Source organism: Hyperolius riggenbachi, chromosome 2, assembly GCF_040937935.1.
Source record: "Hyperolius riggenbachi isolate aHypRig1 chromosome 2, aHypRig1.pri, whole genome shotgun sequence".
Lineage (NCBI taxonomy): Eukaryota > Metazoa > Chordata > Amphibia > Anura > Hyperoliidae > Hyperolius > Hyperolius riggenbachi.
The window spans coordinates 59432477-59539650 of NC_090647.1; the positions used below are offsets into that span (position 1 = coordinate 59432477).

Below are 107174 nucleotides of genomic sequence, written 5' to 3' on the forward strand. Positions count from 1 at the left end.
CAAGGGTGGGTCACATGATCTCTACTATAACCAATCGCTTACAGCTACTGAAAATGGACATCTGTGTATAGTTGCAGCAATGCTGTTAAGGCAAAGCTCTACGCAACATTCTGAATGTTCATCTGTCCCATTTACAGAAGGGGAGCATGTGCTTAATAAAAGTATCCCTCCCAGTATAACCCATTTTTGCTATTTCATTTTTGAATGCAGTTTTCCCTACGATTTTATGCTTTGAAATTTCTACTGTATATATCATATAGTGGACTATCTCTAGAAAAAAAAACCACATGTATAAGTTGATAAATACTTGTTCCATTTACATAACATGTATTGTACTGTCCACGTTATGATTTCATTGAATTTTAGATAGTTAAGAGGAACCCATTCCAGGTATTTTCCATCTCTACTGCCTCTGACTGAAGCCAATCCTCATGTAATTTCCTCCCTGTGAAAATTTGCATACAGAAAAATGCAATTTAATATCCTTGTGGAAACAGGGCCTAAAAGGTTACATATACTATAGCATTGTAAACTAACTTCTCCATAATCAGAGACTGCAGAAACCTATTTTGTTTTGGTCCGAGTATTTCAGAACATGTGCAGAATCACTGTGGATTGTCTGTACCGTGTTTCCCCGAAAATGAAAGTCTTATATTAATTTTTTGCTCCAAAATATGCGTCAGAGCTTATTTTCAGGGGATGTTTTATTCTTCCATGAACAACATTCTACATTTATACTCGAATATAAGTCGACCGTGTGTATAAGTCGATTCCAATATTTTACCCCCTCGAAACTTCCTTAACGGCAACCCCAAGTCAGGCTCGGGACAGAAATCCGCAGCTCAGAGTGGTAACTCCGAGCTGAATCCATGGAAGGTGTGTAATGTGCAGGGCTGCCACAGATCTATCTAGCGATATGATTTTTAGTGTTTAAAAGCTTGTGAAAAAATTACACTGCTTTTAGACAATAACATCTGGACGTAATCATACCGCTAGGGAGGTTAAGTTGGATTATTCATGGACTCAAGTATAAGTCTACCCAAAATATTAATGGCTGCACTTGGAGACCAGGAGGGGCTAATGACTGCACGGCATAAAGTATTGCAGCCAATAACCCCTCCTGGGGGGTGATTGGTTATAAAGCATGCTGGCCACTGCTCGCTCTGCAAAGGTTGAAAGAGAGGTGCTCTCCACCCCAGCTACCTACCGTGTTTCCCAGAAAATAAGACACTGTCTTATATTAATTTTTGCTCCAAAAGATGAGCTAGGGCTTATTTTCAGAAGATGTCTTATTTTGGGGGGGAAACACTGGTAGTTTTCCTATACAAAATGTATACACTGCATGCCATGCTGAAACACAAGCAGCATGCACAGAGCTCGTGGTTTGCAGATATTGGCTCTCACTTACAAGAAATTGATTCTGCTGATCATGTGGGTAAGAGTCTATTTTTTGCAGGCAGAGAACTCTGTCAGGCTCCCCAGAGCTATGATAGAATAAGCTGTGTGTCCTGGGAAGAGGTGAAGTGCTGCTGATGCTTATCACTACAGATCAGGACGGCTGGCTCCAACAAAACACTAATTGCCTGACACACATACAGGACTGTAGAACTCACATTATACTGCTGCTTTCCTGTATCCAGGCTTTGTATGGAGTGTGACTTGTTGGTAGGGCTTACATTAGGGGGAGGTCTTATATTTCAAGCATGCTAGGAATTCCTGCTAGGGCTTATTCTCAGTGGAAGTCTTACTTTAGGGGAAACACAGTAACTATGAGTCAGAAATTTAGGTCCGTCTCGTGTACAAGTCAACCTCTTTACTTTTATTTAGTGAGTCAGACCTACATTTCTAGACTTAGGCCTCAATTCATAAAGCATTACCGCATGCGGTAATGCTGAAAACGGCAGATTTTCGCAACCACTTAGCAATGTGTCAATTCATAAAGGCAGTTACCGCATGAAAAGCTGACATTACCGACCAGGGAGAAAAATTACCGACTTGGCTGTAGTTACCTCCAACACATGTCAGTAAATTGTCAGCAAATGTCAATTCATAAAGCCTTCAACAAGCGGTAAGCCTGACGATAGTTACCGACATCTCTGGTGAGGCGATAACAAGTTACCGACACCTCTGATGAATGCAAAGTGCAGGGAGCCGAAGTCTGCTTGAGTCATCTGTGCAGAGAGCAGTCTGTGTGAGTATTTGAGCAAGTCATTTGTACAGGCAGGGAAAGTCTGTGCGAGTCATCTGTGCAGGGCAAAAGAGAGAATCGCCACACTACCCTACTCTACCGCTCAATGGGCTGCGGTAATTTACCGACCTTCAACTGCAGCTGGGGAAATCTTTATGAATTAGCACACAGACCGGGAAAATACAGGGTGCGGTATTTTCCCGACAAGATTTTTTTTTTATCGCACTGCTTTTTATGAATCGAGGCCCTATAGTTCAGTATATATGGTATTTATTCAAATAGTCATGTCATGTCATCCCATCAACATAATATTCCAAATCTTGAATTTCGTCAAGAATTTTTAATAATTAACTATTTCCTTCCCCTCCCCCCATGTATAACAATCTGACACTTGCCAACCCTTATTCTTTGGGTTTCATGGGGCCTTTTGAGGACTATTCCCGATAGGCAGCAGACAGACAGTGAATGCTGCTTTCCAGCACAGGCCGGGCGCTTGGTAGTGCTCGTTACCGGCGCCGAACAGGCTGCCACAGCCATGCTCAGAATCAACCTGTCACATTCCTCTGCCACCAGTTAATGTCACAGAGCTTGTGTGGTGTCGCTACCACTGCCATTCAGTCACATCTGAATTGCACCCGATTGGTGCTTATGGGTGGCAGACGGAACGCTGAACTGCCCAACAAGTGTGCGCAGTTCAGCCTCACGTCTGAAAGAGTACGGAGTGTCATCATTTGGGGAGGGGTTTTCTCTCCTTCGCGAGGGTCTATTTATCCTGCTGCATTCTATTGCCAATTGATTTTACATTTTTAGCTATATAATTCCTAGACTTGTTTATGATCTGTAATTAGTGCTTATTTTTGGAGTAGGTCTCATATTTTTAGCATCCTCAAAATTTCTGAAGAATCATAAGGCTTATTTTTGGGCTAGGTCTTATTTTCAGGAAAACTGTATTACATTATAGTCCTGGTTATCCGGGATTCTACAAACCGGTAGTCCCAAGCAACCGGCAGGACATGGGGGGAGCCTCTCTAGTTATGCAGAGCAGCGTGCAGTGGAAACTACTTACAAAAGCTCCAGGCACCAGTCCTTTTCACTCCAGCTGCTGTACTGCATCCTGGTATGGCTCCTGATGTCTCATCTGACCTGCATCGGGGTCACATGCACGCATCGGATCCGTACAGACTGGGGGCTGCAGGAAATAAAGAGAAACCAGGCCCAGAGCTCTGGTAAGTGGTTTCCATTGCGTGCTGCTCTGGATTTGTCCTGAAAGGTGTGTGTGTGGGGGGGGGGGGGGGGGGCTTGGGTTTAGTGTTACACTGGGACATCCTGTTGCTTGAACTCTTCTGCACTTGATTTGTGGGAAAAAGTGGTTTGTTTCTGTTATGATCACACTAGAGTCCTCAGTATTCTATGTGCACTGCCATCTACTGACCATGTGCAGCAGTTGGAGGATGTACAAAGTGGAGGATGGTCATGTGACTGGTTATCAGCTGCCACTGTAACTGTGTTTATACTTTTTTTCCTCCCACACAGCTTGCAAAACTGCTTAAGGAATCGAGGCCTCACAAAGAGGCATCTGCAAAAGACTGTAAGCCTCTGCAAGGCGGAAAAGACAGGTCACCAGCAAGGGCCCGTCATGGTAGAAGAAGTCCCGGGGAGAAGAGCAGGCGGAACCTCCAGCTGCTACGAGACATGCAAACCATACAGAGCACACTGCGGAAGGATGATGTGCACTGGAGCTGACCAAGAGCTGCCCACCTGATGGGAGAAATGCGGACTACACTGCCCTACTTACACTGCACATGGCTGCTGTTATCTGGTGACGCAGATGAATGTGAGGCCTCCGGCCAGCAGTATGCGCTGTGCAGCCAGTGTGATTGCTGATGGTGTAGGAGGAGACGGTATAGAACACTTCTCTGAGGAGAAGTCTAATCAAAATGATTCTGGAATGTATTTATTGTGTCCTAACACAAATCCACTGCTATTGTTTTCATACATTTCCTCAGGATACACAACACAGCATTGATGGAACACGTGCCGTCACATGACATTTAGAGATATGCTTGACTGATTTGTGGTCCAAGGTTTTAACCCCTCATGGTTCCTGATATTTGACACGTTAACTGTCGCTTTTGATACGGCGGTAACTTTTTAATTACTTATACCATCTAGTGGTAAAAGTGATGTATATTTTGTTTTGGTTTGTTTTCAGGACTATCTAGGCTTTCTCTGGGTAACATTTTTTCCCCCAAAAATGATTTTATAGTCATTTTATGACATAAATGCAGGAAATACACTTTTTAAAAAAATTTTTTCACCATTTCTAATTTTTACAGGGCAAGTCCCAGTTATAAAATACATAAAAATATATTCTTTGGCCCTTCCCAATTAAAATTATGTCGCATATGCCTTATTTTTACTACTAGCTGGGTATGTGGCGGATTGTTATCCCAAGCCTGCACTTCTGTAGTGATCGGATGCGGTTGCCAGGGCAATAGTTCAGGAACGCCACAGCACTATACAGATGCATCGCTAGGCAACTGTAGAGCATTGGGGCTTTGAACTGCCACTCCAGCAATCACATGCGATCGCTACAGGTGGAGGTCATTTAGGATGTATAAACTGGTAAAGGTATTACAGGGGTACATTAACGAGGCATGGGTTAAAACTCAGTTTTATATTGTGACCTTGTCACTAACTTTTTTTTTTTACTTTTAATTTGTAAGAGTTTTTTCCCTTTTAATTTTGTAACTTTTTTAATGGATGATTGCTGCCATTTGCTATAGCAGCAATCATTTACTTTTAAACAGGAGCACGGGCATGAGCAGGTACGAGTGAGTGCGGCAGCTTTCAATCTTGGAGGTCGAATCTACACCCATTAACTGACAAAAGCACTTTTTAGGACATAGAATCTACGTCCAAGAACATTAACAGGTTAACGCTCAACTCCACCCGATTTATTTTTTCAGTTTTGGTTACGATAGATAATAGGTAGAACCTCTGCTGGTTTGTTTTCACGTTTTCTGACCATGGTGAGGGAAAAGCCACCCATTTCCTGTTACTATGTTTCTGTGACACCAAAGGCTTGACTATAAGCTTCTGGTGTCTCAAAGGAAATAAGGTGAGAGACAGCAGTAAAGCTCTGACTTAAAATTCACTCTACCAAATACATTTTTATTCCATGCTGTCGGCATTGATATTTACCAATATTCTGTCTAGACTAGACAGAAATGGAGAATATTTGTTTCTCCCGTAGGGGTGGGAACAGCTGTTAAAGCGGAACTGAACTCAGAACTTCCTCTCGGCTCTAAAAGATAGGCAACAGCATAAAACACTTTAAAGAAAAAACATTGCTGATACATTTATACAAACACTGCAATAAATCTGGCGTTTGTCTACTTCCTGCTCTTATGGAAGCAGACATGGGGTTAACATCCTGTGCTTACAAATTAGCTGCTCTGCTGAAGCAGCCGTCTGAAACATCTGAGAGATTAAATTACTCTTGTGATTAGTCACAGATGAGGGGGAATTACATAGGCTAAACTCTCTAAATACATACAGGGTGCATTTCTCTCTGTTCTCCTGATGTCCTGTGCAAGAGTTCAGGTCCACATTAAAACTCAGAAAAGGGTTGCAAGCCTTTTTTTTTTTTTTTCATCCACTCTAGAAAATTAGAAGGTGGGCTTTAAAGCAAAGTGAGGAATTATTTCAGTTCAGCTCTGTGCAATGCCAAGATTAATGGCAAAAACATTAACACACCTTTGCTCATTTTCATATTGAAGGACTGTGCACATCTACATGTATCTGAGGATACGGAAATTCTGTTTCTTTGTATACACTCCCTTATACAACTATCCAATAGCTGACACATGTACAGGTACATTACTGTAGTCCTCAGGCACAGCAGAAGGCAGCAGTATTTTTAACAGCACATGAATGTTACAGATTGATATGCATTGCTGAAAAGCGGACAGAAGCGCACTAGTGTTTTTTTTGTTTTTTCTCTGCACACATTTATCATACCCTTTAAAAGGGATTTGGCAAAAGCACCTTACATACTCCTCACGTTAGCGTTCCTTTAATGCAAACCTTACCGTATTGGAGCTCCATGAAGCAAGCGGCAGGGCTGAGATACCGGGGTTGGCTTCAATAGACCTTTCGTGTCATTCAAGGTTCTCTGATTGGTTAGTGAATTGCAGGAAGCGGTGGAGTAAAGCTCCAAGTCAGGAAAGTCTGGACTGCTATCCTGTGTAGAAGTGCTGCATGGATAGGTTGGGGGTCACATTCTTCAGGTGGCGAATTGGGGGTTGCAATCTTCAGGTGGCAGGTTAGGGATCGTATCGTGAGGGGGCTGGTTGGGGGGTCATTTGGCTTACTTATTAGTGCATTTCTTCTTTTTGGGATCCTGTCAAGTGGAGTGCGTTGGGTTTTTGTGGTTTAACCATGAAGTGGAGATTTTCCTTATTTTGTGAAACTCTACTTCACATTCCTTGGTTATTATTATTCCAGCGAAAAAGAGAAAGCAGTGCATTAAATTGTACTTTGTTACAAATTTTATATATATATATATATATATATATATATATATATATATATAACAAGGTTTCGACCACCCTCACAATGCGTGGTCTACATCACTGCAGTTCCACATGACTGGATCTACTTGCACCTGCCTGGAGGGCGGGGCATGTGAGGAGGCTGCAGGCAGTATGGAGTGAGCCACAAATCACTTGAAGCTACATATAGAGAATAAACGCTGCCTTTGTGATCACCTTGGGTGATAGTTTACCTTTGATCTATGCATAGATGTGAGGCTTAGCTCTGTGCTGAGAGATATACAGTCAGTCCTAAGGAAAATAGGAAGAGTCCCGCAGCAGCTCACAGCAGGAATTAGGCCTCTTTTCCACAGACTGTTCATAGGCAGTGAAATGCCTCTCAAACGCTCACAACTGCTTGCTGAGCACACAGTTTAATTGCCCATGGAAATGAGCCCCAAGGCCTTCGCTAGTGCATTGGTTAGTGCTTTGCGCTTAGAAAAGCGCTCTTCTAAGCAGATTTGTGGAGCAATGATTTTTTTTGATGTCAGGAAGTGAACTTTGACCCAGAAATGAATAAATACAATACAGTGTATTTATTCATAAAAGCACTCAGGAAAGCGCTTTGCGATTTTCCTCTACATTATATTGAATCACATACGCTCAGAAAATGGTGCAGGAGCCGCGTTTGCAATTCAATAGAAAGCACATCGTTCATGTTAGAATACTCACATTGAGCATCATTGCACTAGTGCTTTTAAGGCGATTTTTAACATTGCCATCGCTTAAAAAAGCAAAATCGCTCTTAGTGTGAACAAGCCCTCAGGGCCATTTTCTATGAGCAGTTTATCGGCAGTGAAAAGAGTGTCGAACCCTCTCAACTGCTCGCGGAGCGCTCAGTTCAGCCACCTGTGGAAAGGGGCCCTAACAATACCAGGCAGTCCAGGAATTGCCCCCATAGCGAACTACTGAGAGGGGGGGGGGGGGTATCTGCAACAATTGTGCACATTCTAGATTATCCGATGATCACAAGTGGCTGTTTGGAACATGTACATAGTTATAGCTGATATAATCAGAAGAATGTCATTTTTGATACAGATAATTAAAGAGAAACTCCAACCTAGAATTAAACTTTATCCCAATCAGTAGCTGATACCCCCTTTTACATGAGAAATATGCTTTTCACAAAAAGACCATCAGGGGGCGCTGTATGACTGATTTTGTGCTGAAACCCCTCCCACAAGAAGCTCTGAGTACTGCGGTACTTTGGGCAAACTGCCACAATGTAACAATGTTCACAGACAGGAATTAGCTGTTTACAGCTGTCTCTAACAGCCAAAACAGCTAGGAGCAGCTACATAACCTGCCCACAGTAAAAATGTCACCATGTGATGAATGTAATCGGGGAGAGGAAAGATTTTACAATGAGCAAACACTGACTAAATCATTTATACATAATTCTGGTAAAAAATGAAGCACTTTTTTTACTGCATTATTTTTACTGGAGTTCCTCTTTAAGGGCCATTTGACACTGGTCGCATATCAATTGTGTTTTTGGATCACACACAATTTGCCGATTGCGAAGGCACTGTAATTATTTGAAATGCCATGCAAGGAGCATTGGTGTGCTACAATTTGTTTGGCCAGTCGCAAACGTGTTTTTCCTGCGTTTGTGATTGGCCTTCACAGTAGAATCCCTTTATAGTAAACCTTTCAAGGGACCTGGCCAAGTAGTTTACTATATCAGAAATGGTCATATATTGGACATTCACACAGGTGCATGGTGGGGACCTGAGTTTACTATAACAAGATCCTGCTGTACTGTTGAGTTGTTTGCTGCTGCAATTTTCAAAGGGAGTTAAACACGCTTGGTATAAATAGAGAAAATTATGACTGCAGCGCGTTTGTAATGCTAATTGATATGTTTGCTGTAAAAGTGCTGATAGTTGCATCTACATGAATGTAAAAGCTTCCATTTGCCTTAAAGGGAACCTAAGGTGAGAGGGAAAAGGAGGCTGCCATATTTATTTCCTTTTAAACAATCCCGGTTGCCTGGCTGTCCTGCTGATTCTCTGCCTCATACTTTCAGCAATAGACCCTGAAAAGGCATGCAGATCGGATACTCTGACTCATCTTTTACTGGATTAGCCATATGCTTGTTCCAGGGTTTTGACTTATGCTACGTGCACACTTGCGATAACGATCGTTCGCTAGGAACGATAATTGAAAGACGAACGATACGGCAACGATAGGAATGCAACGATGGGATGCAGCGATCATCATACACATAGTAACAATCGTTCTCGCAGAAAAGAACGATCAGAAGGAAATGTTGCGTACATACTTATATAAAATAAAAAAAAACACTGACATGGAGTTACAATAGATACAAATATATGATTGTTAACTTTAAAACAAAGTTTAATTGAAATGAGCAATGTAACAATCTTTACGGCCGCGCTACACAGGAAGTACTGAAGCTGGGCAGAATTCAACGCAGGCGCATTGGCCCTTGTAACGATCCTTCTCGGCCGATGTCTGTACACACTATAGTTTTGTAACGATTGTCGGTAGATACGATCCGTCAGGTTGGATATTTCCGTCGTCCCGATGTCGTTCTTTTGCCGTTCGTGTTAATGATCGTTGGGTAAAGTTTTTTCCCCGATTGTCGGCGGAACGATCGTTAATTAGCGCTTTCAAACAACCATAGTCGCCAGTGTGTATGCAGCATTAGACACTAGACCAGAAGATCAATAGGGCTGCCAGGCAGCTGGCATAGTTTACAAGAAAGAAACATGGCAGCCTCCATATACCTCTCACCACGCGTTTCCCTTTAATGAAATACTCTGGGATTTTGTTGCAATTAAATGCTATAATAGGTTTACATATTTATACAATTTAAGTTGTGTGTGATAGAATCATGAATATATACTAGAAGCAGCTATTCTGTATTTCAGCCATGGAATGTCTAAACTTTCCCTTTGTATAATAATGTAAGGAGTAAGCGCAGTAACTCACAGCAGCCAATCTGAAATGTTCTTCCATATCCTATATATAATCCAGTTACCGATAACTGCAATCTGATTGGCTGCTGTGGACAGCTGCCCTTCACATACAATCGTTACTCCTAATGCTGAATAGGGATGATAAATAAAATGCAAATCATTTCTCCTTGCATCCAGATTTTGGTACTTATCCGTTAGCCGGGCGCATCCGGCAGGTGGCGCTAATTACTATTCCCCCTCCAGGCCGACATGGATAGTAGGGAAAGATGTAACTCTGGTGGAGTTTTGTCGCCACCTAGAGGATGAGCCCGGCTAACGGCTAAGTACCCAGATTTTATGTAAATAATATGCAGCTTGAACCTGGACCAGTACAAATTGACAGGAAGTTATTCTAATTGGTCAAATTTCAGGCTGCATATAATTTACATGAACTTTAGAGTGCAAGGAGATAGGATTTGCATTTCATTGATTAACTAGTGCTGAAAAAGCCTTTTGGTGATCTACATAGTGACAGGTCAAAGAGCATGTTGTGCTGCAGCTCATTATAGCCAATTGGCAAACTGAAAGCACACTGGAAGTGAGTGATATGGTGGCTGCCATATTTATTTCCAGCAATACCAGTTGCCTGGCAGCCCTGCTTGGCTGCAGTAATTGTCTAAATCACACACCTGAAGCAAGCATGTGGCTGATCCAACCAGACATCAGTCAGAAACCTCTGATCTGCATATGCTTGTTTCAGGTCTATGGCTAAAAGTATTAGGGCCAGTGTACACCAAAAAGCGCCAGTGTAATCGCAAATGCTTAACTGTTTTAAGTGATTTTCCTAGGCGATTCTAGACATATGCTTAGCGATTTTCTATATATGCCGAGCGATTTTTGGAGCAGCGAGTTTTATATTTTGTTACAGTAGACCTGTAACTGAACCGCTTCGGTAACAAAAACGCTTGGAAACTCGCTCTGATCTAGCGCTTTTCAGAGCGATTTTTCACTTTCCTATACTTAACATTGAGACTGAATCGCCTCAGAAATCAGCAAAAATGTTGCAGGGTTTGCGTTTGGGGAAAAAAAAAAGCACATCGCTCTGGTGTGATCCATCCCATTCAAATACATTAGCCAAGCGCTTTTCAAAGCGCTAGCGGGTACTTATCCGTTAGCGGGGCGCTTCCGGTAGGAGGCGCAAATTACTATTCCCCCTCAAGGCCGACATGGATAGTAGGGAAAGATGCAACTCTGGTGGAGTTTTGTCGCCACCTGCCGGATGTGCCCGGCTAACGGATAAGTACCCGCTAGCGTTTTTAAAAAGCACTCAGAAGTGCTCTTGGTGTGCACTAACCCTTACGGCCCATTCACACCTAAAATAGCTAAATGCTGACGCAAATGCTGAGCGATTTTTCTGGTGGTTTTTTTCACTGTATAGAAAGCGTTTTTTCCAGCGATTAGTGATTTCCAGTTCAATTTAGCCTGCGGAATCGCTCAGAAAACGCTGCAGGCAACACGTTTGTGTTTCAGCAAATCGCTTAGAGGAGAACACTTCCATATACTTTCATTGTACACACTTTTCAGCAATGTTGAAATCGCAGAAGTGTGACTGGGCCCAGGGTTGAGGATTAGTAGGACTGCCAGGCAATCTGTATTTGCTGCTTCCATGCTAGCTCTCAGCACCAGCAGTAAAGAGGTGTCCATTGCACAGCTGATTGCAGGTGGACTTAAGCCTAGTACACACTAGCAAATTTGATAGGCCAATCATTGGTCAATTTTACCACCTCCATGTAGTATGACCATTTTCCTATATAATCTGCATAGAATTGAAAATCTGTTTGGCCCTCATACTACATGGAGGTGGTAAAATTGACCAATCATTGGCCAATCAAAATTGCTAGTGTGTACTAGCCTTTAGATTCCGCAGGATGATTATTTGGCAGTTGTGTGCTCTTTCATTCACCAGCATTGGCTGCTATGTGGCAGACCAGAACATCTCTCTATGCACCATTAGGTCTGAGGGTACTTAGGATTCATTTTCTTACCCCCAACAGGTCTGGCTTATTTATGTATGTAAAATGTATGACTATTTATTTAGGTATTCACAAGGTTGTATATTTTTCTGCTCTCATCTTTTCTGTAAATGACTTGTGTTTTGGTGCTTTAAATAAACAAATGTGGCCGTTATCGGTATTAAATAAATAAATTACAAAGCTGTGGCCAGGGGTGTATGCAAAACACAGAGAGGAATCGAGAGCCCACAATAGTGTAGGAAGTTATAGAAGTGGAATGATATGAGTGAACACACGGAAAGGTACTCGCCAAGGCGGGTTACCACATAGGCAACCACTGTATCAGCAGATGTGGAGATTAGACCCAACCCCACTCAGGTAGAAGTCACTCTCTGTAGACAGGAAGGAAGATGTGGTATCACCCCTCCACCAAGGATAAACTAGACTTACTATTAGAGCCAGTGCACAACAAAAACCGCTAGCAGATCCGCAACACGCTAGTGGTTTTTGAAGTTGTTTTTCAGAGCGATTCTAGACCGAGAGATGTTCTAAACATGCCTAGCGGTTTTTGGAGCGTTTTGAGTTGATACTTTGTTACAGAAGCTGTTCAGTTACAGCTTTACTATAACAAAAAAAAGCTTGGAAAACTGCTCTGCTTTTCAGAGCGGTTTTCTACTTCCCTATATTTTACATTGAGGCAGAAACACCTCAAAAATCCTAAAAATGCTGTACTGTATTTGCGTTTGGGGAAAAACGAGCAGCTCTGGTGTGCACCATCCCATTGAAATACATTACCCAAGCGGGTTCTCAAACCTCTAGCGTTTTTAAAAATGTTCAGTACAGCTCTTGGTGTGCACCAACCCTTAGGCCTCTTTCACAGTGCTACGTTAAAGTCGCACGTTAAAACAACATTTAACGCAGAATAACTCACTGCAATGAAAAATCAATGCGCCATTCGCAGTGCACGCGTTGCGTTGGTGACTAATGCTGCACGTTAAGTGAAAGTGTTGCATGCAGTGCATTATACACATTGGCCTCAATTCACCAGAGAGGAGTTAGTAAGAGATAAAAGGTCGGTATTATCTCTTGCGGTATTTTAACACTTCGTTTGCAATTCACCACTGTGAGAGGATAGAGAGGAGTGTTCGGTAGCAGGCGATAATGGAGCGATATGGATCCGAAAACTGAGCGAGAAACGGTTGATAGTTATGCAGTGTTAATTATTTGCATGCGATACTTTGCCTCTCTGGATGCTGGAAGTAAAGATTGTGGGGAGGAGGAGGTTATTACCAGCATGTGACCGCAGAGGGTTTCCCTCCCCGTTTTTTGACCCTCTCCTTCCATTACAAATCCTTCCCTCCGTTCTGCATATTAAGAAATTTTAACCATTTACAATATTAAGTGGATGGGTGAAACGGAGGAAGTATTTGGATACATTTTCACACTCACTCCCGATTAAAAAAATGTATCCAGATTCCTCCTTCGTTTCATCCATCCACTTAAAGTGACTCTGTAACAAAAATTACAACGTTTTTTCTACCATCCTACAAGTTCCTAAACCTATTCTAATCTGTTCTGGCTCACTGCAGCACTTTGTACTATCACGGTCTCTGTAATAAATCAATGTATCTTTCCCCTGTCAGACTTGTCAGCCTGTGTCTGGAAGGCTGCCAACTCTTCCGTGCTGGTCTGTTCCTCTATGCACACTCCAGTGTGTGTTTTATTTACATAAGCCAGCAGCGTCTCTGCTATCTTATCAGTGATAGAAGAGAGCTAGATAAAAATCCTCCTCTGTTAAGCTCAACACACACCATACAATCTTGGTTGTACAGATTTACCAAATCTATGTAGTATAAGGGCCAACAGATTGAAAATACCTAGTATGATTGATTAGATAAGCTCTTATACTACATGAAAGTGGTAAGATTGAACAACCAAGATTGTATGGTGTGTGTTGAGCCTTAGGCTGTGAAAGTAGCTGGCTGACACTTAGGGCTGGTGCACACAGAGCGGCTTTTTGGGCGTTTTCAGATCCGCTTGCGGCTGCGGATCTGCTTGGTCAATGTATCTCAATAGGGTGGTGCACACCAGAGCGGCAGGCGTTTTGCAGAAACGAAAAATGCCTGGGTGAGGCATTTTTTGGATTTCGGATGCGTTTCTGCCTCAATGTTAAGTATAGGAAAAACGCAAACCGCTCTGAAAAACGGCACTTCAGAGCGGTTTTGCAGGCGTTTTTGTTACAGAAGCTGTTCAGTAACAGCTTTACTGTAACAATATATGAAATCTACTATACTGAAAACCGCAGCAGCAATCCGCAAAACGCTAGCAAAACGCCTCATAAAAATAAAAAAAAAAGCGTTTAAAAATCTGCTAGCATTTTGCGGATCTGCTAGCGGGTTTTGGTGTGCACCAGCCCATACTGAGGAATTACAAACACAGGCAGAGCTGTCTGCAGGAAGCCTGTAATGTTCAGTGCATGAGAGAAGAAGGGGACAGAAGGTAAACACACAAATGATCTTTTGAGATTCAAAAGGAAAGCTGTATACAGCCTGCTTGTGTATGGATGTATTTTCTATGTGTGGACACATTGTACATCAATCTACTTCCTGTTTTGGTGGCCATTTTGTTTGTTTATAAACAAACTTTTTAAAAACTGTTTTTGACTACTTTTAATGCGGCGGGGAGCGGCGAAATTGTGACAGAGGGTAATAGATGTCCCCTAATACACTGGTATGTTTACTTTTGTGCGATTTTAACATTACAGATTCTCTTTAATATTGTAAATGCTTAATAGTGTAAATGGGCTGCTCTCTGGTGCCTGAAATATGTACAGTATAGGCTGTTACTGTGTGCTGTTAGTAAACTAGCTGCAGTGTGTGCTGCTCTCTGGTGCCTGAAATGTGTACAGTATAAGCTGTTACTGTGTGCCTGTACTGATAGTAAAGTAGCTGCAGTGTGTACTGATCTGTACTGCCCCCAGTATGTACAGTATATATAATATTATATAGTGTATATAGTATATGTTACTGTGTGCTGCTAGTAAACTAGCTGCAGAGTGAGCTGCAGCAGCTGTGAGAAAAACCACATATCACCAGGTACATTCAGGGGATAAATAGATGAAAAAATAATGAATGGCCACACCCCTTTTTTTTCCCCTGGTGATTTTGAGAAAAAATAACTAACTATCGCCTATTTATCGCATGGATTTCTCTGTCGATATTTCACCCTATACTTCTGGAGAATTGCTATTTGGAGATATCACAGTAGGTAAATTACCTCCCATGAGATGCATATGTCGGTAACCACTGGTGAATTAAGGCCATTATTAGCTGCGTTAGACTGTTAGCGCTATATAAATAATAATGTGCAGACATATTACGCAGCGCTGTACAGTATATATATATATATATATATATATATATATATATATATATATATATATATAGTGTCTTGTCGCTAAAGGTCCCTCAAAGGAGCTCACAATCTAATCCCTACCATATGTCTAAATTATGTAGTGTAAGTACTGTAGTCTAGGGCCATTTTTTTTTTTTTTTTTTTGTAGGGGGAGCCAATTAACTTATCCGTATGTTTTTGGAATGTGGGAGGAAACCGGAGTGCCCGGAGGAAACCCACACAGACACAGAGAGAACATACATACTCTTTGCATATTGTGCCCTGGCTGGGATTCGAACCAGGGACTCAGCGCTGCAAGGCGAGAGAGCTAACCACTACGCCACCGTGCACATGCTCAGTAATGACTTGGAAGCATACTTTTCATTGCCTGTATGCAACCGTAACGGGGCACTAAGTTGTGTTGTGACTTTTTTGGGGCATAGCATTATAATTTGCGTTGCGACTTTACTGTCGCATCAAAACGCAATGTCCTGCTGGGAAAGAAGCCTAAGACTTAAGAGACACCAATGTAGAACATTTTTTAGAAGGCAGTAGAAATGCCTGAGGGTAGGAATACACTAGGCAGACTCACATATGCATTTTCCATAGCAAATAGTGGAAACCGCATATGCGATTCTGCCTAGTGTGTTCCTACCCTCAGGCCTGGAACCCACTGCAAAACGCTAATCGCTAGCGTTTCGTATAAGCGGTTTGTAAGCGATTCCTTGAATGTTTTAGGGAGCGATTTTAAAAAGTGTATCAATTTGCTAGCAGTTGTGTAGCGATTAGCGTTTTAAAGTCTGATTGGTCCTTTCTATTAATTTTAATTTTGTTACAGTGTACATTAACTTCAAAACGCTAGCAAAATCGCTCCATGCAGGTTTTGATGAGCGATTACGCCAGCATTTATATACTTTACATTGAAGCGCAAACGTTAACATAATGCTGCATGTCCTGCGTTCACTATTTTACTAATCGCAATCTCTTATGTGGAATTTGCACCATCCATTTACATTGGCAGAGCGTTTATAGAAATCGCTAGCGATTTCTCACGCTTCCTAAACGCTAAAAAAAAACCGCTCTAGTGGGTTCCAGCCCTAAAAGTTGGTCAAATCAGCTGTTCAGATGATCAATAAGTTATTTTTTCCCAGTGTTGATACGTTGGGGACACGCCGTTGAGTATCCATGATAATTTGAACCCAGCTGAAACATAAACGCGCTCTCTCTCTCTCTCTCTCTCTCTCTCTCTCTCTCTCTCTCTCTCTCTCTCTCTCTCCCCTCTCTCTCTCTCATACAAACACTTTTCTGACAACATTTGTAAAATCTCACCAATGTACCACATACACACGTGTTCAGTTTTCCCCCAATTAGGATTGAAAAAGCGGACAAAAATCAAGTACATTAAGAAATCATCAATCAAAAAAAACCTGGGAAATTATTAGCTTTTTCAAACTAATAAAAAAATAAGTTTTGTTTTTACTGTAGAACTGAATTTTTATCAAATTGCTGTAAAAGAAGATCATTTTATTGCATTGTGGGTGTGGTCACTCATGGGTACATACAAACATCCAAATTTGATTGGCCAATGTTACCACTTCCATGTAGCGGAAAATTGTATACTTACCTACCGGTAATTTTCCTTTCCCGATGCATCCACGGCAGCACAATGGGTATTGGCCCCACCCCCAATACCCCACAGGACAATTAACTATAAAAGTCTAATTGACCCTCCCATCACTGTCTTGTAACTAGTACCTCACCGAACCATGGGTGGGTCCCTTGTGCTGCCATGGATGCATCGGGAAAGGAAAATTACCGGCAGGTAAGTATACAATTTTCCGCTTTCCCCATGCCTCCATGGCAGCACAACGGGATTTAACTAGAACAGCAAAATTTAATTATCCATTCTTAAACCACAGAAGATGAGGTACCAGAAGATAAAACTGCTCTTCCGAATTCTAAAGTAGTTAATGCAGAGGTATTGACCTGATAATGCTTAATGAAAGTATTTATGGTACTCCAATTAGCTGCCTGACAGATTTTGGCTGCTGAGATATTGGCATGCGCAGCCCAGGAGGCTGCTACTCCCCTGGTGGAATGCGCTTTGACTTCTTTCGGGGGTTCCCTATCCATTGCTTTATAGCCATCACGTATGGTTCTAGTAAGCCAAGAGACTATAGTCCTAGCAGAAGCTGCTTCTCCTTTGCGGTACCCTGCTGGTACTATAAAAAGTCTGTCAGATTTTCTAATATCCCTCGTAGATTCAATGTAGTCCCTTAAAGCTCTCCCTACATCCAAAGGGTGAAGAGCTGTGGAACTTTCCTGAGTAAATGTTGGTAGTGACCATTCCTGATTGATATGCAAAAAAGTTGGCACTTTCGGTAAGAATCCCTGAACTGGGGGTATCTGAACTCTGTCCTGGTAGAATGTAAGGTAAGGCTCCTTATAACTGAGGGCTTGTATCTCGGACACTCTTCTGGCTAAGGTAATGGCCACGAGGAAAGCAGCTTTAAGAGTTTTAAACCATAATGAACAGTCTTGTAGTGGTTCAAAGGGAGTGCCAGATAGATAATTTAACCCTCCTGGCGGTTTGCTAAAAAAATCGCCAGGGGGCAGCAAATCTTTTAAAAAAAATTTTTTTTTTCATGTAGCGAGACAAAGTCTCGCTACATGATAGTAGCTGCTCAACGTCATCCCCCCAGCCCCTCCGATCGCCTCCGGCGATCAGAAGATCCTGTTCAAAGAACGGGATCTCCTGGAGGGCTTCCCCCGCCATAGCGACGGGGCGGGATGACGTCATCGACGTCGTGACGTCAAAGGGGATTCCGATCCACCCCATAGAGCTGCCTGGCACTGATTGGCCAGGCAGCGCACGGGGGGGGGGGGGGGGGGTGGCTGCGGCGCGACGGATCGGCGGGTAGCGGCGGCGATCGGGCACTGCACACAGCCAGCAAAAAAAAAAATTATGCAAATCGGCCCAGCGGGGCCTGAGCGGTGCCTTCCGGCGGCATAGCCCAAGCTCAGCTCGGGCTTACCGCCAGGAAGGTTAATACCACTGGAAGATCCCATTGGGAAATATCGATTTTGAAGGTGGACGCACCCTCATTACTCCGGCTACAAACTGTTTTACCAGTGGGTCAAAGGCCCATTTGTGACCCGAGAGGGCAGAGATTGCAGATATTTGCACCTTAACGGAGTGGAAAGATAGTGCTTTGTCTATTCCTGACTGTAGGAAGGCTAGGACCTGATGGACCGGTGGCTGTACCGGATCAAAATTCTGTTTGGAGGCAAAGTCTAGATATACTCTCCAAATTCTGTGATATGTCACATTGGTAGTTGATTTTCTTGATTTTAGAAGTGTAGTGATCACTGACTCTGAGCAGCCCAGCTCCTGCAGTCTCCTCCTCTCAATTTCCATGCCGTCAGTTTGAGACGCGAGGGATTGGGATGCAGTACTGGACCCTGCGACAGTAATGTGTTGGTGACCGGGATTGATAGTGGCTGGTCCATCGCCATTTGCTGAATCATCGTGAACCAAGACCTCTTGGGCCACCAAGGAAGAACAGCTATTAGCGTTACTGGCTCTGATCGTAATCTCCTGAGAAACCTCAGAATGAGAGGGACTGGAGGGAAGACGTAGGCCGTGTGAAAAACCCATGGAGTCGTTAAAGCATCGCATGCTTCCGCATCCTTCTCTGGGTAGCGACTGATGTATCTCTCGCATTTCCAATTGGTTTTCGTTGCCATTAGGTCTATTTCTGGTTTTTGCCAGTGTGCACATATAGCTTTGAATGCAGTCTCCTCCAGTTCCCACTCGTTGTTTGAGAGCTCTTTCCTGCTGAGATAGTCCAGGACTACATTCATATAGCCTGGAATATAAATTGCTGCCAAGGACTCCAGTTCTGATGTGGCTAACGTGAAGATCAGATCTGCCTCTTCCATGAGAGATTGACTGCGTGATCCCCCCCTGATTCTGGACATAAGCAACAGCAGTCTTGTCCATTTTCAATAGAACAGGCTTCTTGGTTATTAACTTCTGAAAGTGACGGAGAGCACAGAAGGCAGCTCTCATTTCTAGCTTTTTGGCAGGCCAATTCTTTATAAACGGGGCCCAATTGCCCTGTATAACTTGAATTCCGCAGACTGCCCCCCAATCTTTCATGCTGGCGTCCGTGTTTATCACAATCGGTTGCTTTGGATGTAACGGTAAACTTTTCGTCAGATTTGAAGTTTTCATCCACCAATGAAGCTGTTTCTTCATACGATGAGTCACTATTATAGTCTGATACAAGCTTTCTCCATCCCATTGTGCTAAAAAACCTTCCTGAAGATACCTGAGATGCCAATGGGCCCAGGGCTGGGCAGAGGTGAGAGAGGCTCCAGCCTCAGAGCGCAGTGCAGAAGGGGGCGCACAACTCAATCAGCTATCATTCCTCTACTGTGTTTAAAACAGAGAGAAATAAGAAAGGGGGATACCTGGCAGTGACTGCAAGCCAGATAGCTATAGATTAAGGTGTTGGGGGCCCTGGAGTGCCTCTGAGTCTAATAGCAATCAGTGTATGACGGCTGGGGTGGGAGGGATAGGGGGGTGCACTTTGGTGTCTCAGCCTTGGGTGCTGGGGGACCTTGTCCCGACTCTGAATGGGCCTATGGGACCATAGGTATTGTCGATGACATGGTACCCAGAATTTGTAAGCAGAATCTTGCCTGGACTCGTGTTGCAGTAATTGGAGAATCCTTTCCTTTATAACCGGAATCTTGTCTTGGGGAAGACAGACCTCGTTGTTGTTGGTCTTGAATCTGGCCCCCAGGTAGATCAGATCCTGTGTTGGTTGGAGATGACTCTTATCGAAATTTATTAGCCAACCAAAGCTTGTTAGAGTGTGTAATAGAACCTATTTGTGTAATAGGCACTCCTCCGCCGTGTCTGCCAGTAGTAAGACATCGTCCAGGTAATGATGTGTTCGAATGTTCTGGAGTCTTACTAGAGCTATTTTTTCCAGAAGGAGTTTCGAGAATGTTCTGGGGGCCGTGCATATGCCGAAAGGCAGACATACAAACTGGAAGTGTAACTCCCCTATTGCGAACCTGAGGTATCTCTGAAGATTGTTTTGTATTGGGATGTGTAAATATGCATCCTCTAGGTCGATGGAAAGCATGAAGTCCTGTGGTTTGACTGCCATTATTATAGTATTTAAAGACTCCATCTTGAATTTTTCGAGTAGGATATATGAATTTAAGTTCTTTAGGTCTAAAACTGGGCGCAGGATGCCCGATTTTTTTTCTGCACGAAGAAGAGCTTGGAGTAGAAACCCCGAAACCTCTCCGAAGGGGGAACTGCTATTATGGCCTGCTTGGTTATTAAGTCCTGTAAGTATTTTGCAAGAATATCCACTTTTTCCTGGGAGACTGAGATCTTTGTTGAAATGAAGTAATCTTGTGGAGGACTGGCCTTGAATGTCCAAAAGTGACCAGAGCTTACGGTTCTTAGTATCCAGGGCGATTTTATATGTTTTCTCCAGATGCTGCTGAACATCTTCAGTCTGCCGCCTACTGGGCCCCTTTGGACTGGCAATTTGTCAAAAAGACTTTTTACTTTTTTGAGGAGGCTGTCCGGTCTTTTGCTTCGTAAGTCTGTTAATAGACGTCTGTGTGGACTGCCAATTATTCCGATAATTCCGCCCTGGCCGGTAAGATTTGGCATTCCTATATCTTGAGCCTTGATATCTTGGTTGCGAGGGAAAGGCTTGCTTCTTGGGGCGTTTGTCCTGAGGCAGAAGACCCGATTTCCCACCAGTTACTCTATTAATAGCCGAATCTAATTTATCTCCAAAAAGCGCCATCCCATCAAATGGGATCTTACACCATAACTGGCGAGAAGTAGTGTCCGCCGACCAGGATTTTAGCCATAACGCCCTCTTTCCTGTAACAGAATAGAACATAGATCTTGCCGTTCCACGAACCACGTCAATGGCTGCTTCGCCCACGAAATCTGCCGACACCTTCAGATCTTCCAGCTTCAGAATTAGTTCTTCCTTGTCCACATCATCCAAGATAGCCTGTTCTAATTTTTCTACCCAGACTCTGATCGCCTTTCCTACTACGGTAAGGGCTATGGCTGGCCTGCAGGCACCTCCAGCTGAAGTGTAGACTTTTTTTAAGATCCTGATCCATCTTGCGGTCCAAGGAATCAATAAAGGAAACCGAATCCTCGATCGGTAGAGTGACGTGCTTAGCTAGTGTAGTAACTGCCGTGTCAACTATTGGCGCCGTGTCTAGAATTTTAGCTTGGCGTTGTGGCAACAGATATAGTTTTGAAAGTCTGTTGCCCAAAGGAGGTTTCTTTTCTACTTTCTGCCATTCTTCCTGTATAATGTTGCTTATTTCTTCCATCACAGGAAAGGACAACTTTTCTTATCTAGATGCTTATAATAAGTCTTTTTAGGTTTCTTAGTAGGTGCATCTGTCTCTTCATCCGAATCCTCCCACTCTAAAGCTTCCCTGACAGCCTTAATAAAGGGCTCAACTAGGGTAAAGTCGAACCCTAGATCGATTTCTTCAGAGACTGGCTTACTAGCTGAGGTGGATGGTTGATCCTGCAGTGAGTGAGCTGGGAGGTTAGCCATATAGCTGTTAACTGACTCCTTAACAGCTCTTTGTATGATATCTGTGACATCTACCGGATCCGCTGTTTGTTCTTTGCTGATTTCCTCAAAGCATTTAGAGCACACCATCTTTCCCGGCATCACTGGGTTACCACATGTCCAACATAGTCTTTCCTTCCTATGGTGCACCAGTGAACGGGATCTTGAGCTTCTCCTTGGTCTGTGTGGCGATCTGCTTCTGGACCATCTTCTATAGTAATCTCGAGAAGCAGAACGACAGAATCTTTCATCCCTTCTCCATGCTGGGCTGTAATAGCAGAAAATATGTTATAAGCACTCCAAGCACATTTAATTGCAATCAGCAACCAGGGCTGTGGAGTCGGTCCAAAAATCCACCGACTCCGACTCCTCAGTTTAGGATTCCACCGACTCCGACTCCTCTAATTTGCATATTACAATTTTGTTGATTAAAAGTATGTAACATGAAATTCGTCTCTTAACTGCCAACGCTTAGGAATTTTACAAGACAACTGAAGTGAGAAGGATATGTAGACTACTATATTTATTCCCTTTAGACTAAAACTAGTCCTTGGTAAGAGTACTTGTAAAAGGTACAAACCAGAACAAAGAACATCTATCAGGCCCTAGGCAATGTAAGTGTGGGTACATGTAAGAATGATGTGCAGGTACTCTGCAGGGGAAGGAGGAGATTGTAAACAGACAACACCTCTGTGTTCAATGTGCACAGCATTCTCAGTGGATTCCCTGCAGCTCTGTGGGGAGTGCATATGTAGAGTATAGTACTACTGTGTAACAAAGTAAACCTGAGACAGATGAAATTAAAGTTTTATACATACCTGGGGCTTCCTCCAGCTGCCTTCAGGATAATCAGTCCCTCGTTGTCCTCCACCACCACCTGGATCTTCTGCTATGAGTCCAGGTACTTAAGCCAGTCAGGCGTAGTGCGCATGCACACACTCCGCTGCCAGGAGCATACTACACCTGTGTAGCACTATTGCGCAGGTGCAGAACGTTCCTGGTTGTGGGAGCTGCATGCGGCTGGACAGCGCTGACTGGCTGAATTACTAGGACTCATAGCAAAAGATCCGGGTGGTGGAGGACAGCGAGGGACTGATTAGCCTGAAGGGGGCTGGAGGAAGCCCCAGGTATGTATAAAACTTTACTTTTCATCCGTCTCAGTTACCCTTTAATTTGTAGTCACCAAACCAAATTTTAATAACATATCAAATTATTTGATTTCATGAGCAAAGAGAGTGCATACATTTGCATAAATCAGCATCAATGCAGAATTATTTCCATCTCGTTGACCATCTCTATTAGTGACACAGCTACACATCAGGCTTTATTCTTACAGCATAGATGTTATTTAGTATATATAAGAGATTCCTGTGTACACATCATATATACAGTCACAATCAGATATGTATATCTGACCTTAAAAATACGAGGACTGCTTTATTGAAGCAGCACAAGTAACTAATTTTGATTGGTTTATTTCATTTTTGTGGACTAAGCACAGCTATTACTGTATATATACATTATTTTTAATGACTATTATCTGAGAAATAGAACATTTTATCATATTTTCTATTTTAATTACAGTTACAAATTCATTAGGAGTCGGAGTCGGTGCATTTTTTCCCGACTCCGACTCCAGGCACCCAAAATTGCCCGACTCCACGACTCCGACTCCACAGCCCTGTCAGCAACCTACCTGCTTCCCCCTTACCATGAAAGTGATCGCTGGTCTATGGCAGGCGTTGGGGCATCCATAGAGGCGGCAATCGCCACACGCTAGAAAGGAAATTGATTAGGTTAGAAGGAAAGTCTAGCAAGCTCAGTGTGCCCACCTTTGTTGTCCAGGTTCCTACCTCCTCGGATAATATGCAGAGCTTCAGGGAGACAGAGGTAGTCGCGAGAGCAGCATCCGACCAGTGCAGCCACGACTGTACCCAGACTGACAGCCGGCGTAACCTGAACTGCCTGCACTTTAAATAGTTCAGGCGCTAGTAAGCCACGCCCACCGGAAGCTGTCATGCGCTCCACCGCCTGCCGGCCAATGCCATAGCACCGAAACCGGAAGTGAACGGGCGGCCATACTGGATCCTGTGCCTGGAGCGCATACCGAGCGCCAAGTGGAGCGCACGCCAACCTGGCACAAGAAGAACAAAAAGGGAGGAAGGATGCCTGCGCCAGCCACCCGATTAGGGCGGCAAGACAGCCAAAGGTTTCCACCCACAGACCACACCATTTAGTGCGGCAGCAATCGTGGGGAACAAATCGGACCCCCAAGACCAGCAGAACGGGGTCCCCACCAGCCAGCCTGATTTACAGACCTATGAGGTGGCAACGCAGCAGGGGAGGCAACCCGTGCGGCAGGCCACATGATGCAGCCGGTAAGAGGGGAAAAGTAAAAAAAAAAAAATCGCTTGCAGGAATCTCCTGCGACAGTCCTGTGAGGTGTAGGGACAGGAAAAAAAAGACCGTGATGTGAGGGTCAATTAGACTTTTATAGTTAATTGTCCTGTGGGGTATTGGGGGTGGGGCCAATACCCGTTGTGCTGCCATGGAGGCATGGGGAAAGTATGAGAGCTTTCCTACACAATCTGTTCATAGTATTTCAAGTCTTTAGGCCTATATACTACAGGAAAGTGGTAACATAGGCCAGTCAAAATTGGATGAGTGCATTAAGCCTTATGCTTAGTACACACCATGCACTTTTCTGTCAGCTTGAAGGTCGAGTCGATAATTTCCGACAGGTCCAATCTGATTTCCAGACTCACTTCTATATAAAATCGATCAGAAAAACGATCGGAAATCCAATTGGACCTGTCGGAAATAATCGATTTGACCATCAATCTGATGGATAATTGAACAGCTAAGCACACAATCTACTTTCTCACAAAGGATTGAATTCCTCACAAGCGCTTGGATGAAAAGAAAAGTTTGGTACAGAATTACTATCGAAAAGAGATCACAGGAAGAAACCGAGAATTACAGATAAACAAAGCACTTTATTTTAGCAATGTAAAGAATCATCAGTTTGTAATGCAGACGCCACACTTCCAGTTACCATTAAAGGACACCCGAGGTGAAAATAAACTAATAAAATAAACAATTATATCCTTCTCTTAAAAAAAAAAAAAAATCACTTTTTAAAGATATTCCAAAGGTTTTATTTTATATTTAAATCTACTTTAAGTTTTTATTGTTTTTGCTCAATGACACAGTCAATGAAATATGCCAGTGCTAAAATCTATGCGCTATTAACACTTTTACCTCTTTCCTGCTCTCAGAAGCTTTTTTTTTTTTTTTTTTGCTAGGAAAGTGTTTTATAGTTGGAATTTCTTAGTAAGGGTCACACTGTAGTCTGACTCGGTCCTGATTTAGACAGGAACTGCCACTTGCATACCTGATGTTTAACTCTTTCAGGCCGAGAAAGAAAAAAAGGAGCACTACAGTTATTTGTGTGCTTAGCAATGTACATACACATGTCTGTCACATGTCACCTCGGGTATCCTTTAAGTCACTGGTATAAATAATTTAAAGTCATGTCTGGCTTTCTAATAATATAAAACAGTCATGATATTCCAGTTATAGACATAAGTCTTCACAATGTTATTTCACAAAATCAGTTTGTAAAATCACTAAAGGCAGAACATTAGGCACCTTGCAGTATAATGGTGAGTACTGGGAAAACTCCCTTTGAGCCTCTGAAGTATGATCCTTAGGTCCCTTTCAGATGGACGGCTAAACTGTGCCTTTGCCGAGCAGTTCAACCTCCTGTCTGCCTGTGCAATATAAATGCAGGCAAATTGCAGCGGTTGTAACACCACACAAGTGTCAAGCGTTGACACACGGTGGTGTTACTGGGTGGCAGAGAACCGCAACAGGACAATCTCACTCACATACAAAGAAGAAGTATGTTTATTCCAGAGTAAAAGGAGCTATAAATTACTTTTCTCCTATGCTGCTGTCAGCTGACAGCTTTTAAACCTTTCCATTCTCAGAAAGGCTTTTATTCTTTATAAACAGTGCTGCTCAAATCCGGAACCGGGAGACATCCGGATAGTTACTGTCCGGATATCTCCCAGTAAACCTGTGTGGGCAGGGCGGGGGGTCAAGCTTACCTGTCTGACGTCTTCTTCGGTCGGCCCTCGGCGCCTCCCACGATGCGCTCCACGCGCGTCACGTGATTGCAAACACTTCCTCCTTCAATCCGGAAGGAGGAAGTGTTTGTGCTCACGTGACCGCCGCTTGCAGCGCATCGTGGGAGGCGCCGAGGGACGACCAAAGAAGACGTCAGACAGGTAAGATTGACACTCCCCGCCCAGGTTTACTGGGAGATATCCTGATAGTAACTATCCGGATGTCTCCCAATTCTGGATTTGAGCAGCCCTGTTTATAAAGACATTCCCTGAAAACTTATTTATATAAAGATGCTGGTTAGCCTTCCTGTTCGCTGCACACTTTTTTGGCATGGTGCAACTCTTCATAGCTTTGACAAAGCCCCGTGGGCGGGGCGAAACGCGTCAGCGGGAGGAGCCAGAACTGCAGTGAGCGCTCACGTGACCCCGGACGCTGGAGGATGTTTTCCACGTCATGACCAGACGCCGCACACGGAAAGGAACCATGCACGCGTTGGCCGGTCCAGCAGCTACAGAGGCTCGCCCTTAGGAGCTGGAGCCTTGCGGATCAGGCAGCGTGACCAACTCGATAAGACAGCGGCCAAGGGACGCGGAGATCCTCCCCTGAAATACTCCACCCAGGGAGCCGTGAGTTACACCACACAGCTCTGCGGGGCTTGGCACATGACACTTGTTGATGGAGGACTGTTCCCACGAAAATTGATAGTCATTGTCATCTTTGGTGCAAGAAAAGTAATAATGTATACAAGGGCTTATGCTGAATAAGAAGGAAACTAGCAATTGTGAGATGTGTGTACCATAGTGGGTGGTTTGGATAATCAACAGACAGTCGTCCAGGGACGTTTGAAGTGCATGCCAAGCAGGGCAGCTGCTGTGTAATAGAGGCCTCAGGGTGTGCGTCGGTGGTGGGTCCACCTACACACTCACTGTATCGGTGGCAGCCGGGGTTGGCATAGGCTTAGGCTGGGCGACCATTTGGCTGCAATAACCTGATAGTGAGAGGTGGAATCAATTAGGAAGGAGCGCTCCCTCCAGTTCTGTGATTGTTACTGTTTTAAGATTTTAATAGGGGAACCCAGCTGCTGTGTGATCAGTGTAATTTTGTACTAATAAAGGTTTACTAAACACATGAAGGGCCGTCCAGGATATTTATATGCTACACTTTTTTGGCAGTTGGACAGAGAAACTGCCATTCACTAACTGCTTTTAAAAACTAAACAAAACCCTGAGAATCCACATGAGGAGATGGGCTAGTCCAAAACCTGTCGGTAATGTCAGATTTCTACTACTTACTGTAAGGGACTGCAACATAGGAGAAAAGTAATTTATGGCTCATTTTACTCAGGAAGAAACATACTTCTTTGTATAGGTTTACATACATTTTAAATTTTACAATTTTTGTGATAGTGGTCCTTTACGCAGAAAGAAAACTCAAGGGACATAAAAGAAAAGGTAACCTACAAACTGGTACTTCTAACAGGGAAAGGTTGCCTATTCCCAGAATCAAATCCAAGGAGAAGGACTCCACTATTTGACATTGTGATGCCCTCAGTCGTGAAATCTGCTGAGGTTTCTGTTACATAACCATTTATCCATTACCTGTGTACCCTTTATAAAGAAAAAGTAAATAAATAACATCACCTTTGATGTTTAAGAGTTCAAGTAGTTGGAACCTAGTAGTAAATCTATACATGTAAAGCTTTTAGATGATCAAGGTGCTTTAGCACAATAAGAGCTGTAGTAATAAGCTGTTAATGCTGTTGTGATAATAAAATTAAGGCTTCTGTTAATTTGACTCAGGAGCTACATTGCAAGATGGCCGCCACATTGGAAAATGGCCAGTACTGTGCGAGCTGGACCTGTGAAGGCCAGAGCCTTATCGCACCTAAAGAGAAGTCAACCTTGACGGGGGGGGTGTTAGAATGTATATTTAAAGGACCACTGTCCCAAAAATCAAAACATTTAAAATATATATAAACATATGTAGTAAGTTTCTTCCAGAGTAAAATGAGCCATAAATTACTTTTCTCCTATGTTGCTGTCACTTACAGTAAGTAGTAGAAATCTGACAGAAGCGACAGAACTACTCCATCTCTCCCATGGTGGGGTGGTTTCTTTATAGTTGCTCCGTCCAACTGCCAAAAAAAAGTGTACGGTAAGCTGGGCAGCATCATTGTATAAAATTTTTTCAGAGGGTGAAGTAAAGACCATGCTGAGAATCCTCTATGGAGAGATGGACTAGCCCAAAACCTGTCGGTTCTATCAGAATTCTACTACCTACTGTAAGTGACAGCAACATAGGAGAAAAGTAATTTATGGCTCATTTTACTATGGAAGAAACATACTTATTTGTATGTGTTTACATGTATTTTAAATGTTAAGATTTTCGTGACAGTGGTCCTTTAACAAGATCCTGCACACATTGTGCCTGTAGAGGCTCAACATGGCCAATAATGATACTATCTGTCAATGACCGGCTGAATTAGACACAGGGTTTAATTAGTATTAAAAAAATATTAACAATTGTAATTGAAACAGCCCACCAACAAATGAAATTATACAAAAAGGTGCTGATAAAAAAATGTTACAATTTTTAGTGAACGATCATATTTTTGATCAGATTATCCAGAAAACAGAGAAACTGATTGGTCCAATCAATCCTTAACTATCACATTATCGATTGTTTCCTTAAAGAAATGGCTTTTCTCCCCATAGATATGATTAGAACTGGTTTAGATATGACGGCAAGTTGGAATAATGGTGTGAATCGAACACACAATTTTTTTTTCTTTTCAATCTGAATAATCTTAGTGAGAGTATGATAGTTTGCTAACAATTCTACGATTAATGGGCACCTGTAAATTCAATCACAACTGACAGAAACAAATTTACCTGCGCCAACCAATAAAAAGGCGTTCTAATGACTGGGAATATGATTGTTCATAATCGATGCATAGCACTAATTACTTCTGCGCACATACAATTTCGATCTAAATATAAGATCGTTCGTAAACTAAAAACACACCACCCGACGGAGGAAGATGGATTCAGCAATGTCACCCTGACGACGAGCGCTCCACGATCCATCTTCTGGCCCACGGGTGCACGCGACGTCACACAATGGGTGCAAATGGGAAATCAAGCGATCGCTGTACTTTGCGCGGAATCCTCAAAGTTCTTAAAGATATAATCCGCCGTGACGGTCGTTATCGTCGTGCGTCGCTAAACGTCTTTCATGTGGTCACATGTCTGTTCCCATGTCGCAACATCGCCAAACTGATCGCTTGACGCTCAAAAAAAAACCAACCATTGCCAGTTGTCGGGAAAATCTTGTGGTGGGTACGGGTCTATATAAAATATGAAATAGTACCATTCAACGGGACCCTCACAATGTGCCCAACCTTACAGAGCTGGGGTTGTACAGAAGCCTCCATGTATGGCAGATAGAGACATAGCAGTATCAATCAGCCCTACGAAACAGTCTGGCACCTGACCACTCATGATCTGCAGCCAAAACACACAGAAGGAGCTGCCTGAAGAGCTTAACAAGTCACTTATTAACAGTTTTTTAAGACAAAAGTAGCTGAACCCTACAGAATTCAGAACATGTCTCTGTGGTCCATTCCTCTAGTCTGGAATCAGGCGTAGTGCTTGAACAATGGAGAAAACATGAAGAAAAGAATAAGGAAGCCGTCAACTTTGCAACCTTTTTACAAAGAACCCACGTTGAGAGACATATGGAGGCTGCCATTTTTATTTCCTTTATACCAGTTTTCTCCTCAGGCTCTTTTAGGCAGGTGCTCCACCCAGCTAATTTTGGCGAGCACCCAGCTGTCATCCGCTCACATCCTCATATTGTAAGCAGAGTTGTGTTGGCTCTGCATTCCCCCGTCGGGCCTTACCGGCTACTTTTTCATGCTTTAAACTTTTCATACTTTTTCAACACTGTAAACCATACCAGTTGCCTGGCTGTCCTACTAATCTCTCTGGTCATTAGTGTCTGAATTACACACCTACAAAAATGCAGCTAATCGTTGTCAGAAACATCTGATCTGCATGCCCGTTTAGTGTCCGTGGCTTAAAGTATTAGAGGCAGAAGCTCAGCAGGACAGCCAGGCAATCTGCATTGTTTAAAAGGAAATAAATACTGTATATTCTGGCGTGCGAGACTACTTTATAACCTTTGAAAATCTTCTGAGAAGTCAGGGGTCACTTATGCGCCGGGTGATATTCCCTGTTCTGTTACCGACTCTCAGAACTCGTTGCTGAGGACTGTAGTGAAGCGGCGCTGGTGCACATGTGTTAGATCTGAGGGGCGGAGATGGGGGTAAATAGGATACAAGGGCGGGGCCAGACGGGTGAAAGAGGCGTGTTTTATGGGCACAGCGTGATCTATTCTTCCGTACCGCTCTGATAAACAGGGAGAGCTGACGACTCCGTGTAGGGAGAGTTGACCAATCCAACCAGTCAATCGCCTATACACTGTTATACACTGGGTACCACATACAGTACAGCACCAGTATCTGTTCATACATAGCACCAGTATCTGATGTGTTTTTAATTTTTATTTGGTGTGCGTTGGAAGAGGGGTAGTCTTATACGGGAGTATATCCCAAACTCTATATTTTAACTGGAAAAGATGGGGGGTCATCTTACACGCCCAAATATACGGTATGTCAGCCTCCATAGGTATCTCACCTTGGGTTCCCTTAAATTGTGGTGCTGATCTTTTGCCTGGGAGCACGCTAGGCATTGCAGAAAACTATGCGTTTTCTGCACTGTGTACTTTTATTTTGCTGCGTTTTCGTATGTGTTTGCGGTTCGAGTTTGCATTTTTAATGCGTTTTATGTTTGTGTTTTTTATTAACTTACCTAATCAATGGAAAAAAATACAGTAAAATATTTAAAAAGAAAAGCATTCCTCTCCCTCTACATTGAAATACATGGCATACAGTGGCATGCCAAGTCCTTCACTACACCAATCATCAGTTGTAGATCAGGACAGACAGTAATGGTTGGCGAGCATGAGGCAAAATGTGAATAAATTATACCAGAGCAGTCCAACTCCATGGGCAGTGGGTGTGTCTAGCACCGGATTTGTCGGCTGGAGGGGGCAGAGCATCAATGTCCTGGCTATGGGGGGTGGAGCCAAGCACAAACAAGAGGTGGGCTGACACAAAAAATTGTCTGGGCAAGCAAGTGTGGCCCGACAGTTGGACAACCCTGAATTATACAATTACTATTAATCTGACTGGATAGAGCACGCTCAAAATCCGACTGGCCTCATCAGTGCATACAGAACTGCTTAGACTGCATTCAGCCTCATCAGTGCACACAGAACTGTTTGGGTCATGTGACCATAGGATAAAGGTGATGTAGCCAAGGGACTTTATCACTCATTGCATAGGTAAGACTAGAGGATGGTCAGTGGGATGCTAGTAATTACAGCTTGAATGCAAATCTAATGGCAATTATCTGCATTTGGGAGGAGATGCTTCGGATTGCGCAAAGGCCAGGCTGAATGCAATTTGCATTAAACGTGCATGCAAGCTGCCATCTCAGTGATCACCTCTAGTTAAGACATTAGGAGCACGTTAGTCCTGGTAAGACAACACGTCAGACCACAGTGTGCATGGATCCCACCCAGTCAGACCATGGTGTGGGTGAGAGTGCATGGATTCCGCCCGGTCAGACCACGGTGTGGGTGACAGAGTGCATGGATCCCGCCCAGTCAGACCACGGTGTGGGTGAGAGTGCATGGATTCCGCCCGGTCAGACCACGGTGTGGGTGACAGAGTGCATGGATCCCGCCCGGTCAGACCACGGTGTGGGTGACAGAGTGCATGGATCCCGCCCGGTCAGACCACGGTGTGGGTGACAAAGTGCATGGATCCCGCCCGGTCAGACCACCGTGTGGGTGACAGAGTGCATGGATCCCGCCCGGTCAGACCACGGTGTGGGTGACAGAGTGCATGGATCCCGCTCGGTCAGATGACAGAGAGCGGTTACTCATCTCCTGCTGCAGATCCTCCAGCTTCTTCTGAAGCTCCGCCCGCTTGGCGAGCAAATCCTTACAGCGGCTCTGAACAGCATCCTGTGGGAAACAAGCAGATGTTCAGCCCCTTGAGACATGCATCACATAGAATTCACAGAAGAAATAAACTACAGGAATATCTATACCTTCAAACAGAAAGACAGACCTTAGGGTTTTGAGGGGTAATGCCTTGCATATTACCCACTCCCATGCATGACTCCATGAATTCTCTAGAGCTGCCCCTTCCCTCTAGAACTCCCTTCCCCCTTTGGTTTGCTTCCTGCTTCAACGCCTTCAAGAAGGCACTTAAAACTCACCCGTTCATGCAAGCTTACCCTCCTTCATCAATGCTCAGCAGTCCCGTACCTAGTGTTTCTCTACCCACTCCCTTTAGACAGTAAACCATTGGCAGGAGGCTTGCTGCATTCTACATTTCAAGTACATTTATAGAGTACTCCACATACAGTGTAAGGGATTCCTTGCATTCGCCGTATAAGACGCATTTTTTGGAGAGAAAAAGTGAGTCTTATATGGCGGAAATTACGGTATGTTTTGTTGCCAGTACTGATGGGGTATTTCCTCTTTTAAGATGGGTGACATTCTTGTATTCATATTTTGACCCAATGCTGTCTGTCTCCCCTAATGTCCAGCGCTACGTAATGTGCTGGTGCTTTATAAATAAGGTTGAAGTAAATCTGAGATGGTGTAAAAGAAAAAAAAATGATAAATACCTGGGGCCCCCTCTCCAGGCTGATCGCTCCCTCGCCGTCGTCCTCCGCTGCCTGGATCCTCCACAATCTGCCCCGGAAACTCCTGCGATTCGCGGTGTACTCCGTATGCACAGCCTGGCTGCATGTCCGCTCCGCCACTGCAAGTGTTAGCGCTCCAAGCTATGGGAGGAGGACAGCGAGGGACTGATCATCCTGGAGGAAGCTCCAGGTATGCATCATTTTTTTTCTTTTACACCATCTCAGGTACCTTTTAATAATGATAATTCTCAATTTGGAATCTAGTACTTAACCACTTAGCAACTTCTGCCACGCTTTTCTAGTCTTTGTTTATAAACACCTATAAACACATGTAAATATTTGGTTGTTTTCTATTTTTAGAAAACTGAGTAAGTATAGCACCATCTTGTGGCCAAAACTACTTCCAAATACACCATTATTCACTTACCATAGAAAAATTAAATACATTTTCATTATTTTTGAAACTCCTTCACCCCTAACCCAAAATAAAATATCACCATACTTTGTACTAGGGACACAATTTAAACATTACAATAACTGGGACAAATGGGCAAATAAAATGTGTCTGTTTTATCTACAATAGCACATTTTATTTTTAAACTACAATGGCTGAAAGCTGAGAAATGGTGATTTTTTTTCTTCTTCTTAGAGAAGTGGTTAAAGAGACTCTGTAATAAAAAAAAAATGGGCCCCGGGGGGATACTTACCTCAGGAGGGAGAAGCCTCTGGATCTTATCGAGGCTTTCCCCTGTTCTCCTTCGTCCCACAGTGGTCTCACTGGGTCCCTCCGAAGCCACAGCCGACACTTTATCAGGCTGTGGTGCAGGCGCAGTAGTGCAATATTTACCTTCCCCTGCTCCAGCGCAGTAGTCTCTCAGGTCAGGATCAGGCGTAAATAGCCGATCCCAGTCGGGTCCGCTCTACTTCACAGGCGCAAGTGGACAGTGCTTGCGCAGTAGAGGGGACCCGATTAGGATCGGCTATTTCCGACTGATCCCGAGCCGACAACCGATACTACGCCTGCAGGGCCGGTTTAAGCAACAATGGGGCCCCAGGGCAAAATAAACCTGGGGGGGCCCCCCCAACATATACCCCAGAACAAAAATCCGCATTAGGGGACCTTTTTTGCAGCTGGTATAGTCAGGGTGTGAAGTCCCAATCGGTCGGAGCTCCACATTCTGGCTATCCCAGCCTGCATAGGGGACAAGGGGTTAAAAAGTTTCAGGAGGGGGGACCCCACAATTTTTTTTTTTTTAATTCCCACACTCTAAACATAAAAAAAAAATTGGGAAAATAGGAAAAAATGCCAGGGATCTTCATACAGCCATATTGCGGCTGTATAGCGATCCCTGGCCAAACCCTGCCAGAAAATTTATTGTGCTTTCGTTTGATGCATGTAAAATTACACTACCGTTAGGTTTGCTACTAAAAGTTACATTTACCGCATTTAAAAGTATACTTTTTTCCTTCGAAACTTTAAAATCAATTTTCTCAAAAACTATAAGGTCTTTTTGAAAAATTGTTTTTTTCCTCTTATTCCTAATGATCTCCTTAACATATCCTGCAAATTTAGAGTTTCTAGCATTTAAGGTGGATTTGCTATTAACCATTAAAGTCGGCAGGTTTTTAAATGTGTATTTTTTTTCCTTTGAAACTTTAAAATCGATTTTCTCAAAAACTATAAGGCCGATTTGAATTTTTTTTCCTCTTGTAGCCACTGGGGGCCCCTACAAGCTCTGGGGCCCTGGGGCAGCTGCCTCCTTTGCCTCTATGGTAGCGCCGGCCCTGTGCGCCTGAGCTGGAGCCCTGGAAGGTAAATATTTACAAGGCTGCCGCTCGGAGGGGCAGAGCGAGACCACCGTGGGATGGAGGAGGATGGGGAAGCCTCAATAGGACCCAGAGGCTTCCCCCTCCGGAGCCCAGGGGCACTTTTTTTTTTTTTGTGACACAAGCGAGAAAAAAAATTAGGACATAATGAATAGGTTGTGTAGTATACAGATATTTACTAGATCATTAGTAACAAAGAAAATAGTCTCATTTTTATTTTCAGTTATATCGGGTTTTTTTATAACTTGCATCATTATCTAATAATTGCAGTTTACACACTACTCAGCATTCAAAATGATTTCACAGAGCAGGCTAGTGAACTTTTGAACTGTCCTCTGCAGAAAAAACAAAATACAGTGACTGACACTTGAGATACTAAGCTTCAAAAGACAGAGCTGTGGGAGAGCTCAATTTTTAAGCTCTTTTGCATAGATAACTGAAGTTTCTTAACTCTTCCTGTACTTGAAACAATATTAGACTCATATCTCTGCTGCTAATGTTTTATATCTTAGCTGTACAACACATACAAATCATTATAACATAAGTTTATTTTTACTTCAGACTCCCTTTAAAGGAATTGTCAGGCAAAAAAAAAGAAAAAAGAGGAGTTTCAGTTACCTGGGGCTTCTACCAGCCCCATGCAGCCATCCTGTGCCCTCGAAGTCACTCACTGCTGCTCCATTCCCCTGCTGCCAGCTAGTTTCGTTTTTGCCGACCTCGAGGTCGGCGGGCTGCATTGCATACATTTTTAGCATTCCCGCTGGTGCAGGAACATTAACGCATACATTTTTTCACGCTAGCGTTGCAACGCGAAAATTTGTTGGCGTTGCATCGCTAACGCTAAAAATGTATGCAATGCAGCCCGCCGACCTCGAGGTCGGCAAAAACGAGACTAGCTGGCGGCGGGGACTGGAGCAGCAGTGAGTGACTTTGAGGGCACAGGATGGCTGCATGGGGCTGGTAGAAGCCCCAGGTAACTGAAACTCATTTTTTTTTTTGCCTGATAACTCCTTTAAGTTCATGAATATGATTTGAAAAATGAAATAAATCACAGAATTCCCGATGAAAGATAGACCAGTGCAGGGTGTCAGTGCTGGGTGTACAGTAGTGGTACATACGTGGGTGTCAGTGCTGGGTGTACAGTAGTGGTACATACATGGGTGTCAGTGCTGGGTGTACAGTAGTGGTACATACGTGGGTTTTAGTCCTGGGATTCCACCGTATGTAATATTCTGTCCACAGCTGCAGGTGTCTAGTGCTGGTCACCGGGTACAACACATGGTCGGAGTAATCCACAAACAGAGGGTTCATGAAGTCTTCTAGCTGGCTGTTGATGTATGACCACAGGGAGACGGTCTCTTGTGGCAGGCACTGCATTCATACCCAACACAATAACAAGATCAACAAAAGCAGCTTTATATTCATTGACACAGAACTGATTCCCCCCTCCCCCCCCCCCCCTGCCATGTAACCAGAAAACAAATTATAGTATAACAGATTGCTACACATGAGGCAATACCAGTTATCTGGAACTCAATTTAACCAGCAGTCTCAACCAACCAGCACAAATTACTGGGAGTACTCACAGTAGTGGACGCCGCCTCTGATTGGTATACCTACAGAGATGCGCTGAAAACAACCTCCCTTTATAGAGCGTCAGTGTCTACCAACTACTCACATATCTAAAGCAGTACTGAGCATCTTGCGCACCTATTGTTATTAGTCGCCCTTAACCTCTTGAGGACCGCAGTGCTAAGCCCCCCTAGTGACCAGGCCATTTTTAGTAAAAGGTGCCTGTGCAGCTTTAAGGCCAAGCTGCAGGGCTGCACAACACAGCACACAAGCGATTTCGCCCCACCCCCCACCAACAGAGCTCTCTGTTGGTGGGTTCTAATCGCCCCCAGATTGTTTTTTTTTTTGACAAATATTTTTCTTACTGTTTTTATAAAAAAAACGCTGTTTCTTTAAATATATTCCCTCCCTCCCCACAGCCAGCCAATTATGGCGATTGGCTGTCATAGGCTTCTGCCTATGAGAGCCGATCGCTCTCCAGTGTCCCAGGGGGACAGCCGTGTCACATGGCTGTCCCCAGTACAGCGCTGCTGCCGATCGCAGCGCTGTACATGTAATTAGACGGCGATCACGCCGTCTAACAGTCTCCCGAGCGGCAATAGCTGCTCGGAGACTGAAGGCGGGGCGGAGCTCCGCCCCCCAAGCAGGAGATGCGCGCGATCTCCTGCATTAGCTGGCCCCAGGACTTTACGCCAATCAGTGTTAGGCGTTCCTGGGGCTGCCGTCGCAGCCACGCCCATCGGCGTGACACGGTCGGCAAGAGGTTAAAGGGGGTTGTAACATCCAACATAGAAAATGGCCAAAAACTAGTTAGTGAGCCCAAAATATATGTAAATCCCTATATGTCCCCCATTTTTTTTTACTTCTGGGTGCAGAAATTATGAAGTGCCAGCAGGATTGTGGAAAGTTTTTGTTTAGTTTTTGGTTACAGTAACAAGCTTATCTCAGCACACAAATAAAGGAAAGCTTCCTATTTCAGATAGCGACGCTATGACCAGAAGGTAATTGAAACTCCCTCTACACCTCCTTTGAAGAGGCTACAGTGATGTAAGCCTGGTTAGGTGATGCATGCTGGGGGAGAGACAGCAGTAAGCTGTGGCAGCAGGGAGGGAAAATGAACACTGAGCTGGGTTGAAATAAAAAAAAAAAGAAAAAAGAGCAGAAGTGATGTCACTTTTGGCATCACAGTGAAATAGTAGAGATGGAAACCAGCAGAAATATTAATTTTTACTTTTTTCATATATTTCTCCAAAATCAGCAAAAACTAAAAAACAACAGGATAGGTAAGCTAAACAAGTACTTTCTTATTGTATGATTTTTCCCCCAGCTAATATGGAGTTTCATCCTATTTTCAAGAGGATCTGTAATGATTAAAAAATGCCCCTGGGGGGTACTCACCTCGGGAGGGGTAAGCCTCTGGATCCTATAGAGGCTTCCCCCTTCTTCCTGTGTCCCACGGCGGCAGCGATAGAGCTCCCCGAACCCTGGGGATGTAAATATTTCCCTTCCCAACTCCAGCACAGGCACAGTAACGGGTCTCCGCTTGGAAATAGCCTATCTCAGTTGGAAACACACAAGTCTCCTGCCAGCAGAGCGGACCCAACTGAGATCGGCTATTTCCGCCTATTTCCAAGCGGAGAGCCCCAACACGCCCCAACTGGAACAGGGTAAGGTAAATATTGCACAGCCTGACAAATTGTGGACTGTGCATTCAGTGGGCTGCAGCAAGACTGCTGTGGGACACAGGAGGACGGGGGAAGCCTCCATAAGATCCAGAGGCTTCCCCCTCCCGAGGTGAGTACCCCTCAGGGGAACTTTTTTTCATTACAGTCTCTTTAAGTATGTATATAGGCCTTCAAACCATTATTTTGCCGGAAATTGCCAGTATTTTATAAGATTTTTTGTAAAAATAAAGAAATATATCACACACACCCCATGTGAGCTTAGCAGAAGTGCTCCTGAGTGTACAAACACTGGATCAGAAGCGAGGTTACACATTCTCTACACAATCCTATGTCAGAGGAGGGGAGGGTAAATGGAACGTACCTCTTGCACTCTTTGCTGCTCACTGTTGCACAGGAATGTTCCAAACAAGCAGCTGTAAAGGTGATCCAGAATCGTCACAAGAAAGTGTTCATTGAACTCAAACGCATGAGGAAACTGTGGGTAGGAGTGCCATAAAGGAGTGAATATGCACATTAGCAAACAGCCAAACATGGGTTGATTAAAGAATACCATGGGAAATGAAAAGTTTTAGACAGGCGCCAATAAGGGAATTCTCATTTTGTTACAGAAAAATATTGTGGTCATGTGACCATAGCACCAATTTCTTTTTATGCCGCAGGTGTCGCTTCTCAAACCAGGTTTTAGGCAGGGCAGCACTGAAGTCACTTGACCCCAAAAACATTCAGCAAAAAGTGTTTTTATTAAAAAAGAATGAAGGAAGGGGTGAGGGGTATAGATAGTGACTAACACTCTTGCTTTGCCACACTGAGTCCCTGGTGTGAATCCCAGCCAGGGCACTATCTGCATGGAGATTGTATACTGTTTGCATGGGCTCCCTCCAGGCACACCGGTTTCCTCCAACATCCCCAAAAAACCATACAGATAAGTTAATTGGCTTCCCGCTAAATTGGCCCTAGACTACGATGGACACACGACTATAGTAGGGAATAGATTGTGAGCCTCTCTGAGGGACAGTTGGTGACAAGACTATATATTCTGTACAGCACTGCGGAAGAGGTCGGCGCTATATAAATACTAAATCATAATAATCATCTCTAGGGTGCACAATGCCTAACAATATGGCAATTTGGAGATCTGGAAATTATCGGGTATATTTGCCCCAACGACAAAATATATCCGTTCCACCGCACTAGCGGGAGGAGGACAGGGAAAACCTCATTAGGATCCAAGGGCTTCCCCTCCCAAAGTATCAGTTTTTTGTTCATTTTAAAATCCCAGATTTCATTTCTGTACATGGTATGACACTTACATGTTTCTGTATAATCTTTATGGCTCACCTGTCTCGTCATTTGCCAAACACAATCTATGAACTGCAGGAATACTGGGGACCGGTCAGCATCCGGGTGGTTCTTGTCACCATGGCCAGTCCTCTAAGAGGGAAAAACATCCATGACATTATCAGTACTGGCAGACCAAAAGGAAAAGCTTCAATAGATATTATAGATAGGACTACAGGGTTGTGCATTGGGGATCGGCCGGTATCTGCCTGTATACGTTTGTGGCAGGCAGCTGGGCCAGTTTTTCATGCACCACCATGTAGTTGAACACTTAAGTCATTAAAGGGAAGCTTAAAACGGAACTGAAAAACTTAAAAAAAAAAAAAAAAAAAGTGTTTCACTTACCTGGGACTTCTACCAGCCCCTTGCAGCCGCCCTGCGCTTGCGCCGGTCCTCTGTTCTCCCACCGCCAACTAGTTTCGTTATCGTAGACTTGTAAGTCAACAGCTGCACCTGCGTGTCCCGCACATCTTTCAGAAGATAAGTGTGGCTCGGGGCGCGCAGGCGATAATGAAACTAGCTGGTGGCGGGAGAACGGAGGATCGTGGAGGACCGCGTGGGACTGGAAGGCCGCACGGGGATGGCAGAAGCCCCAGGTAAGCGAAACACTTTTTTTTTAAGTTCTTCAGTTCTGCTTTAAAGAGGAACTGCAGTAAAGACCACTTTACTTACGGTAAAGTCTTTTCCAGTAGTCATGAGGACAGCACCCCTGGATGAGACCTGTCTCCCTCCCCACTGTGGACAGGAAACTGTTAAAAGAAGAATTTGCATAAGCAATAGGCAGCCACATATAAGATACTACACCTGACACAGTACCTCAGTTAATAAAAAGATGACACGGACATTTAATGATGCTTACACAAACTTATTTCTCTTTCCTACCCAAATAAGGGCGGGTTGCAGGGGTGCTGTCCTCATGACTACTGGAAAAGACTTTACCGTAAGTAAAGTGGTCTTTCCCAGAACGTCATTTCGGACAGCACCCCTGGATGAGACGATATACAAGAGTTAAAACCTTAGGGTGGGACCACAGCTTGCAAAACTTTCCTTCTGAAGGATAACCCTGCAGAGGCAGATACATTAAGGCGATAGTGCTTTACAAACGTATTGTGACTTGACCAGGTCGCAGCTCTGCAGATCTGATCTATAGAGGCCCCTGCCCTCTCTGCCCAGGAAGTCGAAATTCCTCTTGTGGAATGAGCCATGATAGAATTGAATTGCTTCCCCTGTGTCTGATATGCTAATGAAATAGCCCAAACAAATGTATAATCTGTGTAGGATTTAATTAAGGAAGATTTCTCCCAATTAATGATCCAACCTAGATCTTGTAGTAAGACTATTGTCGTAACAATCTGATCTCTTACCGAATTGGGAGATGTCCACCAAAACAGAAAGTCAAGGTAACCCAAAATGTTAACCTTTCTCTGTCTAAGTGTAGCCAGAACCCCAGACATTACCTTCATAAACAACCCTGGAGCTGAGGATAATCCGAAGGGCAAAGCATTAAACTGATACATTCTTACCTCTTCCTCCATCTGGATGGCAAACCTTAAGCATTATTGAGAAGTCAGATGTATCGGTAATTGAAGATACGCATCTTTTCAGTCTAGAAAGGCTAGGAAATCGTCCTTCTGTAAAAGATGAATAATAGATCAAATCCATCCTGAATTTTCTGTATTTTACCTTCTGGTTTAGACTCTTTAAATTTAGTATGAACTGATAATTTCCCTGTAGCTCCTTTACTAGAAAAAACACAGGGCAATAGAATCCCTGTCCTCTGACATTTCGGTACTTCTCAAATTACCCTTTTTTTCCTAAACAGGGAAAGGACTTTCGATTGTAGGGCTGAAAACTTTATTTGGTCCTGCAAGCGGGGAGTAATGCAAAAGCTCTTAAAAGGAGGCTGGCTGCACTCTATTCTGTATCCCTCCAAAAAAAAAAACACCTTAAAGGCTCTTTCCCACTAAGACGTTGCGTTAGATGCGACGCTAAGGTCACATAACGTGCCCCCAGCGCAACGCATGTGAGCTTTGAAGTTGGATGCTATTTAGAGCCACGTTATGCGTCTCCTGATGGGTCTGTGATGCGTACTTTTTGACGCATACTATCGGACGAAAACGGCACATGCGGCAAAGACTGTGGAGACCACGTGATCGGAAAACTCCGCATCACGTGGTCCTGCCAGCCAATAAGCGGCCGCTCCAGGAAGTTAACACTGCAGTGCATATTAATAAGTCATGTGGATGGCCACAACAGCGGACTCTCCCCTCCTCTCCTGCAAGAAAAAACAAAAAACACACATTATTGAGCATATGCAAACAGTCTAATGCGGCTAAAACCGTGTATAACGCACAGCATGATGCACTTTCTTTAAACGTCCAGCGTTAGGGTGTAACACAACGTGGGCACTGTGAACAGCCCATTGATTTTTCATTACTGTGAGCTGGGCTGCGTTACAAGCTGCTCTAACCTGCGCCTGTAACGTCCCACTGTGAAAAGCCTAAATAACCAATATTTTGTGCACTGTAGTTGCCATGTTTTGAAATTTGCAATTCTCCATCTCACTGGAATACTAGCGTCATTGCTTATCTGACTTCTTAGTAAAAGTGAAGTTGGACTTAGGGCCGGTTCACATTACAAACGCGGACGGCCACGCATGCGGAACGCAACGCGTACGACGTTGCGTGGCTGATCCCATCACTGAAAAGTGAATGGGACAGCCGCGCGTTTTTTGCTAAATCTGCGTGCAGCATGCGTTCCCGGACCGCACAGGTCCGGAACTCATGCGGTGAGAACATCAGGCAGTGCACTCTATGCACTGTCTGATGTCGTGCGTGTTGGCCTTCTGCACGCGTTTCCAAAACGCAGCTGGAAACGTGTGCAGTCTGAACAGGCCCTTAGGCTTCTGTGACTTGTAGAGAGCCCATCTCCTGCCCTTAGAGGACTAGGGATCTGACTTATTCTTAGAAGGAGGGACGAAAGGACCGTTTACTTTGAAAAGGTCCTTTCTTAAAGGAATACTATCAATACCCAAGTGTTCTAAAATGACAGTGTGCAAATAATGTCTAAGTAGCTGTGTAAACATTTTCGTACTTTTCATGTTAAATATCAGAGGCAAAAGCTGTAATTTATTGAGGGTAGGATTTAGCTATATTGGGACAAATCAATTGCAGAAGGGGTGTCTACTTCAATGCACAGCCAGAGTTGCATATCAGACTACAGGAAGCAAATATCAAACAAACTCTGAAAGTATTTTGCTAACAGTAAACAAAGAAGTTGCTTCTAAAATGTATACACCAGTACTTAGCAACACTTCCCAAACAATTCCTGTGTCAATTGAAAATGTGAATCGATAGAATTCCTTTAACAGGAATCCTTTTTTTTTTTTTTTTTTTTTAACATGTGTGTCTGCCATTGTCTAACTGACTCAAACAGCAGACCCCCTTCACAAGGTACACCACATAACTTGATTTTGAAGAATTGTCATCATTCCAAGTTTTTACCCATACACCTCTTCTGGCTGAATTAACTAATGCCGTAGTTCTGGCCATAAGTTTAACCGTATCATCTGAAGCGTCCACTAGATAATTGGAAGCATTCCAAACTTTGGGGAAATCATTCAAAATTTCCCAGAAATCCTCAAAAAAGTAGGTCAGTTTTGTTTGATACCCTTGAAAAATATGGTTCTAATTTAGGTGGGGTTCCCAAAAACCCTGATCTTCAGGAGAAAAACAACATTTAGATAATGATCTGGGCCAAAAAAAAAACCTTTTCCTAGGATTATCCCACTCCTTAATCCTAATCTTAAAAGTAGAATGGACTGGAATAAACCGAGAATGAGGATCCGCCAAACTCTCATACATTTGATCCAAAGGTGTCAAAGATTTCTGCTCAGACTTAATATCTATTAGTAAGTCTTTCATTAATTCAGGAAAAAACATTGCGGTTAGGGCTCTTTTCCACTATGAAATGCGATCGCAACAACATTTGCGATCCCAATCGTACTTCAATTTCCACTATGCGATTGCGCTACTATACTTCTAGTACAGCTCAATTGCATACAATGCAGGAGGATGACGATTGTGCTTTGTCCAAATCGCATCGCAATCAGATTGCACTAATGGAAATTGCTGCTGCAGTTTCCATTAGTTTAACGTACCTCGTGATCAGAATCAAATCTTAACTCGCAGGGTAATGAAAAAAAGGCCCTTAGTCAGTTTTACTCAAATCTTCCTCCTAGTTTGATACATTTTCTCTGTGCAGAGAGAGTTACTATAAAGGAGGCAGCCCCAGCATTCCTTTACATGTGCATTTTTGTTTAAATTGCCTCTCCTTGCCCTGAATCTGTCTAGTTCTTTTAAACAATCTATTTAATTGCTGCAGCTTAGAAGAACTTCAAGAATGTTACACATGCAGGCTTTCTGATGTGAAATTTATCTGAAAACAGGTACCCAAGGGGTTAAAAACACAGCCTGGGTATTCTGGGATGCAGTTTGTTCTGCTCTCACTGCAGCTGCCAGGGAGGTCTGTCTCTCCATTAGCTTGCCTGTTATGGCTGGCTTATCGCCTTCTCTAAACAGCCAGGGTTTCTCTGCTCACATTTGCCTGCTTTAATTTTTATGAATTAACCTTCAGTGACCTGTGTGATAATCTCCACACAAGGTGTTAATTTCCCGCACCTGCTCAGGAATTATAGATTTTCATGCGGACACAGGTTTTATGAATGCACACTTTACTAAATGGTGGGTAAAGTCAGCTGTTTTGAGCATTACCGCATGCAGGAATGCTCAATAAATAGAGGCTTATGTCTCTTGGAAGCAGGAGGCATAGTTAGAGGTGCAGACAACATAGGAGATGATGGATTAGCTATAACAGGTAGATAAGCCATAGCAGTACTAGTCCCAGGCCCATCTGAAGCAGCTGAGGCGGTAGAAGCAATAGCAGAATCTTTAATTTCCTATTGCTGTGGACCTTCTCTGTACAATACTGGCACCATTTCCATTCAGAGTTGCCAATCCATGCTGACTGGACTGAGTAGAAGATTTTTCAGACTTTTCAACCTTCTCAGTCTTATGTCTTTTGGGTATAAAACATAATAAACGATAGCCAGCCATTAGACAAATCCCTCTATACATAACATACATCCAGCAAAGCAGAAGAAACATAATCACATCTACTTGCCAGAGAGGGATCCTGGGCAGTTTCAGCAGATTGTGCAGGAGCTGACCCAGAGGCGTCCTCCATGATCCCAGCCACAAACCAGAGTGCATCATGGACTCTACAAACTTATAGCTGTGCTGCTGATTTGATGCAGCTGATCCAATTATGCATGCGGCCCCTGCCGGCTAAGCATATGCTTAATCAGCTTCTTACCTTAAGGAATCAGCTGTATGCCGATTCCTAATCACCGCCGCGGCCCCTGCCGCCCGGCTCAGACTTCAGATCACGTGGGACGCCAGCGCGTGACTACTTCCGGTTCAACCGGAAGTGAACTCTCTCCAATGCACGCACATGCGCGCATAAAGTTGCTGCCTCCGATGGAGAAGCCTCCTCCACGCTGCAGGGCTCCTGACTGTTCACTGAACAGCGCTGCTTGGAGCCCTGGAAAACGCTGCCCCTGCCGCCTGACATGGATGGCACTCCTGGAGACCTCTCCCATGCATCCCGTCCGGGACAGGAAACTAAACTGAGGTACTGTGTCAGGTGTAGTATCTTATATGTGGCTGCCTATTGCTTATGCAAATTCTTCTTTTAACAGTTTCCTGTCCACAGTGGGGAGGGAGACAGGTCTCATCCAGGGGTGCTGTCCGAAATGACGTTCTGGGAAAAATAATATAATGAAAAAAGTGCTTAATTTTTACAATAATTATGTATAAATGATTTAGTCACAGTTTGCCCATTGTAAAATCTTTCCTCTTCCCAATTTACATTCTGACATTTATCACATGGGGTCATCTTTACTGCTGACAGATGAGGTCTGTGGAAGGAGATGCTACTTTTTTGGCAGTTAAAAACAGCTGTTATTTCCCACATTGCAACAAGGCTCTCGCAGTGTGATGTCAGTACCTAGGTGCTGACATCACACTGTGGGAGGGGTTTCACCACAATATCAGCCATACGGAGCCCCCTGAGAAAAGGTAAATATTTCTTGTGGGAAAGGCGATATCGGCTACTGATTGGGATGAAGTTCAATCCTTGATTACAGTTCCTCTTTAAGGGCCCTTTTCCACTGCAAAACGCAAACGCATGCATTTTTGACCTATTCTGATTTGCGTTTTTTGTGCGTTTGCGTTTCCGTTTTTCTGATTGGCAAGTGTTGTCTTGATTTTTGAAAATAGATACTAGTGGTTAAGTAAAATCAATGGCACTCAGGATTACAGGCAATATCTCTCAGGGAACACCTATAGACCTGAGGAAGCGGTTGTAACCGTGAAACGGGTTGTTGATTGTTCCTCTATAAAATTTGAGAACCTTTTACACTATCTTACGTGTGAGTTTGACTCCTTCAAGGTAGGAACACATATATCATACTTTACTGTATAGCTTGATCCTATACTATAATACAGGTATATGTCTACGGGCGCCTCCTACCCCCTTCTCAGTTATCGATACCCCTATATAAGGGAGTGCACGCTTGGAAGCCTTCCAGGAGTGCTGTCTTCTTTTTTCTGGAGTTGCAACCTACCCTACTACCTGAAGCAAGGCCGAGTGAGGATGGCAGTTCCTTTTGAGGCAGAGTCCCCTCCTGCCTCAAAAGGTCCACAATCATACTGGTCCCAAAAAAGGCAAGAATCACGGAACATAACTTCAGACCTGTGGCTCTCACCCCCATCGTCATGAAGATCTCTGAAGTACTTCATCAACTCCCTCCTCGATCCACACCAGTTTGCATACAGGGCTAACAGATCCGTAGATGAAGACATCAACATCAGTCTGGCGTATATCCAGGGCCGGCCCGCTCATGAGGCGGGGTGAAACATTTGCCTCAGGCGGCACATCTGGGGGGGCGGCACCCGCCTGTCCATGGGTGGGGGGGCTGCCCGCCGAGCTGGAGGAGTAGCGGGCAGAAAGGGGGTATTGGGCCTAGCGGTGGGGAGGGGGGGGGGGGGGTCGGACCTCCCCCCCTCCCTCGCCTGGGTCCCCCGATCTGCGCTCCCCTCCAGCTGTAAATAGTTAAGTACCAGTGTATAGATTAAGAGGCAATGGGCGGGGATCACTTACCTCTTCCGCGTTCCAGCGAGCGCTCCACTGACGTCACTTCCTGCAACGTCGCCAACTGTATTGTAAGTGGACGGCGTTGCAGGAAGTGACGTCAGTGGAGCGCACTTTGGAACGCTGAAAAGGTGAGTGATCCCCACCCGTTGCCTCTTAATCTATATGCTGGTACTTAACTATTTACAGCTGGAGGGGAGCGCAGAGCGAGGGACCCAGGCGAGGGAGGGGGGGGGGGTTAAGGACTTCCTCTCCAACAGGTGAAGCTGGGCAACTGCCTCTCCAGTGTGAGGCCAACAACCTCGTTCTTAATGCAGCCAAAACAGTGGAACTGATCTTGGACTTCATGAGACACCCTCCCACGCCACAACCAGTCCTCATCAATGAGACTGAAGTGTCCAGGGTATCTAGTGTTAGGTTCCTCAGAACAAGCTTGACTAGTGATCTAAGGTGGGGGCAGAACACTTCCAAAACCCAGAGGAAAGCTCAGCAGAGACTGTTCTTTCTACGCCAACTGAAAAAATTCGGCATGCCACAGAAGCTGCTGTCCAGCTTCTACACTGCCACTATTGAAGCTACCCTCTGCTCCGCCATCATAGTGTGGTATGCAGGAGCAACCGCCAGAGAAAAGTACAATCTTCAAAGAGTCATCAGCTCAGCGGAAAGGGTCATCGGCTCTCCCCTGCCACCCCTAGATCGCCTCCATACCGCTAGATTGGAAAAACGGGCTAATAGGATTTCCCAGGACCCCTCCCACTCGGCTACCATTTCTTCAAGCTCCTTCCATCGGGCCAACGCTACAGAACCATCCGCCCAAGAACCAACAGGCGAAGGGACACCTTTTTTCCTCAAGCAGCCCTCCTGCTGAACTCCAGCCACTCGAGGGGTACTCTTGCCCCACTCAGCTAAATACTCTAGGTACAGGGCACATGGGAGTCGGATCCTGCTAAACCCAGCCATCACCCTGATAAACTTCTCTAGGAACAACTCACGTCAAGGTGCTGCATGTTACCGACGGGGCTAGACAAATCCACTCCCTGTTGCGGCTACTCATGAGCAAACTGCATGTCGTACAGCATAGACTAGATCTTTTATGTTTCGTGTATTTCCTGCCTGTCTTCTGCTTATTCTCATTGTTAATGTCCAAGTGTCAATTCTGTCTTTGCTCTATTGCCAATGCCATGTGAACCACAACCAATTCCGGTACGACTTCGGTCACACTTGGCGAAATAAAGATTCTGATTCTGACATGCCAGATGAGTTGTTGCTTGAATAGCAACCCATTTTTGTGAGTATATTTTCATTCTCAACACATATCCTCTCTTTGATAATACACCAGATCGGGCTCCCGGTCTCCCTGTGCCTCTTTTGTTTCCCATAAGAGCCTGCCAACTTACAAGATAGAACCTATGCCCGAAGCTCAGCCACTCCTTCTCCACCAGCACCTCAAAGCCGCGGACGGTGCGGTAGTAGCTGTCCAGCATAATCATGGCCAGTGAGGACAGCTGTGCTGTGCGGTCCCAGCCATCACTGCAGTGCACAACCACCGAGGTCTTCCCCGACTCCACCTTATCAGCTATCCGCAGAGCTCCGGACAGGAGACACTAGAGGGGAAAACACATACACAATGGATTAATACAGCTTCTCTGGTGCTGCAGCCCACAGTGCTCCGCAGAGCTTCTGACAGGAGAGACTAGAAGGGGAAACATACAGAATGGAATAATAAAGCTTCTCTGGTGCTTCAGCCCGCAGTGCTCCGGACAGGAGAGACTAGAGGGAGAAACATACAGAATGGAATAATAAAGCTTCTCTGGTGCTTCAGCCCGCAGTGCTCCGGACAGGAGAGACTAGAGGGAGAAACATACAGAATGGATTAATCAAAGCTTCTCTGGTGCTTCAGCCCGCAGTGCTCCGGACAAGAGAGACTAGAAGGGGAAACATGCAGAATAAAAGCTTCTCTGGTGCTGCCGATTATAGCCTGATTTGTGACTATTAACTATTATTATTTCATACAGTGCCATCATTTTCTATCGCACTGTACTTCGTAAGAAACTAATATGGTTTTATAAAATTACAGATATCTATAATAGTACAGCAAAGTGTCCGTTATCCGGCACCCACAGGGATTGGCTGATGCCGGATAAGTGGGCTTTCTGGTTGCTTGAGACTCAACGTTAAAAATAGACCTTGTGAATATAGTACAATCCCCGACTCTGTATACATACGATGAACTCTGTATTGAATGTTAAAGCGGTATTGTCATCATAAAAATCAAATTTCAACAGCAACTGGTCTGAGTGTATTAAGTGATAAAGATGCTAATCCTGCATTCAAAACTTGCAAAACTGTTTCTGCTGTTATGGATTGTAGTTATCACATACTTTAGGAGCACTGGCCCTAGTGCCAAACAGTGCCAAAGAGTTGAATGCTGGGAGTTCTTTTTATCTAGAATATATTCCTCCTCTTCCATTTATTTCCCTGCCTAGCTGATCACTTGTGTTTACAAGCAAGGCTGAGGTGTCAGTGATTGGATGTGTAAATAAAAAAAATAGACAGTGCAGTTGTTAGTATACACCTCAGTGGGAGTGTCTGAAGACTCTGGGAGTAGGGCAGCTAATGAATACACAATGAGCAAGAGAAGGGAGGGGGGAAAACAAGAGTCAGGGAGGATATGATATCAGCATTAGCTTGGCAAGATGGCCACTGCCTAGAATAGGATTTTCTGTTTTTCCTTTATAAAATTCACAGGAATCATTACGTGGATAGCACAATACATCTGTTATGTAAGTAGAATAGTATTTATCTACTTATATGTGTTTTTTATTTCTAGGTTAGCATGGGTGTCGCTTGTTCTTTAAAATACAGTAACTGAAAGTATATTAACCTTGTGAGGGTCATGGAAGCCAGTCTTTAAGCACAGCAGAGCCTACAAAAAGCCTAAAAAGTTGGCCTTCACCACTGTGAGCACTGCTGGCGATTTGTTCAGGTTGGTTTGAGACTTCAGGTTAGTAGAGTTCTGGATAACTGGGACTCTACTGTACTCCACAGTTGCAAGTATGCACAGACCCAAAAGCAGGGGACGTAACTGGGGGGGGGGGGGGGGGGGGAGCAGCCTTGCAACTGCATGGGGCCCAGAGGTGTGGGGAGCCCTGACTAACTAACTACTAACCTTCCCTTTCTCTGATACTCCTGATCAGGGTGTGTTTGTGGCTACACTTGTTATGGGTGTGAAGATCCTGATGGCCATACTTGTTTTATGATCCTTACATGATGGACCCCCAGGCTGTGAGGGACACCAATAGGAGGTAAAAGAAGGGGTGTGATCATTAAGAGGCCCTATTAAAGTTTTTCTGGGGGCCCCATGATTTGTAGTTAGGCTTCTGCCCAGAAGCAGAGACATCACCATGACAACCTGGCAACGGTCATAGTTGTAATATTTTTATTAGAAGAAATTGGTGAGCTTCTAAGAGGAACCAACGGTAAGGTAACTATGTCATATTCATTTGCAAGTACATCAGGTATTTATTTTAAATAATTTTACTCAGTTCAGGATCATTTTAAAGGGAATATAATGCAGCGTTCCTCTGTGAACCTAGCCGCAGATATTTATTCCTTTTAAAAACAGTCAAGTGTTGCACTTTTTCGGCATCGATCATCATTTTCTTGTATGAAACTTTTCCTGAAACTCATTGAGAAGATAACATTTTGCAAACTTCTTTTGACAAGCTCACATGAGCTGAGACTACCATAGTGCACTGACCTTAATGTGTTCCAGCCAATGAGTGGACTCCAGGTTGGACAGCCAGTGTGTCTCCTGAATGAGAGGATAGGAGATTTCCTTCAGTTTTCTCATAGATTCCCTGATCACGTGAATATTATGGATGTCCAGGAAGACCAGTTCTGCATTCTGGTAGGCATCCTCACTCTCAAATCCCCCTCCTTTAGTCTGGAATACCAGAAGAAGAATGGTTATCGACTTAGCAGGACATATTGTACATGCTAACCACCTCCAGCCACCTCCTGACCAGGGTTCAAACCCCAGCGCAAGCCAGCACGTAAAACAGTAAGGAGACTTTTGGCAAGACCACCCAATGATCCTAGTCGCCCATGGAGCGCATCCTAAGTGGCTGCAGCCCTTTGAGTCCTCCAGGAGAAAAGCGCAAATGGTTGAGCCTTGTTTAGTCATCTCCACCTCAACTACCTCTCTGTCTGTCACCCCTTATTTACATTGTATGTATCGTTATTTATTGTCCAGTGCTGCGTAATACGTTCAGCGCTTTATAAGTACGGTACAAAAAAAAAAATAAAAAAATGACAGTCCCTTTTGACCATTGTAATATCCAGAGGAGTACCTTGGAAGAACTCCACTGGTCAGGCTTCCCTGGTTGAACACGCGCCCCCCCCCCAACACACACACACACACACACGATTGCAGTCATAAGTGTGTACATACAAAAATGGCGCTGGAAAATTAGGGAGCAGGGTGAAGCAGATAAACGGCTCACCCTGCTCCTGCAAAAGTCCTGGTGGCGTTAATCACTATTCACCCTTCAACCCGCCATGGACAGACGTAATTGGTCTTCCACCTACTGCTGGCGGCTGAATTGCGCTATTTTTAACTTAAAGTGGATCCGAGATGAAAAACTAACTATAACAAGTAACTTGTCTATATATCTTATGTAAAGTTTAGATAGTTTACACAGCAAATCTAGCTGGAAACAGCTTTAATAGAATATGATTCTTTCTTCTTGTGATACAATGACAGCAGCCATGTTGTTTGTAAACATTACACAGAAGCAGGCTTATCTGCATCTTGAGCAAAAAAAACCTAATCCCCCCTCCTCCTCCCTTCTGCCTCTGAAATCTCTGGCTAGTAATACCTCCCCCTCCTCCTGCCCAGACTGAGCTCCCATGAGCCCTTGCTACTGTTAGAAAGTGACTTGGCTCTCTGAAAACCTGCGGGCGTGGCTTTAGTTTATAGGGAATTGCAGTATTAAAACAAAAACCAAAAAGTATTTGCCTTGAGGAATGCCCTATAAACAATAGGAAAGAAACCCAATTATGCAATGTGTAAAAGTTCATCTTGGATCCACTTTAATCTGGTCCCATCTTTTGATGCGCATAAATTACTGTCTGAGCACCGCTATAGCCGTAACTCACATTACCGCCTGTGGCGGCGCACAGATCTCCAGTGCTGTTTTGCGCTGTTACAGTCATAAGTATCTTTCCATGTACCTTGTTAGCCACAGCATTGACGCTAGCCCTGGCATCAAATATGAAGATCTTGTGGGACTGGGCATTAGCGTCCATGATAGACTGCAGGTACTTCTCATCCTCCTTACACCTCTTTCCATTGACTCCTGGCATGGGCTGGCTGCACCGTACAATAGTGGCCTGACTTTCTGGATGGATCCAAGACAAGACCTGCAAGGGAGACAAACGGCATCATCGCAGCTCAGACACTCATGTCCTTGCTAGAGGTACTCACCAGGATTCTAATAACTCCAGGTTCCACGCAACTGCAGCTTGGAACTGGGCCAATCAAATGAGCTTTCTGCTGATTATGATTGGCCAAGCTGCACACAATTTGCATAACATTTGCATGAAAGCTCACAGCCCAACATGCCACAACACATCACAAGAGAATGGCTGAATGAAGATCGGATCTCTTCTTCCACACTAAAAGTGCCCATTAACGGTACAAGTTTTAGTGAACGATCTTTTTTTTGATCAGATTATTCAGATTGCATACAAAATTTGCATAATCTTGCATCAACTCAAAATTATTTGCATCTTACTGACCATTCCTACTTTTGAACATTCATAGTACCCACTCAAAAAAGTAGAGCATCTCATCTAGTGCAGTGATGGCTAACCTTGGCACTCCAGCTGTGGTGGAACTACAAGTCCCATGAAGCATTGCAATACTCTGACAGCTCTAAGCATAACTCAGGGAGGCAGAGGCATACTGGGATTTGTAGTTTTGTCACAGCTGGAGTGCCAAGGTTAGCCATCACTGATCTAGTGTATAAGCTGACACCTTACCTTAAAGAGAACCCGAGGTGGGATTTAATTATGCTAGTGTGGCACAGAGGCTGGTTGTGCACACTAAGACCAGCCTCCGTTGCCCCATGGTGTGCCTCCAGGACCCCCCTGCGCGCCTCTATACCCTCCGCCGTGCTAGCGACACACAGCGTGTCGCCAGCACAATGTTTACCTATGCCTGTCTGTTAGCGCCGCTCCCCCGCCTCCTCCGTATCGGCGCTACCCGCCCGTGTCCCTTCCCTCCAATCAGAGGGAGGGAAGGGACGCGGGCGGGTAGCATCGATATGGAGGAGGCGGGGGAGCGGCGCTAACAGACAGGCATAGGTAAACATTGTGCTGGCGACACGCTTCGTGTCGCCAGCACTGCGGGGGGGGGGGGGGGGGGGGGGGTATAGCGGCGCAGGGGGGACATGGAGGCACACCATGGGGCAACAGAGGGTGGTGTTATTGTGCACAACCAGCCTCTGTGCCCCACTAACATAATTAAATCCCACCTCGGGTTCTCTTTAACCCCCCTCCCCCCTTCCCACATTTATTTTCATATTAAATTGGGTATAGACTGCTGTATATCACATATGCATGGTAAATGTGTACAGTGTTGATGTAAAAGACCTAGTCATATGTTGAACAGCATTTTGTAAAGAATTCCTCTAAGGCACAGGTGTGATACTCCAGGCCTGGAGGGCCAGATCCATGCCAGTGTTTAGGATGGACTGAGAAATAGAGGAATGTGTTCTACCTGATGGACACACCTTTCCTGATTCAGACCCATCATTTGAGTTGTGTAAAAAATGTGTGAGGACCTCGGCCCTCGAAGGACCGGTTTGACATCCCTGCTCTAAGGACTGTTTTACACCAGTGGCGATTTTTCCACATTGCCGCGTTTTTGCTGCACTTGGGATTTCAAAAGCGATGAATGCAGCATTGCAGGAGCAATTTGCAATTGCAGCAAAATCGCAGTGATTTTCAAAGTATGAAACAGTCCTAAGAGACAGTTTTCCTATTTTCCAATCTACAGCTGAGGGGACATACATTTGTGTAAAATAAAGTAAATGGGAAATCAAAACAATACTCTGCTAGTTAAAGCAAACCTGAAGTGAAAGTTAACTTAAGATATTATTGCTTGCCTTCTGCTAAAAATAAATTAAACACAGAACTAACTCTTATATTTGTATGTTTATTGTAAGGGAAAAACGTCGTTAAAAGTAGCCATGGCACATGAATGAAATAAACAAAAGTAATAATCCTTTGAACTTTCCAGCACTAAAACCTTAACTCAAGACATCTCTCAATGTCTTAGGTGTTTTAGCTTCTGTTTACTTTTCAGGAAAACAGTCTGAATTGACAAACTGTTCTACAAGCTCATTTGCAAAGATGACAACTCCAGTTTTTTAACTCTTGCTGTACTGGAAAGAAGAAAGGGAATGCTGACAATTCCTTAGTAGGGCTAGGAATATATGTACATATGTTTATCTTATCATACGGTACCACGTCTGGTACACACAAAAAATGGGAAGATCAGTTCCATAGTCCTGTGCTGATCAGAAGGAGTACTTACTGGGATACGATCATTTGCTCTGAATGCGGCGACCCTCCTTAGCTCCTCATCAGACATGGTGACTGGAACCACCAGAATGGATGGGTAAGTGTCACACAGGTCATACCGGTCATTAATTCTTGTAATCCTCCAGCTTTCGTTAGGCACTCCCTTTGTAAAAGTAAAAGAAAAACCATTTCACTGGTGTAATATCACACGCTGAGCTTGACAAAGGTTAAAACAGGTGGTGCTTGGCTTTCACTTGGGGCTTGGCTGCATTAGTTTGCTCCAGTTATTGCCTGATGAAGCAGGATTGAACCTGCGAAACGCATTGCACTGTGGAGTACTTGAATAAATGTTATTAACTATAAATCAACAGAATCTGTGTCTACTTAATTGGTGGAGGGGAGCTACCCCTTGGTTTCCTATCTAGAGAGAGCGACTTATTACCTTGAGTGGGTTCAGGTTCTAATCTCCCCACCTACTTATACAGTGGTTGCCTTTGTGGTAACCGACGTTTGTGACTATAATTAAATATATTCTGTTCATTTCTTCTCGATACTACAACATATTACTCTATATTGGGCTCTCGGTATCCCTTTTTGTGTCCTTCTACAAGCACACAGCACAGTGTCCTGCATTTCCGCCTTCACTCAAAACCAAGTTCCTGTCCCCTCATACTTCTCAAAGGGGTGTCAAACTGGTAAAAGGATTACAGCGGGGGTCCAGTCTATAGCCGATGGTCTTCACTTTATTTTAGAGCATTTTTTTTAAGATCTAATAAATACTCTAGGAATGAGCTGGTAAAAATGTGGACTTTGTGGCTGATACAATGTTGCAAGTTTTCCGAGATGCAAAAAGTTTGCAAAAATATTACAAGAATTTCTCTCAACATACAAAATAAGATTTTTACTTTTTGTGTAAAAATGTCCTTTTTGCAAAGAGACTCATTTTCACAAAAATGCAATATGCTTTCACAGACCATTTAATGGATGACAGAAAATATGATCATTTTCGTAAACATTTAGTCTAACTGAATATATAAAAATCTTAAAAAAAACAAACAAAACCAAAGTATACCGCACTGGATTACAAAAATAAAGCAGCGTAATTTCTTGAAAATGAATATAGAAAATAAATCTTTCACTAAATGCAATAAAAAAGGTAACACCTTTAATCCAATGATACATACATGCAGACATCAGGACTAACATCACTGGTGCATCTCACCACATAACACACAGCTGTTTACCTAAAGGATTAATAAACCGCTACCGCAGGGGTGCCCACACTTTTTCGGCTCGCGAGCTACTTTAAAATTTGCTGAGGCCAGGAGATCTACCAACGTCCCAAGTGCTAAGCACGCCCCCCCCCCCCCCCCCCCCCGTCGTAGGTTAGCCAGGTGTATGTGCCTGCAGCATAGGTTACGTGCCCTCAGTATAGGTTAGCCAGGTATATGGGCCCTCAGTATAGGTTAGCCAGGTATATGGGCCCTCAGTATAGGTTAGCCAGGTATATGGGCCCTCAGTGTAGGTTAGCCAGGCATATGGGCCCTCAGTGTAGGTTAGCCAGGCATATGGGCCCCCAGTGTAGGTTAGCCAGGCATATGGGCCCCCAGTGTAGGTTAGCCAGGCATATGGGCCTCCAGTGTAGGTTAGCCAGGCATATGGTCCCCCAGTGTAGGTTAGCCTGGCATATGGGCCCCCAGTGTAGGTTAGCCTGGCATATGGGCCCCCAGTGTAGGTTAGCCTGGCATATGGGCCCCCAGTGTAGGTTAGCCAGGCATATGGGCCCCCAGTGTAGGTTAGCCAGGTATAGGGGCCCCCAGTGTAGGTTAGCCTGGCATATGGGCCCCCAGTGTAGGTTAGCCTGGCATATGGGCCCCCAGTGTAGCTTAGCCAGGTATGGGGGCCCCCAGTGTAGGTTAGCCAGGTATGGGGGCCCCCAGTGTAGGTTAGCCTGGCATATGGGCCCCCAGTGTAGGTTAGCCTGGCATATGGGCCCCCAGTGTAGGTTAGCCTGGCATATGGGCCCCCAGTGTAGGTTAGCCAGGTATAGGGGCCCCCACTGTAGCTTAGCCAGGTATAGGGGCCCCCAGTGTAGCTTAGCCAGGTATATGTACCTGCAGCGTAGGTTAGCCAGGGTCCTCTGGACTCTTGGAACCTCCGGCGAGGAGAGAGGCGGCGCAGCTGCTACGTCATGGCTGGGGGCGGCGCCCCCAGCCATGACGTAGCGGCCGCGCCGCCTCTCTCCTCCTTCTCTGCTCGCCGCGTCTTCTCCCCTGCATTCTTATTGGCCGGCAGCTAAACATGCTGCTGGCCGCAAAATTTACTTTTTGTGTAAAAATGTCCTTTTTGCAAAGAGACTCATTTTCACAAAAATGCAATATGCTTTCACAGACCATTTAATGGATGACAGAAAATATGATCATTTTCGTAAACATTTAGTCTAACTGAATATATAAAAATCTTAAAAAAAACAAACAAAACCAAAGTATACCGCACTGGATTACAAAAATAAAGCAGCGTAATTTCTTGAAAATGAATATAGAAAATAAATCTTTCACTAAATGCAATAAAAAAGGTAACACCTTTAATCCAATGATACATACATGCAGACATCAGGACTAACATCACTGGTGCATCTCACCACATAACACACAGCTGTTTACCTAAAGGATTAATAAACCGCTACCGCAGGGGTGCCCACACTTTTTCGGCTCGCGAGCTACTTTAAAATTTGCTGAGGCCAGGAGATCTACCAACGTCCCAAGTGCTAAGCACGCCCCCCCCCCCCCCCCCCCCGTCGTAGGTTAGCCAGGTGTATGTGCCTGCAGCATAGGTTACGTGCCCTCAGTATAGGTTAGCCAGGTATATGGGCCCTCAGTATAGGTTAGCCAGGTATATGGGCCCTCAGTATAGGTTAGCCAGGTATATGGGCCCTCAGTGTAGGTTAGCCAGGCATATGGGCCCTCAGTGTAGGTTAGCCAGGCATATGGGCCCCCAGTGTAGGTTAGCCAGGCATATGGGCCCCCAGTGTAGGTTAGCCAGGCATATGGGCCTCCAGTGTAGGTTAGCCAGGCATATGGTCCCCCAGTGTAGGTTAGCCTGGCATATGGGCCCCCAGTGTAGGTTAGCCTGGCATATGGGCCCCCAGTGTAGGTTAGCCTGGCATATGGGCCCCCAGTGTAGGTTAGCCAGGCATATGGGCCCCCAGTGTAGGTTAGCCAGGTATAGGGGCCCCCAGTGTAGGTTAGCCTGGCATATGGGCCCCCAGTGTAGGTTAGCCTGGCATATGGGCCCCCAGTGTAGCTTAGCCAGGTATGGGGGCCCCCAGTGTAGGTTAGCCAGGTATGGGGGCCCCCAGTGTAGGTTAGCCTGGCATATGGGCCCCCAGTGTAGGTTAGCCTGGCATATGGGCCCCCAGTGTAGGTTAGCCTGGCATATGGGCCCCCAGTGTAGGTTAGCCAGGTATAGGGGCCCCCACTGTAGCTTAGCCAGGTATAGGGGCCCCCAGTGTAGCTTAGCCAGGTATATGTACCTGCAGCGTAGGTTAGCCAGGGTCCTCTGGACTCTTGGAACCTCCGGCGAGGAGAGAGGGAGGAGAGAGGCGGCGCAGCTGCTACGTCATGGCTGGGGGCGGCGCCCCCAGCCATGACGTAGCGGCCGCGCCGCCTCTCTCCTCCTTCTCTGCTCGCCGCGTCTTCTCCCCTGCATTCTTATTGGCCGGCAGCTAAACATGCTGCTGGCCGCAAAATTTAATGAGACGCGGCCAAGAGGCCGCGATCTACCGAGAAGGCGGTCGCGATCTACCGGTAGATCGCGATCGACCTATTGGGCAGCCCTGCGCTACCGTATTAAGGCCCGTACACACGCAGTGTTCTCCCCAGGCTGTTTTAGCCAGGTGCTCCACCCGGCTGTCATCGGCTCACCTCCTCCTACTCAGAGCTGAAATATTATACAAGATTTATACATACCTGGGGCTTCCTCCAGCCGCCTCCTGCACGGATCACTCCCACGCCGCCTTCCTCAGCCTTCTCTGTCTTCTGTACCAGGTCCTGTAACTTCTGCCAGATGTGGCCAGTTTTATGCGCATGCGCAGTGACTCCCTCTGTCTCTCCGATGCCTGCCTTACGCATGCGCCTGCACAGTACGGAGGGAGCGCGCTGCGCTTGCTTAGACTGGCCCCGACTGGCGGAAGTTACAGGACCTGGTACAGAAGGCTGAGGACGGCGGCGTGGGAGCGATCCGTGCAGGAGGCGGCTGGAGGAAGCCCCAGGTATGTATAAATCTTGTATAATATTTCAGCTCCGAGTCTCTTTAAGCAGAATTGTGCAGAGAAGTGCTGGACCAGCATTTTTTCATCTCGCCCCACCTGGCTACTTTTTCATGCCACCCAGCTGGAAACATTTTCTGGGGACAACACTGGCACGTACAACAAATCTGCCCAATTGTCTGATTCCGGTGTGTTGGACGACAATCAGGCGTGTACACGTGGCAAACTACTAGTTGAGCAATGGATTAAAGGCAGTTTGCCCAATCCATCCGGCGTATCAACTCACATGACTGTTAGGCTGATGTCGTGCAGTTAGCCATGGGTTTACACCATAATTTGAGCAATGTGTGCTTGTTTTGAATGTGGCCATGCCGTGTAGTCCGTTGTCTTCGCGGGCAGTATTTTAAAGGGAGGGTTCACAGAGTTAGTTAAAAAAAAAAAGAAATATACTAATCCACTTACCTGGGGCTTCCTCCAGCCCTTGGCAGGCAGGACTTGCCCACGACGCCGCTTCGGAGGCTCCCGGTCTTCTCCGGTGGCTCACCCGACCTAGCCAGGCCGGCTTCCAGGTCGGGCTCTTGTGCGCTCCAACGTGCATCTCTTGCGGTCGTGCTGTTGTCTTCGGACTTCCTCCAGGTTGTAATGCGCAGGCGCAGAACTACTGCGTTGCGACTTTAACGTCGCATCACAACGCACCGTCCTACTGTAAACCTAGCCTGACTTTTGCAGCATGCATACATTGTATTTCATTTAATTGAAGATTTATATTCGCTAAAAACTGATCTCGCTTTAATTTCCAACATATACAATCGTTTTGGCTCAAAAATGAGATTGATCAGCTGACAACATTGTTCTGTGTGTGGCCTGGATTATTTGCATCAGATCTCCAAGTTCATCTGAGCAAAGGATGAAGAAAAAAAAATGCTAGGAATGTACACCTTTCTCTGTGCACCAGATCATATTCAACAAAGGAAGATGGGAACTTGGGGATGTTCTGTACACCACTCTCTGTACGCCACAATATCTACTGTTCCAACCATTACAAAGAAATGACATTTGAACTTACTGGCGGTTCCACAAAATCATTGCTGGCTGCAAATTAAAATGGAAACAGATTTTTTTAATCATATTCAGTTACAAAATTACAAATAAAGTGATGACAATTTTTGGGGGGAAGTGGAGTTTGAACTTAAATGATAATGAACAGAAATACATGTCCGGTGAATTCATTCAGCCTTATAAATGAGAGTTACATTTGTCAGTACTGTACATTTTATTCCACACTCGTATAGCAGAGTGGTGTAGTGGTCGTGGATAGCACTCTCGCCTTGCAGCATTGGGTCCCGAGCCAAGGCACTATTTGCAAAGAGTTTGTATGTTCTCCCTGTGTTTGTGTGGGTTTCCTCCAGCCACTGCGGTTTCCTCCCACACCCCCAAAATAAGTTAATTAATAAGTTACCGTAATTGGCCCTAGACTATGATGGACATGTGACTATGGTAGGATTAGATTGGGAGCCCCTCTGAGGGACAGTTAAATGACAAGACAATATACTCTGTACAGCGCTGCGGAATATGTCAGCGCTACATAAATACTAAATAATGATATATACGCAAAAAAAGTGGGATCAGCGCATCACCAGGCCGCCTCTGAATGGCCTCAGCTCAGAGATGCGCTGAGCCCCCCCAGAAACTGCAAACGCACCTTGAACCCAAACAGAGGCTCTGCATATACACCAAAGGAAAACTATTAAGTGGGAGCAGCTGACCAGAAATAAATCAATCAAACATAGCAAAGAAATGAACAGCGCTACTTAAAAACAGATGAGTGCTTACCTGCAAAAAAGTGCACACCCCACTCATGGGATTCAAATACACAATGAGCATACACATGACCTGTCTACCACTTGGAGGATGTTAGTTTCCGCTAACAATTTGCTAGGTACTTGTCCCTCCCACTGTCGAAGAAGTCTTTCCTCCATGGGAGGGGACCTAACACTAACTAAATTCTACCTATGCATATGCATAGCCTGGGCGCGCTACCAGTAAAATTGAGAATTGCGCAAAAAAGCTGAGGCCATTCAGAGGCGGCCTGGTGATGCGCTGATCCCACTTTTTTTGTGCAATTCTCAATTTTACTGGTAGCACGCCCAGGCTATGCATATGCATAGGTAGAATTTAGTTAGTGTTAGGTCCCCTCCCGTGGAGGAAAGACTTCTTCGACAGTGGGAGGGACAAGTACCTAACAAATTGCAAATTGTTAGTGAAACTAACATCCTCCAAGTGGTAGACAGGTCATGTGTATGCTCATTGTGTATTTGAATCCCATGAGTGGGGTGTGCACTTTTTTGCAGGTAAGCACTCATCTGTTTTTAAGTAGCGCTGTTCATTTCTTTGCTAAATAATGATATATAGAAGCCATGGAATCTCCTGTGTGAGAAATTGGCATAAAGATTCACCTCAGTAGGTCCTGGGAATATTACATTGCTCTTCTCTCTCTCTCATTGGTCATTTCCAATGCCCCTCCCCCAACAAGCCCACCAATTAGATATCTTCTCAGGTATGACAGTTCACACACGCCCCTCTTCTCTGCACTGTGCTGCTTTGGTGAGGTCACTTTCATTACAAACATACGTGGTAATGGTAGAAGGGGGCGGTGATATACTGGTTGACACATAGTGGAGAGCATTATTTCCCTGCAATGCTATTGCCCCGGTTCAAAACTGGGGCAGGGCACTATCTGCAAGGAGTTTGTATGTTCTCCACGTGTCTGTGTGGCTTTCCTCCGAGCACTCTGGTTTCCTCTCACATCCCATAATCAACAGATAACTGGCTTCACCCAACACGGTCTATGATAATTATATAACACTATGAGCTTTTTACAATATTCAATTATAAATTACTGTATTTAGTCTGTGTTTGCCCATTTTCAAATCTTTCCTCTCCCTGACTTACATTCTGAAATGTATCACAGGCGGCGAGATCTTTAGTCCTGTCAGATGATTTTTCTTTTACTGAGCGTTCTAAAACCAGTGGAAAATATACCTAATCTCCCAGAATGCTCTGGGGGGAGAATTCTGCATAACTAATCAGCCTAGGCTAAACATCACTAGGAGGTCAGGACTACATTCAATAGACAGTAACATATAGCTATAGGAAGGGTTTCTGATGCTGAAATTAGGAAAATTACTATAAAAGTGGGTATCCCGAATAATTTACTGCATTCTACTATGTCACTACAGGGCCTCTTTAAATTGGGAGATCCTCATAGGACAGTCAGTGACAAGACCATATTCTCTATGCAAAGTACTGCAGAAGATAACAGTGTTACATAATTACACTATTTTTTTTTTTATTTTTTTTTTTTACAACCATCACACCAACAAAACTCACCCACAACCCACCCTATCAATACAAGTCCTCTACTCCTGTTTACCTGCAGTCAAGCTACTCTATGACAGCTTTGGTGTTTGTGTTCAGCATCGGGGCTGTGCAGTCGGTACAAAAATCATCCGACTCCTCAGTTTATGAAACCACCTCAGACTCCGACTCCAGGTACCCAAAATTGCTCCGACTCCAACTCCACAGCCCTGTTCAGCATTACTTTTTGTTATGGAGGAAAAGACCATGTATGAAAGGAAGTGATGAATACAGCACATACCTGTCTCCTGTACTCCAGGATGGGGTCGTACACCTTCCAACCATTCTCTGAGAAAGCTTCTTTGTATTCAAAGGCAAACAGAGGCTATGGGAGAGGCGGCAATAAATACATTTTAACAAGACATCAATTTAAAAAGGTACAAGGCATATGAATAGTACATAGTTCTAATATATTATTCCCCCATTGCCTATTATTTAGTTTTCCCAGTCTCCTCTGGATATATCTATGTGTGATGGGAATACTGGCAGGACTGAGCCCTCCTGTGGAAAGTCACAGGGCAACTTTAAAGGGAACCTAAACTGAGAAGGATCTGGATTTTTCCTTTTAAAATAATACCAGTTGCCTGGCAGTCCTGATGATCCTGTGTCTCTAATACTTGTACACACAGCCCCTCAACAAGCAATGCAGATCAGGTGGTCTGACTGAAGCCAGACTGGATTAGCTGCACGCTTGTTTCAGGTGTGTAATTCAGCCACTACTGCAGCCAAAGAGATCAGCAGGATGCCAGGCAACCGGTATTATTTAAAAGGAAATATAGATATCTCTCTCAGTTAAGGTTCCCTTTAACAACCTCCTGCTCCTTCCATCTCAAAAATATATAGAGAATTCATCCCTTCCCTTCCAAGTAGGTTGCTAAACTGCTTGTACATGCTCCAATGATATGCCTGCTTCACTACTGTAACTCCCCACTCTGTGGTGTACCAAAAAACAGAATGGTACCTCTTCAGTCCCTACTGAACTCTGCTGCCCGCCTCACCCACCTCTCCTCCTCTGAATGCTGCCAATTACCCAAATTATTCAAGCTCCTCACCCTATCATGTACAGCTCTGCATAAGCTGTCCCCTCCTTACATCTCCTCAATCTCCAGAGACCATCCCACCCAGAATCTCAAATCTCTGCTCCTCCAATAAGACCCTCTTGTTATCCAGCCTTGGTCACCTCCTCCCACACCTGCATGCAAATCTTCTCACGAGAGTCACCTCTCCTTTGGAACTCTCTCCCTCGGCTATTCCGTCCTGCTCCGAGCCTGGAAACCTTCAAACGTTCTCTCAAAGTACAGCTTTGTCCTAGCTAATATTGGAGATTCACTGCCTCATCCGCTAACCCCTGTGTATCCTCCCTAATGTCTCCAATCCACTATCCTCTAAAGCAGGGGTGTCAAACTCAAATACAAAGTGGGCCGAAATTGAATGCTGGAACTTACTCTAGGGCCAACCTCAATTTCTACTGGCCATCTTCCTCTCTTATAAAGTTCCCTGGTGTCTAATGGCTCCCCTCCAACCCCTATACAGTTTGCTGGTGTTTAGTGGTCCTCCTCCCTTCCTTATATGGTTCCCTGATGTCTAATGGTCCTCCTTCCCTCTCCTATATGGTTCCCTAATGTTTAGTGCTTTCACCCTACCTCCCCATATGGCTTCAATGGTGTTCTAGGGCTTCACCTCCAATATAGTTTCCTTGGTGATCTAGAGTGGGCCAAACATAATGCAAAGTGGGGAAACCACTTGGGGGCCAAATTTAATGTCTCTGAGAGCAAAATGTGGCCCCCTGGGCTGGAGTTTGACATATATGCTCTAGAGTGTAACCTCCAAAGTGTTTCTTATTCTGCTGTAATTTATCAGATAAAAGTGTACCGGTATTGGTGATGTCTCAAACCACACATCAGCTGTGCAGGTATTTGTATTGCTGGATGTCCCGATTGTACAGTATCTTGAACGTCTCATGTATCTACGCTCCCCACTATTTGTTATGTACCATGAACAGTGGAAGCTATGGAAGATGGTGCTATGTAAATAAATAACAACAACTACTTTCTCTTTCTAGGTGTGACAATGCATGGAATCTGGAGCACCATTCACCCCTCATAGGTGCAGGCAAGGTGAGAGAATGTAGCAGGGGTGCCTCTATAGAATACTACTGTATCCACTTTAAGAAATCTGAGAATGATTTGTAAAAAAAGACTAGAACCACTATTAACATTTTCTGAACATTTCTTGATGACTGCCCTTTCAAGTGAGGGGTTCTGGACCACCAACAGGTTCTGCATCAACTGGGACATGTTCCTTATGTGGGGGGCAGGAGTTAGCTTTCTGGTGTATGATTAGTTCTGATTTGTAGGGTGTAAAAGTAAACAAAAAACTTGCACTGCTTTTAGACCCTAAAATCCAGAACTAATGAGAAAGCCAAGGAGGTTAACCCCTTTGTAGATAACATGGAGGCCAAGTGTGACTGTGACATTCTGGACTCACATTAGGACCACTGGATCATGAGGACAGTAAGTGAAAGTGATTATTTATAATGGTGACAAAATCAACAGTACCAACCAGGCAGAGGGTCTTACTTCTACTCCACCCAAAGAGAGTTTATGTTGGCGACGGGATACGAGTAAAGACTCATTCACACAGTAGACTGTCAAAGCCTAAAACAATCACTTATGACAGTTTCAGGTGACAGTTTACTGTTTGTACAGGTATCCCCCAATGTTTGTCCCTTTCACTCCCCCCAGCTTTATCATTCTCTTCCCTCCATGTCCCAAGCTTAGTCATACCAAATTGTGATTCAGCGGGAAGGCAAAAACCACGAGGCTCTCGAACACAGTTTTCCGCGAGCGGCCATCTTGCTTGCAGGCAAACCTCATGTTCCTCATATCCTGGAAAATCAGCATTCACTCCATTATAATCATTGAACAACATAAAAGTCTCACTAAGTTCATCGCATCTCTGCATCACATCTGCATTTACCTTGCAGACAACTTCTATACCGTTGGAATTGTCTCCTCGACTTGCAGTGCCACCGATCCTTTCAATTCGACTCACGATTCCCAGAGGAGCATCCAATATCAATCGGTGATCCTGACAAAGACAAAATGGTAACTCTGGGCTCTAGAACCATCAGCAGTAATAAAGACATTACGTCATAAAGTTCCATCAGATCTTGTAATTTCCAAGTGCCAATGCTTGTTTGTTACAGTAAGAAGTTTCAAATCAGGATGATACCATTTACTGGCTAACTTGGGGGAGGGGGGGGGGAAGCAAGCATAATCCTGATTCACACAACAGAAGAAAAAGCTTGAGGCACTGTAAATTGCAAAAAGAGTACCTTTACTCAACGGTATACAGACATCGGGTATGTGGTGGGGGTGACAAAGGCCTGACAGCCGTTTCGCTTAACAATAAGCTTTTCCTCTCCTTTTTTGCATAATCCTGATTCAATACTTCTTGCTTTTGCTGATGGCTAACACGGTACAATACTCTATTGCTACTGTTTGTTACAGCACAAGGCAATATATAAAGTTATGTACAAGTCAGTCTGACGAAGGCTTCATAGCCGAAAGCTTACTGCTTTTCTTCTAAGTTAGCCATTAAATGGTATTATCCAGATTCAAAACTTCTTGCTATTGTAGACTTGATGTCGCTCGTGGGGGATCAGGAGCTGAACCCCTTGGCCGACATAGCTGATGTCATGCTGTGTTGCTATGCAGGGGGCAACACGGAGAGATGACGAGTGGCGCACGCTTCACGTAACGCGGTGGGCAGAAGAGGAGTGCGAACAATGGGATTGGCGTCGCTGGGGTTGAGTAGATCCACGGGGTGGATCGCGTGGGTTGGGGGTCAGCCGTTGCCATACACATGTATGATATCAGCTGATGCAATTGTTATCCGCCACCTCAGCCGACTTAAAGAGAACCCGAGGTGGGGTTCTGACAATGAAATCCGCATACAGAGGCTGGGTCTGCTTATATTGCCCAGCCTCTGTTGCTATCCAGATCCCCCTAAGCCCCCCCCCCCCTGCGCTCTGTGATCACCCATAAATCACAGCCGCGCTGTGCGGTCTGTGTTTACATCTGTACTGTCATCCCTTCCCTCCAATCAGCACGGAGGGAAGGGGCGTGGGCGGGGACCGGAGCTATGCAGGAGGCGGGGGGAGCAGCAGACTGACAGTACAGAGGTAAACACAGCCCGCTGTGACACGCTGCGTGTTGGCAGTGCGGCTGTGATTTATGGAAGATAAAACAAAGAAACCGAGAGCCCAATATAGTGTAGTATGTATTGGATCAGGGAGAATTAGTGTGGAGTAAGTATTATACTTACAAACATGGGTTACCGTTTAGGCAACCACTATATAGGCAGGTGGGGAGATTAGACCTGTCCCCACTCAGGATTAAGATATCGCTCTCTGAAGAAGGAAAGGAGGGTTTGTCACCCTTCCAACCACCAAGGGTGGATATCTTGACAAGTAGATGTATAGAGGCGCCAAAAGGATAAAATATGCTAAAATGTTTAAAATATTCGGGTGGCGGCGGTGGACCGGCCACTCAGAAATAGACTCGATGCTGTCGCTTAAGATAAAGACAATTTATTCACATACTCCATGAACAGAACCGCAACGCGTTTCACGGGTATATTCCCGCTTCCAGAGGCGCTATTCGTGACCTTGAGACTGTACAGTGTACTCCTATCTGTTTATTGCCTGAGGAAGCGGGAATATACCCGTGAAACGCGTTGCGGTTCTGTTCATGGAGTATGTGAATAAATTGTCTTTATCTTAAGCGACAGCATCGAGTCTATTTCTGAGTGGCCGGTCCACCGCCGCCACCCAAATATTTTAAACATTTTTAGCATATTTTATCCTTTTGGCGCCTCTGTATATCTACTTGTGATTTATGGGTGATCGCAGAGCGCAGGGGGGGCTTAGGGGGATCTTTAAGTCAGGCGTGTGTATGGGCCCTAACACAACAGGCTAACACTGGTAGACCTGGGGCCCACTGGGGATACCATCTGCACTTGCAATGCACAAGCACTGTGTGCAGCAATCCCTGATAAGTTTTCCAAATAATTTCTATGGAAATTGTAAGTTCTGTGCCATCCACTGCCAACGATTGTACAGTGCTTCCAATTTTATGTTTTTTTCCAACCTGTAAATAAAAATTTAAAAATACTTACTGGGTCTCTTGAGGGTCATTTCCAGCCGCTTTCGGCGCGTAGGCCCCGCCCCTAGAACAAGAGGTCATAGGCACTTCTCTATCTTTAATAGTAATGGAGTCATGTGCTAGGGGGCGGGGCCACACGCCGGAAGCTATACCTTGGGAGACCCAAGAGGTACTCAAAGCTTTATATAAAAAGCAGGATCCCCCACCAAGCCACTACAAAATCACTTTTGAAAAGCGATTCAAAGGTGATCTTTAGCACTGGAGCGCAATCGTCCCAAAAATGCTTCAGGACCTGCAATTGCAATTTGACCAAATGGCAATGGAGGGTATGGGCTCAACTCCATTCACTTTAATCGGGGCATCGCTTTTTGGGATTGCTAGCAATCACAAAATGCAGCTGAAATCCCTCAAGTGGGACCCAAAACCTGTGGGTTAAGGCAGATGATGATCAAATAATGAGGCCCCCAGCACAACTTGAATGCCCCCCACCCCCAATGTCCACACCTTTTCCCTCCCCTACCCCTGGTGACCCTCACAGCTTTGTGGTCACAAGGGTCATAAACAAGTGTGGACACCCATAACAAGTGTAGCCACAAAAACACCTGATCTGAAGGATGGACCTGTTTTATTGGAGGGAATGAAGTAGTTGGGGTCCCCCTTACAGCTCCTCCCCTTTGGTGGCAGGAGCTGCTCCTTTGTAGTTACGCCCCGGGCCGGTTCTCTCATGAAGCAAGGTGAAACATTTGCATCAGGCAGCAGAGATTGCAGGGGCAGCATTTTTGTACTGTGTTTACACTAACAGCATGTAGTTAGAGCAGGAAGAGAACGAGACTCACAGCCAGCCAGTGTGATATTGGGATGAGCTGCAGCATGTCATGTAAGAACATTAAATGAAGCAGAGTAAATTGTCGGGTGCTGTGCAAACATTTCAAATCAGGCAGCAAAAAGTCTAGAACCAGCCCTGGTTACACACTTGGGTTAAGGGTTACGTTACAATCATTTTAAAAGGTGAATAGGACTAACGTGAATGATTTAGAACACCATCTCAATTATTAACCCAAAAAATAAATAAATAGGTGAACTCACTCGCTCCAGACTTTTGAAGTAGAACCTGTAGTTGGTGACAGTGAAGCTCCCGCGGATGGCTCCGGTAAACGGGCAGATGTAGGTCACATCTTTGGCTACAAAACAGAATTGAAGTTATTGCCACATACAGCCAACACACTATTTGCCAATGAAGAACCATCTACATGCCAGCCAATGGCTTGAGCCCAAACTCCATCCAGTATCCATCTACAGCACATGTGTGGAACTCCAGGCCTGGAGGGCCAGATCCATACCAGTGTTTAGGATGGACTGAGAAAGAGAGGAATGTGTTCTACCTGATAGACACGCCTTTCCTGATTCAGACCCATCAATTCATTTGAGCTGTATCAAAAATGTGTGAGGATCTCGGCCCTCGTAGGACCAGTTTGACATCCCTGATCTACAGCCAATACATAAATTAGTGTCAAACATCCCTATCACACAGACTGCTGATTCAGGTCAGAAAGACCCCGCCCTGCATAGATGAGGCCATGTACAGTGGACCTGAACTCTTGCACAAAGCAGAAGGAAAACCTAGAGAAATGCACCCTGTATGTATTTAGAGAGTTTGGCCTGTCTAATTCCCCATTATCTGTGACTAATTACAAGTTGTAATTTGATCACTGAGCTGTGTCAGCTGCCTGCCTCAGCAGAGCAGCTAATTTGTAAACACAGGATGTTAACAATATATCTGCTTCCATGAAAGCAGGAGAAAGAAACACTTCAGATTTATTGCAGGATTTGTATCAACTGGAACAATGAAATGTTTTTCTTTAAAAGTTATTATGTTGTTGCTGTTGCGCATCTTTTTAGAGCAGAGAGGAAGTTCTGAGTTCAGGTCCGCTTTAAATGGAACACCAGAGGGGTAATTAATTTAATTACATACAGTTTGTGCAAGACAATAGTACCTGGGCTGCCCAATGCATCCTTTAAAGTGTAACTGCCGGGCATAAAATCAAAAATCAATTCTTTATTTTATCTGGTAAACAAGTAATAAGGATGCTAACCAGGCAATCCAAACGTTAAAATCACTATTACTTTTCTTGTTGATAAATGATCATTCCCCAGTTTACCTGACTCTTATTTGGTACACACAAAATTTGGTACACAAAAATAAAGTTGCAGGGCATGCTGGGTTGTCATTTTTTTGGTTCTGTACATTAGTTAAGTCTGAGGGGAAATAAAAAAGCAAAAAAAAGACAACCCAGCATGCCCTGCAACTTCCTTTGTGCGGCAACGTACCAAATAAAAGTCAGCTAAATTGGGGAATGATCATTTATAAACAAGAAAAGTAATAGTGATTTTAACGTTTGGATTGCCTGGTTAGCATCCGTATTACTTGTTTACCAGATAAAAATAAAGAATTGATTTTTGATTTTATGCCCGACAGTTACACTTTAAGTCTGAGAGTATAGCTGAGAATTTCTGACAGACCGGCAGTATAAATACATGTAATCTTTCTGCAGCACCAGGACATTTTAATAATGAAGACAAAGTTCAAATATAGCGCTGTGGAGGAATCCGCTGCTCACGCTGTTTATCTCTATCCCACAATCCCGTTTAAGGGTAAGGCGAGGTATTGGAGCGCTCAATCATGTCATGCCTGGAAGGAACTTTATTGAGTTCATCTCCCTCCAAAGTAGGTCTAATGTTTATTGTAACCATTTATTTTACAAACACGCTTATGACCCAATTGAAAGGGCAGGTAATCAGACTCCAGGAGTCCGAGCTGGTCCCTGAGCATATCGCTAACCCACTTTCTGAAACACAAGAAATATACTGGTCAGAAACGTACTTCTACCCTTAAGACTCAAGACTGGAAGAATGATTGAGGCAGGGAACACACTTGACTGTTTTCATGCGTGTTTTCTGCACAGAAAAACTGAGAACTCATGTTAATCAATGTGCTAGTGCACACTTACTGTGTTGTTCGCACGCAGAAAAAAAACTGACATTCTGCATCCTGATTCTGCACATTTTGGCAGTTTCCTCTATCATTTACATCAGCTGCTGTGAAAAAACGCGCGCGTTTTCCTGCATGGAAACACACTTGGTGTGCAGAAAAAGTATGCAGAAAAACGCGCGCGGAAAACTGAAAGTCAAGTGTGTTCCCTGCCTAAGACTATGCCCTAAAGTGGACCTGAACTCTTGCACAGGACAGAAGGAAAACAGAGAAATGCACCCTGTATGTATTTAGAGAGCTTAGCCTGTCTAATTCCCACTCATCTGTGACTAATCACACGTTGTAATTTGATCTCTCATCTGTCCTGACTGCCTATGGCAGATAAGCTAATTTGAAAGCACATGATGTTAATATGTCTGCTTCCACGAAAGCAGGAACTAGAAATGATGCAGATTTATTGTAGGATTTGTATCAGCTGTGACAAAGAAATGTTCTTCTTTAAAGGTTATTATGCTGTTGTGTATCTTTTAGAGCAAAGAGGAAGTTCTGAGTTTAGGTCCACTTTAAAGAGAATCTTATAAGGAAAAAAAGTGTCCCTATGGGGGTCTTACCTCGGGAGGGAGAAGCATCTGGGTCCTAATGAGGCTTGCCCCTCCTCCTGTGTAGCCCTGATCCAGCGCTGGCTCCCCCCTGAAAATCAGCCAACAAGCTTGTCGGCAGAGGCACGCAGGCACAGTACAGCAATACTTACCTTTGCGATCCAGTGCAGGCGTAGCACCATCTTCCCCCATGGGCTCAGGCTGTACTGCACAGACGTGAGACGTCTGCACAGCAAGGCAGACCCAATTGGGCTCGGCTATTTCCCCCAGAGCCCAAAGGGGAAGATGGAAAGTCTGCTGTCCGGGGGTCCCAGCGCTGGATCTGTGCTGCACAGGAGGAAGGGGGAAGCCTCATTAGGACCCAGAGGCTTCCCCCTCCCGAGGTAAGTACCACTCAGGGGCTCTTTTTTCTGTCAGGTCCTTTTTAAAGTTTACCTGAAGGGAAAAGCAAGTTCCCAATTTGGGTACTTACCTCAGTATAATGCTGGATACACACGGTGCGTTCGCGCACTCGATTTTCCCGTCGATTCCCGTCGATTCGTTTATTTCCAACATTTTCGATTTGGATTTCGATGGATCGTTAGGTCGATTCGCATGCAAAGTATGCTGAATCGACCTAATGATCCATCGAAATCCAAATCGGACATGTTGGAAATAGACGAATCGACGGGAAAATCGAGTGCGCGAACGCACCGTGTGTATCCAGCATAAGGAAGCCTCTGGATAATCAAGAGGCATCCCCCATACACCTCCACCTCTTCGTTCAGTGTTGGGACTCCACGAAGCTCGTCAACAAGCTGTGCGCAGTAGCAGGCGGCAGTTGCCTGCGCACTAACACAGAGCCGAACGGACTCGGCCTTTTTTTTCCCGCTGAGGCCGAGCAGTGGCTCCAGGCTACTGCACACATGCAAGCCGCCCTGCACCTGCGTAGTGCTGTGGTGCTCTTCCACATATGGGCGCTGGAACAGCGAAGTGGTGAGGATGAGGGAACCTTCTGAAGCCTACCAAGGTAAGTATTTGAATTTCTCTCCCTACAATCTCACGTTTGCTTTAAAGCGGAATATAACCCAGCATTTCTTCTTTGCTCTAAAAAATTATTTACAGCATATTATATACTACCACCATTTTTTATTTTACTAGAACAGCATTCAATTAGTTAAACAAATGTCTTGAAAGTTCAGTGCAGAGAAATATGGATGCATCCGAAGAGTAGATAATGTTATGTTGTGTTTAATTGTATCAAGTGAGGAATGTGACACATTCTCTGTGCAGAAGCTCCTGGACACAGAGAGACACTAAAAGCATTTCTGCCTTCAATACAACATGAATAAAACCAGTCATGAAAAAATGAAAAGGCAGCTCTCAAAGCAAAAAAAACTGTACTTTTGGGAACTTATAATTTCTAAATGAATAAGAATACTTACGCACAAAAGCAAATATGATAACTGTATGACATATAAAAAGTAGATAAACATGTTTTTATAAATATTAGGTCGGGGGTTTATACCACTTTAACCTCCCTGGCGGTAAGCCCGTGCTGAGCACAGGCTATGCCACCGGAAGGCACCGCTCAGGCCCCCCTGGGCCGATTTGCATCATTTTTTTTTGCTACACGCAGCTAGCACTTTGCTAGCTGCATGTGCAATCCGATTGCCGCTGCTATCCGTCGCGCTGCAGCCGCCCCCCCCCCCCCTTCCTCCAGACCCCGTGCGCTGCCTGGCCAATTAGTGCCAGGCAGCGCTGTGGGGTAAATCGGAGTCCCCTTTGACGTCACGACGTCGGTGACGTCATCCCGCCCGTCGCCATGTTCTTCGAACGGGATCTCCGATCGCCTCCGGCTGGGGGGATGCCGCTGAGCAGCAGCTATCATGTAGCGAGACCTTGACTCGCTACATGAAAAGAAAAACATTTTTTTTTTAAACGGCTTTGCTGCCCCCTGGCGGATTTGAATAAACCGCCAGGAGGGTTAAGGAGGAACTCCAGTGAAAATAATGTAATAAAAAATGTGCTTCATTTTTTACAATAATTATGTATGAATTATTTAGTCAGTGTTTGCCCATTGTAAAATCTTTCCTCTCCCTGATTTACATTCTGACATTTATCACATGCTGACATTTTTACTGCTGCCAGGTGATGTCAGTGTGCGTAGCTGCTGCTTGCTTTTTTGGCAGTTGGAAACAGCTGTAAACAGCCATTTCCCACAATGCAACAATGTTCACAGACAGGAAACTGCCAGGACCATGGTCCTCACAGATTCCTGTGGGAGGGGTTTTACCACAATATCAGCCATACAGAACCCCCTGATGGATGATCCATTTGTGAAAAGGAATAGATTTCTCATGGGAAAGGGGGGGATCAGCTACTGATTGGAATTAAGTTTAATTCTTGGTCACGGTTCCTCTTTAAGCATCACAAAGAACTAAAATGATACAATTCAAACCTCGGCATTGTCCTTACTCTCCATATATTACATTGGATGGACAGTACCATCTTCCCTGAGTTCTGGAGACGTGGGGAAACAAACAGGGATCTCTTCCACCCAAAGTGGCTGTGCCCTCCTACACCAGATTTATGGCAGGAGATAACCTCACGTATCTTAGCTTTAAAGTGTACCTGAGCCAAAGTTCAGGTACAAAACTAGATACTTACCTAAATGACGGAAGTCTCAGGATGCTTTTGAGGCTTCCCTCTGTACTCTCCCCGTCGCTGATTGCACCCCACCGGAGATTAGCGACATTGCAATGTCGTCAATTCCTATTGGGCCGCGCGGGTCCTCTTCTGCATTCTTGGCCGCGCTGTAGACGCTCCAGCCCGCCGGCACAGTAGCACGAATCTGCGGCCTCCAGACTACTGCGCATGAGCAGCCGTGCTCGCCTGTCTCTTGCGCGGCCATGACAGCAAGGAGTAGAGCTGTGCAGCCTCGATGTGGAGAGGTGCCACGCCCAGCATTGGGGAGCTGCTGTTGACCGAGGGAAGACGCAATAGGATCCTGAGGCTTCCCTCTTTTAAACGTGGGATATATAATAGCAGTGTATTTTTGCTTTAAAGAGAACTTGAGGTGAGAGAGAGATTATTATTGATTTATAAAGCGCCAACACATTCTGTGGCGCTGTACAAAGTGAGAAAGATATGGAAACTGACATTTATTAATGTAAGTTGCCTGTGTCTCTCAGGGCTGGTGCACACCTAAAAGCGCTAACAGAATCGCAAATGCTGAGCGTTTATGGAAGCAATTTTTCAGAGTGATTTCAGGCATGTGTATGGCGATTTTTGGAGTGTTTTGATGTAGCAATTTAAATTTTTTTATACAGTTTGAGCTGGAGGTGAACAGCTTTTTTTTATTTATTGTTTTTAATTTTTTTAAAGGCTGGGAAAATCTCTCCGTTAGGCCTGGAACCCACTGAAAACCGCAAACGCAAAACGCAACCGCTAGCGTTTTGTCTGAGCGGTTTGCAAGCGGATTCATGCGCGTTTTGGGTCGTGTTTTGCAACATTGTATTTTTTTCCCCAGCGGGTGCCTAGCGTTTTGCGCTTTGCGTTTTTATCCTGATTGGTCCTGTGAATTATTTTTCATTTTGTTACAGTGTGCTGAACCGCAAAACGCTAGCAAAACCGCTCAGTTTAGGTTTTACTGAGCGTTTCCGCTAGCGGTTCAATACTTTACATTGAAGCGCTAATGCTCCCAAAGTGCTGCACGTCCTGCGTTTGCGTTTCTGAGAAACGCAAACGCTCCTGTGGAAGTTGCCCCATCCATTAACATTAGCCCAGCGTTTTGGCAAACTGCTAGCGTATCGCAGTGCTGCCAAAACGCTGCCAAAAGCGCTCCCGTGGGTTCCAGCCCTCATAGCTCTTTTAGAGCGATTTTCCACTTTTCCCATATTTGACATTGAAGCTGAATTGCTTCAGAAATGCTGCAGTGCTGAATGTTTGCATTAAAAAAAAAAAAAAAAAAAAAAAAAAAAAAAAAAAAAAAATAAATCACCACATCACTCTGGTTTGATCCTCCCCATACAAATACATACGCGAAATGCATAGTTTTTAAAAACGCTCAGTAGCGCTCTTGGTGTGCACCAGCCCTAATACTTTTTGCCATAAACCCTGAACAAGCATGCAGATTAGGTGCTCTGACTGAAGTCTGACTAGATTAGATGCATGCTTGTTTCCGGTGTGTGATTCAGACACTACTGAAGTATAAAAAAAGAGCGGCAGAATGCCAGCAACTGGTATTGTTTAAATGGAAATAAATGTGGCAGCCTCCATATCAGTCTCACCTCTCCAGAGTCTAGTACCTAACTTTTAGGGCTAGTTCACACTCGGAGCGCCGCTTGCCCGCGATCATGTTTGGCTCTGCGATCGTGATTTGCGGACAAAATCTCACGATTCAGCGGGATTTGCACTTGCGATTCCCCGTTCAATAGAATGAGAATCACAGCGCAGTCGCCCCTGAAACTCTGCATGCAGCCCATTTGCGATTGATTGAAATTGCAAACGCGGCATTGTGAATGTATCCATAGGGATACATTAGTAGCAACGCTTTGCTGGTCCCTGGCGCTGAAAAAAAAAAAGACGCCAAGTGTGAACCAGCCCTAAAAAAAAAAAAAAAAAAAACAACTCAAAACTCACAGGTTTGCTTTAAATTGGCGCTTAAAGAGAACCTGAACTGAATATAAAAAGTCAAAATAAGTACACACAGGTCATACTTGCCTCCTGTGTAGTCTACTCCTCAATCTCTTTCTCCTCTCTTGCGTCCTGTTTGTACACTGTGACCAATGGAATTCTCCGTCCTCCATTTTAAAAATGGCCATTACTCCATAACAGCTTCCTGGTCTGCACACTGTTAAACTGTAATATCACCCACCTGACCCATAGGGAAACATGGGCATTACCTTGCACATTCAGTTGTAACTGACAGCTGCTTATATATAACTGACAGCAACTGGTATATTTCAGTTCTGACAAAATATTGTCATAAATGGAAGGGATTACTGTAAGAAGAAAATGGTGAGCTTCTGAGAGGAACTGACAGCGAGGCAAGTATGTAATATTCATTTGCAGCTACGTCATGCGTTTATTTTAAATAATTTTACTCGCTTCAGGTTCCCTTTAAAGTTAAAGACCTCTTCCACAACCTCTACTCCAAGCCACCAGCCTATTCACTGAGCATAGCTGTAAATGGGCCATGGCGGAAGGCAGAGATTGCAGCAACAATATAGGACAGATTACACAATGCTGGAGGCTGTAGCTGTTCGTTGGAAAAAGTACATTTGACCGAGACATGGAGGAACCTGTTAGGACAGTCAAAGGGGAGAGGAGTATCATGTTCCCAGCAGGGAAGGATCTAAACAACAACCAGAAGTTGTACTAGAAATTTCCAGAGCGAATGAATGCAACAGGAAATGATTTTGTTTACTAGACAGGTGTAGTGTCCATTTCACCAAGACCTGTCAGATAAAAATGTTATGTGAGGTAAATTACCTCATGCGGTAAAAACTGAGAAGTTACAAAGATTATCACACACAGAGTAATAGTTTGATACATTTTCAAACAACTTCATGACAATTCACAAACATTGTGGTATTTCATCTGGTACCGTATTTGATGAATAATGCATGGAAAATAGAAGCCAAATCTGATACAGAAAGCATTTTGTATTTTACGGACAAGTAAAGAAAGAACAAGTCCATGCTGCATGAAAACCATTAGCACCTTATAATAACCATTTTTTATTTACCACACAATAATATTGTGGCTTTGTGTTTTACAACAAATGTGAAATTAGGAAAAGTATGTTTTAATTAACTTTCTTACTTTCCTGAATAGTTGAATTAACTTTCCTCTTTTCTCTGCCCCCTGATTTCTCCCTTCTTAAAGGGAACCTGAAGCGAGTAAAATTATATAACATAAACACATGACGTAGCTGCCAATGAATATTACATACTAACCTCACCATCAGTTCCTCTCAGAAGCTCACCATTTTCTTACAGTGATCCCTTCCAGTTCTGACAAGATTTTGTCAGGACTGAAATATATCAATTTCTGTCAGTTATTTATCAGCAGCTGTCAGTTACAACTGAATGTGCAAGGTAATGTCCATGTTTCCCTATGGCTCAAGTGGGTGATATTACAGTACTGTGCTGGGCAGGAAGCTGTTATGGGGTAATGGCCATTTTTAAAATGGAGGATGGAGAAATCCATTGATCACAGTGGACAAATGGGACGCAGGAGAGGAGGAAGAGACTAAGGAGTAGACTACACAGGAGGCAAGTATGACCTGTGTATGCTTATTTTGACTTTTTATTTTCAGTTCAGGTTCTCTTTAAGCGCCAATTTAAAGCAAACCTGTGAGTTTTGGGGTTTTTTTGTTTGTTTTTTTTAGGGCTGGTTCACACTTGGCGTGTTTTTTTTTCAGCGCCAGGGACCAGCAAAGCGTTGCTACTAATGTATCCCTATGGATACATTCACAATGCCGCGTTTGCAATTTCTTTATCACCCTTCTGTGACCTCATAAATGGCTGTTTGATTTCTTACTGACAGCTCCAGGCTGGAGATAAAATACCAAACATCTCACTTGTCTTATTGCATTGTGAATTAGCATTTATGAGGTATTTACCCAACAAGTTTGATATTTACTTAACAAGTTTGGTAATTTACTTCAGTCAGTAATTGTAGTTTTCCCAATTTGTGGGATAACCACACCTGGGCGGAACCACAAACAGCCAATCAGATTTCACCCATTCACGTCAATGGATAAAATGTAAAAAAAAAAAAAAAACTTTCATTCTCACACTAATGAAGCCAGAGTCCCCAAACTTGGCACAGTTGGTCACTTGGTGAAAAATTCAGGGAAAGTGAACAGAGCATAAAAGAGTCAAATTTCAGCAATTCATTTTCAATGGGAAAATGTAAACTGCAGCCATTCTTACACTGTTAATATCAGAGGCCTCAAACCTGGTACTGTCGGTCATTGGCTGAGCCACAAACAGCCAATCAGATTTGTTTGGTTGATTTAATGGGAAATTTTTAACTGCCTCCATTCTCACACTGTTGATGCCAAGGACTGCAATGCTTCACAAACTTCATCACAAAAAGTAGGCAGAGCTAACAACCAAAATTATAAATCGGAACAAATAAACTGCAGCCATTCTTATACGGTTAGTGGCTGAGTTCTCAAACTTGGCACCGTTAATCACTGGGTGACTGGGATTAATGTTCAGGAAAGTGGGTGGCGCCTACAATAGCCAATCAAAATTCACCTATTGCTTTTCAAAGCAATATTTAAATTGCTGCCATTCTTCAACATGATTGCTGCCATTCTTCAAACATGCTACAGTCGATCATTAATTGACTGGGGTTCAAATCCTGAAAAGTGGGAAAAATCACAAACAGCCAGTCAGATTTGTTTTATTGATTTTAATGGGAAATTTCAACTGCTTCCTTTCACATTATTGATGTCAAGGTCCCCAAATCTCACAAACTTGGTCATTGAGTGTTTGTGTGTTAGGGTTATATAAAGTGTCCAGACCCAACACCACCCAAATACATACCCTGGCAGCTGCTAGTGTTTGATAAAATCAGTCATTTTCTGCTTTACGGCACGCGATAATGTTTTGTGAACTGAGCTCAAAATGTTCAAAATTGGATTGTATTTTAGCTTACCCATGTCTTTGACCACCTCTCCGGGTAGCAGAAGTAGTTCCTCCATTCCAGCGAGCATTCTGAGAGCTGCAAAAGCAGACATGTAAATTCCTTTGAGAAACAAACTTAAACAGCTAAACGCATTAACACCTAACACAGAGCACTAGATGTGGGCAGTAGCAACAATACTGATTAGAAGCAACTTACAGAGTATATTCATTCTGCGGCGGCAGGAGGAGAAGGGGAAACAAATCACTAATTACAACGTTTTCTTCAAATCTCTGTACAATGCTGTCACTGCGGATTTCACAACAGGCCAGAGATGACATGTAAATCACCACAGCAAACATGAACAGACAAGACAACAGCTACAAGCCTACTAGGAAAAAAAATAATAAACACTACTATTCGGAAACCATTTCTCACAGGAGCCCAGCAAGAGATTTGCAGAAAAAAAATCTCTCTCACTTTATTTGGAATGCAAAATAGTATGTTGGATGATTATCAGGCCCCTGCTCATACTTACAGAGTTTGCGAAGCCTTGATCATTGCATAGCTAATGTATTTCAATGACATGGGTTGTTTGTGCATTTTGTTCGAGTTTTAAAATCGTGTAGCAGGTCTTTTTGTGTGTGTGTGTGTGTGATTTACATTCAATGTAACCAAGTACCTTGGGGTGACCCAAACCACTAGGAATGTATAGGGGGATAAAAGAGACCGAAAAGCCCTCCTCATAGGCAAATGCAGAGGGGGGGGGGGGGGGATTACAGCTGCCCAGAATCCCCCCTCAGACCAGGGCCAGGCACAAATTGAGACATCAGAATATCTGCAGGTATCCTGCAGCTCACAGCACTGCCCCATTTCTTTCCCTGCTACAGTTGGCATTGTAATGAAGCAGCAGCATGTGTACAGAGCATGGAGCAGCAGCGTTTGTACAGGGCACGGAGCATCAGTGTGTGTACAGGCCATGGAGCAGTAGCGTGTGTACAGGGCATGGAGCACCAGCGTGTACAGAGCATGGAGAAACAGCAGTGTGTACAGGGCATGGAGCATCAGTGTGTGTACAGGGCATGGAGCATCAGTGTGTGTACAGGGCATGGAGCACCAGTGTGTGTACAGGGCATGGAGCACCAGCGTGTGTACAGAGCATGGAGAAGCAGCAGCGTGTGTACAGAGCATGGAGCAGCAGCGTACGTACAAAGCATGGAGCAGCAGCGTGCGTACAAAGCATGGAGCAGCAGCGTGCGTACAAAGCATGGAGCAGCAGCGTGCGTACAGAGCATGGAGCAGCAGCGTACGTACAAAGCATGGAGCAGCAGCGTGCGTACAAAGCATGGAGCAGCAGCGTGCGTACAAAGCATGGAGCAGCAGCGTGCGTACAAAGCATGGAGCAGCAGCGTGCGTACAAAGCATGGAGCAGCAGCGTGCGTACAAAGCATGGAGCAGCAGCGTGCGTACAAAGCATGGAGCAGCAGCGTGCGTACAAAGCATGGAGCAGCAGCGTGCGTACAAAGCATGGAGCAGCAGCGTGCGTACAAAGCATGGAGCAGCAGCGTGCGTACAAAGCATGGAGCAGCAGCGTGCGTACAAAGCATGGAGGAGCAGCGTGCGTACAAAGCATGGAGGAGCAGCGTGCGTACAAAGCATGGAGGAGCAGCAGGTGTACATAGGGGCGCGACGGATAGCGGCGTATCGGCGGGTAGCGGCGGCGATCGGATTGCACACGCAGCTAGCAAAGTGCTAGCTGCGTGTAGCAAAAAAAAAAAAAAAAATATGCAAATCGGCCCAGCGGGGCCTGAGCGGTGACTTCCGGCAATTGCTCCCAAGCACAATACACATCTGAGACAGTATTTCCCAGAAGTTCAAAAGGTAAGGACATGACTGGCTATGGGCATAATTAGCCATCTCCTAATTAGAGGCTAGGTAGAGAGTCCCTACTTGAATGTCTAGGTTCATTTGCCTTTTTCAACCTAATTGACCTATTCACTTTAGCATTCAGTTTCCTCTGGCCAGGTGACCAATTACCCTGAAGCCAGCTGGCTTCGATCAGACATACACATGACATAGGCAGAAAAATGAAAGAATATGTTCCTGTATTATCCTTAACATCATCAGCACCCCAATATATCACCACAATCGCAAAACAAAAATTTGTGCATGTGGAAAAACACTGTAAATTGCATGCTGAATTCACGTGACTCCAAGTGGATAAGTGTGAATGCTGCCATACTGCAACAGATAAAGTATGGTAAATAAAAATGCTAGCAGTGCAGAATTTCCCGTAATGAATAAGCCTCTTCTACGGCTGCATAAAAATTTGTGTTAAATTGTAATTATGAGCATCTCACTGATCATTTATTATACACATACTAGACCTAATGATGGGGTAACAACAAGATAACTTTATCTGATGCCCACTAGATAATTACCACTCACCTCTACCGGAGTCGGCACGGCTGTTTAACCTCCCTAGCATTATGATTATTTCTGGATTTAGGGTATAAAAGCCATGCAATTTTTTCATGAGCTTTTAGACCCTAAAAACAAGGAAAAAAAAAAAAAAAAAAAAAAAAAAAAAAAAACCATACTGCACAGAGATCTGCAGTAGCTCCTGCATATAGCTCACTCAGGCACGGGATTACCGCTCTGAGCTGCGGATTTCCATCCTGAGCCTGACTCGGAATTACCGCTCTGAGCTGTGGATTTCCATCCCGAGCCTGACTCGGGGTTACTGCTAAGGAGGTTAATGGAGATGGGTCTGCAAGTCCCAGCTTGCATGCACATTTACTGCAAATTGTAGGCCGCTTGGGATCTGTCCGATCAAATATATTCTCTGCAACTAGAGGAAGCTCGCTACAGGTTAGATACTCAGCTATGTAAAAGCTGCACATGCGCCAGCCTGGTTGTGTGCGTGCGTAGTACGGTTCCACTCATCTTCAGAAGTACTCTGGCATGCGAGTGCTTTGGAAGACAGTACAAGGAGTCCTAAAGCGGTATTTGACCTGCAGGGGCAGATGCATTACCCCCATAGGCTATATGGGGAGTGCTTCTGCTTTTCTGGCATTATTGCAGACAACACAAAAGCGTGCAGTGTTCTCCCCAGGCTCTTTTAGCCGGGTGCTCCACCCGGCTAGTTTTGGTCAGCACCCGGCTGTCATCGGCTCACATCCTCCTTCTATGCTGTAAGCAGAGTTGCACACAGAAGCACCGGCCCTGTATTCTCTCATCTCGCCCCACCCGGCTACTTTTTTATGCCACCCGGCTACTATTTCAAGCCATCTGGGTGGAAAAAATTTCTGGGGAGAAAACAGGCACGGCCCGCTTACTGCAATGGATCGCAGCCTGACAAGTAGGCCTGAACGATTGATTAAGACCGAAATCGCAATCACGGACACGACGATTCCATGATCGTGAACGCGTCGATTTCTCACAATATCCCTCCCGCAGTGTAGCAGTTCAGCCAGGCAGAGGCAGGCAGTCCATCTTCCACTTGCCGCTCCATGCAATTAGCGGTGGCTTAGCGGCTCTAACCATCTCCTTCCTTCTTCCTAGTGCCGCCTCCACCTCCGACATCATCACAGGGCTCAGCCTCTCACTTTCTCCCTCTGCCTAGCACGTCATTGGCTGGGCGGCCGGCCACCGCATGCTCTCACACTCTTTCACTCCGCCCAGCCTAGCACATCATCAGCTGGGCAGGTGGCAGACTCCGCCCACAGGCTCTCATGCTTTCTTGCTCCTAGCCTAGTGCGTTATCAGCTGGGTGGGCGGCGCCACGGAAGGCGTTTGGCCAGGCAGTGACAAGAGTTTGGCCAAGCAGTGACATACAGTACCACTACCTACTATGAGCCAGGCATCCAGGCTAACATTTATCATGGCTCCGCCCCCCGCCTCCTTTGCAACTCTGCACAATGCACATCAGATCACTCTGACACCCTGTGTGTGCCTCATTATGTGTGTGCAAGATGATGTGTGCTGTGGGCACTGTGCATTTCAGCCGAGGTGACTCTGAGCTGGACTGTGTGATATATTAAAGCTTGATTTGAGGAAATTCGTGAATCAAATTAAAATCGCAATTTCTGACAGAAATCGTGCAATTCAATCTTTTCCTAAAATTGTTCACGCCTAGTGACAAGTGTGAACGGATCCTATATATAAAATAGGAGCCATTCACTGCCAATTTTGCAATGAGTGGAGAACGGACAAAAAAAAAAAATGTCCATTCTCAGCTCAAGTGGAACACAGCCTTAAACTACAGATGAAATTTGATGACAAATCCACTTTCAATCCCGCTTTCTACAAATTCAGGCCATGACATTTCCTTCCTGATATACTCATTTTCTGTGCAGGAGAAGGAGAGAGAGGAGAGGAGACCGGCACTGAAGTCAGCTTATTAATTCCAAAGTGTGGAACATACAAAGCAAATACAATTGGTGCAAACATGCAGCATACCGGTGCTTGAAATGTTGTGGGTGGCGGTGGGTGCTGGGCACTGATAGCTTTACAGCCGTTTCGCGCAGAGCCTCCGTAGAAGCGCATACCTGCTCGAAACATCCGTAAGGCTATCAGTGCCCAGCACCCACAACGTTTCAAGCACCTGTATGTTGCATGTTTGCACCAATTGTATTTGCTTTGTATGTGCCACACTTTGGAAAAAATAAGCTGACTGCAGTGTCGGTCTCCTCTCCTCTCTCTTCTTCTCCTGCACAGCATATTGCTATTAGCTCTGATCAGAGCACGCAGCCACAGTGTGCGAGACAACGTGGGTCCTGCCAGCTCCCTGCTCAAGAATGCTTTAATTGCTGTAGTGCCAACCGAACAACCTCTCTACACCATACTCATTTTCTGACTAAATAGCAGAATAAAAATGTTTAGTAGTTGACGAGAGGGGAGGGGTAGTGCCGAGTCCTGGCTCCTGCTATTGCATGAGAGAATTAAAAGGTGGCTCTACAGAGAATTAAAAGGTGGCAATACGCTATTTGATTTGGTGACCGATCGACCATCCTCCTGTTTTAAAAGCTCAACCATTGTACCAATTCCAAAAAAATCAAAACCTACACGTTTAAATGACTACAGGCCTGTTGCCCTGACATCATTGGTCATGAAAGCATTCGAAAAACTGATAATGACTTATCTGAAATCCATCACAGATCCCCTGCTGGACTCTCTGTAATTTGCCTACAGGCCTAATAGATCCGCAGACAATGCCGTGAACATGTGTATGCATTATGTACTACAGCATCTAGACACCCCAGGAACCTACACCAGGATTTTATTTATAGATTACAGCTCTGCATTTAATACCATAATTCCAACACTGCTGCACAGCAAGCTCTCCCAGCTACACATACCTGAATCCATCTGCAAATGGATAACCGATTTCTTAACCAATAGGAGACAGCAGGTCAGACTTGGGAAGCACTCACCAAGCTCTCTGGCAGTCAGTACTGGTGCACCCCAGGGCTGTGTGCTTTCCCCACTGCTCTACTCACTGTACACCAATGACTGCATCTCCACAGATCCATCTATTAAGGTTCTGAAGTTTGCAGTAGTTGGTCTCATACAAAACGGGGACGAGTCTGCATACAGGCATGTGGTGGGACAGCTTTCCTCCTGGTGCAGCAGCAACAACTTGGAACTAAATGCTCTCAAAACTATGGAGATCATAATAGACTTCAGGAGATCCCCCCCCCCCCAGCACCTCCCCTTAACCATAAATGGATCCACAATAACCCAAGTAGAGTCATTCAAGTTTCTTGGGTCCACGATCTCACACAACCTAAAATGGGACAACAACACTGCCACTATTGTCAATAAAGCGCAACAGAAGATGTACCATCTACGGCAGCTGAAAAAGTTTGGCCTACCTCAAAATCTAATGGTGCAGTTCTACACTGCAATCATCGAATCCACCATAACATCATCTATGACTGTATGGTTCGGCTCCTGCTCAACATTCGAAAAGGTGAGGCTGCAGCGCATCATCCGAACAGCGGAAAGGATAAGTGGCTGTAGCTTACCTCCCCTGCAGGATCTTTACGCTAGCAGGTGCAGAAAGAGAGCATCCAAAAATTGCCTCTGACCCCTCTCACCCAGCTCACTCCATCTTCCAGCGCATGCCTTCAGGAGTAAGATTCCGGTCAATTGCTACCAAAACCTCCAGACACAGGAACAGCTTTTTTTCTCAAGCGGTAGCCATACTTAATGCTGAACCACGTTAGAGCTGCTAGGACTGAAAGTAATCAGCACAGAACTAAACATGAACAATTCTCACATTGCTTACTGCCACTATACTTATAATGTCCTTGACTTGTAATATAGACACTCTGTCCTTGTATTGTTTTTGTTTGTGTTTGTTAAGTAACTGCCAAGACAAATTCCTTGTAGGTGCAAACTTACTTGGCGAAATAAAATGGATTCTGATAAATAAAATTGATTCTGATAATTATCAAACCTGATGAAAATCGGTGCTGCCAAGAGCATGCCCAATCAACAATGCAACCAATTTCAGGCCGAAATTGGTCGCATCTATCGATCAAACATGCTGCAAGATGTCAGCTGTCGTGGTCGATCGGGTGCAGGCAGTAACGTCGTGCGATATCGGGAAGAGCTACAAAACCCCCCGATGCTGTTCCCCCAGTATATAAATGTGCCCCCCATTTGGATATTTATACATTACTAGTCCTATGCCACCCACTGAGCGGTGCCCATCTGTCTTTGGAATTACACTCCTCCATTTGTGCCATATAAGCCGCTGGCCAGGGCCGAGCCTGGGCGGGTGCAAGGCACCCAGGCGCCTGCCTCTGAGAGGCGCCGCCCGGCCGCCGCTCTCCCCATGTGGCCACCGCTCTCCCCCTGTGGCCGAAGCTCGCTCGCTCCCTCTAGCCGCCGGCGCCGCCGCGTCAGACCTCGATCAGGCGGGCGGGCACTAGGACCTAGCACGCCGCACTGATATGAGGAAGTCACATCACTTCCGCATATAGAGCGGGTGCGTCCAGCGCCCTCTTACTGGTCGGGTCGCCCGCTGATTGAGGTCTGAAGCTGCTGCAAGCTGAGGGGGGAGCGGCGGCAGCGGATAGAGGGGAGGGGAGCGCTCCTGTCACTAACTACCTAAACGGGGACCCTATACCCCTGGCTACCTAGACTTGGCACATATACCCCCTGGCTACCTAGACTGGGGCACATATACCCCCTGGCTACCTAGACTGGGCACATATACCCCCTGGCTACCTAGACTGGGGCACATATACCCCCTGGCTACCTATGCTGGGCACATATACCCCCTGGCTACCTATGCTGGGCACATATACCCCCTGGCTACCTATGCTGGGCACATATACCCCCTGGCTACCTATGCTGGGCACATATACCCCCTGGCTACCTATGCTGGGCACATATACCCCCTGGCTACCTATGCTGGGCACATATACCCCCTAGCTACCTATGCTGGGCACATATACCCCCTAGCTACCTATGCTGGGCACATATACCCCCTGGCTACCTATGCTGGGCTCATATACCCCCTGGCTACATATGCTGGGACATATACCCCTGCCTTCATATGCTGGGACATATACCCCTGCCTTCATATGCTGGGACATATACCCCTGCCTTCATATGCTGGGACATATACCCCTGCCTTCATATGCTGGGACATATACCCCTGCCTTCATATGCTGGGACATATACCCCTGCCTTCATATGCTGGGACATATACACCTGTCTTTATATGCTGGGACATATACACCTGCCTACATATACTGGGGACATATACCCCTGCCTACATATACTGGGCACATATATCCCTGGCTATATATTCTGGGGACACTGGCATTATGTGCATTTACTGGTGAAAATCTGTCTCTTATTATGTGCATTTGCTGGTGAAAAGCTGTCTCTTATGTGCATTTGCTGGTGAAAAGCTGTCTTATTATGTGCATTTGCTGGTGAAAAGCTGTGTCTTGTTATGTGCATTTACTGGGGGAAAGCAGTCTCTTGTTATGTGCATTTACTGGGGAAAAGCAGTCTCTTGTTAGGTGCATTTACTGGTGAAAAGCGGTCTCTTGTTAGGTGCATTTACTGGTAAAAAGCGGTCTCTTGTTAGGTGCATTTACTGGTGAAAAGCGGTATCTTGTTATGTGCATTTACATGGGGGAAAGCTGTCTCTTATGTGCATTTAGTGGGGAAATTTTGTCAGTAAAAATCTTTTGTCAGTAAATTTTTAGGTATTTGTCAGTAAAAAATAACGTGAAAGGGTGGCAACACTGGCAGGCTGCGTGGCGCAACGGGAAAGATACAGGCAGCCCACCTTGGGCTTGGCAGGGGGGAGGAGCCGACGTCAGCGAGAGAGAGTAGGGTGGCCGCAGGCAGCCATAAATACGCAGTGTGTGACTGCGTCGCACTCGCAGAGCCTCTCAGCCTGAGTCAGTCCAGAGACTAGCAGACTCGCAGGAAGCCAAAGCCAGCCAGGAGCAAGCCCATGGAAGAGGGGTAGGAATGGGGTATCACATGCATGCGTAAACAGGTGGAAGGTGTGGGTGTGATTAGGCAGGACATGGGTGTGGTTATGTGGTTGGGCGCGGTTAATTTAACCACTCCCATAGGCGCCAGAGAAAATCTTGCACCCAGGTGCCGGGCACCCCAGGCTCACCCTGCCGCTGGCATATAGCACAGGTGGGGAGAGGGGGAGGGATAAGACTTCACAGGCACCAAGTAAAGCTTTATAGGTTATCTTGATTCAGAGAACACTCAAATACCTTTGATTGAAAAAGAAAACAAAACACTCAGGTACAAAGTAGAAGTTACAACACCCTTGTATCTGTTTAAAAAGTACCTTTTGCAGGCTTGTGTGTCAGTGCAGAGTCCTCCTCTCTAGGGTGTGGTCACATGATCATGGCTGATGACATCATCACAGTTTAGGAGCCAGGCTCAGGAATCTACTGCGAAGAGTGGAAAGGAACAACTCATTGGCTTGATTTCCCCATCGTTCATTCATTCAGAGTGTCTCAGATGTATGCTGTGTGCTTCACCACCTGGTCATAAGAATAGCTCAGACACAGATCAAACTCTCATACTTGGAGCAGATGCTACTTGGTGACGCAGTGTTTACCCTTCAAAGTTATATTTAAAAAGGGTGTTTCCAGCTCCTCCCAGCCCTGGTGTTGCTCCAAGCAGAACAAAAGTCTTAATTATGTTTTTAGACATACATTAATGAGAAGCGAACAGGATAGGACTATTGAGGGGGTCCTTTTCTCTTTTCCTTTAAAGGATACTCGAGGTGACATGTGACATGATAAGATGGACATGTGTATGTACAGTGCCTAGCACACTAATAACTATGCTGTGTTCCTTTTTTTCCTTTCTCTGCCTGAAAGAGTTATACATCAGGTATGTAAGTGGCAGTTACACTGACAGACCACAGTGTGACCCTCACTGATAAGAAATTACAGCTATAAACCACTTTGCTAGCAGAAAATGGCTTCTGAGAGCAGGAAAGATATAAAAGAGTCACTAATTCATAGATGTTAGCTCTGGCATACTTCAATAAATGTGTCATTGAGCAATTGTGTCATTGAGCAAAAACAATAAAACTTAAAAAGTAGATTTAATATAAAATAAAACTTAAAAAAGTCATTTTTAGGAGAAGGAGAATAGACACAACTGTTTATTTCATTAGTTTATTTTCACATCGGGTGACATTTAATGAAATGCTACAGTTCCAGAGTTGTACTAATTTATGCCTGCAATGCCTTCTGTGTCACTGATCCAGAATCAGTATAAAGACCAGGTGCTGCACTGGTTGCATGCTTGTCCCACTTGTGAAGCTGAAATACCACAGATGCTAAAATATCAATACAATTGACAGGTAATTGGTATATACTGGAGATGGGGGGACCACTAGACCACCAGGGAAAACTATATGTGGATTGGGGGCTACCTGATCACCTAGGAATATAGTGGGAGGATAAGAGTCCACTAGACCAGGGCTTCCCAACCCTGTCCTCAATTACTTCCAACAGTGCATGTTTTATGTAAATCCACAGAGGTAGTTAACCAGCTCTGCTAATACACTTACAATGCAAAGTTACTGCTGCGCTCTCCAGACCTGCAACACATATAAGCTCCACATAGGGTAATAACGTTCAGTCTAAGCACTTATACAAGTCCAACTTCTAAATGCCACAAGTGCCTCATGCTCCCCAAGTGACAATCTCTTCTGTGTGCCCTCGTCCCCTCTCTCTAAATCAGGGGTCTCAAACTCGCGGCCCGCGGGCCATTTGCGGCCTTGGATACAATATTTTGTGGCCCTCGCTGGCAAAAGCTTCCTTATAGTTCGCTTCAGTGCTCCCAAGTAATCCGCTGCATCCCCGCCGCTAAACGAGGGCTGCAGAGCCCCCAAATCGCCCGGGGGGGGCAATCCGATGGCATTTCCTGGAAGGGGCAGAGCTTTCAGTTTCAGCTCTGCCCCTCCTGACGTCACTCGCCGCATGGATCGCCACCTCTCCCCGCCCCTCTCTGTGAAGGAAGAGTGAGAGGGGCGGGCAGAGGTGGCGATGCGCCGCGATTGTGAAATTCCTTATGCGGCCCAGCCTCATCCTGACTTTGCCTCCTGCGGCCCCCATGTAAATTGAGTTTGAGACCCCTGCTCTAAATGCTTACCAGATATGAGCCACCTCAGCTCTCAGGTGGGTCTTAGGCAATGCTTATAAACAATATGATCTTCACATAGGGTAATATTGTCCAGATGTCAGATAAACGTATACATTAAAATCGCCGTGCTTCTGTGATATCACCATGTGAATGTGCCAATCCACACACTACATGCCACACTTCTCAGCAGATATGGCCCACCTCTATCTGCAGGTGGAAAATGCGTTTAAGATACTCCAATCAAAAGCCACAACTCGTTTGCTTAAGCTGCCTCTTTCAAGGTTCTCTTTTTTAATCCGGTAAAATTCTCTGAATAAAAAGAGAGCCCCTGATGAGTCTGGCGTGAGGACTAAACGCGCGTAGGGCGGAGCTTAGCGTCTGACGTCGTACGCACACCAGGAAGCGAACGGACCGGCCGGTCTACACTTACAGTGCGCACGATTGCAAACCCTGCGGCTGAGGGAAAGAGCGGAGCGGGACATCGCGGATACCCGACACGGCACCCTGCACCCCAGCGGATGGGCATTGGATGTATTGCCTTGTTATATGCTGAACACTACTCTGGATGCGTAAGTGTGATTCTTTTAAGCGCATAGAGGCAGATGTTAACAATATTACGCTATGTGGCATTTTTATGTTTTTTATTGAGAGAATTTTACCGGATTAAAAAAAGAGAACCTTGAAATGATGGTGTAATGGTTAAGGGCTCTGTCTCTGACACAGGAGACCAGGGTTCGAATCTCGGCTCTGCCTGTTCAGTAAGCCAGCACTAATTCAGTAGGAGACCTTGGGCAAGTCTCCCTTACACTGCTACTGCCAATAGAGCGCGCCCTAGTGGCTGCTGCTCTGCTCTGGCGCTTTGAGTCCGCAAGGACTTTTGATTGGAGTATCTTAAACACATTTTCCACCTGCAGATAGAGGTGGGCCATATCTGCTGAGAAGTGTGGCATGTAGTGTGTGGATTGGCACATTCACATGGTGATATCACAGAAGCACGGCGATTTTAATGTATACGTTTATCTGACATCTGGACAATATTACCCTATGTGGCGATCAAATTCTTTTACAGAGTCGAGTGAGCGGTTTATAAGCATTGCCTAAGACCCACCTGAGAGCTGAGGTGGCTCATATCTGGTGAGCATTTAGAGAGAGGGGACGAGGGCATACAGAAGAGATTGTCACTTGGGGAGCATGAGGCACTTGTGGCATTTAGAAGTTGGAATTGTATAAGTGCTTAGACTGAACGTTATTATCCTATGTGGAGCTTATATGTGGTGCAGGTCTGGAGAGCGCAGCAGTAACTTTGCATTAGATCAATCCACACTGGACTTTCTGCAGCGATCCCAGCGATTGGTGAAAAACATTTTTTATGTAAACTTTGTGGCGCAGTTTTTTACATTTATTATCTGCTAATACACTAATTACCTAACCTGTGAATGTTTGTGGTTTTCCGCAAAACATGCACTGTTGGTGGGCCTTGAGGACAGGGTTGAGGAACTCCGAGTACACACGTCCGATAAAAATCGTTACAAAATGCCCGATAACGATAATTTGAAAGATAATCATTATTTTTTCTGAACGATAACGACCATTATCGCTCAATTCAGCCGATCCAACCCGGCGGATTTTTCAACCAATAATCATTTAGTTGTCATTATGTGTACACAGATAGCCCGAGAACTTTCATCTGTGATGTTCTGCGCATGTTTGTAATTCCGGAAGTTTCTTTACTTCGTAGTGAAAAAAATAACGTGTTTCTTCTTCTTCTTCTTTTTTTTTTTTAAATACACACCTCGAGCGAACGTTTACATACAGATCTCTATTTATCTGATGTTTTTTGTTATTGTGATTCTTTTTACCTAGTTGTGTTCGTTTGATGTAACTTTATCTTTTATCTTTCAATAGATACACATTATATACATTCAACAATGTATTACAAAATGTCAATTCCTCAGTTCTATTCGGTACTTGTATTACGTTTGCGGCCACTAAATATGACACGTTTCCGCTACACGAACGTTCAATAACGTACTTCCCACTAATAAGTACTCATATATATTTATATTTTTTAAAATTCATCAGTATGTGTGTACTATGTCGTCCGAGATATTTTTGCGTTACTTCCGTTTGCGCACGCATACATTATCGGTTGTCGTTTACTACTTTCTTCTAATATTGTTCACATATGTACAAAGTCGTTAGTTACGGGCGACTAATCATGCGTCAGTTGAATATCGTTTGTGCGTCACAGATCGTTCGTTCAGAGGAGTCTGAGGAGTCTGAGTCAGGGCAATTTTAGGCACCCGGAGTTGGAGTCGTTGATTTCATAAACTGAGGAGTCGGATGATTTTTGTAAAAAATCCACAGCCCTGTTAAGTATTAGACTAAGGAGTCGGAGGCATTTTGGGCATCCGGAGTCGGAGTTGGAGTCGTGGTTCCATAAACTGAGGAGTCGGAGTTGGAGTCATGGTTCCATAAACTGAGGAGTCGGAGTTGGAAGATTTTTGTACCGACTCCACAGCCCTGCTACTAAGGCCTGAAACACTCTACAAATCGCAAATTTGGTAGTGATTTTAAAAAGTGTTATCTTTTTGCCAGCGATTGTGCAGCGGTTTGCAATTTTAATTCTGAAGGCCCATTCACACTAGGGCGATTAATCGCCAAAGCGCTAGCACTTTTTAAAGCGCTAGTGCAATAGTAACTATATGGTAGTGATCTCACTGCCGCCAATCGCGGCCGTTTCGCGATTAGCGGCAATCGCAAAAGCATTACATGCAGTGATTTAGTAGCGATCACGATTAGCCTGCTATAGAAGTGCTAATCGCGATTGCTCATCAAACGTGGATTTATACAGTAATTTTACCGCAATAAAATCACCCGCTTCAAATGCGAATGGGCCCTGATTGGTCCTTTCAATTTATTATAATTTTTTTTTTTTTATAGTTTGCAGTAATTTAAAATTGTACACAAATCGCTATGTAAAGCAATTCCTGAGCGATTTGCCATCACTTTATATACTTTACATTGACATGCAAACGTTCCCAAAATGCTGCATGTCCTGCGATTTTGCTAATCGCAATCTCTACTGTGGAATTTGTTACATTTATTTACATTGGCAGAGCGTTTAGGGAAATCGCTAGCGATTTAAAGTGCTCCCTAAGCACTCAAAAAAGCGCTGTAGTGGGATCCAGGCCTCGGGATACTGTGGTTGATTGGGGAGTGGGGAGACTATAAAATACTATGGAAGGCCACTAGACCACCACATACACTGGGGGAGGGGGGGGGGGCAATTAGACTAAAGCTCAACACACACCATACAATCTTGGTTGTACAGATTTATCAAATCTATGTAGTATAAGGGCCAACAGATTGAAAATACCTAGTATGATTGATTGGATAAGCTCTTATACTACATGAAAGTGGTAAGATTGAACAACCAACATTGTATGGTGTGTGCTGAGCCTTACAGAGAATACTGTGGGGTGGGGGCGCACTTTGGAATCTGCCTCTGGTGCTAGGGGACCTTGTCCTAGCCTTGTATAAGTGACACTTAAAGAGAACCCGAGGTGGGTTTGAAGAATATTATCTGCATACAGAGGCTGGATCTGCCTATACAGCCCAGCCTCTGTTGCTATCCCAAACCCCCCTAAGGTCCCCCTGCACTCTGCAATCCCTCATAAATCACAGCCACGCTGCTGACAAACAGCTTGTCAGAGCTGGCTGTGTTTATCTCTATAGTGTCAGTCTGCTGCTCTCCCCGCCTCCTGCAGAACTCCAGTCCCCGCCTGCATCCCTTCCCTCCCTGCTGATTGGAGGGAAGGGACGGGGGCAGGGACCGGAGCTATGCAGGAGGCGGGGGAGCAGCTGAGACTGACACTACAGATGTAAACACCGCCTCACAGCACGGCTGTGATTTATGAGGGATTGCAGAGTGCAGGGGGACCTTAGTGGGGTTTGGGATAGCAACAGAGGCTGGGCTGTATAGGCAGATCCAGCTTATGTATGCAGATAACATTCTTTAAACACACCTCGGGTTCTCTTTAAGGTCTGCACTAATTACAATTTTTCTGTTCGATTTTACTCAATTCAATTAACTACTTGCCGACCGCTCCACACCAATTGGAGTGAACGCAGCTGCAGCCCCAGGACGACTGCACACCAATTGGCGTGAATGGCCTATGGGGCTTGCAGGAGATCGCGCGCATATCTCCGCATGAATGATGGAGCTCCATCAGTCTCCAAGCGGCAATCTCCACTCGGAGACTGTTAGACGGTGAAACCGCCATCTAATATGCCTATACAGCGCTGCGATCTAAGCCAGCGCTGTACTGGGGACAGCCATGTGACACAGCTGTCCCCTCTAGAAGCAGGGAACGGATCCGCTGTCATGACAGACGATCATGCTGATTGGCTGGTGGGGGGAGGGGGGATTTAAAAAAGAAAAAATAGGAAAATGTAATAAAAAATAATCAAATAAATATTTATTTAAAAATAAACAAACATTGGGGGAGCGATCAAACCCCACCAACAGAAAGCTCTGTTGGTGGGGAGAAAAAGGGGAGGGGGGCAAATCACTTGTGTGCTGAGTTGTACGGCCCTGCAGTGAGCCCTTAAAGAGAAACTCTGACCAAGAATTGAACTTTATCCCAATCAGTAGCCTAAACCCGCTTTTACATGAGAAATCTATTCCTTTTCACAAACAGACCACCAGGAGGTGCTGTATGACTGACATTGTGGTGAAATCCCTCACACAAGAAACTGAGTACCGTGGTACTCCTGGCAGTTTCCGGTCTGTGAACCTTGTTGCATTGTGGGACAATGGACAAACACTGACTAAATAATTGATACATAATTATTGTAAAAATGAATCACTTTTTTTATTACATTATTTTCCCTGCCACTTCTCTTGGCCGCGACTGGCTGAAGTTACGGGACCTGGAACTGTAGAAATGTGAGCGATCCGTGCAGATAGGGCTGGAGGAAGCCCCAGGTATGTCTAAATCTTGGCTAGGATCAGTACCTATTCAGTAAGAAGTCTTTGGGCAAAACTTCTTAAGGGCTGGTTCAGACGGACGCTTGCGGAGCGTTTACCACAAGCGTTCGCGGCTTGGCGTTAAACGTTCCCATTCAAGTGTACTAAGCGAGTAATGTCCCCCTAGGGGAAGAAAAAACGCGACCGCATCCGAACGCAACGTGAACGCTGACGAACGCGACGCCTCCAAACGTCCGTCTGAACCAGCTCTAACACTGCAGGGTTGCCCCTTGAACACCCCTGGCTGTAGCCCTTGAACGCTTTGAGTCCAACAGGAGAAAAGCACTATACAAATGTTAGGATTATTGAACTATAGTGGAATTTACACAGTGAAAAGTAGCTTTGTCCTGAATTTGGATTGTTGATTTGCTTTTCTAAATGGTATATCACTTTAAACATACTGTCCATACAAACGAGTTGCTTGTATTTAAATATCACACACCCACCCCTTATGCCTGACATGTAAATAGAGAGGGGTGAGACAGAACCCCCCGACCCCCCCTTCACTGGGCACCCCTGATCTGGCAGTGACCTCCAGGTGACCCGTGCCAGCATTCCTGCGCTTGTGCCATGCTGGGCTGCCAGTCTCGTGCCACCCCTGCAGCAGCCCCCAACTTCCTGTACAACTTCCCATTATCCTTCTATCTCCCACCATCCACACTTCCCAGATGGAGTAAACAAGGCAGAAGTAATAGGCTGTGTCTTCCCCCTTCCCTCCCACACGCAGACCCTCCCTGTCCCCTCCTCACCCGCAGCCACAAGACGCGCAGCTCCTCCAAGCGCCGCTCTCCGGCTTTATCCAGCCGCTCTCGCGAGATCCACAGCCGGCTCTCCCCACATGGATAATACGGGAGCGCGCAGCAGTAATACGCGGGGACGCGCGTCACTAGTATCCCAGCCCAGGCGCGTGCACATAGCAGCAGGACAAGAAGCATTGTGGTAAAGGCTATGACTGGTTTATTTTAAATAGCAAAATAAAATAACATCCATTAGAGTATCTGGTGCTCTTGTCCAATAAGCACAGTGCAAAGAACAGTGCTATGGGTATCATGGGCGTCCGCAGAAAATTTTCCAGGGGGGGGGGGGGGGGGGCAAAAAGTGGGGAGCAAATCCGGGCTGGTGATGGAGCTACGTCATGCTACGCGCGCCGCGCCGAAAAATGGGTGTGGTCATGAACCAGAATGTGGGTGTGGTCGTGGGTGGAGACAAGTTTACATGAACTAAGCAATGGTGGGACATTAGATTAGGACGGTGGCGAACCTTTTGGAGGTCGAGTGTCCAAACTGCAAAGTCACTTTACTATCACAAAGTGCCAACAGCAATTTAAACTAAATAACGTTTTAACTCATACATGAACATGTGGAAAATTAAGTTGAAAATAAACTGTGAAGATAAACAATTTCATCCATCATACTCCTGAAAAAAAATTCATTTTTTTAGAACCTCAGTTTCATTTTCTGTTTTAAAAAGCGGAAAAAGTAGGTTTAATGCTATTGTCTCATATGATGATAATTCAGCTTTTTCCATAGTCTTGCAGTTAGCAATCATGTGACCCCCAACAAGACAAATTCAGCAATCATGAGGCCCCCCCCCCCATCAAGATAAATTCAGCAATCATGAGGCCCCCAACATGACCAACTCAGCAATCATGAGGCCCCCAACAAGACAAATTCAGCAATCATGAGGCCCCCAACAAGACAAATTCAGCAATCATGAGGCCCCCAACAAGACAAATTCAGCAATCTTGAGGCCCTTAACAAATCATGAGGCCCCCAACAAGACAAAGTCAGTAACCATGAGGCCCACAACAAGACAAATTCAGCAGTCATGAGGCACATAAATAGACAGCTTTTCACATAAATAGGCAGAATGCCCCCTTAATATGTAGACACCTCTCACCTGGCAGCAGTTCCCCAAAATACACTCAATCTGACAGCAGTGGTTCCCCAAAAATAGGTAGCCCCAGGTCTATAGGTGTCCCCAGAATAGGTGGCCAGCGGTATAGATGTCCCCAGAACTGGTAGCCAGGGGTAGAGATGTCCCCAGAACAGGTAGCCAGGGGTATATGTGCCCAGTATATGTAGGCAGGGGTATATGTGCCCAGTATATGTAGGCAGGGGTATATGTGCCCAGTATATGTAGGCAGGGGTATATGTCCTCAGTATATGTAGGCAGGGGTATATGTCCCCAGTATATGTAGGCAGGGGTATATGTCCCAGTATATGTAGGCAGGGGTATATGTCCCAGTATATGTAGGCAGGTGTATATGTCCCAGTATATGTAGGCAGGGGGATATGTCCCAGTATATGTAGCCAGGGGGATATGTCCCAGTATATGTAGGCAGGTGTATATGTCCCAGTATATGTAGGCAGGGGGTATATGTCCCAGTATATGTAGCCAGGGGTATATATCCCAGTATATGTAGCCACGGGTATATGTACCAGTATATGTAGGCAGGGGTATATGTCCCAGTATATGTAGGCAGGGGTATATGTCCCAGTATATGTAGGCAGGTGTATATGTCCCAGTATATGTAGGCAGGGGTATATGTCCCAGTATATGTAGGCAGGTGTATATGTCCCAGTATATGTAGGCAGGTGTATATGTCCCAGTATATGTAGGCAGGGGTATATGTCCCAGTATATGTAGCCAGGGGTATATGTCCCAGTATATGTAGCCAGGGGTATATGTCCCAGTATATGTAGGCAGGGGTATATGTCCCAGTATATGTAGGCAGGGGTATATGTCCCAGTATATGTAGGCAGGTGTATATGCCCCAGTATATGTAGGCAGGGGTATATGTCCCAGTATATGTAGGCAGGGGTATATGTCCCAGTATATGTAGGCAGGGGTATATGTCCCAGTATATGTAGCCAGGGGGATATGTCCCCAGAAAAAGTGGCCATGTCTGTGTGCAGGAGGAGGGGAGCAGCGGAGAGAAGAGGGAGAGCTATGGGCACTCACCTTAGGGGGCTCTCCCTCCCTCTCTCGCTGTCCCCTCCGGAGTCCGGAATGAAGTGTGCAGCGGCTGGCAGCGGGCGGAACTTACCTCCTCTCGTCGCACGCGCCGGATGGATTAGCCGCTACTCTGGCCTGATCCAGACCAGAGTGCGGCACCAGAACTTCCGGCGCAGGAGCGAGAGGAGGTAAGTTCCGCCCGCTGCCAGCCGCTGCACAGTGCACACTTCATTCCGGAGGGGACAGCGAGGGAGAGAGAGCCCCCTAAGGTGAGGGAAGTTGGGGAGACGTCCGCCCTTCCCCACTGTGCCCATAGCTCTCTCTCTTCTCTGCGCTGTTCCCTCCTGCTGGCTGCACGGGCACGCGGCCAGGGGGGGGGGCAGCAGGCGGCCAGGCTCGGGCAGATGCCCGGTTTTGCCATATGTGCGGACGCCCATGATGGGTATCATTCATAAAGCATTTCCGCACGCGGAAATGCTAAAAACAGCTGACTTTACCGACCACTCGGCAAAGTCAGCATTCATAAAGGCTCTTTCCGCATGAAAAAATGACATTCCCGTGCAGAGCGATACATTTCCGCCTTGTGCGGAGTTTTTCTAGATTAATCTAGAAAAAGTAACAAACACATCCATTCATAAAGATTAGAGCAAGCGGTATCCGGAAGGAAAATACCGCTTGCTCGACAGTAGCGATAGGCGGGCGGATTACATATAAATGAATGGGACGGACCTCCCAAGCAGCATCAGGCAGAGGAGTGCACGGAGGGAATCGGGCAGCTTTTATGTTTCCGCATGTCTTCCGCAACGCTACCGCCAGCTTCCTCCAGAAAACCTCCGCACTTCTACCGCAACAGGCAACTTCTTTATGAATGACCACCCAGAAGTCTTAATTACCGGTTGCGGAGAAGAACGGTGTTTTCCCGCATTACCGACAGCCTCTTTATGAATGATACCCTATGTATCAGCACTGCTTAAAGAGACTCTGTAACAACAAAAACCTCCCCTGGGGGGTACTCACCTCGGGTGGGGGAAGCCTCCGGATCCTAATGAGGCTTCCCACGCCGTCCTCTGTCCCACGGGGGTCTCGCCGCAGCCCTCCGAACAGCCGGCGACTGTGCCGACTGTCAGTTCAATAATTACCTTTGCTGGCTCCAGCGGGGGCGCTGTGGCGACTTTCGGCACGGAAATAGACGGAAATACCCGATCTCCGTCGGGTCCGCTCTACTGCGCAGGCGCCGGAAACTTGCGCCTGCGCAGTAGAGCAGACCCGACGGCGATCGGGTATTTCCGCCTACTTCGGCGCCGAGAGGCATCAGAGCGCCTGCGCAGGAGCCAGGAAGGTAAATATTGCGTCACGGCTGTACGGAGGGCTACAGCGAGACCCCCGAGGGACGCAGGACGGCGTGGGAAGCCTTATTAGGATCCTGAGGCTTCCCCCACCCGAGGTGAGTACCCCCCAGGGGCCGTTTTGTCGTTACAGTTCCTCTTTAAAGTGTACCAGAGACGATAAAAAATAAAAGTTTTATACATACCTGGGGCTTCCTCCAGCCCCATCCGCATGGATCGCTCCCACACTGACGTCCTCAGCCTTCTGTATCTCCCACCGATACCGTAACTTCGGCCAGCCTGCGTAAGAGGAGTGCGCTGTCTATGTATCTCTACATATAGTGACATAGCGCATTGCACAGACTGGCCACGACTTGTCGAAGTTACGGGACCCGGTACCAGCAATACAGGAGGTTGAGGATGGCGGTGTGGGAGTGATCCGTGCGCATGGGACTGGAGGAAGCCCCAGGAATGTATAAAACTTTCATTTTTTTATCGTCTCTGTTTCCCTTTAAAGTAAACGTAAAGCAATTTTAAAAAAAAAAAGTTGTATACTCACCTATGGAGAAGAAAGGCTTTGGACGGAGCAGAACAAATAGGCACCGGGAAATTTGGGCGCACCATGCGTCGCCATAGGCTGTAATGTGAATTATGGCTATAGCGGTGCTCAGAAGCTAATTTGAGCACCAGCGAACAACAGAGCCCAAACTACTTTAAAAACAGCGTAATCCGGCCGCCAGCCATAGCCAGCAGCCGAGTTATGTCTTTCTCCAGTGCAATCAGGGTGCAAGCGGCTCAGGGCCTCCAACTGGCCAGCTTAGCAGGCGTCTCTCTGCTGCTGGCCGGAGGGGCTTTGAACAGCGTCATGTGCACAGGAGGACTCCAGGGAGCTGCAAGAAGTCCCAGATAATTTGGTCATTTTTTTTATGTAGAATTAAGTCTCCCTTTATGCCGCCAGAACTTTTGCAGCAGTAGAGTGAGACGATTTACGGCTTCACCCTGCGCTCAAATTTCCCGCTGCCATTTTCACATGAAAGCGCTCTGGATCCTATAAATCCTTTCACAGTTCTCTCATGGTGTCCTTATTCCAGCGTTGTTCTGAAGACTGTACTGCACAAGGCTGCCATAGCCTTCTGTTCTGAGGGCTCCCAGAGGTGGCAAATGTGAATCGGGGACAGCGGTGGAACAAAGACACCTTGACAGGACCAGGAACGCTCATAGGAACCAGAGACTTCCCTCTCTGTAGGAAAGTATATAACTTTTTTTTTTTTCTAGAATCACTTCACATTTACTTTAAATACAGGAAATAATGAAAATAAAACAAATACATAGTAAAAGAACATTGGCAAAAATAACTGGGCAGAGTCAGAGATAATTTACTGTAACTTACTGTAAAATATAACTAGGAATTTCATGCTTATTATTAGAGACACAGATACTCTGCGACAGGTCAGGAACCTTTTTGGCTGAGAGAGCCATACATTTTAAAATGTAATTCCGTGAAAGCTATACAATATGTTTCAAACTGGGACAGTGCGCATGCGCAGCAGAGGGCTCACATCCCTGTTGCCATGGTGAAGTGTACACAGTTGATCCGCCGGGCAGTGAAAGTGTCAGACACGTCTTCAGCTTCTCTTGGGTTTAAGCAATATCAGCAATTTCCCTGAGAGCCAGACAGGAGAAATACCAACTAACAGCTTGTACAATTAGCTAGGGGACTTGGGGGTTGATTCACTTTGTAGGACGCGATTCCCCCCACTTTGGCCCAATAGGCTGCCTGTCAAGTGACAGGCAGCCTATTGAGCCAATCAAAGTGCGGGGATCTTGTTCTACAAAGTCACTGGACCTGACAGGGTCCAGAGTTGGTTCGTTTTGGGGTATCATGAGTAAGTTAGTAGTGCATGCTACAGCAGTAATTTTCCTTGCATTGCCACACTAAGCTGCGCTGCTTGAGCAGTGTAGCTTAGTGAATCAACCCCTACTGATTTGTCTGTGAGCCAGATGTAGCCATCAAAAGAGCCACATCTGGCTCCTGAACCATAGGTTCCCTACCCCTGCTTTATGAGATGCTAATATTTATAAATTGTATGCAGCTTAAAACTGATCCAAGAAATCTGCAGGAAGGTTATTTAATTTCCCCTATTCCTAGCGGCATACAATTTGCAATCAGGTCTGAATTATTAGCGCCTCACTGACTACTCTATTTATTATAGGTGACTTGCAATATGCAGCAAAGTCCCTCCCTGGGATCCAGCACTAGCGGGAATTTGCCTGATGCCAGATACATGTGCTTGCCGGTTGATTGAACCAGCACCAAATAAACACATGGGCCCATATGCAATTCACTTTTTCTCCTGAGTTTTCTTCTAGGAGATAGTTTAAATTGAAGATGAAAATCTAACTTTTCAGCATTTTGCAATTGAAGACAATTAGTTGAAAAAATATTATCAAAACTATTTTTATGCATTTTCTATTTTTGAAAATATCACTTAGAAGAAAACTCGGGAGAAAAAGTGAATTGCATATGGGCCATAGTGTCCTTGTTTCATCTGAAATGGGAAGCTTTTGTTATTTGCATTTTGAGATAAGCTTGTTACTGAATAAAAAAAAAAAAAAAAGATTTCCCACTGCACAGTTTGGAGCAGTTCAGCAAAGGCATGTAGCCCAGGTAAACGAAAAATTAAAAATTAGGGGACATATTGAGACCTAGAAGAGAAGAATCCCGCTGCACCGGCTGTGGATTAAAAGTCACGAGTATTGGAGCTAGCTCATGGCTTCCTAACCACTGGAGGACCGTGGGCTTACACCCCCTAGTGACCAGGCTATTTTTCAGTAATTAGGCCACTGCAACTTTAAGGGCTTGTTGCAAGGCCGTACAGCTCAGCACACAAGTGATTACCCCCCCTCCCCCTTTCTGCCCACCAACAGAGCTCTCTGTTGGTGGGCTCTGATCGCCTCTGGAGTGTTTTTTTTTTTTTTACAAATATTTGTTTTATTTTTTAATAAATAGTACTATTTTTTTTTTTTTTTAAAACCCCACCCCCCTCCCTTCCTCCCCCCGCCAGCCAATCAACACAATCGGCTCTCAGACATCAGCCTATGAGAACCATTCTCTCTCCTGCCTCCCAGGGGCACAGCCGTGTCACATCGCTATCCCCAGTACAGCGCCGGCCGTAGATCGCAGCACCATATAAATAGACGGCGAAACGCCGCTGGGAGACTGTTGACGGAGCAGAGATGGTGATCTCCTGCAAAATCCCGCCCCAGGACTTGACACCAATTGGATAATAAAATATATGAACTATTGACCCTTTTTTATCTCTTTCCTGCTCTCAGAAGCCATTTTCTGCTAGGAAAGTGTTTTATAGTTGGAATTTCTCAGGACTGAGTCAGCCACTTACATACCTGATATTTAACTCTTTCAGGCAGAGAAAGAAAAAAAGAAACACAGCATAGTTATTAGTGTGCTTAACACTGTACATACTCAGGTCTATCTCATCATGTCACGTGTCACTTCCGGTATACTTTATTAGGAGTCTGAGTTGCATTAGTTCTTATTGTACCTCTTAACCACCCCACGCATCTCGCACTCCCATGCCAGACTGCAGGACTTCACTAGAGCTGCCCCTATCCTGTGGAACTCTCTCCCACTGCCCTTCAGGCTCGCTCCCACCTTCAAAAAAGCACTCAAAACTCACTTCTTCAAGGAGGCCTACATCAACTCAACACTACCCTAATCCTTTCTGCCAATAACTTCTTGATGCACCCCCTCCTTTTGTGTCACCAGCCCCTCCCTCTAGATTGTAAGCCTTTGGCAGGGCCCTCTCCCCTTGTGTATCATACTTGACTGTGTGCACTTTACCCAGAATTTGGAACTGGTAATTTTTTACCACTACCATTCCAGTTTATGATCTGGCATTGTACTATTATCTGCATTGGGTTGTGTATCTTATTGCTATTACCTGTATTGTTGCATCTATGGTCTGTTACCTGTATTGTTCTGTCAACCCTGTTATCATTGTCTGTAATCCTATTTATTGTACAGCGCTGTGTAATATGTTGGCGCTATATAAATCTAATAAATAATAATAATAATAATACCTGTTCAACTGCAATGAGCACAATTGTGCCTTTAAGAGGCTTATTAGCCCTATGCAGTGAGTGTCTGTCAGGTGCATCTTGGTTATATGCGTGACCATTTCTACATGCATCATATCGCCTATGAGGAGAGATGGTGTTGGGGGAGGGGTGATTGTAGGTGTGTGGGAAATATTGGAGGGGTTTGGAACCCAGGTGGGTGTCCCATAGGTTGTTACTACAGCCCAAACTGACAATGTTTCAACCAGAACTGCTGTCACCGTTGTGCTCCTATAAATGGGAGGGCAGTGTGCTGTAGTTCTTTTACTGCTTACAATGATGGACATTTAAAGTTCTCTATGGCCACATAAAATGACAAGGAGGGCCGCATTCGGGCCTAGAGCTTGAAACCTTTGCTCATTGGTGTAGCTAGAGACTATTGGGCACCATAGCAAAATTTGTAAGGGGCCATCAGATGTAGGTACTCTTGAGCAATGTCACCTGCCCCTACTCTATGGATGAGTTGACTGGGCAATTTACAATCTCATGCAATGTACACTGTGTTTACTCCATGAGCATTTAGACAAAGGCAGAGGGTGGAGAAACAATGGCAAGTTAATAGTGAACACATCAAGTACTACCTGGGCCTCCTCCTCTCGAGAGCTCCATAGCAGTTGCTATGGCTATTGCTACGGCCCTGTCTGTTCTCTAAATTACTGCATTGGTTATTTTAAAGTTCTGTATACTTTTTGTCAGTGAAAAGTTGCCTTTTGCATATGAATTCTTCACGGCCCTCAGTTATCTAATCTGACTACATACAGTCAATCCCTGGACACAGCTGGGCTTGGAACTCGCAGCAAGTGCTCACTAAGACTTTCCTATACAGATTATGGAAACATGAAAGAATTTGGCATTTGAGAACAGAACACACTTTACTCTGGAGACTACAGGAAAAACAAATACGGATCCTAATAGGAAACATACCTCTGCGTGTGCTGCTGAGAGACAGCGCTGTGTGGAGAGCGGGACTGTTTGAACAGATAGCATGCTACGTCCTGCTCTCTGAGGCACACACAGGCCTGACAGGCCTTCCTTGTAGCTGATTAGTTATGTGGGCTGCTGATACAGCTCAGATGCTTCCCTATGTGTGTGTGTGTGGAAAGCATTGTGTAATGGTCACATGAAGCTATTGTTCACCAGGCAGATTTCCAGCAACAGCAAACAATCATTTACAAATTTACATATTTCTCCCTCCTTAGTATAAAAGGGTATTTCCAGTGTAAAGGGAAAAAAAGTAAAGATCTGCTAGTGATTATGATATGGAATGGTGCGATTCCACCAAACTGCTTATGGGTATTTTGTAGGGGTTACAAATTAATGGCCCCCCATTAAAAATTATTTTTTATTGTGGGGGCCACTAGGTCTGACTACATGGAAGCAATGACACCCTCCCGCTCACTTGCATGGGCGGTGCTAAACTGGGACAATGCCCCCCCCAGGAACTACTGTCCCTCTCGAGCTCAGTAACATACGGTTAACTGTTTCCAGGCTCCAGCAGCGTAAAGTGAACAGGATAGGGTCTGTAAAAAACTTACAATGTCAGCCTGAGTCTATGTAGGCGTTAAAGAGAGTCTGAAGCGAGAATAAATCTCGCTTCAGACCTCATAGATAGCAGGGGCATGTGTGCCCCTGCTAAACCGCCGCTATCCCGCGGCTTAACGGGGGTTACTTCACCCCCAAATCCCCTCGGTACAGCCGGGGAGCGCTTCCTGGTTGGGGCAGGGCTAACCGCCGCAGCCCTGCCCCACGCGCGTCTGTCAGCGCGTATCTCCGCCTCTCCCCCGCCCCTCTCAGTCTTCCTTCACTGAGAGGGGCGGGGGAGAGGCGGCGATGCGCCGCTGATAGACGCGACTGGAGGCAGGGCTAATGGCTGCAGCCCTGCCTCCACTCACGACCAAGTCTACGACCGAGCATTGCGGGGGTGGGTTTGGGGGTGAAGGGACCCCCGTTTAGCCGCGGGATAGCGGCATTTTAGCAGGGGCACACGTGACCCTGCTAACTATGAGCTCTGAAGCGAGAATTATTCTCGCTTCAGAGTCTCTTTAAGTAGACCAAGGGTCTTATCTATTTGCCATAAATATCTCACAATACTTGCAAGATCCCTTGTAACTAATGTATCTGGATATTTGCAAAAAAAAATCTCTCTACCTCCTTCTGATTGTATGTTCTAACATTGTCAACGTACAGGAATAGAGTCTGAAGAAGGCTTACAAGCTGAAAGCTTACTGTTTTTCTGTTAAATAAGCCAATTAACTAGAGCTTGTATTCTACAGACAGGAAGTATTGAATCAGGATAATAATCCTGATTCAAAACTTCATGTCTGTAAAATAAAAGCTATAGGGCCCATTTCCACTTGTGCGTTGCAAATTCGTTGCAAAAAACGCGAAAACGAATTCACATTTTACCGCTTGTTTTCGTGTTTTTGTGTAAGTATGCGAATCTAACCATGTCAGTGCCTGTGTGTTTTTACATTGATTTTTAGGCAAAAACGTACGCGAATTTGCATGGAAAATTTGCATAGCAAAAATGCATGCGAATTTCCTATTAAATACATTGTATGCGAATCGCACACCGCCTTGCAGTGTGCGGATTCTGATGGTTCTGCCGTGCAGATTTTTCCTGCACAGAAAACCCCTAAGAATTCCTGACAAGTGAAAACAGGCCCATCCACTTGTATTGGTTATGCGAATTTGCATGCAGAAAACGCATGCAAATTCGCGATAGTGAAACGGGCCCATAGTCTCCAGCAATGCTTAGCTACTGAGATAAGGAACTACACACTTAGGCCTGGTGCACACCAAAAACCGCTAGCAGATCCGCAAAACGCTAGCGGTTTTTGAAACGCTATTTCTTATTTTTCTGCAGCGTTTCAGCTAGCGTTTTGTGGTTTTGGGAAGCGTTTTTGGTGTAGTAGATTTCATATATTGTTACAGTAAAGCTGTTACTGAACAGCTTCTGTAACAAAAACGCCTGCAAAACCGCTCTGAACTGGCGTTTTTCAGAGCGGTTTGCGTTTTTACTATACTTTACATTGGAGGCAGAAACGCCTCCGAAATCCAAAAAATGCCTCACCCCGGGAGTATGCGTTTCAGCAAAACGCCTCCCGCTCTGGTGTGAACCACCCCATTGAAATATATTACCCACGCGTTTCCACGCAAGAGAACCCGCCCGGTGTGCACCAGCCCTTAATGTTTCTCTCCCTCCAGCCTCTTCCCCCTCCCCTTGCTTGTAGAGCCGTGAGATACAGGACGGGGGCTGTAATGATTTGTCTGTGATCTGTCCACACAGGAGCAGCTTGCTAGCATGCCAGCAGTCTAGCCAAGTACATCTGTAGATAACTTTTCCTCCATAATAGCACCATCATTTGGACAATCTGCTGTACTCAAAAGCCTCTGAGTTCTGTTTGTGATGTTTACATTTGGTTCCTATCATTGCTGAGCTAGTGAGCATTCATTTTGTCACCTGAGTTAGGAAAAAAATATGTATGGTAGGCAATACAAACATCGATTTGAATAATTTGAAGCCGGAGCCTCCGCTGCTCACTTCCACCATATATGTGGCTGGCAGCATACACTCAACATACTCCACACATCACTCATTCCAATACGAGACTGTAGGACAACTTTAGAGCTGCCCCTACTCTCTGCAACTCTCTCCCACCACTCATCAGACTCGCTCCCCTCCTTCAAGCAAGCCCTCAAACCACACCTGTAGCCCCCCCCCTTGTGTTTCCTACTCAATCATGCATCTATGCCATTGAATGACTAAAGTGCCTGGACTACTTGATTGCCGCTCCATTTACTTCATGAACCTAGCCTCGCTCCTAACCCTTATCCATTGTACAGCGCTGCGTAATATGTTGGCGCTATATAAATCCAATAAATAATAAATGTTCTTGGTGATGCACGATCATTCATGTGCTCTGTTTAGTTATCTGTAAACTTATTGATTGTCCAGCACTCATCAATTAGTTGACACAAAAATGTATATTTACCTCATAGTTATCCATTATCCCTTGGAGGCTGTACATTAAAGATGAGTGGGTACAGAAGTGTAAATGTACCTGTGTAAAGGCCCGTTCACACTAGGGGCCTTTTCCGTCTTTTTTTCAAGCACAGGCGATTTTCAAAATCGCCCACAAAACACTTGTGCAATGATTCCCTGTGAGAGAGTTCACAGCTGACCGGTTCCTTTACGTTCCGCTCAGGAAAGCGGTGGCTGGACCATTTTTGAGGTGTTTTTGCTATAATGGAAGGTATAGGAAAAACACAAAATGCTTACAAAATCACTTTGTGCAGCGATTGCGTGTTTAAGAATAAATACATTGTATTTATTCTTCTCCGGGTCACTTGTGTCAGGGAATGAATGAAAAAAACGCTCTGGAAAAGCGCTTAAAAAAACGCTTTTAACAAAAAACGCAGCGAGCAGTGGAGCGCCGGGAGGCGCTAAAAAAAACCGCACACAAAACGCTTGCATTTTTAGATGTGAACAAGGCCTCAGTGGCTGACGCTCTCAGGCGCTCTGAGATTGACATAGAAAACCAGTATGCAAATATTACCATATTACCATTCGCTTTAGTTGGCAGAATTTGAGGTAAGGGCCATTAACTGGTTAAAGTTTATGGGATGGGGAAGGTTGGGGACGGGTGAATAATTGGAGAGAAGCAACAACAAAAACCATTGCTTAAATTAATGACTAAAAGTTGGCACACATGCAGCCAGTACCTGGTGCTGGCACCCAGTCCTGCTGTGCCAAAAACAAGATGTGCCAGGCTGCGCCCCCTAATCCATGGGCTACGGAGCACCCCCACAAACATGCCAGAAGCAGCACCCCTGCACAATGCTTAAAGTGGAATATAACCCAGCATTTCATCTTTGCTCTAAAACATTATTTACAGCATATTAAATGCAACCAGCAATTTTTTTTTTACTAGACCAGCATTGGAAGGGTTACACACAGAGCTTGAAAGTTCAGTGCAGTGAAATGTGGACACATCCGAACTTTAGATAATATTATCTTGTGTTTACTTAAATGTATCAAGTGAGGAATGTGACACATTCTCTGACTGTGGAGAAGCAGCTGGACACAGACAGAGACTCAAAGCAT

At 45.1% G+C, this 107174-nt stretch overlaps 2 protein-coding genes across 4 annotated transcripts in view; one reads left to right on the top strand and one right to left on the bottom strand.

Moving 5' to 3' along the window:
- CEP57 (centrosomal protein 57) overlaps positions 1 to 4126 on the top strand; it is a 23527-nt gene extending 19401 nt beyond the window's left edge. The window contains exon 5 of the mRNA XM_068265879.1: positions 3722 to 4126. Coding sequence (XP_068121980.1) covers positions 3722 to 3931 — 210 coding nt within the window. The 3' untranslated portion in view covers positions 3932 to 4126. The remainder of the gene's footprint in view (positions 1 to 3721) is intronic.
- Positions 4127 to 28210: 24084 nt separating this feature from the next.
- Positions 28211 to 103072, bottom strand: MTMR2 (myotubularin related protein 2). 3 transcript variants are annotated; one of them, XM_068266838.1, is made up of 15 exons: positions 102992 to 103072; positions 86799 to 86904; positions 77990 to 78055; positions 67832 to 67926; positions 64557 to 64667; positions 64364 to 64465; positions 61819 to 61902; positions 53907 to 54056; positions 51539 to 51727; positions 50064 to 50249; positions 47701 to 47907; positions 39092 to 39184; positions 38115 to 38228; positions 35691 to 35867; positions 28211 to 31980 (listed from the first exon to the last, which is right to left on the bottom strand). In XM_068266838.1, the coding sequence occupies exons 3-15, from the start codon at positions 78045 to 78047 to the stop codon at positions 31831 to 31833; spliced, it is 1716 nt and encodes a 571-aa protein (XP_068122939.1). In that variant the 5' UTR covers positions 78048 to 78055; positions 86799 to 86904; positions 102992 to 103072; the 3' UTR covers positions 28211 to 31830. The 3 variants fall into 3 exon arrangements, with proteins under 3 accessions (XP_068122939.1, XP_068122940.1, XP_068122938.1); XM_068266839.1 differs by lacking the exon at positions 102992 to 103072 and adding an exon at positions 94397 to 94485 and having other exon boundaries at positions 86799 to 86901; XM_068266837.1 differs by lacking the exon at positions 102992 to 103072 and adding an exon at positions 94397 to 94481.
- Positions 103073 to 107174: the final 4102 nt, after the last annotated feature.

Bases quoted from the DNA above. Each gene is read 5' to 3' on its own strand.
- MTMR2 (XM_068266838.1), bottom strand. From the start codon at position 78,047: ATGCTCGCTGGAATGGAGGAACTACTTCTGCTACCCGGAGAGGTGGTC. The intron at 54,057-61,818 runs GTATGTGCTGTA...ACTTTTACAAAG, and splicing joins TCCTGGAGTACAGGAGACAG to GGAGTGCCTAACGAAAGCTG. The intron at 39,185-47,700 runs GTAAGTTGGCAG...TTTCCCTCTTAG, and splicing joins TCGGGCATAGGTTCTATCTT to AGGACTGGCCATGGTGACAA.